Here is a 144,179-nt window from a genome sequence, read left to right as displayed (position 1 = left end):
GTTTTGTTCATTATTTATCAATGAATAGAATCAAGATTTTTTTTAAGTCAGTAAATATTCTAAAAACTTTATTTTTATTAATATTTCAAATATGTCATAGGCTATTTGAAAAATTAGTATTGCAAAAACCCTAGGCTCTTTGTAAAGTGGAAGCTTGTTTTGAATTATTTATTTTTTCCCGCAAATGGCATGCAATTTTCTAGGTCCTTTGTATTACGGATGAGTCATAGAGACTAGGTAAGAGCAGTTAGGCTTTTTAGAAATATTATTTTTAAAACATAAAAAAATAATGGAATGCACATTGTAAGCACAATATTTATGATTATTTATTTTATGATCTATTATTATATCATATTACATACATATTACATATACATATATATATATTATAATTTATAATATTTAATATCTTTTATTTTGATTTTATGAATTGTTTTCTCATGATATCTTGAGTTGCAAAGGAACTTTTTTTTTTTTAAAACCATAAATTAATTATCAACATAATAAGTATAACTACTGATTATACATAGCATACTATGTATACTTTGTAATATGGTATAACTAATGTTTTAATACTTATCTCATAATACACAGGTAATAAAATAAAAAATTACAATTATTGTGAAAAAAAAATAAAATTATTATATATTATATATTTTTTATAATATCTTAAACAATACTAATTATAAGTTATAATAATTAAAAACAATAATAATGTTTTGTTTATTTTTACAGTTTATTTCTTTCTCAATATTAGTTATACCATATTACATTGTATACTTAGTATCCTATGTAAAATCAGTGGTTACGCTTATTATATTGATAATTAATTGATGGTTTTAAAAAAAAAAATATATCCTTTGCAACTCAAGATATGATGAGAAAATAATTTATAAAAACAAAATATAAGATGTACAAAAATACAATTTATCCATATACTTATTTTTAATACATATGTCAAATAACTTTCTAATTGTTAATGTCAATGCAATAGGTCTATAATTATTACAATCTTGATAATTATCTTAAATTTTAATATATAGATAAGTAGTTTATAAATATTAGATATAATAAATAATAAAGCCGGTATAAAATCTAGCAATTCTATAATTCCATATAGTAGGTACTACAATATTCACAAATATTTTAAACTATTTTCTAAATAATTTTAATTTGGGTAATTATCTATACCCTCAAACAAAGCTTTACTATTATTTACAATTAAGAAATGTAAGTTTATAATTTTAACATAATATTTGTCTCAAATACTTTTTTAATTCAAAGCTGGACTTGATAGCATTTATGGCTTGGGTCTAAAAGTGCCAATCTCTTTTTTTACAACTTTCAGGAATAATACATTTTAATTATCAGATTGGCCATTTTAGTTCTATAACTTGTTGATATAGTTTTTAACATTAGGCATTGTATCTCAGTTATCACTTATAATATAGTAACTCTATTTTAATGCCCTAAACTCAAATTGGTCAAAAAGTGAGATAGGCCCTCTTAGAACCAAACCACATTATGTTAAATAAATTAGGTTTTATATCTGTATTGAACCAGCAGGCCCACCCATACATTTTCAAAAAAATAAGTAAAATAAAAATGTTGACACGGAAGAGTAAAAAAAATACAATAAGAACTACAAAAAAATTAAACATAATATTGTGATACATATGTCGTATAGGTACTAGCTAAACTATTTTAACTCTATTTAACGAATATTTAATAATCATAGTAATGTGTTTGTAATTTTATATTAATTATAACAATTATTAAAAACTTAATATTTATTTGATTAAGTAATTTATCTGAAATAAATAGTACTCAAAAGCATGATCAACAGTTTTGTTGAATGTTACACTTTACTTAATTCTAACCCTTGTTGCATAAATGCATAATATATTAACTTAAATGCTTTACTTTATTATCTACAAACTGAAATTCCAACAAAGTAGAACTATTAGAATTCACTAAATATTTGTAAAACTGTTTTGAATTATATTAACTTATTTTAATAAAATAAAATATACTTAATGGTATATAGTTTATATTCAAAACAGACAATAAATCATAAGTAAAAATAAAACTTTTGTTTACAAATTATGAAAAGTTAAATAATATAATAGTGTAATACATACAATTAAATTCCATTTACAATTTCTTAATAGGTCTTATGATACCTTGAATACATTATTATTTTCTGAATTTACCATCAAAGCCTTTTTCCCTATAGTTGATATTTTTAATTGCAAACTGTTAGAATTCACTTAATATTTCTAATCCTGATTTATATTATATTTACTAATAAAATATAGGTAAATCATAATAAATCCAAAAAAAAAAAAACCATTGTTTACTAATTTTACTTAATATGAAAAATTACACATAATAGTGGGTTAAAAGTTTAATACACACAATTGCTTAATCGGTTTTATGATACTTTAAACACATAATTATGTTCTGAACTACCAGAATTAATTTAATATTTGTAAAACTGATTTATATTATATTAACTTATTTTAGTAAAATAAAATATATGTATTATAAAGCTAACATTTAAACATATACCATATCATAATTAGTTTGAAAATTCTGTTGTTATAACAAAAAATTACATATAATACACATAATTAAATATCATAAACATTTCTTTATAAGTTTTATGATACTTAAAATAATTATCTTCTGAGTTTACCGCCCAGGCCCTTTTCTTTATAGTTGATATTTTTTGTTGCAGATCTACTAGGTCTTGATGAAGAAGTTGAATCATCAATATCTGATGCACTGCTTGATTCACTTGATCGTTTTGTACGTTTTCGACATGTTACGTTTCTCATCATACTTGAATCAATAGAAGATAAATTACTGCGGCGTTCTTCAGTTCCATCAAATGTATTATCTGTAATACCACTTGAAGTAGAAGCAATTGTTGAAACATCAGCCTGAACTTCATTGACTGTCGTTGATCTAGAAGAACTTTGAACATTCTGTATTGCATTAGTAGTGTTGTTAGAATTTTGTGTTTGATTTTCTGGAGTATGCAACCAACTAGGACCTTCACCTAAATTTTCGTTTAGTCGACGTTGAGGTCCTTCTTCATTAGGCACAGCTTTGGAGTTTTTTAACATGGCTGCAACATCTTTTAATCTTACATATGGTTCCATATTAAGTTTGCATTGTGGTGAGCTTCTATAACTTAGTTTTCTTGGTCTTTTTGGAGTTTGTTCAGTACTGCGCCGCGGTTGTTCAGTACTGCGCCGTGGTTGTTCAGTACTATGCCGCGGTTGTTCAGTACTATGCCGCGGTTGTTCAGTACTATGTCGCGGTTGCTCAGTACTACGCCGGGGTTGTTCAGTACTATGCCGCGGTTGTTCAGTACTATGTCGCGGCTGTTCAATACTATGTCGCGGTTGTTCAGTACTATGCCGGGGTTGTTCAGTAATAGGACTTTCAATGATGGGCGACATCATAATATCACATCTCCTTATTCTAATAGCTGGTTGAATGATGGTGTGACCGTTAATCATAGGTCTAACAGTTTTTGTCTGTTTTTCTTTCTTTTCCTTGTTAAAGTCTTTGATCTCAAACTTACTCATTTCGTGTACACTGTCTAACATAGATGGGATACATTGCGACATAGTTACCAATGCAGGTATACAGCTTTGAATAGTTTGTTCTAATGCACTAATTTTTTTATTCATTATATTATGCATTGCCGTCAGTTGAACATTAGAATTTCTAATAGAGTTAATTTCAGTTTGCAATGACAATTTCTCCAATGATAAGTTATTCCTAGTGGTTGATAATTGTTTATTTTGGTCCGATAACTCATCAATACGCTTACGTAAATTATTATTGATTACCAAAGCATGATTAAGTTTCTTAATAAAGATGTTATTCTTAGAAGGCTTGTTTCGATTTTGAACCAATAACGATTTGGGTGCCATCTTGAAAATATCCTTATTAAATTTGCTTTGGGACTAAAAAATAAACAAAATATACTCAGTTAAAAAGTGCATACAGTTAACATATGTATGTAAAGAATCAGAATATTCTTTAAACATTTTATAGGAGTTTTGATTACTTAACATAACTTATATATTAACTATTTTTAAGTTAAAATTGTTGAGAAATCAATCCTACACTGTCAGATATATATATTAATTCTTATCTAAGTCATTAATATTATTACTATTATTTTGTTAAACCAGTATTAAATAAAAGTTAGTCTGTTACACGCCGTCAATGAGGTAGTCACGTTATTTCATATTTGTTAGTCGACCATATCTTTATTTAATAATAGTCAATAAAAATCTGTGTTTGAAAAAACTCATTCATTGCATTTACTTTTTTAAGAATAAATTGTGAATGTTACACATTTTTATTAATTAAAAATTAAATTTTAAAAATCTTATATTTTTACCGAATTCTTTATATTCAAACACCTACCTTTTGCTCTTATTTATTTTTTATCAATATTTATTATTGCTATAGGTATTTAGGTATAATTTAATTAACAAACTTAATATAATTTTAGCTAAAAAACAAATTTAATCTCTTTTGTATAGGTAGGTATAGACTATAGATAGTATGAACATCAAGGATAATAATGAAAATAATCATGCTATGTAATGAGTGGAAAACTTATACAAATAATTAATTACATTGAATGACTATATAAATTTATTTATTTTTAGAAAAATGCAAATGTGACTATGTTTATTCGAAAAAATAAAATTATTAAAACAAACTTGTTAATATTTTTGGAAAACATTATAAGCACTGGTCAAATTTCCTGAACAAAAGGTGTATATATTTTTTCATTATTTGAAACACAAGTTACTAATATTACTATCGTAAAGAAACTTAAATGTTGAACAATTTTACTTACAATAGCTCCTTATTATTAACCAAACAATGGACTAAATAATATTTAAAACCTACTTATCAAATATTATTAACAAATTAGAAATTAAATGTATCAACGAATTATCCTGCCGCTTAAGGCTTTGGAGTATATTACCCTGAAAATCACATTTTGATCATGTCGACTATGGCACAATATACATTTAAAACATAAATTATTTTGTTTTATCTATAAATGTAAATTGCATTAATACGAACAAATATTTAAGACCAGATTACAAAACCTTATAAAAAAAAAACTAACTGTCATTAGTAATTGTATGCCATATAATAGTTTTTGGCTTTTAATTTTTATCGGAAAGATTATTGTTGATAATAAATATTTTTTTCTCTATATTGTGTTATATTTTCTTTATATTAACTTTTTGTAAATCCACGGGTCATATTATTACAATGCAGTGAAATTGTGTAAATATACATTGTATAAAAAAAAATACTACAATGGAGTAAATAATTATCTAGATAATTTAAAAAAAGACAGTTTTTATTATCTAGATAAGATAATAGATAAATCATTTAAAAGTTATCTAGATGATATAAAATATACGAAAAACGTATCTAGATAATATCTAACACTATAAGCGGTAGAACAATTTGAATCCAGAAAAATGTCGGTGTGAACAGTCCCACAAAAAATCATTTTCATTTAGTGAGATAGATCTCCGAAACCGGAGAGCAGATTTCGTTGTTTGGGGTCTTGCTAGATTCACATTGGTTAGGAGAAGTGCAGTAAAGATTTTCAGAACTTTATCTTTCATAGTTAATTCACTACAGAACATTTAAAAAAATTAAAACAAATTTTATTGGGCATTTTTGGATGTTTTTCAGCTTTACAGCTTTGTAGTGAATTAACGATTGGAGATTAAGTTCTGAAAATCTTCGCTGCACGTCTTCTCCTAGCCAATGTGAATCTAACAAGACCCCAAACAACAAAATCTGTTCCCTAGTTTTGGAAATCTACCTGGCTAAATGAAAATCAAGAGAAAAATAACTCTTTTTTTTATCTGTGAAAAATTAAATAAATTTTATAAAAAAAATTTAATTCCACATTTAGTATCTACTTGATAATCCCTTTTTAACCTAACCAAATTTCTAGCTATCATAGTTTAGGAGAAAAGTTAAAAAATAGAAATATGGGACTGTTCAGGCCAACGTTTTTATGGATTCAAGTGGTTATACCGCTTGGGTGTGATATCAAATCTCTCTCATTAATACTTTATATTAAAGCTAGCTAAATTACCCACCTACTTGTCATTACCGAGTTACATTTTTATTATTTTCCTATTTAACACAAATTCTTGAAGTTTTCAAAATTCACACTTTTTTCATTTCAATGATTACAAATCAAGAAAGTAAAATTAATCAAATGTTAATTCAAAATAGGTGGTCTGAGTTAAGTTTTACTATTGTGATTAGTCACGTATTAGTAGATATAACCTCAATATTATGGTTTTTCCATTTGCTGTGAATGATTTTGTAAGCAAACTTCTAATCATATTTAATTGATTATAATGATTAAAGGGCATGTTAAGTCGTAAATACTTGGGTGTTGAAAATATATTATGTTTTATACATTAAGTGCAATAATTGAGAGCGGTTGTTTCGACCGTAGCGCGTCTAAAACGACGGGTTTAGAATAAGGTCACTCACCTACTAGGACGTTAACAACGAGTGCTTAGATGACAAACGACGACTGAGACGACGACTGTAAGACTGCTGAATGTTGAAGTTATTAAAATCGCAATTATTATTATTTAATAACACTTGAAAAGATTATAGAAAATGGTCGTCCGACGGGCTGTCGTAGACTCGAAGTGGTCTGTACACACCGACGAGTACAATTATTACTGTAATTTCTATGGTGTAACAGACCGTATTGAAATGATGACAACCAGTCAGCCGATGAATCGACAAAAAAATATCGAATTCTTCGCAACGTATAAAAAATAAAAATCTTCCTTCCTACCTACTTTTGTAAATATAAATGCCGTAAATGTGTAAAATGTAATCAGCTGCAACTGCTGTGACAGTGATGCAACCGGCAATCGGTGAAACGATGTCCGACGGGGTTACGACTGAATTTCGAATACGACACGAGATCGCCACACACGTTCACCCACACGGCCGTCGATCGTAATTTTTTTTCACACAAAATGTTTATAGTCATCGTCGAACACGTCGAACAAGTGCGGAATGGCTGCAAAGAGTAAAATTTCAAATCAAGCCGATTTCAGCCGATAATGGCTGCAGCTTGTAGCGTCACCGTCAGTTCCCTTTTCCCGTGCTCTCTCACTTGTTTTGCAAAGGACATAGAAATATAGAATGTTGTTGTCTTTAGTATTTCACGGCCTTTTATACACATTTGACAGTTTGATTCTAAGATGATAATTCAGTGAAATTATTAGGAAAAAATGAATACATTTTTTGCCGCGATAAATTACAAGTTATTACTTACGTATAAAGTAATAAACTATAATATTTCTTTCCGTCGAAAAAATGTAACAAAAATATTACAAGTAGGCAAGGCTGGGCATTAACGAGTTAAAAAGTTAAAGTTAAGTTAAAAAGTAAATTTAATTTAAACTTTTTAACTTAACTAGTTACTTTTGGATTTTCATTAACTTAACTGTTAACTTACTACATTTCTTTCCTAATTAACGTGAAATTAACGAGTTAATTTTTCATTTTAAGAAGTAAGCCAAGTTAATTTATTTTGTTTTTAATTTTATTATATTTCACTATTTCAGTCTATTTCGTTTTCATGTCAAAAAAGGTGGATAAGTGGATGTCGCTCTGCTGTACAGTTGGTTACAAATGGGTCACTGTAATGGATGGTGTTAAATTTGAATTCAATGATATAATATCATTGTATAAGAAAAACGATTCTGAGCGAAAACGGTCAGTCAGCCTATGATTTTACCAAGTATATTTGATGATATTATTGTGAATAAAGTAATTTATATATAACCTATTTACTCGGAGCCTTGTTTTAAATTTTCAATCTTTAGCCATAAAAGTTAAACATTTTATACATTTTTAACCACAAAATAATTAATAAATTATAAATTTGATAAATGTTGTCAACATTTGAACTTTAAATGCTTATAAAAAAAAATTGTGCCTATGTATTTTTAATATTTTTCAACTGCTATTAGAACGATATATCAGGAGCCTTATATTAAATTTTCACGCTTTTTTACCCAACAAATAAACATTTATTGATATCATAAAACTAAGAAAATTGAAAACTGACAATGTCCGTAAACAGCTCAAAAAGAGTCAAAATATTTTCAACATTTTATGGTGTATAGAAAATGCTAATATGAACATTCAGTGAAATTTTCAAGTATCTACAGTCATTCGTTTTTTAATTACAATAAAATAAGAAAATTGTTACATGAGAAATCGAGTGAATATCAAATGTTGTAAAAATATAAATTTCAGACGCTCATAAAAATTTAATTTAAGTTTCTTCTAGACATTTTGTTTTTGATAAAGGTAGACAAACTTATGAGTAATCTTATATTGCATTTTAAAATCTTAGATTTAAGAAGAAACATTTTTATGAATTCTCAACTCAAAATAATTTGCTATTTTTCGTGATTTTTCCGTATTTTGTCAAAATTTGAACTTTAAATGCTTATAATTAAAAACTGTGACTAAGGATTTTTAATTTTTTTCATCTGCCTTTGAAACAATAACCTAGGAGCCTTCTATTAAATTTTCAAGCTTTTTTAATCAACAGATAAAATTTTATTGATATTTATAGAAAAAAAAACTAAAAAAATTGAAAACTGACAATGGCCGTAAATAGCTCAAAAAGAGTCAAAATATTTTGTAAATTTTATGGTGTATAGAAAATGCTAATATAAACATTCAGTCAACATTTCATGTCCCTACGGTCATTTGTTTTAGAGTTACACCAAAAACCAAAATCGATTTTCTCGAAAACAGATTTTGCGTAAAAATTCCCGTTTTTCCTTAATTTTTCTTTTGTTTTTCACGTCGCTTGTGAAAACTACTGGGAAATTTTTACTTTTGACCCCCCAAAGTACCAACTAGATTCACTTTCCTATCAGAAAAGTTACTATTGAAGAAAATCCAAGCACTTTTACTGTCCTAAAAGGTGATGACAGACACAAAAATAAAAAAAAAATAAATAAATAAAAATAAATAAAAAATTAAAAAAATAAAAAAAAAAACACACATCATTGTAGAATCAATACATTCATCGCTTCGCTCAGAATCTAAAATATGTATCGTAAATTGTTTAAAGTTAAAAATTAATATTATTCGAATCTAACTTATATGGAAATACTGTATGAAGTATAAACACTATATCCTATATTTAGTTTTGGGTTGGAAAAAATTAAGTACGCTAGTGTTGTATAAACAAATTAACTTTTCTTTAACTTAATAAAAAGTTAACAAAAAGTGTGTATTAACTTTTAACTTAGATGAGTTAACCTATAGTTAAATTAACTTTTAACTTTTAACTTTTTGTTATTGATGCATATTAATTTAACTTGACTGAGTTAAAAAAAATCATTAACTTGCCCAGCCTTGCAAGTAGGTACAAAGAACAGTTGGTAAATAGATTAGATAACAGTTAATGTACATTGTAGTAATTTTTATACCATAGGAACTGTATTTACTGTATAGGCAGTGTAGCCGTAAAGGTGAAGCATAGACGATAGACCTATAAATTAATGGACAGAGCTTAGAGAGAGAAACCACCGGACGAGTCAACGAGAATAAATCAATAAAGGTTAAAAGGTCCCCCCACACTGCAGCGGTGGCGGTAAAATGAGTCACATCTAACATAATTTATGAGATGAGTCGAGAGAGAAAGAATGTCGGACGACGATCGTAATTTTCCGATATTTTCACAATCTAAAACTTCTGAATTTGTCATGAAATTTACTTGATAAAAAGATTTTTCAATTTCTTTGAAATTAAACTCTTAAACATTTCAAAATGTCATTTTTAAATGTTGAATATTCAAAATGTCTAAATGTTAATAATATTGAACTGAACAAACTAATTAAAAAATGTAAGAAAGTAGATTTCAAGTTAACTTCACAACGAAATCAAATATGTTTGTTAATACAATAGGCCAAACATTGATACTTTCAGACAACAAAAAAACAAAATAATTAATATTTGAGTAGCGCTTTGTTGTTATTTTAAACATTACAGTCAGTACTCAGTAGTTACATGGTCACATAGAACACACTCAAATGATCATTAATCACACGCGACTACGCATACATTTGAACGATAATTGTTAAAAAAAATTGCCTATATTGAACTCCTTACAAGCGGTCGGTGTTGAATTTTCGAAACTGTAGAAACTACTGTGAGGACGCCACACCCGCTATTCGAGGGGTTTACTATAAGCAATTATAATGACATTTTAAGATTTTATTTTTAATTTTAATAATATTTTTATACTAATTCAAAGTATTTTAAATGTAGTTAAATATCAGCCAACAGTGATTGTTGAGTAATAACAAAACATGGTTTCGCGTAACAACAAAAGTGAATCTTTACAAATAAATGATTTGGATTGCCTTTTAAGAAAAATATAATATGCAGACATAGATAAAGTTCTTCTCTGTGAATTGTGAACATTTTAGGTCGTATGGTCAATTCAAAAAAAAAAAATAACTCGTGTTTTATTTTCCTGAAAATGTGTCACTTAACTTGGTAGCTAAATTCATTCAAATCCCAAAATTAATTTTGTAGCAATATTAAAAATACATAAATTAAAGTTTTTTAAGGAACCATGACATTTTTATTCAAAAACATTTCTAATAAACAAAAAATGAATCATTATGAAAAAAAAAATGTATAACTATCTCTAACAAACTTTTAGGGCTGTTCTTACAATGTCTGGTTAAAGTTAATCAACACTTAACCGGCCGAATTCTGCCGGTAATAAAATCTGTTATCAGTCGGTTAGCATTAACCGACACTTTACCGGACATTGTAAGGATGGCCTTTAATGAATTTAATGAACAAACAAAAGTATTCAATATGTTTTACAACTAATGAAAATATATATATGAATTATTATCTGTAATCTGAGTCTCATCGCTATCTTCGTTAAAGGTTTCCTAAAATTAGTAGAAATGAGGGTTCTGTGTTAAGTGGACATAAGTCAATATTGGTAACAGTAAGTTTAATGGTTATTGAAGTGCTTAAAGTAGAGTTTTACTAAGCATACAATGTATTACTTATATTATGTTAAAGAATATCAGGTTTAGATTATTAAATTTTATGAAGACCATTATGAGTGTCTTATTTATGACAGATATGGGATCTCAAGGATCCCCAATGATTCTACTGCAAAATTAAATACAAATGTAATAAATGTTCCCATGACCTATTGTTCAGCTTGCTTAGCTTGCACTTAAAACTTCCATAGCGGTATAACAAATTATGTTGAAATAAATTATAATATAATAATAAGAATTATATAAGTTTTTGTAAAATTACATTAATATATTTCTAATACATTGTTAATTATCTTTAAATTATTATTTATCATGTATGTTTTTGCTAAAAGTAACCTAATTAATGATTATAGGCCTGTTAATTTTGTGTTCCGCTACAGACTTGGACAAAAAAAAGTTATTTTTATTTAAGATGATGTCAGCATGGTTTTCTCTCTCTGGCCAATACGCAACATAGACAAAACGTTTTTAGGCAGAATCATTTTTTTTATTTTTTATAGTAATCTTAGAGTAAAATCACCCATTACAAAAACAATAGAGAATATTTTTTTTGAGGGTGTGAAATGGGTTAAATATTATCTTAAAAATAATTTAAAGGATATATAAATTTTAAATTTTAATTCATTTTTCAAGTCGAATACAGAGTCAAATAATATTATTGTAAAAGGTGATTTTACTCCAAGATCATATAAATGATTTTAATTGAAAGCGTTTTATCTATGTTGCGCGTGAGTTTAAGAAAGAAAACAAATATTGCGCTGACAATATTGACAAGATATGTTTGCGACATTATCTGCTTTAGATAGGCAAGTTTAGTATCACTAAAATGACTAGCCATTTTTAATAATGTCTGAATATTATCATTATTTAGAATATTATGTACACACATTGAAATAAAGTACAAATTATTTTTAGTTTATATTGAATGCTTCAAATATGTTTTTATTTGTTATTAATAATACAAATATACATAATCTTTGGCAAATAACATTAATAATCTATGACTAAAGATTTTTTTTTTTAAGTATAGAGTTCAATATACATTACATTGTTTAGACAGTTTTAAGTATCTTACAGTAAACAGAAAAAAAATTACAATTTACCCTCAAAGTTTAGAGGGTGTAAATTATAAAACTATTTGAAAGGTAATTTACATTATACTATTTTATTTAATGAAGAAAAATTTCAATGCTGAGCCAATAAAAATTGATCCTTATTACAAGCAGCTCATCAAATGTAAAATAAACATTTTTTATAAATTATTTGAATGTCATGTAAAGCCCTCTTAAGGTGATTAACTTAAATTATATGTTGTAAACAAAAAAAATCTAATATTGTGAAATTACAGACTTAATTCTAACACAATTCATAATCGTAAGGAAATACAATGTCCAAAATCAATTACCAAAATACACTTTTAATCAATAATTCTTAAACGACATTATTGGTAAAAAAAAATACATACCTTTATCATCTCATAAGTCTTTTAACATAATTTATAGTCTAAGTACAGTGTACATACATTGTTCCGATGCACCATAATGCATTTTGGTTATAACTTATAATGTATGATGACAATCTGTATTAATATAAGTTTGAGTCTCAATAACTCAAACCTCAAATTTTTTTCTTGTCTCTTGAATTGTTTTTAAGTTGCGTTTGAAAAATATAACTCGAAAAATACATAAGTTGAATTTATTTTTATTCACCTTGAGATTTGAGTTATCAAGACTTTACTGTACTTAAATATTTAACAATAATGAATATTTTACTGTTAAATATAACTTTATAACTTTGAAAAATAGGATTAGAAAAAATAAAAATTACTATATGTACAAATAAGAAAAAAACACATAAAATATACTACGATATTTCATCTTAGTGATCACCTACAACTTGTCTATCCAACAACTAATAATGTCGGATAATAATACTTTAAATATGCCATTTGAATTTATTTTATTAGTAAAATATTATTATATTATTATATTAATATAATATTATTATTATACACAATTTATCAATAGTGTAATAACTATTTCAAGTGAATAATAATATTTTGTAACACAATAGTTATATTAACATCAATCAAGTATCACCATTACATAGTTTAATGCAATAAAATATTATATAAAATTAACTATTGGTATCGGCATATTCATTTTGTATTAAAATATTATTTTCTAACATAAGTTGTCAGACTGAACATATTGTACCTCATCATGTGAACTCGCAGTACTAAATTCATTAATTTAATTTAAACAACAAATTCAAATTTTACCCGAGTATTAATAATTAATATGTTATCCATAATTTAGGCACCCAAACTAACAGCTAAACAAGTGACTATTATTCCACAATATTGTATGACAAATTCAATTGACATACATACATAATTGGTTCATCAATGAACTTACATATTATAAACAAAACATAATGATTTAAGACTAGTAAAAGCTTAACAAAATAGTAGCATTTTTATCAAAAGAAGTTTAATGTAGGTATAGAATGGGCAGATTGCTTTGACAAAAAAAATTATTACAGTTCATATTGTGATTCTATCAATTGATTTTAACAATTTAAAATTAAACACAATGTTTTTTTTCAATGTTAAAATAAACTATAAACCTAACAAACAAAAAAAATTACATCCATAAAATAATTCTCAAAACAAAAACTTATAATAGACCGCCATTGTTCAAAAACAACAATGTAGGTATTTTTTAAAAAAAAAGAAAAATATATAATATAACGATAAAAAAAAATTAAAAGAAGAGCGTACTTGATTGATCAACGACTAAAATGTAATTTAAACAGGCACCCAATGAGTAAAATTTTAGAATCAAATCACGGCGTTGATTTTTCTGTTGGTAACACAACTTTTGACGGTTAAAATGATTATCGTTTTAATAACGGTTTAATAGTATAAAATCATTATGTAGTTAGGCTTGTACCTATTAGTGTTAATAAATTCATTTGTTGTCACACATTACACTGTTATCATACTCAAGTATAGACTATTATAGATTACATTTTTAGTCGTAATCCAATCGTAGGCCTTACGCCTTAATTTTTTTCCAATATTTAGCAAAAAAAAAGAAAACGAGCATTTTTTAACATTTCACGAATTTGAGACCCATTTACAAAAATAAATCCTACACACTACTACTGTGTTGTAGCTCCACGGTTCATATATATAGTACACTATTTTTAAAACCTACCACATACACATTTATTTTATAAGTAAAAAAATAATAGATATTTTGTACATACATCTCTATGCTTAAAAACTTACAAGTTTTAAAAGCTCGAAAAAGAAATCGCTAACTGTTTTCATGATTGGTGGTATAAAAACAGACACAAATTGATTCTTCTGTGTTATATAACATCGAATAAGGTCACGGTGACAATTGTTACAGTGTATATTATATACATGATGCGTTTGATACATCGACACTAATTATATATAAATAAAATTTTCGTATTCGTTTGTTGAAGGTTCTTCTTTTTCTTGATGGTGGTCAGTCCAAATTGTCTGCACCTAATAACAAAATGGAAAACCCATTAGTTTATAATTATGGAAAAAATGAAATTGTCACATCTATAATAATACCCGCAAGTCATAAATATTGTTATACACAATAGCTAAGCAGGGGCGTATTTAGAAATGTCTTAGAGGTGGGCAGGAATCAGTGGCGCACACATAAAAATAAATTGGGGTAGTATATTGAAACAGTTACATCTATATTGGCTAATAGGCTAATGGCTATAGCCTATAATTATTCAATAGTTTATTTTTAACATTTTTATACGTAGTAGAATTTTTATGATGTAAATATTTTAGGGCCAGGGGGTCCACCCACACACCAAAAAAATCAGGGGTAGCAGAATATGGTGAATGGGTGAGGCATAGGCATTTTTATGTAAGAAACACATCAGCTGGTCAACTGTATGATCCAAAACAGAATCGGTGAACTGTATATAATAAATAAAGAAAGATAAATCATCTAATTAATTTTTAATAGTTATTATGAACTTATTAGTAATAAGATTATCAATAGAGATATTTTAGACATTTAAATATAGGCGTATGCCATGTAAAAAAAATATATAATATATTAGGTACAGATACTTATTTTATTGTTTACTTTTTATTTTTAATGACACTTTAAAGACACTTTTACTCAATGGTTCATTTTCAACTTTTATTCTACAGGACTCTCTAGTATTTATGATTATGAATCCTAAACATTATTAATGCTTGAAATAGGGAAGTAGGGGCTTTGTGCCCCACGGGTCATTTCGAACTTGAGTTTTCTAGGTATATAATCAGCACAGTCACAAATACATAGTATTTTAAAATATTATAAGAGAAAAAACATGCAAGTGTAGGAAGTCTGTTAAATCGTCTTTTAATATTTGACAGTTATACCAGCCATAGTTATATGACAAATTATTTTATTAAGACTGCTATAGGAGTGACTATCCTTCAACGAGTTAATGTCCAAATAATACATGGTAACAAAATTGACTAAACTCACTTGTTTTGACTTATAATTCGGATTCCTTTTAATGATGAAAATGTAGTCGCTATTGGAGGGCCAACAGCATTGCACGTTCAATGGCATGTCATCGTGGTGGAGTTTGCGTTGGTATTCTTCGAATTTCGATAACTAATTCAAAATAACAAAATAATAATTAATGATAATTCATTATAATTAATATTAATTGCAGGAGTGAAATCTCGATCGCATAATGGGTATGTTTTTTGTATGTAATTACCTCGTACAAAGAAAACTGTTCAACTTGCTCTTTGCTATTATAACAGTTGAGCAATATTTTGATCAGCTCGTCGACAGTCGTGCGTTCAGAAATCAATAAGCTTTTATACTTGGACTGATAAAAATAAACAAAATTGTTAATATGGATAAGTTCAAAGTTCCAAGCAAAGAATAATCGTTACACTTACCCCTGGCATCAGTTCGCCGTCGTACACTTTCACTAGTCCACCTTTTTTAGATTGCAAGCAAAACCTTAAACGAATAACAAAACGCAAGTGTTAAATTTAATAAAAATAAACAAATGATAATGTGTGGAGTTACCTAAATAGCAATATCGATACTAAGGGTTTTACATAATATTATGATTAATAAAATATGCAGCAATATTATGTTGAAAATTTCGAAGAAAAAAAACCTAATGTAGATTTTGTGCGAATGAAAACAGTTATATGAAGTATATTACATATGAAGTTATATGTGTAGCTGTCATATAAAAATACTCAAATAATATAATGTTAACGTTTAAGAGCATAATATGCGGAAGTATCAAACCGAAATTGGATAATATAATTAATAATAATATATGTCTGAATTAATAATACTATAAATCACCTCGATTCTCCTCTGGGATGGCATGACTGCAACACGGCAGGACACGATTCGTTGTCCAGGACGAATACAGTTCTGAGTCCTGAATAAAAACAATCAAAATACGATCATTGCAATGATGATATTTTGCGTAAATAATTTAATGATTTAAACGTGAATTGCAGTTATTCACTTATAGCCAATATTCACGGCCGCATTATTATAACCTACCGATTTTCCTGAGGTTTATCTCCATGGTCATGAAAAACAAATTCGGGTCCCTGTGACGCATTCGGTATTTGTTGAGCAGAATGGATATCACTTCACTGCAAGTCGTCGTATAAGCCAGCCCGAGTGTTTTGTACTCGAGGTCGGCACGCAAACACTTTGTGTACACTTTGATCGTATCCTATAATATTATATTCTATTATTATCGTATTAATAATTCCATAACACAGTAAATAAGCGTCATCCGCAGAGTTATGAAATAAAAAATTCAGCCCGAGTAAATATATTATTAATTAGTTTCCGTTTTCCTAACTATATTATTTATGTTTCTCGGATAAAGGGTATTGACGATTGAAAGTGATAAGGTGTAACGGGGACGCTGTGGATCATTTATATGCTATTTTACTAGTTCTCCGTTACAGATCCACCCCCTGCCCCCCCCCCCCCGGATAATTGATAAGCTTTCAATCGCCAATAATAGAGGTGTTGAATACAAATAAAAGACGGACATTGTGTGTAGGTAAATTCATGAAATATGACTAGAGTATAGGGTTAGAAATCATCTATTTAAATAGTGCATTTACAAAAATGTATAAACTATAGTAAGTAAAACATGAATAGATATACAAGAGACAATAGAGGGTGATTCTGCGTCCAAGCATGCTCACCTCAATTTTTTTTTTCTTTAACCATTAAACTTCAATTATAATTTTGGGAATTCGTAAGTATAGGTACTTGAGAACCATGTTTTCAAATATATTTTATTATAAATTGTTAAGATGATTTTTTTCTTTAAATGTGTTCGAAGTTTGAAATTTGAACTAGAGTTTCTGAGCTTTAATTTTGTTATTGTAAAGTTTAATTTAATAATTAATTTTCAAAAATATATTTTTCAAAATTTTGATAAAATAAATCGTCTAAAAACTTACAACTGGATTTGAAATGTTCAACGACGATATGCTTGAACATCTACTAGACATAGGCTCATGGTTGAAAGAACTTGCTGTGGACACAATGCTAAGTGTGTCGGCACATTTTGCTCGGTGCACGTGTTTTAACATGGTTGCTTTTTATGGATCCTTTTATCTTTTCTCACCGTCCGACATAAACCAACTCGAATGACAAATCGTTTAAAGCCTGAAAAAACAGAGTTCTCAATTTATGACCGACAATTTATTAACTAAAATTAATTTTCATAAAGTTATGTTTTACGGTAGAAAATAGAAAAACTATATTTATATCAAACCCGTACACCACATGACGTCCGCAGTTACAAATTATAATTAAATGATGACAAATATTTCACTAGCTCATAGTTTTTAATCATAATTAAAACTAAACATACACATTACACACCGATGATATAGAACTAAAGAAATAGAATTTTTTCAAACAGTTTCCTTATAGTTTTATAAATTTTATTGATTATTTAATATTTGTTATAGAATATTTAAAATAATGTCATGTCAATATCAATATGTACCAACTTGTTACTTTGGTATGGGAAACATAATACAAATAGATTAACAGGAACCACCTTTGAGAGGCCATGCTACTGCAGTGAATTTTAGCTCAAAAGACCTAAAGTTTTTTCAAAATTAAAGTTAATTCACGTTGTCCGATTTTGAAAAATATTTTGAACTCGACAGAAAATTATCTATAGATTGTATGGAACACTCTGTAAAAATTAAATCTTATATTATTGCCAACTGTAATAATTGAATGTTTGAAAATATGAATTTTTTTAAATCATAATTAAAATTGCAAACGAAAAGTGTTTCGTAAGATCTACAGATCTACAATTTTCTGATGAATTCAAATATTTTTTCAGAATCAAAATCAGAGGTCGTCTAACTTTAATTTTTCCAAGACAATAAGTAAGTTTTTGTAAAATTATTCGTATAGTGAATTTTAGATTCTTATCGAGTTATTGACATGGGCATGCGCGTACGAGAGTGGTACCCGCATTGAATTTTACTCACACTAATAATTATTTGCAACTAACACAGATTCCGGGCGACTAAGGCGAGGTTATAAATTGCCTAAATATTGCCCCTTAAATAATAGCAAGGTTTTTTAATTTGTAGTGTAAAAACAGAGTATGCGCGAATGAAAACTGTAGGAAGTTAAAATAATGCTAAGATCACAAAATTTGTACATAATATAAGAATATTACGCATGCTTAAATTAAGATGTTGTTTATATTGTTCAATAAATTATCAAAAATTAGAGGATTAAGTTATCGAACTTTTGAAAACGCTTTATTTCAGATAATGTTCTTCACTAGAAGCAGACTGTGAAAATTTGGTGATTTTATAACAATTCCAATACACTTTGACTTGGTTTTGATTCACGCAAGCCTATTTTCGTTAAACAAAACAAAAACACTTGGAGTGTACACGAGCGCCACATTTAGAGCAGCGCATTCTGTTCGTTCTGTCTCTTAAGGAGTTTTATGTATGCAATAATAAGTATTTTTATACGTTTAGCTGCCTATACCTACAACTGTGCGTGTCATCAAGTCATAGAATAATAATATCAAGCGCATCTGTAATATTTAACAGTAGGTAACGATTTTTATAAAAAAAAAAATGATAAATAATACATAAAATAATGACAATATTCATTAAAGAAACATAAATATATAATAAAAACGAAGAACCACAAAATGTAATTATAGTGTTCCCGTGACGTTACCGCTTTTGATTGATGCATTATCGTCGGATAGTGGCGTGGGTAAACATGCAGTCGTAAAATATTATATTATAGTTACGAAACAAAATATTTAAACGAGAAAGACGAGTACTTTTTCTGGGCGATCAGTGTGCTACTTTTTGCCATAAAAAAATACATCCAACGCATTACATAACAACACTAATTTAAACGATTCGATGACATTATGACACAATTATTGTGTTTATGCATAAAAAAATTTGTTTCTATTGCACAGATTAAGTCACCGTCAAAAAATATTTGTTTCTCAATTTAATAACTGGACCTTCCTATTTTTACGAAATATTAAAATTCCCTTAAAGTAAATTTTCTATCGGTTTTCGGCGCAATATAAGATTCACGGGGACTTCTTTTATTTGAATGTTTTTTTTTTTAAGTTGTCATAGGTGAGATATAAATTTATTATGTGAAATGGTGGAATTAAATACAAAGTTTGACTTTGCATATTTTTTACGGTTTCGTCATAATATTTTAGGAAAAGTGCAAATTTCAACATTTGTTAGGATATTAGTGTTTTTTTAGTTATAAATATAATAGTTTCGGCCGTTTCGGGTAATATCGTATTTGGATTGTTGGGAAAAATAATTCCCGAAATAAATTTTCTTTAAAGAAGTCTCTTTGTCGATTAATAAATGACATAGCTATCGACCATCGTAAAATATTATAAACTCAATGACGTCTAGATTGTACGAAGAATTTAAAATCAGTACGTTTGTGTATCGTATTTTGTAACCGAGTACTTACATAGTACCTACCTTAGACACTCGGCACTGTATAACTTAAGAACGAAGAACTATCTATTTATCTACATCATTTTTTACTTCATCCTTTTAATCTAAGTTAGGTTACGTTGTTATTAATTCCTAAATTATTAATTATTATTAATTTAAAATTATTTTTGTCGTTTTAACATTTTTGTAATTTTGTAACTAAGTATAATGGATTTTTTTCGAACAAAAAAATTTTAGCTGCATATTTTTTATATTTTTTTAGTCCAATATGTCCCCAACTCTAATTATTATAATATACCTACCAATAAACTATGAAGTAACGTAGAACAAAGAACTCGTTTACGCGCATAATTTGTAGTCACTCGCCCAACGTTTTTTGTTCATGTCTAAAAAAAAAAATGAACGTCACCTACATGAGCCTTAAACATTCGAAATTTGCCACTTTTAAAACTGTTCTCAAACCACACGGTTTGCCTCATCGCGGTTTTCAAAACATGTGTAATTTTAACATAGTTAGATAAAAATATAATATCCAATGTTTGATGATGATTGCACTTTGTATGCTCTCGTCGGAGCCAATTGGTTTGCCTTATCAGTTATCTGCAGAAACGAGTTTCGGGTTGAAATTATTGGAGTTAATGTTCGTTAATTAATTGTCGTGTGACCGACGTCCGACACACGATAGATAGTACGATACGTGTTTCCTGACAATGATATACAATAAACATTCTACAGATAGTGTTTAACGATAATCGACAATGACCGATGTGGGTAGTATGAACTATGAAGGTATGTAGACGTACAAAGTTTGAAACGTGCGATGGAAAATTAGTATTTTCTACAAATGTGTTGTATAAACGAGATGAGCCTTTTGATTAATTATATTTTCGATTTATGAGCAAAAGACTCGTGAGGTAAAAATATGTGAAAAGTGCGCGAACGAGTTGTAGAATCGTCGTGTTATTGGCTATGCCGGAGACAAAAAGGTAACGAACGATAAACCGATTAATTTACTAATATTTATAGAATTTGACGTGTGCTTTTGACAGGCTATTTTACTATTTAGGTACGCAGAAAATACAATAATATCGAATTATTCGTTTACGCTAGCAAAATTATAGATAATGATGTGAAATAAAAATATAAAATTATTTCATGAGTAGTCAACACGCGAATCGGATTGAAAAAAACCAGCACATCATTATTTATTCCCCTCTGGTACGACGATGGAAAAAATAATGATATATTTATTTAATTTTATTTGAAATTCAATACCTACAGAATTTATATAATATAATTTATATTATATTATAATGTATGATATAAATTATATCATATAAATTCTGTATTGAAAATCAAAACAAATTAAACTTATTGATACACTTGAGATGAGATTATTGGTGATCACTGATTTTATACATTTTATAATTTATCATATCTGATGTATTTTGAGTGAAAAAAAACGAATGTCGTACCGAGACATTTGTTTCGGAAATAATGATTATCTAAATACTCGAACTTTCTCGGACTATAATAATACTATGCTACCATCATATTACTATCTAAACATTCGACAAGGCCACAAGGATATTAAAATAATTTGTCATGACTGAACACCGGTGTTTTATAAAGAAACGATTATAACGACATTTTAAGAACAATATTCAAATAGAAAAATTAAAATATATTTAAATGCCAATTCTAAGTAGTTAACTGTCTGATGGTCCCGTGTCTCTACCGTTATTGGTTTCTGCGTAAGCGTATAATAATATAATTACGAAATTATATAGAAATGCATACCATATTGGACATATTGTTACAGATCGGACGTCACTACGTCTTCAGTGCGATTTAAGAGCCCAATCACATTTTATCAAAACAACATATTTTTAACGCATTTTACGTGGGTTTTTCGCGACTCTAAATACATTTCATGACAAGAATTCGTATACATACTGTTTTAAATTTATCTTTAAATAATATTTAAAAACAGGAAAGTTGAGGCGTGTTTGAAAATGCTGTTATATTTCATATTTTATAAGAGGTGTTTTATCATTACACGGCCAGAAAAATTGGAAATTAGTGATGGGGGGGAGGGCATAGGGGGGAGTGGCATCAGTTCCAGAAGTTTTTTAAAGTGCGTAAAATTGAACAGCATAATACATTTTTTACTATTATAAGTACTGGGTTAAACCAAAAATGTTTGTTTTGTTTTAGAATAATATATTGATTTATATAATAGTATTACGTATGGTAATCATAAATCAATAATTGAAAAAATACCTACCCCGGGGCACAAAATATCTCAAGTGGAAGTCACATATTCACCGTGTTGTCCTCTCGTTTCACGAATGAACAATGTAGCAAATCAGTCTAATTTTGTGTTCTAATAATATTTATTTAGATTCTACAATAAATATTATAAAATACGATATTTTAATTTTAAAGCTGGTTATGAATATTTTTGAATTACATACTCATAACTCATAACTTGTCACGTGTTAGTAATGCGGAGACAGCACATGCGGGTACAACGTCGCCCTCTTTAAATCCGGCCTAGATTTCTCCGAAAGATATTTGAGGTTGTAGTCGATCGACGTTTGGCTGGTATAAGAAATGGTACCGAAAATCACCGACAAGACGTCCTCGTCCTGATATTCTGAGAATCGCTATTAGTTAATAGCACCCACGACTCTAGGGGTGTAGTGGCCCAACAAGTACGGCGGAAACATAAATAATAATGTACGAAAACACCCCAACTACCGATTTTTGATTTATTGATGAAATCGTTTTCCACAAATCAGAATGCGCGAAGGATCACGCGGCTGGAACGTGTTTTTTTTTTCGTGGCGGCGATCGATGAAGCGTAATAACGCGGTGCGTGGGGGGGGGGGGGGGCAGGACATATTGTGGACGTCGTCGTTTACGACAATATTGCACACGCCGGTTGCAGCTGTTGCCATTCGCGGGCTAATAAATGGGCAGAATGCATTGCAGATGAACGTGTTGTTTTGGAGAGAAAAAAAAATCCGTGCGCGCGACCACAATATTATTACACCACACCGCGGTGTAAGGATTCGGCGCAGGACCCTCTAAACAGTCTTAAACGCTGTTGCAGGTGTTCCACCGGTGTTGTCTGTAAGCCGTCCAAGTCTATATTTACACACGTTTGCGTGTCGTTGACGATGGATGGTATACTTCCGATACAAATGCATAGGAGGTTAAGCCGTTTCTCGTATTATATTTATTTACGTCCACCACCGGAGAAAATAATAATAAAAAACGAACGAACGAAATAATAATAATAATAATTGCTCGAAAAACGAAAACAATTAATGCAAAGTACTCGGGTAAAACATCATTATAATAATATACCTACACACTATTATTACACAGGTATGTAAAAAAAACACGCACGCGTGACAATCGTGAATAATAACGAATCGCAATAAAATCCTATAACAATTTTTTTTCATTTTCGTTGTAATGCAATTTTTTAATAGTTTTTTAAGAAACCGAACCACCATCTAAAAACATACTATTATTAAAACATATACGGGTGAATGTAAACATACACATAAATAGATATTTCCGGTGTTTAAATGAAAAGTCCAAACATATTAGTAATTACGCGGATCATTATATTAATATTGTTGTTGTTATTATTATTATTATTATGATTTATTAAAGCCATACGACGTGTGCGTGCAACGTGCAGTCTACATAATATAAAACTGCAGTATTTTATAACGTTAAATATTATCGTGAAAAAAATATGGTCGATTAATATTTTTATAAACATTACATAATATTATTTTATTATAATGTCTCAGTTCGATAAAATAAACTAATGCGTTTTTATTTTATATGATTACATAAAGATGATTAAGGGTTATTCACGGTAGGAAAAAAAAGAATTAAAAATAAATTCCTACGCTCGCTACTAATGTGTTCCTCTTCTTTCTATGTACACCGTCACGAGGTAAATACAAAAAATAGCTCTCACGCGTAGTAATAATAATAATAATAATAATAATAATAATGTCAGTATAATGGTCGAGAAATAACTCATTACAAGCGGTAGTCGAACGAAAAGGGTCGGATGAAAAGGTGACGCGCGGACGAGGAGATCGTGATTTACCGACCCGGAGAAGCGTCGGCGGCTGATGGGATAACGCAGATTTCGACCGTTTAGTATGTACAATGAACACTGTGTACACATAATAAAATACAGACGACGTTACAAAATAATATATTATATTCTCTTATCGTTTTCGAGTGTATAATAATAATATATTATCGTCTTCGTGCGACATACGATCTCGTACATGAAGGGTTGTCGAGTTTGCTAGAGGATCTATATACAGGGTGATTCACCCTCGTTGTGAATCTATTCAAGTATTTGACATTTTTAAATATACGTAAGACCATATTTTCAAGTTCTTGTCTCTTAAGATTTATCGCACCACTTAGAGAGAGTATAAACAAACTTTTCTACTGTAAATTATTCAGCGGATAATTTTGACGCATTAAAATCAAAAGAAAGAATAATTTTTGAATTTTTAACTTTGTGTACTAAGGGCAATATAATAGGTTAATTTATTATTTATATAATAGGTTAATCATAATTTGTAAAAATGGCCCAAGTATAATAAATAATAAATCAAATATTCTATATTATTGTAAAACCATTTTTAAGGATTATTATCCTTGGGTAGTATAAACATTGTAATAACTTATCACTGAAAAACCACTTGTTCAAAATTTGAATGAATTCATTATTAATCGGGGGTGAGCATGCTTGGTGCTCATCCTGTACATTACTATAAAATGAACCTTTGGCTGGCAGCAGGTAAATAATATGCAGTGTGGCATTTCAGGTATTACTATATAAGATGGTATAAAGATACGCCCCCGATTACTATAATATACCTTCGTCGTACAAACACTGTATTATTTTTACATAATATTATTATTCTATTAAACGTCGACTAAAGACAAACACTAGCGTGCATCAATAATATTGTATACGTACAATAATCCTGCGATACGATTCCGGATCGGTTTTTTTTTTTTTTTTGGACTCGTCCCGAAAACTGTTTACGACGTTTTTCAGCGGTCGTGGGACACACGCGCGCTTTTATATATTACGACGATAATAATTATTATTATAATGTTATGCACGGCGTATAAAAAAACAGTGGACGTCGGAGAAATGCGATTTCGTCGTAGAAGCGTATTTTTTTGTTTTTAACAATAAGATGACCACCATTGTCCTGTCCCTGGCTATATTGAAACAACGCATATTTATTTCGCTGTCATTTCAATATTCATTAAAACGATGATCGGATTTTAATAATATTCCGTTAACGGTCGAACCGAACAACGCAATTCGATTATACGAACAGGAATTTTAAAACCTCTAACCAATACGCAATAAACGAAAACGAAATACGTACGAAAACGAAGTATACATTATTGTAGTATATAATATTATATCGTGTGCAGGATGCATTCGTATTATATTATGGTCGTCGAATGATGCCTATAACTGTTCGGTTTGAAACGTGTGCATACGATTAAAATTAAAATCACGTTATTTCCGAATCTGTTTGATAATTTAATCGTAGATCGTAGATTGTAATGATTGTACGCAGTCATGTACTGTACATAATATTATAATATTTCGTTTTGGTCGCAGAACACAAAATTATAAGATATTTGGCCCACTAGATATGGTATAAACAATAACGTACACAATAATAAGACTTAATGGGAGTACGACCAGAGTTACTGTTTTAGGCATAAAATAAAATATTGCAATCTATTTCCGAGTGTGCAAATTAGCTATAAAAATCACAATTTCATTCAACAACAATTTCTAACTTAAATACAGTGTTTACATATTTTTATCGCTTTCGTATGTTTGTTTATTACGCATTTACGCACGGAAATCGGAATATAAATAACTCCACAAACATTTCACGGTCACCGTACATGGTTCGAATTAAAATATGTTTTTATATAATACTTTTATTTATAATAGTCCCCATATTATGATATATATCTAATATAATACATAAGATACATCAGGTACATCAGATAATATTGTACATTTTATTATCAATATACACTTACCATCATCCTAATGGACGAGTAATTTTTATCTACATAAATCCACGTACCTTAGGGCTTAGGTTTGTCATTTGTTCTCTTGTCTACGCAGACGATTACATTCCACGGAATATTGGTCATATTATTAAGTTTATCGAGTAACGGATTACTTTATCAGACCGTGACACATCATCGTTATGTCGTATGGCAATGAAGTGGGCGGCTTATGTTATTCATCCGTCGCGATAGAATAATATTCTCGAAAACGATTTCAAGCTACGAATCGGAAACATAAGTGCAACATTTTAGTGTGGCCGTTGTATAGTACGTATGGAACGTTCGTAAGCCGTAAGTACGTTATCGACAATCGACAAACCATATACGGAAACATGTATCTGTATTCCATTTAGTTAAACATAAAAATTACATACCGATCCTTGATACGGTTAAAGTGAACGCTAATCTGTTTGCTTTCGACGTTTGAATTAAGTTTCGTCGTTTCGAAATCTTTTACGTCACGGGTCGTCGACGTTTGTGTTATATTTTTCATCGCACGTTTATAAAATATTGTACTGTTTATTTTTCAGTAATAATTTAATAAAATATTGTGCATGTCCACTCTGACATTCTCGAGAATTTTCAACGGGGGGAGGGGTTGTGTTTCTTGAACAAACTATATAGAGGGGCACAAAAATTCACGCTAGCGGTGCACAAAAAAACGGGCGCGTAAAAATACAGCCAATTGTGGGGGGGGGGGGGGTTAAACCCCATGAACCCCCTCCCTTCAATACTCCCACCCACGCATGTCCAACACTCCGACTGTATAAGTTATGAAGCGTAGGTGCGTTGATTTGTTTATGTCGGACATGCCAACATGTAAGGTTCGATGAAAAATCTAGATAAAAGATCGCGAGTTTTAGAACAAAAGACGCTCGTTTTTGGACGAACATGTACTCAAATAAGAAGTGCTCACGACGACAACGTGTACTACCATAAATAACTTGAGTACATACATAATTTGAATTTAATTAGCATCGCAGTATTTGAGAAATCCAAAAAATTGCAGACATTTCAAATATAAAATAAAAACGATGTATGAGCAATAATTTTTAAAATTTGTTTAGACGTATATGTTGTAATGAATTAAAAGATGTTTATTGGCCAACGTAATTAATTTAACCGCACACGGCTAGTGGGACATAGGACTCTCACTCTCTACGTACTCACCTTGCTAACTATTCACAAGGACCATTTAAAAAAACATATAAGAGAAATCAGAAGTGAAAAGTTCGGAAAACAAGTCTCGTTATGCTGATATGGCTGGGGGAAGAATAGCCGAAATAAAAAGTTAGACTCAGACAGAGAAATAGACGATAAAAAAGATTGTTACACTGTTAAAAGAGTTTTCACAAGCTCATTCTCATAATGAAATACAAAGCGCTGTTACGGGATTATATTATTGATTTGTCGAACACCTTATATACAGAGTGATACTGATACATTTTACGTAAGACGCTCATTATTTCAGAAAACAATAACGTTTTTTAATAGTATATCAATTTGTTTTAGAATAATGTTTTTTTGAACGACATAAAATTATATTATAGAAAAATATTTTCAGACTAATAGTTTTTCAAATAATGAGTGACTTACGTTAAATGGATCACTCGGTATACAGGGTGTTTTTCAACTGTGTAGATCGATACACACGTGGCGCGAATATCAATCATCAGACACAGTTAAAGACTTTTTAATCTCATCTTGTTGTATACGTCATACACATCGCGGTCTACCGCTCCGTCGTCGTCGGCCGACCTTCACATACTCTTCCGATGGATTCCTCGCAAGCTCCGACTGAGCAACGGTATCACACACAGTATTATTATTATTCGAGGAAATATTTCACTACAGTATTAACGCATAATATATATATATTAGTACGCCCAAACCTTGAGATACTTTATATACACATCTTGTCGCGACTCACAGGCACATAATAACAATATAATTTTATGTTATAATATAGGTATCTGGTATACGCGGTCGATGCTGCTGCGGTTTTGAGCCGGTATCGGGTATATAATATTATGATACACATATTATGCGGTGTACACCACATGTTATTCCTATTACGCCGACGCCACCCATCGGCCAACGTTATACACATGTATAATATTGTGTATTATGTAGGTATACGCTTTACGGGCCATATAATATATATAATAATATTTATTATTATTTGTCGTCATATTATATTATTATTATCATCATCATCACACGATCATCATGCATCGTCGCGGCGACTCGTACAAAATTCTACACCCGACCGCAAATATGTCTCTGCGTGTAACGCAGTACCCGTGTAAGTATAACAATAATAATAAATAACAACAACGAGTCGATGAATGGAAATACACTCACCGTAGCCCATATCGGTAAAAAAAAAAATCGGATCTCGGATAAAGGAAATTGTTACGTATTGAAAACCGATGCTCCTGAGATTTTTCGTCACACTCTCCCGAGTTCTTTTTCCGTCTATACGGGGTGAGCTATTTACCACGAGACACTATACATTTCCGAAAATCATAACATTTTTAATAATATTTCTTTTACAACATTTCAAGTTATTTTAAGACAACATTTATGAAAACAACTATATTTTTTATTATATTTTAAGTTTTTACTGTCTTAACTGACAACGTGCATTTTTTATTTCATATTCGACATATTCAGAAGCAGAATATAATTCGGAGTATTTTGATCTATAAAAATCAAATTTCGGACAGTTAGTTTATCAGTCGAAAAAAATTAAAGTTTAGATCACTCCGCTCATCAAAACTATAATTGCTCACAGGTTATAACTCATAAGCTACTCGTCCAAAATTCGATTTTTGTACATCAAATTGCACAAAAAAATATTGTGCTTTGCAAAAAGGAGTAACAAAAAAAAAATATTGTCTTTAAAAATAGATTACAATTACCTATGTAAAACATATATTTTCAAAAACTTAAACAATTATTGGAATAACAAGTGTCTTACTTATTAAATGGAACACCCTATATATTATTATAACATAGGCACAAATATAATAACGGCGACAATACACAACACAATAATACAATAATATCATATCCTTTCGTTTTACTCGGTCTACACGGCCGCGCCTAAACGTATATTATAATAGGTACAGCGTGTATATACTTAGCGTACTTGGCGTCGAATGGTTGCTCGCGGGCGGAAAGTCGAATCGCTTTATCACACGAAACGACGACACCGACGATAATGTGCCTAATATTATCATTTTATTTTCCCACCGGACGAGCGTCGTTTCGTTATTTCTATTGTTTTGGTAAAAAAAAAAATAATGTAACCCCGCTCGCGCGTGTATATGCAATTATTATAGGCGTATTATATTATAATACAAAGGTGTGCAGTGTTTCAGACTTTTTTTCCGTAGACAATTTGAGAATAACGTCTTCGCAAAAATGAGTGAAACGCCAAAAAACCAGCTATTTTACTTTTTGCAAATCAGCTACTTTAGTGGGAAAACTTATAAAGGACGGCCCGAGAACTTCAATCGATGTTCCTGAATAATTTCATATTTATAACTTACCTATAAGTTATAATATGTGTGCTCTAAGCAACTGAATACACGACGAGATTTATCGTAACCCGAAACCCATTTCACGGTTTTGTGGTTTTCTGGTAGTACCTATCGATTATCACAACGCCGGCGCGGTGTCTAAAAATCTTAAAATCCGTGTGACAATTATTATTCTCATAGCTTATATGAACCATTGTTTAATATGGAAATAAAAAACAATTCAAATCAAATAACATTAATCTGGTATAAAAGTAGAAGTACAGCAAACGGAAAATAAGTTTTCGACTCCACCTTCGCCGACACGAGAATGCGAATACACCCAAGTTTGTAAGAATAGCACCGAAATTCCCTATACATAAATACGTTATAAGTCACTTTATCACAATAGTATTACATATTATTATAAAGTTCCGGATTCGAACTTGGACGGCGCAAACGTCCTTCACCAGTTGTTGTTGCAGACGCATATTTACGCGACATATTGTAACATAATAATATTGGTACTCGTTTCGATTTTCGTTTTAAACTGGTTTTGCCGCGGTCGACAATGTTGATAATATTATTATTAATATAATAATACGCCAAAGCATATACATAACTATTTACTGGGACATTGCACGTACCTATTTATGTTGACGAAACGGGGTTATTATTTTTTAACGATTCCCAGTATAATAGACGCTCGACGATCGAGTTTAAGGCGAATATTTTTACGTCACATGTGCTGACAAATAACCATATTTACTTTCCGTGAACGCGGTCATTAGGTGCCCATTATTTTTTATTTATACATAATTTAATTCCATTCCTCCGGCGGAATACCTGCTGCATTACGCACGGTCATCGTTGCTAAGCTAATTGACGCTTAATCGCCGTGTTTTTGTAGAAGTAATAAGCATAAAATTACACTCAATAGTTAATCATTGCAATATTCCACCGGGATTTTGCGCGTGCGAGATGAAAACGGTTTGACGGGGCCTTACAGATGGGCGTATTGTTTTAGATGTGGGGGGAAGCACCAGTAAAGTGAGTAAGTGACCCTCCCCAAAGACATAATATTTGCACATCGGAGCGAGGAAAAAAAGGGCCCATCATAAATAATCTTATTAGGTATTAAAATTTGTTGAGAACCATTTGTTCATTTAAGACATTACCCAGATGACACCACGACTCGCGGAGGAGGCTTCTCATTATTCTCCAAAAATTACTTCATTCAATTAACGATACGCAATCGTGACGATTATGTAAACAAAAAACAAAAATTAATTTTTTTTAATGTAGGTGTACATATTATTAACCAGATAAACCAATATGAGTATAATTTGTGTAAGGCAAAAACAGTTTAAATATATTATATATATTTTTTTAAATTACAATTTATTATCATATTAAGTATATTTAAGACTGCAGCATATTATTATACAGTTAAAACATCGTCAAATATTATTTTCAAATAAAGAAATATAGTACGGAACAGTTGAGGGGAGATAATGGGATTTCAGGGAGCTAAGTCCCTCCCACAAATGTCCACCAATGAATATCATTACATAATGTTGTAACATTGACTTACGTCGTGTCCCACGTGTCACGTGAATCCGACGAAAAACCAAACAGTTTGTATTTAGTCGCATCGGACGCATGCGTATTGCGACGGAAAATCATGACCAGAATGGTAAACGTCGGACTCGCCGGATTTACGTGGGACACGGCGGCGTTATGGTATAATAAACATACATATATATTATAACTGGTATAATAGTGGTATCCTAGTTGCTAAATTTGAGTCAAGTTCAAAATTATCCCACGCGATATTCAAATATAATTGGTTTATAACATTGCACACATAATATGTAGGTGTGCAGCAACACCGCTCGATGCAATAATATTTTAATAGGTATATAAACGCCAAAAAAACGTTTGAAATTGTTGTTATTAAGAGACGTGTAATAATCCAAACATATGGTAGCTTTGCAAGGAAAAGTGTATCACACATTGTTATTAATATTCTTCTGGTGCGCTAGTGTTTTGTTTCGTGTGAAATGTGAATAGCACACTGATTTCGTTTTTAAGACGTTTCTGCAGAATTAGATATTTAGATCGTCGTATTTAGATTTTTCTTTTGGACGACCGAGACGACCCGGATGTTGCACTTATAATATTTATTTGCATGAGCTTTGCACGTGTAGGCACTTATATGTCAAGTCGGCAAATATATTATAATATTATATTATTTCATATAGTATAGTGTTAAGTGTTACGAAACGCCAAATTGTCATTGCATACATTTTTTTCTTGCGATATTCACGCCTTAAATGCAAATTGTGTCATTGTGTGGTTTCAAAAAGAGTACAATATACAGGTAAAACATTATTGCGAATTCATAGAGAAACTGATATCCAATAACCAAACGTACAGGGAACATTAGTAAATGTGGTTGAGTAATTACTGCATTGTACGGCTTTGTTGTGTGCCTGACCGACATCTACTTTAAATAGTTTAAATTAATAAATGAAATCGCGCAATTATTAATGTATAAACTATAAAATAAAAAATATATACTATTATGAGCATTATTTATTAAACAAGAGTCGATTTAAACTTTAAAGGTACAAAAATCTTGTTCGAAATACACACCAAAATGTTTTTCCTAAGTTGAATTTCTATATACGCTTACCGGTATTATGATTTATGTGAATGTAATATTTATTACTTATTAGGTACCAAAGTAGAACAAAATAAAAGCAAATGAAACGCATAGAATTACAAAAAATATGCCAATTGATAGGAATTTTAATTTTTTTCTATCTAATCAAATATTGGCATTTTATTAAAAAATTTAAAATATTGATTACACTTGGTATTATCCGTTATGCACATTATAAAAAATGTATTTCCTGATTGTATATTATACTATCATTTATCACAGTGGCGTCATTTTGTGGTATACAAATAGTATGCATTTAACATCCCATTAGGTTTTTTTTATTTATTGCCTATACACTATACAACATAGGTACATAAATATTGGAAGGTAAATATTAATATTAATGAAATAATGTGACGCCACTGTGCTATCAATTTTTAGAAACAAAACAATAATGATAATATTATTCATAATAGCGTAAGTTTGACAACAGATCAGATAAGCTTAGGCGTGAAAATAATTTCCATATATTAAAATACGAATATTTAATTAATGAATTAATTACAATACAAAATACAAATGCATGCCGCATATAGTTATAAGATTGATATATTATTTATAACGTGTCCACTGTCCATAAAGAATATCGATATCTTTACGGTTTTAATAAATAAGTATATTATACCAATATAATACGATGAATAAAATTCACAGCCCATAGACATACAGGTGGTAACAAAGTATAAACAAATATTTATAAGGCATTAAATTATAAGACGATTCAAACCTTTAACAAGAGACGACAATTTCGATAAATATAATATTATGTTTATACTATACATAATTTACCGATAAAACATGAGGTATAGACGAATAGTTGATGTGCCAAAAATCAATAATAAATAGTGCTGCTCGTGAATAACATAATAATATCAATAATTCTTCAATTACCAGGAGAAAAAACAATTTTAATTCGGATTCTCCTGATCGGCGATTTTAATTTTTAATTACTAATAGTAGGGACCACGCTATAATATACATAAAAAAAAATTATAGATTTATGTAGTTATTACAGATAGTTGGCGTCCTTTTCCATACTTCATATTTTATTATTTCTCAAAGGATGGATAATGGATATTCAATTTATATAATTTTATATAGCAAACATTACGTGGAATCGAATACGAATATCGCGTTGTTCCAAGGACGTGTTATACAACTGTACCAGAGGTGAATACTACATTACAATTTACAATATTTGTATAAATTATATTTTTTCGTAACTATATACTTGGAATTTTTCAGTGATTCAGAGGAAATTTTAATATGTTATATATTAATATACCTATATAATATGCATAATATATTTTATAATCGATCGAATAATAAGCTGCATAACAGATTGATTTGTAAAATTGTAGAGGTGAAATTTTTTATTAAACTTAACATACATGTACTACCTAGTGAATAATTGCTATAGTAATAGTTGTTTTAAACTGTTAAGGGTTACAATTTTAAAACATTTGCTTAATTGAACTTTGTTGATGTTGGTCATACCTATAAATAAATTAAACAGTTCGTTACACTAACCATTAATCAAATATGGTAATATATACATTACACCTATATTATTATTTTTATACGCATAGTAGCAGATAGCTGTTAAGACATAAAAGACAAACCATAATAAGTAACGAAAATATTTTGATATTGTAAAAACCTAATTGTAATTTTTAAACATTAAGCAAATGATATCATATTGAAATATAATATATTAGGTATAATGTACTGCATAATGTTACTAGTGAGTTCGTCTTATAAAAAAATGTAGTTATGTCATAAAATTGTATAGAAAAAAATATACATATATAAAATATTATATAACAACGAGTAGATTTAGGAAAATAATAATAAATATTATAAAAATATGCAACTTCAATACAAACAGATGTAAAATGACGTCAGTCGTCAGACAATGTTTTAACAAATTCATGAGCAGATTGATCACAAGTAGCCTAAATACTATATTTTATTCGAACTGCCGCCAAAAGAACCTTTACTGCACTGTCCAAGTTAAAGTAATAATTTTAATATAAAATAAACCAAAATAATTGTATCCGTTGAAATTACAACTACAACGTTGAAACAATAATAAATTAAGTAAATAAGAAACGATATAATTTAATACAGCTGCAGCCAACCCACAAACACATAATAAATTCTAAAATTAAATTATAAACTAAAATCAAATAGAAGAAAACAGTTTCCTGCAGTATCTAATTATGCAGGTACCACAAAAAGTTTAGTGTGTTTATTCTTCAGTGGCTTGGTTTGTTGTAACTACATAATATATATTATATAACATAAATAAATAAATGTTCCTCATTTGTTATAAAATGAAAGATGAGTCTTAATTTTATAAACCATTTTGTAAACATCTCTTAACTATGTGGTTCGCTTCGAATTAGCTTCATAAATTTGCGACTCCCAAAATTAAGATTAATGGCCACCCCTGCTATAATATAACTCCCGGAGGATAGTGAATACATAAAATATTAGGATACCAATGATACACTTAACTATTTACTATAATATTCGTACTGCGGATAATTTATACTGTATAATATATGATTATAGTAAATTATAGTAAATCAAATTTATTGGAATGAAATGCGTATAAATAACAACCATATTAATTATTATTTATTAAGTTTATCAATAACACCATATATTGACTATTGACTATTAATTTCTATAAAAGTTAATACAATATCATTTTGCAAACGGTAACTTATTTGTTTTACCTGTACGAGAACGGAGTTGCGATCATCACGATTTTACGACTATGGCCGTAGGAACACTTAACCTAGACGCAGGTGTATAATAAAGAGTATTGTTCTGGCGTTCAGCGATCCAAATTCATGGGCTATGACCTCACAACACAAATGGAGATTATTGCACGCACCAGTGTACACAGCGATACCAAAATACTGCAAATAACAGAAAATAAAATATTTTACAAAAGTGGTAAGAGTGGTATTAGTCAACAAATTGTGTGCAAAACACAATGTGCATTATAAGTACCTAAATGACGAAATTGTACTTTCAAAAATACAATGCAACTTTCATTCTTAATTTTTGCAACAATGACTTTTGCGAGGAAACCACCGGGACTAAGCTACAGGAGTGCTGATCGTTCATTATTTTTTGCCAAAGTATACACCTATATAATATCTGTCGAGTGATTTTTTTTTTTTTTTTTTTTTGGTAATGAATTTTAGACACATGTAACAAGCCTTCGAACAGTTATTTTATTCACCCGGACGTTATTTATTACCCCAGTATTGTGTGCAAATGTTTTATGTTTATAAATCAATAATATTGTTCTTTGTTGAATACTAATACGCATGGTGCATATATTATTACCTATATAGTTGTTATCAAAAACTATAAAATCGAGTCGACAACACAACAATATATGTGATAATATCACGTATACCCAATATACTTACAGTTTTATTACAAGTGAAAACATTTGTACGTTTATACCAATACGTAATATATTATTATGCCAAACGCAATAAATCTAGTGGGAGCTACTTGACAGTTTCTATCCGTGTTGAACAATTATAATATATGCAGTACACTAGCTATATCATTACTCGTACAAGGTGAAATAAAACGAGAGTTCAAAGACACGGTTTTTACCAAGCCAATTTTAAAAAAAAATTGTTATTTTACTTTCAATAAATAATAAAAAAGGGAAATATAATGTGACAAAAAAAGGAAACGATATTGTCATATTATATCATAATATCATCCTATATGCAATCCTTTAGGGTAGCCCGAATATAGTATAATCAAACGGGCGCATAAAATACGTTTCCGCCTTCGTCATAATTCACCGGATCTCTGATCGACAAATTTTCATCTCTGTCTATTAATATGGATAGTTGTAGGCACCACCGGTAGCACATACTATTTATATACACAATATCATACATTGTATATACGAGTAATGGGTAAAATAATAACAATAATAATACTGTTATATACCACCCGCGATACACCAAGGACAGCCTCTGTACTGAACCGGATCACGCAATCATTTTGATGCATTGCTCTTGTCCTTTTGTGTGTTTATAAATATAAAATAAAAGCAAGGGATACATATATAGGTGCACGCGTACTGCAACATTATATTATACCATTATACATTATATATACATACTTACGCCCATTACGATATCCGGTATTTTATAATTTTAGTTTCGAGTTGCGCACACATTTTTTTACACACTAATGGGTGCACTTCCCCTTTACGGACACGCACCACTGATTAAACCGAATCGGAAGTAATGTAGGGGTTTCAAAACACAAACGCTCTTAATTGGTCATATTATACCCGTGTTAAATGACGTGCGGACATTAGATACGGACTTATACTATGTACGGACACTACTATCAATAGTATATAGTAAATCCAACCACAGCTGGTGGTGGTGTCACGGTCATGTGCGAAAAAATCAAAACACGGAACGCATCCTGCGTGCATTATACAATACATTATTATAAAAATATAATATAGACGATTTATTGAACGTTTCAGTACAAAAATAATTAATATTGTTAAGACAAATCAAAATTGTGATAAACATGAATTATAATTATTTAAGCGCTATAAATTCAAAACTAGAAAATCAAGTTGTAAATATATATTTTTATATTTATTTCCTATAGGAACAATTAGATAAATGCTTATCCAATTGTTCACAATACAATTTTTACTAAAACATTTTAGTAGAAAACGGTAAAATTTTAATTATCACACGTATTTCGTTAAGTATAAAATATCGACTTAAAGATAGGCATTTTATAGGCCACAGGAAAAAGGTGCATAATTGTATACTAATTAATAGGTTATTTTCATGATAATATCAATAGTAAATTATTGTAAACACTAAACTTAGAATCAGTATAATATTAAATTATAAACACTTGAGATTGTCAAGTTCACTTATATCTTGTCTATACTGTCATACTGATGTAGATATGTTTGTGATTGGTCATAGGTATTAATTACATCGCAATTATTTAAATCGATCGATAATGGATCAAAAAAAAAAAAATGAACCACATTTATCTTTTGTAGAGTAATAGATATGTTACCTATTACTTATTATTATATGATTGAAACTATTGAATAATTTTTTTTATGATGAAGTAATGTATGTAAATAAAAAAAATCTATATCTATCTAGGTATAAGGTATAACAGATGTGCAAATATCACACGTCTCCAATATTATAATCTGAATATTTTGTACGGTACTAAGTATAATATTGTCTAAAGTGTAAACATTCATTCGTATTTCGGTCTTAAAAGATATATTAAGCAATATGCGTGTAAACCATATGTATACACAAAAAATGTCTAAAATGTTGTTAATACTCACGTGTTGATATTATTATTGTAACAGAATAAAAAATTATTATTATTACCTATTAAGAGATCAAAGAAACATCCATTATAACTAAAACATACAAAATATTACGATATCATTATTGAATACAATAGTTTGAATGTTTGATTATATCTGAGAAATTATTTTATGTGCTTGGGTCTATTTGCGATTGTATGTAGAACACACAGAAACAATTAAATATAAATACGTATGGTAGTTATATAGTAGTCAAATATAGTCGTAGTCGTTGACCCTTGTCATGATAAAATATAATTTATTTTTTATTATTGTAACATGATTAGCCAAATACAGTTTTTTAATGAATATTTTAATACCTATTACAAAATTAACATTAAGTTACACGTGTAAAATACCGGGTGAGTTGTTTTCGTATAATAATGATAAAACGTGGGTGGATGTAAAAAAAATCCCGTACTTAATATCTTTAACACACTTCACACTCGACAGCTGAGATGTTTGACAAGCGATTTACCCGAAACGACAAACATAATAATATGTATTATATCATATATTATACTTTAAGTGTACCCACCTAAATGCGTCTTTTCCATAAACACTAAAAACAATAAAAAATAAAAGTTAATTCTAAACAAACAACAATCGTGCACCTAGTTTAAATAAACGACAACCGGCAGGGAGTAATAAGGATTTTCCGGTTACATAGACCAGCAGCCGGAACACAACGCCCTTGTGTTTCAGCTTCAATAAAGATCTCGGGACCAAAACACCAGCTGCTGCTAGCTTCAATTAATACTACAGGCGGTCTAACAACGTACTTGTATACAGGGTGTCTCACGAATATTTAGAAATTTATAACGGTGGTGAAATGATGAAATCTATAATATACCACCGCGCGTACCAGATCCTATAACGAATCACTGTGGGACATCCTGTACAGACAAACTGTGTTCAATCTAACGGTTTAAAGCTATTAAAATATTATAGATAGGTAATAATAATGTACAACGCTTAATGTGTGTATTATAAAAAAGTAAAAAAAGTTCTCTAAATAAAGTATGCATTATACTAATATGACGTTTTTAATTTTTAAGTTTTAAAAATGGCCCGGTAAACAAATAATATAATCTATAATTATTATTACCGTTTATTATTTATTTACCATATTGCTGGTTATTATTATTATTGGATTATTGTATATTACGTACATTATAATTTATGTATTATATATAAATATACTATATACATAAGATTATTATTTATAAATACGATTTATGTATTTTAAATGATGCGTAATAATAACATATATCTTGTCAAGCGTAGCGTTTGTTAATATTTAAATATATATATATATATATATATATATATATCATAAACGTATTAGAGTATAACAATTTGAAATAAAATGTGTGAACATCGTACATGCGATTGTACATTTTTAACTCGTCGACTTTAACGAGATCAGATCTAATAAGACATTCCAATTTAATATAATTAAAAAAAACTTCTTAATCAACCCATACAATATAGGTACATGAGAAATAGGTTAAAACAAATAACAATTATAATAGCTCACTTTCATACTTATTTAAATGTTATTTTCACAAACTAATTGATTATGGAATCATTTTTTAAACTAACACTAAATTGTTTATACAAAATAAATTTCAAGGAACTATTACTACTAAATTTTAAAATAAATTCTGTTTTTCACTAAAAGATAATAATAGGTATTTGGTATACAACAAACCATAACTACTTGCTATTGAAATATAATCGTTTGGCCGACAGTTTTTAAATATGTTAGGTAATTTATTAAAATACCTAATTATTGTTAAACAGCTTTATTACGATTATTACATTAGTTTCTTGACAGTAAAATATATATCAATACCTTAGAAAAGCACATGGGTGTATTAATAAGTTATTATATGTATACAAATATACAATATATACATCCCACGGACTAGAAGCCAATAGGCAAACGTGGGTAGTGAATTTCGATGAAACTTATGTGTATTGGCCATTTGGCCCCAATAAACAAATATTTTTAATGACTTGAGAGTATAGATAATAATTATTATGACCGGAAAAGTTTTTTTTTATGTTAAGTAACCTAATATTATCTTATATGCCTAAGAACATTAATTATGGAGCAACAGTAACGTTCGATTTTGAATATATTATAAAATATTATATCGTCAAGAAATATAGTAATATAGCTGGTAAATAAATATTTCATATTTATTTAGGTACCTACACATTGTTGTATTATGTATGTACTTAGAACCGGGCTAGAAGTAACAATACAAATATTATTTCAACTACGAATGCTTAGTTCTTACAATTCAAAATTAATGTAACAAAATAACTTTTATTATACAAGAATAATGGTTAGTATTTTTGCATATTAATCTTAATCAATTTAAGTTATTTTAAAAATGAATAACCTATAAATGAATAATTCAATAATGCCATAATAGACTATATAAGTACTATACTAGTAACAAGTTCATGAAGTTACCCAATACCTCAACAATTACATTTTTATGAATATTATAATATTTTATTATTATCGTTAAAAGCATTTATATAATTTTGTAATAATTGATAAGTCGTAACGTTTAAAGGTATAACCAAAGGAACTAACCAACGAACATTTTATAAAAAAAATGTTATCCATAAATGCACGGATTTCCAAATGTTTAGTATCTATAGTATGTAAGTATACAGATACTTGAATTTCAGAAAAAAATAACATAAATAATCGTACTATGTTTTGTTACGTATAATAATATAATTACTCTCAGTGCGATAATGCAATTGTTAATTGAACATGACGTGTAAACAAATAATGCATTTTTCAAAACTGTAAAAACCAAATGATAATAATAAAATAAAATGAAGAAGGGTTTGACTGATATTATGACGTAATGGGTATTTAAAATCATTTTTAATGAACAACAAAGATATCCTGGTTTGAAAGCAACAGATGTTTCGTTAATTTCTGGTTAATTAAAACCACGAGCATAGTGAAGTACGTAATATTATGCACTGCCCACACAACAATCAAACGTACGTAGTTATTCATCGAACCAATTCGTAAAAGCAATGAAGCATACTATTATATTAAATTATATTACGGCACCATTTCCAGCGACTGCCGACTAGTAATATTTATAAATATCTATAAATGTCTAAAATATTATATTGTATACTTTCATCACGATAATAGAATAGTATAAATAGTATAAATGTATAATATTATTATTATTATACTCTGCCCGTGTGTATATTGTGTATAAATATATTATAATAGAACGATGTGTATCTGTGTAGACGGAATGAAAATACTCAAAACACAATTGCTCACATTCTTCACAAGGCCGTAGGTATACAGCACTAATACGAAAAAAATTACCCTGGAATCCGGCGTAAAAACTAGCTGACCATATGGGGGGTTTTCACGGCCCGGTGATCCCGAAAAGAATTTTCACTGTTATTTTGTATAACAACGTTTACTTGTTTATTTTTTTTTTCTTTTGACGCGTCATACACTCGACACGGAATGTGGGAAAAGAGATTTTTTTTGATTTTTTTTTTCATCTCGTCGGAATATTATATATTTATATTATTATATGTAAGTACCGACAAAAATACGGCTGCGGTGACACTTGGTGGTTCTTTTATCGAAAAACGCTCATTTTTTATTATTTTACTAATATTGAAGTTTTCTACTCTTTTGAATGACATTAATTTTAATTTCTTATTCAAAGTCAGAATATTTTTCGCGCTATCCTTCAGTGCATAAAAATCGAATTTTGAACTAGTAATTTTTGAGTAATACGTATTTAGAGTTATAAGTACTCAAGTAATCTGATTATACGAATATACTGTAAATACTCTAAATAATATTAAAAATAATAACAATGCAGATTCTTACATAAAACAATTTTGTTTGTCGACGACTTAAAATTAGGTACCTAAGTATAAAAAAAAACATTTTCAAAAAGGTTAATTGTTTTTTTTTTTTTAAACCAAATGAGTGTTATTCGATAAAAGTATCGACGCTTATAATGTTAAATATAAAAATATGTGCAGTAAGATGCTGCAGTAGACGTTCGAAAAAAAATGCATTTACGTCTCATTACACAAGAAAATCGTCTCGGGGGAGGGCGGAGAAAAACGAAATCGACGGCAATAAAATACATCGGTAGGCATTACCTGCAGGGCTGGTGGTGACGGATTTCAGTCGTACGCGGAGAAATGCTGCTGCGACAGAAACTCGTAAGTACTCGAAGAGCGCCGGGGGCGGTGACAGCGGTGACGGTGGTGACGACGGTGACGGAGGTGAACCGCGACGACGACGACAATCGCGGACGGACGACGGACGGGCAATGAATCACTGAAATATCCACGCGCACGCACGCCATCCGGTTCGAGCGAAACGCACATGTCGGCCGGAGAGGCGCCGCCGCCAGCGCCCCAGTGCGGCCACGCCGAACGCCCGAAATACACAACATTTTCGTATTTATAATATTATTACGTTGTTTTTGACTGTCGTCGGTCTCGTGTTTGCATTTATTATATTTTTAAAAAGCCAGTTTTCAAACGCGTTTTCGAAATTTCTAGTTGAGAAAAGCACAAAGAACATCTGTAAAAACATTGGAGCTCGACACGCCGAATTGATAGCAGCCCGGAAAACCGGAGTTTGTTATATTGTCATTTGTCGTTTTTGGAGTTTCGATAAAATTCGCGATCGAGTTGCCTGACAAATTATCAAGTCCACTGTCTGTGGTGGAATATAATATTGTTGTTGTAGCTCAAATACACAAGTAAACCCGTATGTTATTCAATCTTATCGGTTACATATTAGTAGATATTAGAATACAATTTGGTCAATCCTAAAAATAAAGAAAGAGCAAATTTTGCTCTCTTGTAGTATTTATAATATTATGTGTGTTTTGGTTTAATAATTATTATAATTTATAATAGAAGCAATAATTATTAAACATGAAATTCGAAACCTATTTTTGTCTTAAAAGATACAAACGTAAAGTAAAATCGTAAAATATTGGCACCTATACACATAAAAACCTTAAATTACTAAGCCAATAATATGCAAAATACAATTTTGTATTCATACATTCAGTCATTCCTTATTATCTTACGAAATTAATTTGCATCATTAATTTTATAGCTATGCATAGATTCCACAAAAACTTGTAAATAATGCTATAAAATCCGACCGGGCTTCATCACGCTCGTCTATATAAAATAAGTATTTCACAATTACCTACACAATATATCACATAAAACATTTGATATATATTATAATCTAGGTAATATATAGGTACAAAGGTGGGTAAGTTAATGCAAATAATGAACCTGTTACTTGAGTTAATTGGCTGGTTAAAAAAAACTAAAAAAATTAAACTTTTCAACTTAGTTTTGACTTTTAACCAGTTAACGACGACTTTTAAAAATATATAATAAGAGGTTTAATTACCATCGAAAATATACAGCGGTCATACTGTATCGAATGATTGGTATTTTGTGTATATAATTACCACAATCAAAACCCTAAAAATAAATTATAAACTTATAAATAATGAAAATTATTTGTGACAGAATACGTAATTATCGGTAGATATATAAGTGATGAATACTTGGTGAATATTTTATGGTACCTGTAACAATAGGTATGTGCTTAATTTATTTATGATATTATAATTCAGACACGTTGAACTAAAGTCGTAAACGCTATTATAATTCATATGGGCGTATCTATGTCCGTCACATGTATACAGTTTTCGGTTTATCCGGTTGCGAAAAGGCTCCCCGTTGAGCGTCTATAGTGTTTTATGAATGCTGCAAAGGTTATAATATAGCTCGGAAGGCGACGATTAATTGAATTCGTTTCACTCTGCAGACCTTATATTGTGTACATCGAACACGCTGTACTGCAAGTCTGTAGAACCCGCAGCTGCAAGTATAGAATAATAATACAGCCCCTGTAATCGGTTCGATATCATTACGATTACGATCTCATTTGAATCGGATAGCAAACTTAATACACGAAACAAGCATGATGTGCATTGTGCGTTAGTGCAATAATCTCTGCCTGCTGCACCGCAATAATCCGGTCGACATAATATGAACTTTCGCATTGCGAATCGTGGCGAACGGCCCATTTACATTGAGACAAAATATACTACACAGATATCGATTTTGGTTTGAGAGGATATGAGATTTAGACGTTAATTTACTGAAATTCATAAAATATAATATAATCTAATGACAACAACTTTAATTATATTGTACTTATATTAGTTGGCATGTTGCAATAGTTATAGTAGTATAAGGTATAACTACTAAAATTGAACTGTAACTGTCTTCTGAATGCTGCAAAGGTTAGCTCGGAAGGCGACGATCAATTGAATTCGTTTCACTCTGCAGACCTTATATTGTGTACATCGAACACGCTGTACTGCAAGTCTGTAGAACCCGCAGCTGCAAGTATAGAATAATAATACAGCCCCTGTAATCGGTTCGATATCATTACGATTACGATCTCATTTGAATCGGATAGCAAACTTAATACACGAAACAAGCATGATGTGCATTGTGCGTTAGTGCAATAATCTCTGTCTGCTGCACTGCAGTAATCCGATCGACATAATATGAACTTTCGCATTGCGAATCGTGGCGAACGGCCCATTTACATTGAGACAAAATATACTACACAAATATCGATTTTGGTTTGAGAGGATATTATGAGATTTAGACGTTAATTTACTGAAATTCATAAAATATAATATAATATAATGACAACAACTTTAATTATATTGTACTTATATTAGTTGGCATGTTGCAATAGTTATAGTAGTATAACTACTAAAATTGAACTGTAACTGTACCTATGTCACAAATCACAATATTGATTTTGTGGGGAGGAATTTATTATTCCCTTATTGTGGCTCATTGGATAGACATTAGAAACGGATAACAGTTGATTTGAAAAGCAAATGAATTCAAGTTTCTTTAAGTATACCTAGTATTTACTCTAATATTAGATGAATTAATAAATTAGTTGTTGATGACTACAACAGACTACTATACTATTGCAGTACCTACGGGCTACGGTTTTACCTACACGTTACAACGTAATTATTATTATTTATTATATTTAGAATAATATTATAGAGGCAGCCGAGAGCAGGTTCCTAATTCACAAATGTACGGTCGTGCGTGTACAAAACGTATACACTTAAAATTAAAATTGGAATTGATCGTGCCATTATAATAAATATTATTTTCTATAATATACCCCATTTATGTGAGGTGGCCAGCCATGTCGCCACCTGTTATTTGTGTAATAAGAATGAAAAAACAAAAGACAATTTGTGGAAAAAAGCGTAACGCACAGGTAGACATTCATAAATAAACTAATGCCTAAATTAGTAATTGCATATTCACATTGCCGCCGCAGATTTTAGTACAACAATAACATCATTCCTCAAAGCTTGATAATAATTGACAATGTATTCCTAAAAAATTATCAAAACTGTTATAATGACTAATGTTATATCAGATACCGCCAGTGACCAGACAATAATATAAATATAATATTATTTGTTCTAGCCATACTTATCAGTATAATCCCCATAGACCTAAAGACATTAACCATCATTATTAATGTCTTGAAAAATGATAAATAATCAACTAATGTTTATAATAATATTATTATATAATATTAAAATTAATACTATCTAGAGTTTAGAGGTCATATTTTGTGACTGCTTAGAGAAGTCTTTCGTTATAACTTGTAATAAAAACTAAGAAGCATGTAACATGGTAATAATATAATAAATACCATACACCACAAAACATATTGCGACGCAACACATATGGACATTAGGAGGTTGGGGTTTTACAACATCCATGTGTTTGGTGTTATTTGGACGTCAAAGAAGAAAGGTCTAATTTTTCGGGTGTTTTTGTTGAAATCGTCGAATTTAGGAGGGTCCGTCGTTAACATTACCAAATTGCATTTATAGTTTATACCATTTTGTTAACATCACACGTGGCTGTACAATAAACTGCGTTGATTTCAATATATTTGTCGTCGTTATTCGGTTATAAACGTGTAAGTCAAATGCCATCGAAGAACATGTGGTCGAATTCAATATAACAATATATAATATAGTCGTATATATATGACATATATAGGCCATATGTAGGCTTATGTTCAATTCTTAGAAGAAAATAATACATTTACTTATACAGTTTTCCCCAAAAAGCGAAATTACAACAAGTAATTAAACATTGTATAACACAGTAATATTCATAGTATACCTACACGAATGTCGAATACTGCAATATTTATAATATTTAGAGGACAGAGATAACTTTTATTTTTATAACAAAAAAAATTGCGGACCACAGACAAAAAAAAAGTAAAAACCGATAATATTTTACGTTGTAGTATTGTAATAATTTATCATTTTTTTTTCCATTTTTATCATTCATTGGCAATTCAGCAATTTTGATGGCACGTGAACAATTTCCAGATTATTTATGTGGCCCTTCAAATATATTAATTGGTGACCCCTGATTTATAATATGTTTACGTATTCACTGCTGCTGCTGAAACTTTAAACTTTTCAAAAAAAACAAACGAACAATATTTGACATAATAGACAAATATTCTACACAGATCATAGAATTTTTCAATAAAAAGGAACACATGTATAAATGCACTGATTATGTTGTTAATTAATGAAAGAGAAAATAATATGTAATTCTATAATCAATTTAATAGTTGTGAGAACTGTTAAACATAATATTATAAGTATATGCAAAATTAAATAAAAATTAATGATAAATACAAATAGGTACGTGATCGTGGTGGACAGTGGATCAAAGTAACTTGTGTAAGCAATACTATTTCTAATTTATGACCACAAATGTTGGTTATCTTCTCAATATTTATTTTAGATAATGATGCTCGGAAAAAATAACATAATATAGGAACAATTTAAAAAATACATATTTGCTTTTATATACCGTAAAAAAAATTATAAGCACATTCGTGACGTTGTTTGCTCGTAAACGCGTAACACAAACCATAAGACAGATTAACAATCGTTTGTAATTCGTTAGTATCTCTTATTTTTTTTGTAAAATAGAAGTCAGCAAACATATTCATGTAGATGTATATTAAATTATGTATACAAATAAATAAAATGCTGACATATATTTGGCCATCTGCAGACAAAACTCGATTAAAATATTAAGTAATGTTGAATGTGGATAAATAAAAGAGAAATTTTTTTGAATTTACTTATAAGAGTATTGAGTAGGTGTAATATAATAATATATTAATATATTATCTCGAGTGCTAATGAAAATAAACTACACACCCGTTCATTATTTTGAATATATTTATGTTATATTCTTTATATTTATGTGAACTCAGGGGTAGTGCGGGTGGTCAAATCCCCCATAGGTAGAACTTGTTCACAGTAAATTTTCAAGATTTTTTTTTTTGTGCTTAAATATAATATAAGCCATAAATACATAAATAGTGCGATGTCATTATTATTTATTTTGTTTTTCACGATTTGTAGAGTTAATAAAAAGGGCACCTTTAGTACAACTACACATTTAAAAATAGGATTACATTTCCCCGAGGTGGTTAAAACTCTACTATATAAATTATACAAGATACTTACTATTTAGTACAAGTACTACAAGTACATAATGCCTAAAGAGTAGTACAAAGTATGCAACTATTTAATAATACTGCAGTGTATAATACAATACCTAAGTAACATAATACGTACATATGAAAACTAGCAAGTAAAAGTGTTTTAACATATTATGAACATTGTTATTTGTTATTAAAGTACTCAAGTGTAGTCTTAGTATATACGAAAAATATTAAATTAATTAAATTAACAAAAGAGTTGGACTTCTTGATATATTATTACAAATTATATCATATTATAACTTTGCGAAAATTCCTATTTAAATTTACCAACTAACTATGGATTATAGATTATGGACTATGGACATATTACATTTAAGTTTTTTCAAATAATTTTTTAATTACTACAGTCTACAGGAATTAACACTATTTGGATTTTAGATAATAATATATAATATAGAGCTTGTATTATTATTATAAATAAAAGTACCGATATTATATTTTATTACATAAACTAACTTGAAAAACAATGTTAAACCTATACATACTTAATTTTTCATTTTCTATATAATCTATTTGTTATAATCGAAATTATATATTTATTGAGGTTCAGTTTTTAAATATAATATAAGGATGTCAGCGCAATGTTTGTTTTCTCTCTCAGACCCACGCGCAGCATAGATAAAACGCTTTCGCCTAATCGTTTTTTATGATTTTTTAGATTAGGTTCTCGAGAGGAAAATCACCTATTAACAAAATTATAGACGATAATATTTTGAGGGTAAAGTTTTTTGCGTAAAAATTCCCATTTTTCCTCAGTTTTTATGTTGTTTTTCCCGGTGCTTTTAAAAACTATTGGGAATTTTACCTCCCGAATGCACCAACTAGATTCACTTTTCCATCGAACAAGATACTGTTGAAAAAAATCGAAGCAGTTTAACTGCCCCAAACCGTGATGACAGACAAAAAAAAAAAATTTAAAAAAACACATATCATTTTGTAAAATCAATTCATTCATCGCTCTACTCAGAATCTAAAATTAAACAAACGTTTCTAGAGTATATTCATGCAATTACTAAGGTAAAATCGAAAATACTTAGGTACATAATTGTAGCACCAGCAGAAAATCGTGGCCAAAGCTTACGGTATGCTGGGCGTCCAGTCCAAAACTGTATCGAAGAATAAATCAGATTTACCGAGATTAAACGAGCCTGGTGAAAGTTTTGTATTGTGTAGGTATCTACGACAGAGGTATCGTTAACCGTAAATGTTTTTAATTTGAAAAATTGGTAATAATAATAGTAAATATCCAATGTATCTATACGTCGCATCTTTATTACCTAACTAACTTTTGATTTACCTAATACTATAACTATACCTGTTACAATGACCATTATGCTTAATTTAAATTCTACAATAATTTAGTTATTTATTTACAATATAAGAAAACTAATGATGCGCATAATATACCTAATTAGTAATAAGTAATATGTTAAATAAAATATAATAACGGTATTTAATAGAGATAATACTATTGTAAGTTGTAACTAGTAACTATAATAGCATAACAATTAGAGGCGCTTACTATACAGACTACACGGACTGCACTACCAGTTACCACATTCTAAATTACCTATTAAAATACAATAGTATATACCTACTAACTACTTACATAATAATTTTACAAGACAGAACGAGTCAAGTACAATTTAATGGTTTTTTTTTTTCAACTATACGTAATCTTTAAGTTAAATGTTGATTGTACCTATAAGGCTATAACTATATAGGTATATGTTGTATGAAATTATTAGCATGGGTTTAATAAAATATTCCAGCACACTTACAAATGTATACAGAGTGATTCACCAAATATGCTCACCTCGGACACCTCTCTTTTTTTTTTCAATAACCCAGTTATTCAAAACCTGCATTTTCAAATTGTAATATGTATAATATTTATTTGTAGAATATTTTCAAATTATTGAGATTTTCTATACTATATACTTTAGGAGCGTCCTGTGAAGATAAAATCATCTGTTTTCCAAACGAGAACCCCCCCTCCCTTCTTTTTCTAATGTAAATTGTTGATCAGATAATTTTCTGAAAATGTTGACGTATCGCATTGTATCAAAATCTTGGCTTATGGCTAATAATTGTAAGATGATGTAATACCTATATTACTATATAATATATAAATTATACATTATTATTATATATATTTATATACATTTATATATATTTTATAAATATTTATATAAAAATGCTTTATGGAATCAACTGGTTAATAGAATCAAAATGACCTGAACCAATGTGATCACATTAAGCGGTACTCACTGTAATTACAAAAATGGAAATTTTTCTGTCTGTTTGTTAATTAGAGACTCAAAAACTACTGCACCGTTTTTAATAAAAGTTATATCAAAAGCTTTCAACTTCTAGGTAGGTTAATTTAGTCTTTGGCTCACGAAAAAAAGAATTTTTTATTTATTTATAGGATTGCCATTGGTTACATATAATTATATATTACCATCATAAGTAGTAGAAATATTTCCTACACATTGTTTTACAAATATATTTATAAAATAAGCAAATCATTGGGACGGGCAATGCCGGGCAGGACAGCTATATAGTATTTATATAAAAATGAACTCATAGGTACCTATTTCAGTGTTAAGTACAGTTCCAGATTAACGCAAGTGCATTTGGAATATGAGCACTTGCAGGTAACCCATTAATTAATGATCACTAGTCAATACTTATTGTTTAAACACTTTAGACCAGAAAAATTTTTATTGCAAACGACAATAATGGAATCAATTATTGATCAAAGAATTTCAATCGAATAGATAGCAAGTTAGGTTAGGATAAACACACTTCGCTTATTTTAGCTTATGGTATCTTTAATATGCATTGGACTAGGGTTGTAAGGCTACAAGTATAGGCTAATGGACGTGGCCCCAATTTATTTTAATCGAGCTCGCTGCTCACAAGTATATGAAAATAACACATTTTTCTACTACAAAATTAATATGGGTTGAATTAATATTTGAAGTGGTTATAAATATGTGTTGATAGTATAGTTTTAATATCGCTGATTTTAACTGTATCAGAAACTATAGTTAGTAGTAAAATATTGGAATAATGTACTATTTAAATTTGGTAAGAACCGTTATTTTTTTTGTTAGGATTTTATTTCAGATGACCGATTCGCCAATTAACTATTATTATATACGATATAATTTATAGACTGATAACTAATCAGCAGTAATACTGCATAAATATTACATATATAGGTAGATAGTATCTTTAGTACATATATATAAAATGTTTAGTCTGTTCTATGTAGGGCCTACCTATTTAAAACAATAACGTACACATAGCTACTCCAATATAACTCAAACTAATAACTAATAAGTAATAATACTATACATAATATGTCTATATTTTATGCTTTCAGATCTTTCATCGCGGATATCCGCCAACGCCTCTTGAATCAAACACACATTGTAGGTGGTCGTCGAATACAATATTGTGTAATCGCGAGCCCTGCATGGCTGCATGATTTGGCAGATAGGGTGTCATGACCGGATATGCGGGCCAAAATATTATGGCGCCAATTTGAATAAACTGTCGAGACATATTATCACTAAAGTATCGAAATAATGTTGAAAAGCACGTGCACGAAAAATGAGTTGAGTTTTGTGTCTAAATTACTAGTTATGACTATGGATCGGATTTATATAAAATAAAAAATCTCGAAATAATGCTCTTAAAAAATATACGCATTTATATATGTATCAAAAATGGCCAGATTTACGTGTATAATAATAGATACCTCATGGTAGTACTTATAACAGCCATGTTGTGTTGTGACCAACATAAATGTCATCAATTTTCTTTGATGTGTGGCAACATTATAGTATTATACATTTATACCTTTATAGCAAACATTCCACGGTCTCCTCTTAGCGGTAAAAGACGCTCATCATAAACAAAATTTTAAAAAACCGGGAATGTCGATGAAAATTTTATTCTGTATGAACAATAATAATTATTAAAGTTATATAATTGAATGTTCAATTTTTTTAATTACAACAAAGGAACAAAAATCATTTGAGGAGAAATCGTCGAATATCCAATACGTCGTAAAAATTTGAACTTTAATTGATCAAAAAATGTACGTAACTTAAGCTTAACTATGTTTTTAATTTCCAGTAAAAAAAAATATCAAGGATTTTGTATACAATTTTAAGTTTAAGCTTTTAAAATGTTGATTAATTTTAAACTAACAAATAATTTACATATTTTTGTGATTTTGAAAAATATCAAGATTCCCGTTTTTTCTTAATTGTAGATCCTGAGCAGAGCGATGAATGTATTGATTTTACAATGATGATTCGAGTTTTTTTTGTGCTTTTTACACAAATAAATAAGTAGACGAAAAAATGCATCGATTCAATTTCAGTATATTTTTTAGTAGGAAAGTGAATATAGTTGGTGCACTCGAGATGTATAATCCTTATTAGATTTCAAATCCATTTGACGTGTTTGAACTTTTTTTAAGTTCTTACATTTCTTTAGATTAATTATAGAATTTTGAACTGCTTGTTCAAGTTTTGTTCGGGTTGGTTCGCTTAAAACTATAGTCAATAGGTTCTACTTTCAAAATCAAACCGAACACCTGAAATTTGGTTTGTTTTTCGAACTTCGAACAGTTTAACGCACCTCTAATTTAGTAATTTATAGTAGTGTTCATATTTGTATTGTTAAAAAATGACCAAATATGACCTTACAATAAATTTATTGTAAATATTATACTCTCTTCAATAATATTCGTATTTTTAATCACACCTTCACGAAAAACATTTTGTGCTTACTTAGCATACAATACGACCAACCGGCAACCAGTAAAAATATGCAAATGCATACAAATCTAAGACCTAGTTGTGACCTACATAATGATATTCTGTAGTAGATAGTATCATATATTATAAATAATATGAAAATATAAATATATAAATTAATAATTTCCCAACAAGCTCAGTACGACAAGAAAATAGTATAGGTACCTACGTACTTTTCCGATTTGATTTCTTATGCTATATGCATCATTAAATATTGTTCTTTTTTCTTTTCGTTCATTGTTTTTCAATCTTTGAAAAAACTTACATTCGAAGTGGAGTGTAGAACTTGAGCACTTCCCCGCGCTTGTATGAAGTATACGCGTCCTAAGATGCAGAGTAACCGAGTAATAACCTATAACCACGGTATCTTATATTATAATATACGCCGCAAAGGTCAAAGACTTAACATTTTTAAACAATAGTAGTACGGGAGGCCACATCTATTATTATATTCCATAACATTAAAATAGACTCTTATTCCAAAACATTATTTCATAACACTTTATTAATTACGAATATATTATATAGGTACATGCCTCTTATAATATTATCTTATAACTTTTAATAATTCGTGGATAAAAATTGTTGTTAAAATTATTATTATTGCTATTAATAAATCAAACTGTTGTTAATTTATTTTTATAATTATAATAGCTGATATTACATCATTATATACGTCTAATCAATATGATTTGTTTCTTTGCGTGTTCATTTAATAGTAGGTAATAAAAATGTCATATTACGAACGACGTAAGACTTCTCATAGGTAGGTACATTATGGTTTTTTTTAAACCTACACTGTATAAATTTATTATTTTATATTTTATAATGGTATTGTATTGTATTGAATACCAGAATACCTAATAACATTATCGGGGCTCGAGGAAAATATAAATTTGTTAATATTAAATTAAATTAATTATTGTGCTTACATTATGATGTACCAATTACAATTAAAAACTAATAATACTATGTCAGTGATTCAAAAACATCTTATGTTCCTACTTAGATTTTCATTATTTTAATTATCACAGATTTTCATATTGATATTATATACATTTAATATATTATAATATACATAATAGTTTATGCTGATTACAATATATAATTTATATATGTGTCAACAATTCGTTTTTTATGTTAGGTATATTAAAAACAAAGTGTGATTAATTAATTATTTTATTATTATTTAATTATTGTTTCAAATATTAATTACAGAAGCGGTCTAACTACTTAAAAAAATTGATCAAACTAATTTAGTCGATTTTATAGAACAAATTAAGTGCTTCGTTTCCGAAAACACAATAGGTATAAAAAGTGGTTTTTAAATTTACCTTATTTATCATTTTTATATAATAATGGTTACATAAACGTTTCAGATGTATAGCAGGTACCTAGCTGTCGTATACCGGTGGAGGCTGGTGAGTGGTGGCCACTTTGTTTAATTAATAATAATCAATACCTAATAGTATTATAGTATTTATAATCGTAGTATGTATACGCGAGGCATTAATATTTATCACTTATTAGATAGTATTATATGATTCTCAGAAATCAATACTTAATTATTGATATTGTATTATAAATTATATTTATGAATATGATTTTGCTAAAATAAGGAAATTAAAAAATGGCATTAATACCAGTGGTGATTTAGGATTGGTACTTGAGAGCAGAAGTACCCCCACCGTTCCACATATTGAATTTTCTTTTATTATAAATTACTTATATTTCAAGTATCACGTAGAACTAAACGTATTAATTGTAAACTACTTACAAAAATAGGTTAAATTGGTTTTTACCCATGAAGTTGTGTTGTTCGTGATAAGTACATAAAAATATTTATTATAAACATAGTACCCACCACCCAGCACCCAGTACCCACCATTAAATATAAAATATCCGCCACTGATTAATACTATATTTTCAGTGGCGTTATTTGGGCTACATGATGCACCAAAGTACATTTTAATTATTTGCCTTACTCTTTTATTTATTTATTTTTTATATAGTAATGATTCATTACTAATGAAAATTACATTAAAAGATTAAATTATAAGTCATATTATTTCTCCGTTAAAATATCTAATTTCATCCAAATTTAAACTTAAAGTCTTAAATTATCTGTTAAAAAATTGATTATTTGTAAATCAGTAAATCTACGATGTAGTTTTTTCGGTTACAGTATAAAATACTTATGAGAAACCTAGTTTTAAATTATTTTCAATCTTTAACCATAAAAATTGAACATTTTATACATTTTTAACTATATAAAACTATTTGCAAATATGAAATTTGATACATTTTGTCAAAATTTGAACTTTAGTTTCTTATAAAATTAAATCATGTGAATTTTTAATCTTTTTAAACTGTATTGTTTCAACGTATGAGGAACGTAATCTATGTAAATTAATAACCTGGGAAAAAAATTCGAAAATTTGTTGAAATGATATCATTATTATTGAAATAATTGTTTAGCGACCTTTAGCCCATTCCCCTTGGAAATGTTATATAATTTGTATTATTTATGTAATACATATTTTATACGTCTTAAAATTTAAAATAGAAATAAAATTGTTAACATAGTTATCAAATCTTACCTATATGCAATATGGCTATATAATATGTACTAAAATTATTATTGTATTTTTCTAAAAAAAAATTGCAGCACCCCCATTTCAGATAGAAAGATCCACGCCTGCTGGACAGTATAATGTTCTGAGATACGCTACTTAGGTCAACATGTTGTTACAATTTAATATTTATGGACGTTCAGACATTTTCAATGTTCGCGGTAAACGGCGACGACGATACACGGATATTATTTTAAAGCCAGCAATAAAAATATTTTTCTCAGCGTCTTCTCGGGCACACCATGTGCAGTTTAAATGTGAAAAAAAAATAATATGGCTGGTGAATTAATAAACTATTTCACTGTAATTCGTGGTTGGCGTGTCTGCGAAAATGTGCGTATCAAATGTAAAAAAAAAAAATTCAAAATATGACGACGGTGCAGTGCCCTTTATTTGTTTGTTTTTATATTATGCAGTTTGATTAAATTATATAGGTACTCTGGAAACATTATAATACAATATGCTCTTTGTCTGTAGTTCATCATTTTTACGACATACAATTACGATCATTTGTATACTGTTAAATATACTGAGCGACTGGCAAGCGGGCTTCGTGTAATGCGCGTACCTCGTGGATATATAGTTATTATAATTAGTTTCAACTAATTAGTTTCAAACAGTGTACCAATATGTAATTAACAGTAAATGTAAAATTAAAATTACTGCCAAGTGCCAATACGCCAAATGGTACTAATTTTCGTATAAACCATGATGCAAATGTATAGGTACCTAGAACTAGTGAAAATAATATTATAATCACGCGTAAATGCGTAAGCTATATTGAATGACATCATAATTCGACGTGTGTGACGAATAATTTAGGTAATCTTAATATAACGACGGAAACGAAAAACACATTTTTAAAAGAAATAACGAGTAACAACCAACCAAATAGGTAGGTAAATCATTTATAAGCTAATGGCCTAATGTTTACTTTGAACACAGGCCATGTATATTGTATACTGACATTTTGCAATTTAAATTCAATCGTTCAATAATAATTGAATTACTGCTTCCGCTTTATGTACGTATGAACTTAGTTTGTGCAGAACTGATTAAGTAAATTTAATCCCCCAAAGAAGGTCAGTCATAATATCCAGAAATTGCGTCCCAGGACATTTAAAAAATCATTTTAAAGGTGATCCATAATATATTAATTTGAAAAGTCAGAAATGTTGGAAAAATATATGACGTAATTTACGTATGGACAGAACATATTATTTAAGCCGCAATTTACAGCGACCTGTGCAGAAGCTGTTCATTTTAAAACCTTTTACACTAGGTATTTTACTTATAGGTACCTACCTAACTTATAACACGTACTTCATACCAAGTATAAGACTTTGTACAAATATATTATTTTTTTAACTGACTATATTACTAATAAATAATATATTTATGTAAGTCTGTATATAAATGTTCTATGAAAACTATGATAGCAAGAAACTTGAAATGTTCGTGGTACCTTCGAAATTCATTTCAAAATATAAAAGCATGCACTAAGGATTTTTAAAAATTTCACACTTTAATGATAAGCTCACACAGGGGTTTTATTTCGGTAAACGAAAATCGAATATATTTTTTGTGTACCTATGTATAATATTATTTATATGGTTTCCATTGGTTAGAGTAAATAAAATAATTGTAAAAAAAAAATTAAATGGATAAATAGTTAAATAAATGCGGGTATTAGATACTCGCATTTATAAATTGCGGAAAATGAATATTTTCAAAAAGTATAGAGTGTATATGTATCACTGTTTAAAAATACTGTAATTCAATATAAACATACAATCAATAATTTATGAAAACATTCATACTTGTCGCAATTTATGAATGCGAGTCAAACTTTATTAAAAAATTAAAAATTAATATTTGCTCAAATACTACTAATAAATTTAGCGACATTTAGCGATAAAATTATTTAGCTTAATAAAACACAGAGATTGTAAACTGGAGTGGTATTATTAAATATTTGTGATTTTAAATTCCTTAAATCTGAGCATAATTTTGATTTAAGCACATAAAGACTATACCAAGTACCAATCTGAATGACATTAGATTAATTTAGACTTAAACATTTGTTGAATGTGTGCATTGTCCAGAATTAAGAAGTGGCAAATCATAAAAGTAATCACTGTAATATTGTGTTCATAACGGTTTGTATTATATATTATTTCAAATGAAGCAAAACGAAAAACTATAGAAAGATAGATTAATTATAAGTTATAATCCTGCAGGTGAGTCGGGTACAGCTAATAACCTATATAAATAGTCATCAGTGATAAGTAATGATTCAACTTTTAAACCCATTAACTATTAAATTTGACTATTATACCTAGTAATGAATATTGGACTGTTAAATTACTATAGAGCAGTTGACATCCTAAATGGTTTTAAAAAAATCAAATTTACCGATGCCATTAATAATCTTAATAGCGATTTAACAAAGGACGTGACTAGACACACGACAATAAAACCGTTGTTATAGTTTTTCGTCAGACTTCTAATCAGATTTAAATACCTACAAGGTGATTCACCATAAGCACACCCATAGCTCACCAACTCAATGCTCATCGCCTGTTACCTTTTAATGATTCAACGATACTCTGGTGATACAAACTTTATTTTTTTCAAACTAGAAACACCATATTTTAAACTGTAAATCAGTAGGTAACTGTTTAAACTTTAAAAGATGGTTTTGTTGAGATTTTTGATTCGTCTAAATCAAAGTTCAAACAAGTAGTTACTGACGGATTAAAATATGTAGGTATACTTAACTAAAGCATAAGGATAATAATCCTTAATAATGGTTTTACGTCAAATATAAAATATAAAATGCAAAATAAAGATGATGTCATGTTTTATTTCTCTGACCCACGCACAAGTGCACAACATACCAAATTTACGCGTAGTAGAACCAACCCTAAGTTGTTACTTTTAGTATTAGAGTGAATTCACCTATTAATTGTCATCAAATTTTAAGTTATAAACATTACCTATATCACTACGCTTTGTCTATTTTAGGATATTTTAGATTTTATCCGAGTTATAAGTGTGTAGATTATTACAATATTTTTAAAAGCTTATAAATTGCATAGAAATTAAAATATCGTAAAAAAGCCAACGTAGTGACACAGGCAATGTTCTTAACTTAAATTTGATAATAGATGAATTAACTTCAATATTAAAAGTACCACAACATTACTTGTATGCTAAACGTAATTTTAATATATTGCGTGTGGGTCAAAGAGAGAAATCAAAATATAGTGCGCTGACATCCTCTTAAGTCTTATACTGCAATTTTTATAAAAGATTAATTGCTACTAATTTCTATAGCCCTTATCATAATATATGATTTTAATTTAGATATCATGGAATTACCAGTGGTAAATCAAGTTTAATAATATAAAAACTACTTGTTTAAATTTTGATTTATATACGTACAAAATTAAAAAAAATAATCATTTGCCTAACAGTTTTCTGTAAAAAGAGTGATCCAAATTTTAAAAAAAAATTGCTTCACCACCGGACACTCTTTCAATTGCATAAAATAAATTGAAAATATTCATAAAATCAGAATTTTAACAAATATATAATACAATTATTTATGGAAAACTCTAAAAAGGGTGTGAGCATGCCTAGTGAACATCACCCAGTGTAAAATATGTTGTACAATATACTTATACCTAGTATAGTTTCTTCAAAATTCAAGAACAAATCACAAATGTATGTGTTTTTGATATGATATTAAATTCCAAATGCCAATAAATAGTATACAATATTTCAATATTGCAGCAATTCAAAATCTGATTTTTGAAATTTTTAATTCTTTAAATTTTTTTTTCTACTTAAGGAGTGTCATGTGGAGATACAAACTTCTGTTTTTCATATGACAATCTCAATTTTATACAGTAAATTATTTAATGGATAATTTTTTTGAAAATGTTTATGTAACAAAATCAAATTTCGGGAGAGTAAGTTTTGAGGTTTGTGTCCCAAGGATAATATGGCCATGATAATTCGGGTTTGAATAATATTGGGACTATGGTAATTTGAATATTTTATATTAATTACATTATTTTATTTATTTATTTTATTTATCTATTTTAAACAACTCCCAGTCAAGTGTAACTATGATGGGTGGCTTAAAATTTGAATTTGAATTTTATTTTGTTAATATATATTATACTTATTGTGCTAAAGAGTGTGTAGATTGTGTATTTCTTTTTCTTTATTACTATTTTAGACGTGTTTTTGCCAAACATTCCAATTGACCTATTGAAGTGATAAGAATTCTGAAAACAGATTTGAATTCGTCGTCAAGTCTACTTGAAATCGACTTTCCCACATTTTTGATATTATCCCCCAAATTCCAGAAAACGTCATATTAAAAAAAATTATTTAAACATTTTTGTATTTCAATTTTTGGAGAAGCTAAAATCAAAATATCAAATTTGTGGGAAAGTCGATTTCAAGTAGACTTGACGACGAATTCAAATCTGTTTTCAGAATTCTCATCACTTCATTAGATCAATTCATATGTTTGGCAAAGAATCCGTCAAAAATCCTATGTCGCGCGTGTGTTAGACAAAAACAGAAAATCACGGTATGGAATCCCCTTATGTAAAAATAAATCAATTTGAAATGATTAAATTAAATTTTAGATTTGATTATTGTTACATTTTTGTAAAGCCAGTTTCAAGAACTATTATCCTTGATAATATACACATTAAAACTGAAAAACTATTCGTTCGAATTTTGAATTCGTTGAAGTTAGGACATCAACATTTTGTCATTTGCATAAAAATTATACACTAAAATAGTATAAAAAAATCTCAATAATTTATTATAAATAAACTTATTTTAAAATAAGTATAATTAAGTATACTTAGGACCGTATTCATAGTCGATGCTTAAGATTAAGTGTCGCTTAAACTAATTTTGATAATCTAAAAATAAAAATTTGTGATATCTCGACAAACCTTAATTTAAGTACCTAATACTTTGTCTTTTCTCTAGCCAAAGTCCCGTTTATGTATATCATTTGAGTCATAAGTATATAGGTAATTATAGGTCTATTTTAAATTTCCAAAGGAATCTGGAAAAATTCATTGTTAAATGAGTAATTAGGGGTGAGTATGCTTGTTTAATCACTCTGTTTATTGTTATCCATCGTATACTTTAGAGCCAAATAAAATATTGTATATTTCAATATTGATGGTTAAATAAATTATAGGTAATTAGTTTGTATATTTAAATCTCAGTTCAAAATATGTTAACCTTATATTATTTAATTGTAGGTACAGTTTGTAATATTTATAATAATATTATGTGAACTCGGGGATGACTATACAAATAATAATATAGTATCTAAATTATAATATACCATATTTATTTTCGACCACGTGAAATCACTCCGAACAATAAAACTGATCCAGTTAAGCCGAAACAACAAAATATAATATATTATATACTATGTATAGCGACAGATGTTGGTCGGTCAGCCTCGAATATTGTGCATTTATGAGTATAATATACATTATACCTCCACCAACAAGGCACAACACATGCAGATATTATTGTAGTGCGACAAACGGAGTAACCTTTTCGAATATAAAAAGTTTGAAAATAATTTATAACAGGGAACATCTGGCGGCGGCTACCCAGTATTTTGCTCCTTATATATTATTATTATTATAACAATAGACAGAGACGCTCGGAAAAATGTAGTGGTACCTAACCTCCTATAATATTACATGCCTATTATTATACGATCTCGGATTAAACTACAATAAACACTAATTTATAGGTTTTAAAACGAACGAAAAACGATCCGAAATGAACTCTGCTGCCGTACGAAATATATTATAATGCGAGACGGGAACGTGGAAAAAACAGGTAGGTAGACATTGATGCATGATTATTATTATTATTATTATAGTCTGCAGGTAGAGGTATATTGTATTATTATGTGGGGAGAATATAAGCGAGTGCCCAGTCGGCAGTCACTATTGTCTTAATAATAATATGAAGTATAAACACGTGAACAACGGGTTTCAGCGTTGGACAAATATTTGCACGCGTGCCCGAGTTCTAATGTTCTATGTCACATATTATGTAGGTACCTACGTGTGTTTATAATATTATTCCAAACTCGGCAGAACAGAATATTATTATTATATAATTTATTGTCTTTGTCTTTTCAATTATCCGACAGCAGCAGTGGATATAAGGAAAATAATAATACACGCTCTGAACACCACACGCGTCACTATAAATTATAATATAGTTATTATAATATGTTTTTTTAATTAATAATAAATATTAGATTCTGAGCGCAGCGATGAATGTATATTGGCATTACCATGAAGTGTGCTTTTTTTATTATTTATAATTTTTATGTCTGTATACACGAAAATTGGTTGAAAAAATTCTTCGATTTTTAACTATAGTGGGTGGGTATTTTCTGATACAAAATTGAATCTAATTGGTACTTTTAAGAGGTCAAAATGTGAAATTTAAACAAAAAAAAATTAATTAAAAACGAGAATTTTTACCCAAAATCAGTTTTTGACAAAATCGATATTTTTGTTTTATTATGTAATGAATGGTGTGATTCAAAAACGAATACCGTAGATAGGTAATTGAAATGATTTCTATGTTTACATCGCATTTTTTGTAGGTGATAAAATGTTGTAGCTATTTATCGAAATTTTAAATTACAAAGTATCGGAAAGTCCCTTTAATTTTTTATGAGTGTTTGGAGTTCAAATTTGAACAAATTTTGTCGAAATCACAAAAATGTGCAAATCGTTTTGTATTTAAAAATGTATACAATTTAAAACAAGGTTTTTCATAAATATAGTTCATACTGTTAACAACAAATCTAAACAATATAATATAAACACAGGTTTTTTTTTTAGAAATTTTAAGTTAAAATTTGGACGAATTAGATATTTAAACGAAGAATAACAGTTTTAGTTACTTAAAATAGGTTGAAAATGGTCTAAAAAATTTTGAAATGTTGTTGTTATAATACTTTGAACTTGAAACACATTATTTAGTAGTTTGGAAATCATCGTGTCAAGCATTCCAAACGAATGATACAAATGCATTGAAACCCGACCCGTGCTGCAGTTATCAAGCGTTTGTGTTTATACATTTATTATTATTATAATATATAATATAATATATCCCGACAATCAATATCTCAGTCGTATTTTTGGTGAAATAATGTAAGGTTGTCGATAATATTATAGTCGCTGTTTCTATACAGTTCACAAATAACCATATACGTATAGTATATTCATCATATTCTTCATGGGGAGAAAATTACCTATGCGGGGGGGATGTCTCTAATGACTAAAAATGTCATGGAGGGTAAATGTCCTTATACTAATTCACTCATTTAGACAGTTAAAAAATTTAAAATTAATTTTATTGTTAATTATACAGTGTGAGATGTAAAAGAAATAACCAAATATAACTATGTAATAACTTTTCTTCCAATTAATATTTCTCGTAAACATTTTTTTGTTGAAAAATTGATTGGAAAAAAAGTTTTATCATAGTTATTTAATTACATTTGTAAGTTGTTTCTTTTACACTCTGTGTATGATTGATTTATGTTCAGTTCTACGTCATAATCGTAAGTCTGTATGGACGCTGTTTTGCTGGTTGCAAAATGTCCAACTGCGCCCTTGTTCAATAACCATTCAAAGTCAGTCGTGTCATACGATGTTGGTTGTCTTTCGTCGATTACGTATTGTTTTACCTTATCCGCAACCGTTCTAATTTCGTCAAACAGTTTGTTTAAATAACTGCATTTCCACTCTCGTGATTCATTTTCCTAGACAAAATAGCGTAAATAATGATAATAACGATAATAGAGAATCGTATACTTATAGACTATATTATATTGTATAATAGCGGTAACAGTAAACTGGTACAACTCAATAATGCTTACCATAAACCGATTTCTGCTTATTGAGTATAGCCAATAATATTGCAATAACAAAGTTGACTTAGCTAATGATCCTATACTAGGGAACATCTAAAGACGTTTACCATACATGTACACAACCTTACCATGACATAATTTTAAAAATAATAACAAAACCACTGGTATAATTGATATAGGTACCAAAAAATTATTTTACGATATTATATTGATAAATAATAATGGTTACTGATCGAAAAATAAGGGGAAAATATATACTCAGTTTTCCGGCGGGGCATGGTCTGGTAGTGTTAACACTTAAAAAAAATTGAATAATTATTAATAACGATTAAAAGACAATTTTATGATGTCGCTTTCTTAGATTATAGATACTTAAGTCTTACGACTTAATTTTGGTTAGCGTTTGTAAATTAAATTTTGACAAAATTGGATATTCACACATAAAACAACGATTTTTTAGTGTTGTAGTGTTGTAATTTAGTGTTGTAATTTAAAAAAAAATATTAATTTTGTTTAAAGTTTGAATTTTGACAAAATTTGACAGGGATGCACGTCTTATTTTAAAATAGCTCAACATTTTTGTTACATAAGTATGTTTATTATTATTAATATTAGTTATAAGAACAGGAAAATAAAAATAATATTTTTTTTACGTGAGTATTATTAACGGAAAAATATATTCTCAGTAGGTAGAACGTATAATTAAAATGTTTGGCCACCCCTGCAGAATAATTAGTTCAGTTAAATTAATTTAAAATAATATATCTATAACGTAAATGTATTTTGGCAACAACCTATTTGTCTTATCACCAAAAAGCATAATACAAAACGAGTTGATGAAATGATTTTAGAAAAAATATGTGAACGAATTTAAGGTTTTTTTTAATTTGAAAAAAAATTTCATAATTTCTATAAAGAATACAATATTTGTTATAGAAAAAAGACAAATTTTTCAAATTAAAAAAAAACCTCAAATTTGAAATTAAAGAAAATGTTGACATTAATGATATTAAACATAATAGGTACAGACACAAATTATGTGGAGGCTAGATAAATATTTGGGGAGCTAAGCCCCCCCCCCAACCCCCTCCTAATTGCGCCTATGGCTTTTACTCCTAAAAAAAAAAAACCGATCACTAATACACTTACTGTTATGTCTTGTTGTGTGATCTCTTCCACTAGTGTTATTTTTAGTTTAATAACGGATTCCAGTGGGTCCAACTCCACGAGAGGTTCATGTTTTGAATTTTCTCTCTGCGGTACGATTTTATAATTGCTATGTTGTTGACGAATATGAACGCCTTCATATGGCTTCTCCGGCACGACACTTTCTTTTTTCGAAATTTTTTCCTCCATTTGCTCTATTTTAAATTTGTTAATTATTTTGGCTTGTTGCGTGTACAGTTTGGCCAATCGCTGATCTTTTCTTTCCGGGATATAATTTCTTCTGTATTTTTCAAATTGCTAAACAGATATTATAATCGTGTTTTAATTAATACAATCACGGGGAAAAAAAACATAAAACGAACCAAATCTTATCTTGTTGTATTATCGGGGCATATATTATAAATTAAATGGGTAGTTCCTGTTTTGCCTTTATATAAATTAAATGAATCGCGGAAAAAAAGCCCAGAAATATAAATATAAATATGAACACAATATTATGTATACGTCATTACGTCGTGATATATTGTGATATAACTTATCAGTTATAAATAAAAAAACATAAGTCTTAGGTGTATACATACTAAAATGTATACAAAAATTACACAACTATATAAATAATAATATAATAAGTTAATACAAAACAGGTGGACGGTGGTAGTATAATATATTTAGATAATAGATAATATTTTATTATGTATATACCATATACCTAAGACTTATATTTTTTGACTTTTAACTTATAACACAATATGTCATGACGTATACATAATATAATTGTGTTCATATTTATATTTTTATTTTAGATCATGGCATTGTTGGACACGGTAGTATAAGTCAAATAATCATCAAAAGTTAAAGAAAAAAAATTCCAAATATGCACAGATGGTAAATACGATAGATTAAATCAAAAATTATGCCAAGTCCAAGTCCACATTCGATGACGCCATTGGCGAAATGAACCTAATATAACCCATAAGCAATACCTAAAATTGACCCAGTTTTTTTTTTGGTGGGGGGGTTGTTAAAAGTTGAAAATTCCAATTAATCTTCAAATTAATCGTGAAATACTAAAAAAACGGGATTATTTATAAAATAAAAATTGTTGACTAAATTGATTTAATTTTTTTGTCGTAATTGAAAAAATAATACCCATCTGTGGAGACTTTTATTTTTTTGTACTAACATTTCTTAGACATGATAATATTTTTAAAATATTTTGGACCTTTTTGACTTATTTATAGACATTAATAGACATTTGAATTGTTGAGTTGAAAATTGAATATTCTCAGTACTTTTAAAATATTCGATGTAAAAAAATACCAACATTTGATAAAATTGTAATATTATTATTAAGTTTTAAAATAATTGTTTGGTCACCTTGGAAACCAAAAATGTAGACAATCTTCGCTTATAATCGTTTTTATTGTATTTACTATAAATATTGAATTAAAATCACAGTGCATATACTCAATGACCAGATAGGTACAATTGACTCCTAACTGTACAACAGCACGATTACCTACAATTTTCTCCTTTTTAATAAATAGTTAAAAAATTATGATTTTAAACTTTTACTGAATATTATTTGGAAATTCTAGCATCAACTAATAAAACGTAGCTTATTTATCTAGTTTTATCAATGGGGTGCCGTCAATGGACGACTTCCCCTTCACGCCAATAAACCAACGCCCAATTTACTCATTGTATAACATGTAAATACAAATAGTAAATATAAAATTTTGTTCAATAAAAAAAAAAAGCTTTATGTAGGTAGTGATCGGGATTTGTCGGTATATATAGGTTCAAATTATTTTACGCGTGAAATTGTATTATTCATTGTTTCGGATCGCATTGCGTCTGCGTACTTACCTTAACTAATCTGTCGTATTCTTTTATGTTTTGCATTGTTTGCCGATTGAGTTTGTCAGATCTACCAACTAAAACTGTTTCGAAGAAGTTACCGATATATCTCTCCAACTCCTCGGTGTATTTATACATCGAGCATGCCAATATCTGTCTGTTGGCGTACATGCCTTCTTGTTGTTTTTGCTACAAAAACGTCGTTCAATATTATAATTTATAAGTTTCTTATATGTTTTAACATTTTAAATGCATGGTTGTTATATTTTTCTTATATATGCAACTATAATTTTAACTGTCGAGATATAATAATTTATGTTTAAATCTCTTATACCGGGATATGTAGAAGGTACAAACATTATTGGGTCCTCAAAAATAATAAATTGGACCCTTCCAGTAGTAAAATCACTATTTACCGTCGTTAAAATATAAAATGTAACTACCTATAAGTGACTTTTTGAATAAAACAATAATAATTATTGTTTGAAGCTTATATTATGTATAATAGTCACCTATTGACGCTATTGTATTATAAGGGTTTTGGTATCTCGTCTATAAATTATAAGTTGTTCATCTATTTGTAAGGTCATTTTCGAAAACGATATTCTAACTTTAATATTGAGTGTTTTAAGAAAAATAACCATCAAGAAGATATAAATGGGTCCTTTATCGTCGTCACAAATTATGTAGTGGATACTGGGTACCCTGCGCACACACACGCCAATGTATAATTTAATTACAAATTTGATGAATTTTTCATATATTATGTACTATTATTAAAATATTATCTCTAATTATTTAAATATTTATTTTTGCATAAATATTGACATGCAATTTTATTATGATGGACATTAGACCGTTAAACTGTTTATAAAAATAAAAAAATAAAATATACGGTGTAATTTATTCCAAACATATTCGTCCCCATTTTTCCTTTAGTTATTTGAGTTTATTCAACTTCTGATTTTTGAGATTGATAAGTATAACTTATAAGTATGTGTACTACTGTACTTAACTACCATATTTTGATATACTTAGATTTATATCATTCAAGGAGTGTCCTGAGAAGATACTAACTTTTTTCAAATGTGAACCACCCCTTTTTCCTGTGAATTATTAATTAAACAGATGATTATTTTGCATATTTTATATAGATGTAAAATATTAAAATATATGTAGTATTTAATCTAGTATATTTATTATATCAGTTGGTTGTCAGTAGCCGCCGCGACAGGTTGTTCTCAGCGCTCTGTTAAATCCTAACGTTTGTGTTTCTTATAATTAATCCTATTCAATGAATCCTAAAAATAATAGGGGTTCTCCTCAAGATCAAAATCTTCCAGATACTTCAAAAAAAAAAAAAAAAAACAAGAACTAGCAGTGTTGCTCTCACTCCTCCTTATACAAGTAAAAATAGATTCGCTCCACTTCTAACTCTCCAAGTCAACGACAATACGGACGGTACCGAAGACGAAGTCAGCTCTCAACAATCACAGGTTAGACCAAAAATTCTACCTATTTACGTATGTAACATTTCTGATTATCAAAACTTCCATACATCATTAGCCAATATAACTTTTGATGAATTCTCCATCGCGAACACAAAAACTGATCTCAAATTAAACATGGATTCTATTGACGACGATAGAACCGCAACAAAACTTTTCGACGATTCTGGTATAGAATACCACACTTACCAATTCCCATAAAACAAACAACTATCCGTTATCATTAGGAACCTCTCTGTAAATATATCAGAAGCTTGTATATATAAGGAACTCGTAGAACTGAAATTCGAAGTAGCCTCAGTCACTCGTCTTCAAAATAATTTCAAAACTCCAATACCTATCGTAGCGGTACTGCTATCCAAATCATCTGTTGCGATTTACTCTCTAAACAGACTCTTGCACTGTGTAGTAGCGGTAGAACCAAGGCAACCTTCCAAGGGCATTCCTCAATGCACCAACTGTCAGCGTTTTTCGCATACAAAAAAGTTTTGTCACTTACCACCTAGATGCGTCAAATGCGCAGGTAACCACCACTATAGTTCTTGTCCAAAAGATACAGAAACTCCACCAAAATGTGTAAGCTGCCTTAGTGGCCACCCAGCGAGCTACAGAGGCTGTACTTTCTACAAACAAATTTCAAAAAAGAATAATAATAACAAAAATAACGCTACCCAACTTCCAAGTAATTATACGAAATTCCAATTCCCGGTGAACATCTCTAATAGCACACAAAATTACGTAACCGATAAACATTCATACGCTGCCGCAACTAAAAATAAATTGCAAGATAAGCCATTAAACAACATAGATAATGACTTCATGAAAACGCTGTTACCCTTAATTAACACATTCGTCTCTCAACTATTGCAGAAAATAATAGAAAATCTGCCAGCCATCCTTAATAGCGTACATCTAAACTCAAATGGATCCCCATAATACCATTCTATTAAGCTGGAACGCCAACGGACTAAAAAATAAAAGGAACACTCTACTAGCCTTCCTTATTCATCATAACATTGATATCGCTTGTATAACAGAAACACACTTATCAAGTGTAAACAAAATTAAATTCCCTGGCTACATCTTACACCGCGCAGATCGTGTTACACAGACACGAGCTATGGGTGGAGTTGCTATTCTTGTTCGTGTCCAAATTAAACAACAAGAAATTCCTAATCTAAACCTGCTGTGCCTAGAAGCCGTAGCAGTGCTAATTAAATTAAACAATAGATATGTTACCATCGTCAGTGCTTATCAACCTCCCAGTCGCCAAATGCACACTTCGGATTACGATAAAGTAATGAGTCTAGATAACTCAATTATAATGGCAGGCGATTTAAACGCAAAACACACTAATTGGGGTTGTCGCGTCATTAATCCAAACGGCACCAAATTACTATCTTTTATAGATAACACGCCTTATACAATTTATGCTCCAAATGAGCCTCCTTATTTTCTTTCAGATGTAAATAGACTCATCTTTATAGTAAATAAAGTTAAATTGCTACAAATTACTTTTTCGAATTTCGATTTAGATACATAATTTTCAAAAAAATCATCTGCTTAACAATTTACAGAAACATGGAAAAATTTAAAGGAAACATTTTAGGATAAATTAAAGGAAAAAGAGTGTGAGCATACTTGGCGATTGGCTAATCACTTTTATAGGTATAGGGTCATAGCAACTCTGTGTAACTCGAAATATCATTTTTGCAATGACGAAAATAAAGTAATTTTAAAAACGTGAATAAATTATAACTATGTTATCTTACATTCAAATTATGATATATTAATATTAAAACGCAGGTTGGTATTATAATATAATGGGGGTATAGGGCAATAGAGCTCAACAGTGTATTAAAGCCATTGTTCAAAATTTTTTTAATTGATAGATTGATAACATATTATTTAAAACTTTAATTTAAATATTAGTTTTATACATGAATACTATTATTATTATTTTTTAGACTATTCTATGGCAACCAACTAGGTTTATGTTATATTAAAATAATAAATATTTTCACTGCTATTATAACTACAATGTTACATTATAAAACGTTAAACAAATTAATTGTAAATGTTTGTTGTAATATTTAAAATAAAAACGGTTTTGCTCTTTTCTACATTTTTAGTGCGCTGCATAATTATTTGATTACATTTTTCGGTGATTTTTAATAAAATAATATATATCATGTCAGCGCATATTTTATAATATAACTCACGTATTTTATAGTAAGTGCTATAAAAGGGCCGAACCCGCCATTATTACGATAGGTAGTTATAACTCATAAGTCATAAGAGTTATAAACTTACAACCCATCGAGTTTCGTACTGCACTCACCTTGAGGTTGCTCGCATTCTCCAACACCCGAGTGATCTTGTCCATCATGGTGGCCCTGTTCTCTAATTTCTGGGTCGAGGTATCGAACCTAGTCCTGAAAAAGTCTGCATCCTCCTTCAGGCGCGTCAACATCCGCTCGAACTGAACGACCCTGCTTTCGTATAGCGCATCCACGACGGCCCAGTGGCTCTTCACCTCGGCCACCAGCCGCTGTTTCTCGGCCACCAGCCCGTCCACGGACTTCTGGCGTTCGGCGATCAGGCGGCCGTTCTCGCCGAGCACCATATCGCGCCGTTCCTTGGTTCCGACGTAGTCGGCCTCACCATCGTCCAGTGCATCCCTGGCCCGATGGTGCTCGGTCCTGGTATCGGCCAACCGCCTGTTCAGCTGTACCAACTTCTCGTCGTAATCTTCCCGGTAATCGACCGGCGCCTGCTGTTCGGCCACCCGCTTTTTCGATTTCATATTATCGGTATTGCCGTCGGGTTGTAATGGGATACGACACGCAAATTTTGGATCGAAAAGTTCGATTGTTTACTGTAACATGATAATAATAACATATTATGTAATATGTGTACTAAACTTCGGTCTCCACGCAAAATTGTAGGTTCGCTTGAAACGCGTGTCTTTGGTTCGGGTCAGAATTTGATTTTTTTTGTTCTGATGTTTTCAATTTTATAGCTCCGTATATATATGCGGGAGAGTGTTTTAGGGGATTGTTTTAAAACTATATTATTAGATTATGAGTGGAGCGATAAGAATGAATTGATTTTACAATCATGTGTGTTTTTTTTATTGTTTCTGGTAGAAAAATGCTTTGACTATCAAACTTGATAGAGGTTTCTGGTAGAAAATTGGCTCTATTTTATCCCGTATAGATATAGGAAACTCAAAATTAAAAATTCTGAGTAATTTTTAAAACAATCAGGAAACAAAAAAAAATAGTAACATTTATTAAAATTTTAATATTATTATTAAAATAATTGTTTGTAAGTTGTAACATTGGTTACTAAAAAGTTAGACCGTCTTCGTTTGGATAGTTTTCGATTTACTTTAATTTTTATTCTATAATAATATCAATAACAAATAATTATTTGTTGGGTCAAAAAACTTAAAAATGTAATACCTACAAGGGTCCTTGCATAAGTTATAATGGCTACTTATTCATATTAAAAATACGTAGGAACGGTTATTTCTCATAAGAAATTAAAATTAGAACTTTCAAAAATTCGTCAAAACATAAAAATTGGCAAATTATTTTTTATTTAAAAATGTATAAAATGTTCAATTTGTATAGCTAAAACTTAAAACTTTCACAACACTGAAAGAAATGTTTTCCTCCAAGTTACTGTCCAGACGTATAAAGGAACGCCTATACTGTACGTACTTGAGACTTATAGTAACGTACCTACGCATGCAAGACGTGGTCTAGCACTCAAGGAGATGAAGAAAGGCTACAGAGTTTCGAGAGGAAAATACTCAGAAAAATATATGGACTGATATATAATAATGACTTGGAAAGTTACCAAAGAAGATCAAACGAAAACTTGCAACAACTGTACAATAAACCGAATCTACGACATTTCTTAGCCAGGAAAAGCCCGGAATGGGTGGGACACGTTTGGCGAGCTGAGGGGTCACTCATTTAGAAACTCACAGAAAACAATCTAACGGGAAAAAGACTAAGAGGCAGACCTCGGCAGAGATGGTGCGATAGAGTTAAGAAAACCCTGAAGAAAATTAATCCAGTGCTGGACATGGAAGTGGCGTTGGATATGGAAAGGTGGAAGAGTGTGTTGGAAGCGGCGATGGTTCTAAATGGACCGCTATAAGCCCTAGACGAACAAGAAGAAGAAAACTTGAAACTTTAATACAAGGCTCTTTGGGGTTTATAGTGAAATCTAAAAAACGTTTTAGCTTTATATACATTTGAAGTTAAAACTTGGACGAAATTAGGTATTTAAACGAAGAAAAACGATTATATAGTAATTTTGATAAAATTCAAAATATCATTCGTGGAAAATTTTAACTTTTAACGTATGTTATTATATTTTATTCACACATTGACACTATCAAATCCAAAGTTTTCGTCATAAATTAATTCAACCTATCGTATTACTAATAGTAAAATAAATTACTTTAATAGCAATATAAATATATCATAAAATATACTTCATAATATATATTATACTATCTTCGTTTAGAATCGTTTTTCGTATACAATGAATTCAAATTGTACACATACATAATTCCAGTGACTTTCTCAATGAAGAAGTACACTCGGAAAATCCACATAGGTATACAATACACACAGTGTACAGCTGAAATGCATAATTTAATTAATATTAAAATATTAAATATTTTTCATAATGGTTATTTATAAAACAAGCATTTGTCTAACTGTGTGTTAAAAATAATAAGTAATTAATACAAAGTAAAATTAAGTAGCTGGGTTAAAATTAAAAGGTTAAAACTAAGCAAAAGTTAAATATTAAAATTATATGCCACTCGTTTCTTATATTTTGTAATTTTTTAAATCAATTTCAATTTCAAGAGATATACCTCTTGTATATACAGATTAAGGTATCATGCAGATTAATAATAAAATTCATAAATTTGAATGAGTGTTTTGTAAATCCACAAGAAAGGTCTTATAAATTATAAATATTATAGCCATCAAAATTTCTAGTGGGAATATGCAACAGTTGTATAACAAACCACGCGTTTAATGTAACAGATAAGACATCTCGCACACGTTCGTGTACCTATGTATATACACGACGATATGTAAATATTAGCACGAAACATTCAACGGCTAAATTGAAAAAAAAAATCATAAGCTGCGATTGTATTGGTAAGTAGCTCATTATAATCCTTACATAAAAAATAATTTAAAACACGATGGTACTATGTACCAATAACATTGCATCGCTCACCGAGGAGCTGAGATGAATACGGCCTATAGTGTGGCATATTATATTATTATAAACATGAAACGAACTGTTGGCTTATTTTACTAGTTTGTTTTATTGTCGTTTTAAAACGTTTTCGTGCAAAAAAAAAAATATCGTGACCAACAATTCCATAGAAAAGTGTACCTATTTAGTATAATATAATTTGTAGTAAGGAGATTTTGATAATATATTATACGTATTATAGATCTATTATGAATGTGACGAACCTTGTGTATTATTTATGTCTATAGTCTTGAAACCAAAAATTGATATCAAAATAGCGATCTAAAAATAAATATTAATAATATTGTCACGATTCATGAAACTACAAGTATAGGTATAACTTACCTACCTAAAATCCAATATATTATAGTCAATGCTATGTAATGTCCATTTTATCATCATTAAAAAACTGCTAATGTACCTACGTAAAAAAATGTAAGTAACTATTTTTAGGTACAAGACATAACAATATTATAGGAATTATAGAATCGTATTATATGATGGTGTTTAATTAAAACCATTTACTGTCGTGATTTCACTGCTAAAATTGCGAATCTCATTCGAAAATCTCGTCGTTGTAGGTACCCTATAATATAATAGCTACACACGTATTATTATAAAATGTATTATGATTTATAATAAAGTACCTATATCGGGATGCATAAATATTGATGCCAGAATATATATTTATTATTTATATTCCAGTTTAACAAACAATCGAAAATCGAAATTATTACAATATTTTTAAACATTGTACGGCGGAAAATGTTTGTGTATACTATTTCGGAAAGTATAAAACCTGGTTTTCGTACTTTTTTTATTAGATTTGAATGCTTAAAATACGTGATGTTATAGTTCTTTAAAGCCTATAGGCTACGGTATAGGCCTATAAATACGGTGGAATTAAGTTTTATAAGAGATATATGCAGCGGCGATTTGGTTAAACGTTTTGGCCCGGGAAATTACCGTGGGTCACCCAATATATTAAAATAATTAATAATGATAATCCATAAAAAACTTTTTTTTTAGGAATTCTCTTATTTATAATGTTATATAATATACCTTCATTTAACATGTATAAGTACGTAATTTTTTTTATGATCACCCAAATTACCTACTAGATTCACTTTCCAACCAGAAAAGATGACATTTGGAACATGTGTTTGGTGGACATGTTTCACATAATATTTAGGATCGGATTCTTATTATTGGATATTTTTATTTATTTGTTTTATTTTATTTCAATTTCATACAGCGAATACTGCCACTGAGAAAACCTGTGTGGGACGTGGGCGCCAGGAGTGCTTACATAATATTCTAGATCAATATACATAATAATAGTATAAGTCTTAGCTAAAAATTATTCAATTTAAGTTTATGAAGATAATTACTAAGATAGTAAGGTATAATAAATATACAATAAGAAAAAAAAAATCAAATAATTAATAAGTATTATAATACCTAACATAAAGTATTATAGAACAAATAATTGAAATAGAAATAAAGAAATATAATTCCCTAATTCGCTTATAATTTCACGGGCCCAGTTACTTATGAAATAAGGTTTACTTCCCCAGGGTGTAATGGTGGGCTCACACACTCTCTCACTTTATATAAGATTGATATTTTTAAATAACTATTTATATAAAATATTAATTTTGGCACAAATGATATGTCATTTTTGTACCTTTGGCGCTTATGTATATAGCCTTATTAATTAGCTTAGTGCCTGCAATTATTTTAAAACGTCTTTTTGATGTGGTTTAAATTTGGCCAATTCACTAAAAAATTATTTTTACATTTTAGCATACCTATTATTGATGCTAAGTGATAAAGAAATTAACGTAACATGTTGTTTTAGAATATAGCAATTGTTTTTATAGTATATTTTTTAAGTGGATTCCTAGTATAGGTATCTTCAGATCTTTTTACAATGTTTCGGTTGGAAATCTTAGATATTTGTTAAAGGCCACTTTCAAAATTTGATTTTGGCAAACTTATAATTCTGTTATAACTTATTATATTATCAAATGCACCACCTCGTCCAACTATACGATAGGGTATAATCCACCAAAGATATGAGTGTGTATGATATGTGTCTTATGTGTTGAATGCGTATTTTTATTTGGTAAAATATTGTATATTTCACTTAAATAGTATTTAACATAAAATACAATTTCAGTCGGATGACCTTTGATATTGATTGATATGGGTATTTTTGAGAAAATTGAGCATACTAATATATATTAGTATGCTCAATTTTCTTTATTTTCTCGATTTACATTCTTTGCAAATTTTCAAAATGTTAAACTTATATTATTTTGAATGTTAACATATATTATTGTTGCTAAATTAAAATATCACTATTATTTTAAAGCGACTTCGATGAATACATTTTTTGTCTATTTGAAAAAAATGACTGACTTACAGTAGCCAGTTGGTTAATTTAAGTTGGGGTAGGTGCATGTAATATAGAGAAATTTTACTTTAGTTTTATGTAAGAAAAATAATAAAATATCATTAAAATAAAGGAGAATTAAAGTGGTTGAAAATTCCGAATTTGGTTTAATTAAATGTATGTAAGTCAGTCAATTTTTTAAATATAAAAAGTTGAAAAAACTGCACTATTTGAATTTGGTAGGTATAATAGTAACAACAAAATTAAACATTTTGAAAATTGGCCCAGAATGTTTACTTATTAGTATGCTCATAGGATAGCCAGTATTACACTGGTACGTCATCGGTCGATCGACAAAATAATACATTCCTTTGATGTTTACCGATTTTGTGTCGATCGACGAAACGTGTAGACTGACCGATGTCTACCTAATGCTAATTAAAGGTCATCATCCGACTGAAATATTTCGTATTACAGATTACTATTGAACACTCTGCAGCAGTGACAAACTCGCACTGCTAAATACCAGAAAAAAATATACTTAGTAATAGTTATTAATCACGAGTATAAAAATAATATTCAAAATCGTGCTACAACACCAGGCTAGGAAACTGAGTCATTAATGACACTGCACTCTGCAACAGGTATCACGCAGGTATAACGTATTCATGCCGGACTGCCGGAATTCAAAAGTGAAAGCAAATATTATTATATTATTTATTATTATATCGGACACCGCCGCTGGGATTTTCCTGTACCGCGAAATTATTTAAAGGCCGACTGTAATATTGTTGCCAATAAATTATTAAACAGTGTGAGTTTACCAACACGACGTGTTGACGAGTGATAATTATTTTACCTTCATAGAGAGATATTTTGCAAAATAAAATAAATGTGTAAGTACGCGTGTCCAAAATCGTTATGGACGTTTCGTCGAAAAATCGGTCATCTCGATTTTTGGCGGAAGTATTATGACCAAAGTTATAGCCATACGCATGATATGCTATAACATAATCTACATTAAATATTTAATGCACACGAATAAATAATTTATTGATGTATTATATAACATACTGGTAAAACGACATTTTTTTTTCTTAGTAATCGATTAGAAATTAACAAGACTCGTTATACATTTATACCCAACTCACTAGTAAACGCTTTATCCTATAAAGGACATGAAATAGGTGAACTACTGAATTGCAGGTGATTCCAATCCAGTTGAGATAATTCGGCTTATCCAGAAAATATTCGAGCTTGTCGGTTTAGTATAATAGGTTTTATTTTCACAATTGTTTATATCCGCTCAATCAAATCGGTGTCAAAAAAATTAAAGTACACCAACAACCCGAACAAAATGATTCAAGGGGGACGGAGTGGCCGAGCGGACGACGGTTCCGACGCGTACCGTCGCCGGTTCGATTCTCGACCACGGGCGGCTTTTCTCTCTGTCTAGAGAGAGAGAGGATGCCATCCCCCGACCGGGCATGGCAGAAACCTACGGGTGCCCAATTCGAAATTCTGCCAAAAACCAAATACACGCCGTGTTTACTATCCTACAATACCCTCCCCTAGTCCCCTACAAACAAGCAAACAGACAGCTAATGGCCATAGTCGTCGGTCTTAATGATCAATAAAATGTTTGAATTGTTTGATATATTTTATTTGTTATTTTAAGTTTAAGGTATATATATGACATACTATTCTATGTAGGTAAAACGTTAATATGTTTTCTGTTAGATACCTATGAGGTAATTGGTAATACCTACCTAAACTTGTATTTAGGATTCTGATTTCTGAACCAATGACAAATTGTGTAATTTGCTTGTTTGCCAAATTTACATTGAACATACTAGGACGGTATCACTGAAGGACTAAAATCAAAAAATAATTTTAAAAAGTTCAAGTTCATATATTATTTATATAATATATTCGATTAAGAGTGTACCTACACAAAACTAGAATCTATATGACGTTTTCCCTTTGTGCCTTCCCACCTAACGGGATAATCCCCTCTCCCGGACAAAATATTAAAAATAAAAATATTTCAAATATATTATGTTCAGGAAATTAAAAAATGATAATCTATTATTTTCATTGTCAGTTTATAAATCAATAAAATTATATTTTAGAATATATTTTTAAAATTTGAATATAAGTAGACACTGTCTAATTATTATGTCTTGTTCTCTCCTAAGATGCATAGCTATATATAAAAACAATTAAAATTAACTAAACAAATATTTTTAAACACTTATTTAATATTTGAATTATTTTAAATAAATATTTATTTTAAAATACCTATATTACATAATATTTTGTCTGTTTCTGAGGAAATCCCAATATGCATTCATACTGCAGCATAAACGATAAATCTATTAGAAAAATTCAATTTTAAACTAAAAACAATATTAAATTAATTTAAAATGATTGAAGAATTGTAAAACGAAAACCGACTACAAGGTAGGTACTTTAAAAATATCCTTTACATACTTATGATTTTTTTCAGTTGTAAATGTTAGTAAAATTAGACAATTTTTAAATATTCTTAGAAATATAGGTTAAGAAAAGACTTATCACTCAGAATTTTTTTCTATACTATTATATAGCTATTGAAATTTTAATACAATTTTAACACATAAATTACTGTTACTAACAAAATAGCAAGATACTACACAGCAGAGCTAATGTTTAAAACGTTTTCAAGTATAAAAAGGTGAATAAATCGAGTAAAAATCAAATGTTGTAAAACTATGAATTTCAAATGCTTATAAAAATTTAATTTGACTTTTTTCAAGACATTTTTTTTTTTTTTTATAAGGGTAGAAAAATTTATGAGCAATCTTGTATTACATTTTAAAATATTAGATTTAAATAGAAAATTTTTTATGAATTTCTAACTCAAAATAATTTGCAAATTTTCGTCATTGTTACGCATTTTGTCAATATTTGAACTTTATAAATGCGTATAAAAAAAAATTGTGACTGTATTTTTATTTTTTTCATCCGCCTTTGAAACAGTATACTAGGAGTCTTCTATTAAATTTTCAAGCTTTTTTAACCAACAAATAAAATGTTATTGATATTTATGGAAAAAAAATTGAAAACTGTCAATGTCCGTAAACAGCTCAAAATAAGTCATCATATTTGGAAATTGTTATGGTGTATAGAAAATGCCAATATAAACATTCAGTCAAAATTTCCTGTACCTACGGTAATTTGTTTAAAAGTTGCATCAAAAACCAAAATTGATTTTCTCGAAAACAGATTTTGCGTAAAAATTTCTGTTTTTCCTTAATTTTTCTTTTGTTTTTCACGGCGCTTTTGAAAACTACTTGGAAATTTTTACTTTTGACCTCCCCAAAGTACCAACTAGATTCACTTTCCTATCAGAAAAGATACTGTTGAAGAAAATCTAAGCATTTTTACTGTCCCAAAAGGAGATGACAAACACTAAAATAAAAATGAAAAATGAAAAATAAAAAAACACACATTATTGTAAAATCAATGCATTTATCGTTCCACTCAGAATCTAAAAATAATGAATTGTATACGTAATATTTTCAAACGCTCATAAAAATGCTTGACTTTAAGTTTTTTTTTTTTTTAAAAAATATCAATTCCAGTATAAACAATTTACGAGGATTATTGAACTTTATTTTCAAGCTTTTGGCCTTGCAAAAATTAAAAGACAAAAAATGAAAAAAGTGAACAGTTTCAAATGTTTAAGAATACATAAAAAACATCTAAACAAGTAATTAAAAAATTATTTAATAAACATTTATATTATATTGTCTAGGAAATCCTTGTATAATTTAATATTGGAGTAACTACTGCGGTAGGTAATTAATTTTTATAACAATTATTTGGAGAAGAAATCTCGTTACAATTAATATGGTTAGGTCCTAGAGAAATTCCTAGAATTTTTTGGTACAAATTCTGAAATTAGTGGTACAATAATGGGTACACAAATTGTAATTAATTAATTAATTTTACTTTATAAGTTTTATAAAATTATACTTAAATAAATTTGTCTTAATCGAAATGTTTTAACTTTATTACTTTAGTTTACATTGTATGTATATAATTTTATATTTATAGATATCACTATATCAGTATACCTATCATCACTACTATAGTTTAAGGAAATAATACATTGAAACAACACAATTTTATTAAAAAGTAACATGATTCACAATTTGAAGCAATGTGGAGAGTGTACCGTTCAGACTTTAGAGTCGACTTATTCGAGTCAATGTGATAATAACTATAACAATTTTTTATAGATATTAAAATGAAATAATTTTGTTCAAATTCTATAGATGAACTATCCATTTTCATCAATAATATAATTAACTTTTACGTATAGGTAGGTACTAGGTAGTATATTATCAGTATTTGCCATTTGGTAATGTTTATTATAATTGTGTCACAGAAACATACTCGACAACTACTGTACAGCTGTCCACCTTTTTTATATTTTAACTTTGTTAGGTATTGTTAGGTATAGGTTTTAACGGGGGGCGTGAGGAGGCTTAGCTCCCCACCAAAACTCCTGAAGCCACCACAAATTATTTCCCGACTTAACTTTGTACCTGGGTATAATCAATTATGTTAATAATTTATATTCCTAGCCTATTATAATTTAACTATATTTACGACTATGGCGTTGAGTACGATTGGTGAATCACCCTGTATGAAATATTCTATAAATAGCGAATAACATACAAAATGCGTTTATGCCGTTATATACATAGGTAAATCTTACGTTTCACGTCATAATAGCTTGTTTGTTTAGTTGTTTTCGTACACGGACATTTGATGACATGGGCATGGACAACTATTGCCTATGGGACATAGGTACGTTGTATAGGTACCTATAATATTATTATCTAAATAACATCCATTATATCCCATTTGTTTTTTTTTCTTGCATGAGTGTGTGTCATTCATAATAAATAATAATAATGTACATGGTACATGCGTCATAGCTATCGTCTACAATCTACACAGTAGACTACTTGAACAACGCCAGCAAAACGGTTCAAATAAAATATTAATATAATAAACATTGCAGCTGCTGAGCACAAGCCCGCATTCATCTCTCTTGCGGACACTTAAACGAGCGCGTGTCTGCATTATTATTATTATTATTATTATTTATCATTATAGTATTTGACCGAATAAAAAACATAATACGGAGCGTGTTTAAAACGATTCGAAAACGGTTCCGTTTAGTACGGCGACAATAATAGATACGCATAATATAATAATATGCTCAATAATATTATTGTGTCATTGTGGTCATATATAGGCGTGCGCAGACTCTATAATAATTGCAGATGCAGCGTACAGTATAAAGCTGATCATTTTTTTTACAATCGGTCAAATAAAATATGACGAACAGCCAAAATGATTAATTATAGGTGGTGGACTGTGTTATCTCGTTATTTCACCTATGGTTATAATAATATACTTGGCAATTTTGACTACCTATAGGTACATATTTGTTGTAAACTAAGTTTAATTTTACAACGTATCAATTAATATCCAAATGGTTCGGATGCATGAAATTAATTGAATTGGATCAATTCATTTTCCCGGACATCCGCTGACTTTCACTATAAGTGGCTGTAGCTCGGCCAATCAATCGGCCCAAAAAATGTTGTAGATGCAGCACACGAACCTTCTGCAGCACCCGTTCCCAGTGTTGGACCCAGACAATTTGACAGATTTGTTGACAGTTGTAATTATCAGGGTGGGTGAATGAAATTTCAGGGGTGACAATTATAGGCATTTTTTAACTTGGTCACCTGATTGCAACACTGCCCGTGCCCATACCTATGATTGTGGTCAAAACTGAAAATCAAAACATATGTTTCGATACACATTATTGCGTGTGTTTAGGTAGATAGGTACTCGCCACTCGGACCCTAACCATAGGACTGCGATAGGAGGAGATTAAGTCAAATTTGACGCCAGCTTAATTATTTTTTAACCCACCGTGACTCGCACAATATAATATATATGATTTGAAAACCATTACTCACGCGTAGAGCGATTCACTCATCAGGTAATACACAATAAACTACCATAAAAAAATTATTTATAGATAGTAAAATTACTAGTATAATCTAGAATAAATAAACTAACATAGAATAATAATTACATTAATTACATTAATAATTATATTATAAATGTAAATATTTTTGATTGATATAAAAACAATAATATTATAATAATCACTGAGCTATAAAATGTACTGTAATACACTAATACTGTTACGTCGTTAATCGCACGTGCGTGATTTTGGCACCCCAAACTTAGTCCAATCGGCACCCAATCGATGTAATTTTTGCTCAAAAACCATAGCCCAGTTGACTTCGGAATGCCCGAATGTAATATTTTGTTTACCCAAACAAACAATTAAGTGTCTGTTTATTTTTAAATATATTTAACAAATCGTGATAATAAGGTACTATAATAGTTTAATTAGCTACCGTAGGTAGATTGTCTACATTTATCATAGACAATGTAGGTATTAATAGTTATCACATACCTACCATGTAAATTATTGTCATTAAAAAAAAATTGAATAAATTGAAAAATTATGTTGTTCTGCGTAATGACTTCAAATATTATCTATTTAAGTAAAAACAATATTTTTTAAAACTTTTATAATAATCAATAAAATTGATGTTCACCTTCAAACACTCTGTATATAATATATACTTACTTCAATATCCTTCGTATCGGGAAATACTTGACGGTACTTAAATTTATAAATTATATAAAGTATTAAAGACTCTTTAATAAAGAGTGACGGCCGTGGTGTGAATCAAAATATATGAAATAATTCGTCGTCCGAATTACGAGAGTCATCTTCGCGCCATTACGGCACTTCATAAATACGTTTTATTAAATAAATTATATATTTTGTTCATCGAGGTTGTGTATTTTAATTCGTTTATTAGACCATTCGACTAAAAAAGTCATTTTTCGACAGGTCATGGCATTTGTTCGATACCTACCTACATGGGCCTACATGGTTAGTCGGTTCACTAACTATATTATTTACATGGGTGTGATCCATTTAAACGTAAGACACTAATTTTTCAAAAAACGCTAACGTTTTTGAAAATACTTATGATATTTTAAATCGTTATTTTTTTAAAAGTTTTTTACTCTTTTGAATGTCATCATACATTTTTACATCCATACTCCAGAGCAAAATATTATACTGAGTATTTTGATCAACAAAAATCAAATTTCAGGCAAGTAGTTTATTAATTATAGTTATTTTAGTATTTAAAGTATTGATGAGCATGGTATAGTGGCGTAGTGGTGCTGTCGGGTAGTGGACCAACATTTTTCGGGGTACACCACTTAACAGAACTTTAAATACTTATAACTCATAAACTATATTCTGCTATGAAAAAGCGAATTAAATTTTTTTTTTTAAATGCTAACGATGAAAGTAGTAAAAAGTATATTTTATTAGAAAAATATGTGTGTATTTAATGTACTATATAGGTACTGCTGTACTAGTTACTATCTAAGGTACTAACTAATATACTTAAATAATAATTATTATTGTTCTTAAGTTATCGTATACTATTGTAAATTGTAATTATATACGAGTAAAAGTATATAGCAAGGGGAAAAATATGAACACGGTTGGTAAAAATGTTGGACTTTCTCCAACACTGCAGGTTGTTTATCCTATGATTTACCAAATCTCGTTCGTAAAAGTCTGAACTACGAAAATCATTCAGAGTTTGAACAAACTATTTTGTGTATCCTAGGTGTTACCGATATCATTCGTTAAATATCCGAAATTTAGATATTCACCGGTAGCATTTGGTGAAACCTAGGATTTACCGCCAAATCCTAGGTTTCATCGGTATATTCGTACTTTTACCGTAACAACTATATTACGAAGGATGACTATCCTCGTACCTTATTTTCCTATCAATAATGTCAATCGGGCTTCGGCAGCCAAAGCGATAACATGTGCGCAGTTCCGTAATGTGTTACGTATCTTATCAGTTTACTTTAAATTGCCATGGCTAATGTGGTTTCTCCTATCGTTATAATTAACAAAAACACCGTTCGCAAATCGAAAATGAATGCCACTCCAACAAAAAGAGCCCTATCATCGTCATCACCAAACTCTCCGGTCCACGAAGGCAAAAAGAGCAAACATTTTGTTTCCCCAAACCGTTTTGAAGTCTTAAGAACGGAAGACGAAGAACTAGATTTCGCCGACCCGGGGTCTCACCATCTAGCGTAACGTTGCCATATCAGAATAACCTCAAACTTCCTAACATCGTCCTTAAAAATGTAAGTGACTTTACTACTCTCAATAAGGATCTTATCCGTTTGGTGGGCCCAGAGAGCTTCACCTGCAAAGCTAAAAAATCCAGTTTAATTTTACGGACAAATACACGAGCACAGTATGTAGCCATTAAGTCTTATCTGATCGATGCCGACTATGATTTTCACTGTTATCAACCCCGTGCTCTCCAACCGTTCCGCGTTGTATTACGTCACCTCCACCACTCTATCGCCACCGAGGACATCATTTATTAAAGGCCTAAGAGAACTTGGACACAATGTTATCAGCATTTCAAATATACTCAACCGTACAAATAAGTCACCACTTCCGTTATTCAATATTTCCCCAGCCCGCAACAGCAATAACAACGACATTTTCAAAATAACCAAATTGTTTAACTCAATTGTGAAATTCGAGCATCCAATAAGGCCACTTTGTCCTCCTCAATGTCACTCTTGTCAAATATATGGACATACACGCAATTATTGCCACCAACCTCCGCGTTGCGTGAAATGTGGGTTAAGCTACCTCACCGTAGATTGCACTAAAACACGGGAAGAACCCGTTAAATGCGCCAATTGTGACGGTAACCACACTGCCAACTACAAAGGTTGTCAAATTTTTAAAAATTTACTAAAGCGCACCATTTACAAGATTGCTTACAAAGATGACAAAGTTGAAAAACCGAAAAAACACCCCAGCCCATCATCTGCTGTACCTGTTGCACCACAAATCTTCAACGTCCCCAGTTACAACTCAAATCAAAAATCGACATCTTATGCCAAAGCCACAGCCAACCCTTCATCAGTCAATCAACCTCTCCACATCATCAACAAATTTATAGAAGATTTAAAATGTATTTTAAACCCTCTTTTATTGGCTCTTACTTCCCTAATTAACAAAATTTCACTTCCCATTTCGTCCACTCCATGACATCCTTTCACCCCAAGTTAGAGGGTATCCACACTGAGGTCTCCCTCCTCACGTTATTCATATTTTATTTATCATAGCCCATACTCTTATTGTGCCTTATTGTGTACAGATTGTGTATTTTATTAATAATAATAAAAAAAAAATGTCAGGAATCTATCCTCCCCCCTCCCATAACTTGTGCCAACATAATGGTCAATGGGTACATCGTATTTTTATGTATAAGTACTCTCGTAGTCACGGCCATAAAACACTTTAATGATGTTTAAAGTTGTTCAGATATAATTAATGTATAATAATATGCAGTTACAAATTACAACGAATAAAGATCATCTATAAATACGTGTACTCACTAAATTTTTAATTACCTATACCTACATGGCAATGTTACCTTCTAGACACTAATTTGTACCATATTGTGGTATAAATTAAATAAATCGCTGCAGTGTTAAGGGTGTTGCTTTTTGTTAATATTTAAAATCTTGTATCTATATATAGGTAGTTATATGTTTTATTTAAAATCCTCATTGACGTACATCAACCTGCATGTGTTTAACATTTTTTACTCTTTAATGGTTAATTTATTAGATTCTAATTTTTTAAATTTTAAGGGTACCTGAAGTGAGGGCAATAATTTCAGATACTTTTCCATTTAACGAATAATCTGCAACTGAGAATGCTAACTTATTGTCATTGAGAAGTATATATTACTGTAGCCTGTAGTATATATATAAATGTTGAATTCAATGACAAATCATTGTCTGCTCTTATATTACTAAGTATATTGTATGATATAGGTATTATTATAAGTATTGCTATTAAAGTAAGTAATTTATAATTTATATTAGGTATACTATTGTATATTAGTAACACAGTATAGGTTTAATTATTTTTGTCAAAAACATTATATTTAAAAATGTTAGTGTGTATGTATGGTTATTCGTTTTTGAGATATACCAAAAAAACATTATAGATTTTGTCGAAAACTGGTTTTTCGTAAAAACCCCCGTCTTGCCCTAGTTGTATTATTGTTTTTACGAACATAAGAAAAGTAATAGGAATTTTTTTATTTCGACACCCTTAAATAGGTACTAAGTCTAGGTCCAGTTTGCTATATACCGAAAACCACACTCAAAGTTAATAATCAAAGAATTTTTACCGAGAAAGCCAGAGTACTATATATAGTATAGGTTTCTCGCATGTACCTCGTCATACTAGATTATGTCACTGTAATGAATGTAATAAATTTGAATTTAATGATAAATCATTGCATATGAAAAACAATTCTGAACGGAAACGGTGTGTCAGCTTCTATTTCTAATAATGTTTTATAGTTTTTTTTTTTGTATAACTATTAGTAATTTATTTTTCTATTAGTACCTACTACGTCACTACGGTATGTTGAAGTCATTTTTGCCAAAAACATTGCAAATTGCATATCATACATCATATATTAATGACTTATATGTCAATATCGACGTACCATTGAGTAGATTTGTGATATACTTAAATAGTTTAAAGAGAGCTAAAATATATTGAAAATTATTCCATATACTAGATATACTAGATATATTATATATATTATATATATTAGATATATTTTGTAACGCTTACAAGAGAAAACAAAATTTATTTTGTCCACTATAACTGGTGTAACTGTGAAAATGTACCTCAGTGATATTTTACTACCTATACCGATTATTTATTTCCGGTAAAAAGTTCGCTAGTAAATATTTACCCCACGGTAAAAATCCACTAGGTGTAATAAATTACTATATTTAAAAATAATATGTTTGTTTAAGTATTTATTGTGTGCTTGACTCTTCCTCTTAGATATAGATTAAACATTAAGTAGTTTAAAATGGTAGTACATCAATCTTTTACGTTAACTCACTAACCGAATAAATGAAAATTGTAATCTATAAATAAGGCTATATTATATAATAAAGTATATTATATGTTTGTTAGGTTAACATACAATTAATATTTTAGCTTTAGTAAAATTTCATTAGCGATATTTTCCTCCGAGGAAGTTTACCTCCGGTAAAATTTGACTGGGTAAAAATATATACGGTTCCACCGGTGATGCTGAAATATTCCTGCTTTTTCCGATTGTTAGAAATGCACTCTTTGTCAATTTGACTTTACTTTTAACCACACAAAGTACCAACCATATATCCTATTGGAAGTTTTAATGGGTATAACAGTTACTGTTAATTGTTACGCTTTTTTACTGCTTCAAAAGGTGATGACAGATGCAAAATAAAAAATTTAAATACACACATAAAACCAGAACATTTATATTCGCTCCGCTATTAACTGTCTGAGCTGTCAGCGGTGAATCATCTAGCGTATATTAATAAATTATATTCTTTAACGAAATACAATAATAGTTAATTAAGTACTTACAAGTTTTGTGGGGTTGGGGATGTGGGTTTTTTTGCCATTATATGTTTTATTTTTTAAAATATTATTACCTTCGACCATGATTGGTAATTGCCAATTGGTGTAGGTTCAAACTGTTTTCTAGCCATAGAAACGTTATGTAGTTTTTTTATATTTATGTAATTTATTTTTGTATGGAATGTATTTTAATGTTAGTACCTATCTATGTTAATTATTAAATACTATTAATATATTATAGAATATAGGTACTATAATATTATGTTTATAATACATTGATACATGCACGTACTATAAAATGCAGACTTATGTAGTTGTCAATATATGCTTAGTACTTATTGAAATACTAAGGGCTGTATTCATAGTCGATGCTTAATAATAAGTATTGTTTAAGGGTCCCGGTGCCAGTTTTCAAGTTTTCCACAATTCAATAAAATTTTATATTTTAGTTGCCCCCTCAATTATAAGACTTTTCCACTTATCTACTACCCAATACCTATTTAGGGGGGGGGGGGGTGATAGGGAGATAACTTCCATCTTAACGATCTTGTGTTCACTTAACTTAACATAACTTGGATTAATTATTTTCCTTAACTTGCCAAGACTGGAACGAAAAAAAAATTATATACCTACCTACTAATTGAATCCCGGTATAAAACAAAAATATATCAATCGAGTAGATTTTATTCTTTTGTGTGCCTAATATGGTCGTGTAGGTATCTCTATAGTTCTGGTTGAAAGTTGAAACAGAAATTCCAACACGGTTGAAATAAACGTTAATAGCTTCTTGTAATCCCTTTTATACTTAGAGACTTTTGAGTTGTTCACCATAGATAATATAAGAATGGATAGGACATAAGAACTTATCACATGAAACTTTAGTGATACTATTTTTAAGGTTATATGGGGCAAATATTGATATGATAATCGATAAATAATAATTAATTTTTTTAATATTTTAAATATTTAACAAAGTTTAGAGTAATTTTCCAGGCACAAGTGGTACAACAATCAAAATACAAACTGACAAATATCTAAATATAACTGACTATCATGTTATTCATTATTATTTAATAAAATAGTTTTGCACACAACCTTAAAAAGCCCCATATCGTCTTTCTCTCTTTACGTTCTCTCTCCCCCAAAAAAGCACACGCCCCATATGGAACTGGTATAGGCATGTCCTATCCATTCTTATATTATCTATGATGTACACGCATAGTCAGCGGGAGCTTTATATAAGAAAAATTATTTCAAGAGTAATAAACTAATAACAGATAAAAATATATACTCATGTCTCATAGTAAAGTAAACACTTCTATAATGACATTAGGTTATAAAAGGTAGTAATAAAAATATATAATTTATATTTATACATTACGAATTAGTGCATACCTACGCATATTGTATTTATAAAGTTATAAATAGGTACAACCAGACAAACGAAGAAAAACACCGTGGTCTAAAAGCAGTTTAAAATTAACTAAATTAAAATAGTTAATGATTTACCATTTACGAGTCAAATATTAATCATAACCATTATCCAATAACTGTTATTGCCTAGCAAAGTTCAAATTCAAAAAATGTATATCCCGATTACATTGCAATAAAAAATTGTAAATAAGCATCAGTTAGAACAACGCGTCATAAATATCGGCTGAAGTGTGAATTAATATAAGTACGTCGTTCGTATAATATATCGAGTGCAGTGTACTTAATATAGGACATAGGTTATATTTGCACGGAAGAGTAGCAAAATAATTAATCAATTTAATATCAGTAAAACTAATAATAATATTACACTATTATGCCAAATTATGTTTTTCTTGCCCGTTTGGGCACACCACTGTGTAAGAATTAAAATATTCTACTACCTAATCTTGAACATAGGTGATCAGTAGGGAGCATGCACGTTCTATGTTATAACTGTATAAGGTATAAAAATATGCTTAGAATTTATTTGAAACATGCATCAGTATAAATTAAATAATTAGGTATTCATTAATTTAAACTTTATTTTATTTATTTGAAATTTAAGACAGTAAATAATTTATAAATTTTAACTTTGTGAACTATTATTGTCTAAAAATAATGTTCATATATGTTAGAAAATAACTGAACATACGAAACATTTGACGAAATATATTACAAAAAACCATAAATATGCACCAAAAGTATGATGAATTTTAAAATCGAACAAATATTTAAAAATAATATATTAAATATTTAATTTGTCATTTGAATTCTTTTAGTAATGAAACAAATTTCTATCTTACTCCACATTAATTTAGATTTTTTTTTTTAATATGATAAATGCATAAACATTCGGTCCTTAGTGATCAGTAATGGATTTAGTTATAAATACGTTTATCTGTTTAGGTGTTTAAATGACCTATTCTAATTTATTATCAACATTTAATATTTAAATTTTTTCAGCATGTCTCGCAAATTATATTATTTTATGTTTGTAGTTCGAAAAACATGCCTTCTAAAGTTTTAAGTCAAACAACTTGTTGAGTAAGATATTCGTAAAAAACCTTTTTGTTTATAAAATTTTAATAAGCGATGTATATGTTAATTTAAAACAAATAAACTCCAACAACAAATCATAACAAAATTATGCTAACCATATTCTTCTAAAAAAACTTTTTTTTTAGATTAATACTAGGTATATATTTTAAAATGTATTAAAATATTAAGATGAAATCTCATCGCTATTTTTTAAGGGGTTTAATATAGGCAATTTTAATACATTTTCGACAAAATTTGAAAATTAATCTAAAAATCAAAGTAACTGGCAGGTGGTCCCAAAGTACACATATTACAAAAAAGATAGGTCAACATTACTGCATCTCATTTTCTCATATCGGTTTTTATATTTTTGCTACCCACATAATTTAGAACATTTCAAAATTTATCATCAGGTTATTATTATTGTCTCAATATTTCCTAATTTTCTATATTTTGTATTTGGTAATCAATTTGTACTTGGTTTAGAGACTTTGAACCTCAATGCATGGTTACAATAATGATTACGATGTGAAACTTCTATGTTCGACAGAACTTGAAGCATTGACTATAATCGATTACCTGGTTTTAAAATCGTCGAAAATTAAATTACTGTTTTTTAAAAATTGTCGGTAACGGTACGATTTTGTCGATCTTTGGAAATGGCACAACACCCTACGAAGGACTATAGTCACTGTATAGTGTATAATATAGTGCTCGTTTTGAAACTCGAAAAAAAAAAACGTTCGATGAACAATATATTTGTTTACAACACGTTTTGTGGGAATACCTAAACCGGACTCCACTGACAGTCGTATCACCAGACTTTTCCTTTCTTAAGACTATCCTGCATGCGTATATAGACGAGTGAAGCGAAACATGTGCCCAACACCCGGTCACTGTTACCAGTCATTCGGTATAAGGTATCTAATTTTTTTTTTACACGTATTGTCCGTTGTTAGTATTATAATATATTATATTGTACCTTTTTATTACCGTAGACATCGTGTCTGGGTGGGCCAACTGCAGCATAATAATATATAATAATAATATTATGCGCCTAATACGTTTTAGGTCGGTCTCAACGTATACAGATCCCATCTCGGCAGACGCCATCACTGTTTACAATACTTAATAAATATAATACTATAGATACTATGTAATATATTATATATTAGTATAATATGTTCAGCTTCAGACAATGATTTATGTTTACATTACAACATATATAATGTAAAATGTTACATTATACGTATATTATAACGTGGTTACAAACAATAAACAGATGAGTAAAAACATATTACTTATGTTGTACACACAATATTGTTGGATTTAAAACGAGTGAATGACGATCATTTTATCTTATGGTATTGTATTTTAAATATTGGTGGACATCGAGATGGTTGGTTCTGCAGTCTCCTTAAAATTCTTTTAAGTATCAAAATAATAGTAATATTTTCCTTGACTATGGACATAGAAATAAGTACTTGGAATATAATATATTCTGAGTAAATATTTAATTTTATTCGTAATTTGTTAAAAAAAATTATCATTTTCAACGAACTGCTTATGTGAACGATATCAGTCCGGTATTTCGTTAAAAATAAATTGTGAAAAACCACAGTCTACAGTTGAATAGAATGCTATTAAAAAAATGTTAATAAATCCTAAAGAAAAGTAGGTAATTATCTATAAATTAGAAAATAGAAACCATTAAAGCAAGATTTTCCTAGGATAATTTTACCACCTGATAAGAATAATCTGACTAATTATATTGGGAGGGGACGAAGGGATACGATTTTTCGTAACTACCCCGGAATTAATATATAATATTTCCTCCCGGTAAGAATTTTCTAGAAATATAGTACTTACTACTTAGTACTTACCGTGAAGGGATATGGTTTTTACCCTTCCCGCCTCACGGTAGAATATTCCTAGCACTGTATTGTTCTGAAAACACTGTAAAAATAATATTTTTTTTCAACGTTTAAGTTAATGAAATAGAAATTTTCTTTTACGGATAAGTACGTTTTGAGTTGTATCGTGTGTTCTTGTGTTTGTGCGATTGTATAAAATATGTTTTTGGTTGTGTATGATAATATTACACAATCGAAAACGATGAATTATAAAGTAGAAGTTCTGACATACAGGATGATTCAAAAAACATGCTCATCCCCAAATTTTCCTTTAATAATTTATTTGAATTCCGATTTTTTTGTACTTCTTAAGGAGTGTCCCGTGGCGATTCAAACTTTTGTTTTTCAAATGAGAACCCCCTTTTTTACTGTAAATTATTTAGTAGGTAATTTTTTTGAAAATTTTTATGTACCTAATACGAAATTTGAATGCGAATAAACATCTATTATTATAGTAAGGAAATCACTGTTAGTTGCATAATATCAAAGGCATATAATTATGCCATAAAATCCTTTTATCTACTATTTTTTATTTTTACCTAGGTATCTAAAATTAAATTAGGATAAAATACATAATTGACGCACTAATTTTGAGGAAAAACAAATTATTAGTTGTTATATTAATTATCAAGTAGATATAGGCACTAGTAACGTACACACCTGCAATTAGTACACTATTTCTGAGTAATATTATTTTAAGTAACGGATAATATTAATCTTGTGACTTTGTGGGCGGTAATGAAATATTACAATTATTATATTTATATTATATTATATAACTAGAAATTGTAATTATTTATACACTGAGACCAAGAATTATTTAGACGTGATATTGGTCTCCGTGTTCTATTCATCATTTCATTCTATTTGACATCTGGATACACGGCCCTGGGCAAAAAAAAAAATAGGACACTATGGGTATATAATAGGTGACCACGGGACTAAAACTTGGGTCTGCGAAGGAGACTTCGTGCACTCCACCATGATATCCAACAGAAAATCATATTTAAATTAATATTAATTTTTTAATGTGGTAGGAACTATCACTGTAGTGAATAGATTTTTACAATTTCACTTATTATTTGTATTGGGTTTATGCATCTTCATTAGCATATCTATAGGATTTTTTCAAGGGGGAATATAAAATTCTTAATAGACATTCAGTATACACATACTATTATATTATTATTATTGTATATATGTTGTATTTTGAACAAAATTTAAGTCTCCGGTATGACCCCCATACCCCCAACACTGTAGATACACCACTGTGTACCTCAACACGAGTTAGAACAATTTGTCAAACAAATTGGATTTTGCATATTTTAATTTATTTTGGGATTTAGAGATTAGAGAATATTTAGTCTATTATACTGAAAAAAATCATAATTGCAGTTCATTTCCCGAGGGGATTTATTTTGTAATAAAAACATTGTTAGTTTGTGAGCAAAACCATAAACTACGTGAACAATAGTTGGTAACTTTACCTTAGAATTTTGTATCCAATTATTGGTCTTAAAACCTTTGCCTTCTCGGCATGGTCTTAAATGACATCGCCGCTGACCCCTTTGCACATCAAAACTCATTTCGCGTCCACTACCTACGTCCGAGCTTTATGAATAATATTTGCGCTTTGCACAAAAAATTATTGCCGATGAATCATCGTGCACGTCACTATAAATTTATAGGAAATTCGTGTTCTATGTTTTGTATTACGGTGTTTTTAACAGAACATTTCGACGACGACCGAATAACTGAAGTAGGTACCTATAGGCTAATAAATATTAAATAATATTGTTATATACGGTACCGCTGTTATATCTTAATGTTATATCATTCATTTTACTAGGATTTTACCAAACATTATTCTCAAAATATCCAATAATTGAATTGCACACGTACCTAACGTACCTTTATAGTTTTCGTACAATCGTACCTTTTTTATCTGCAGTATAAATTGTATAGCAAATGATTAGAACAACGGAAATACGAGTGATATAAGTGGCGGGCCACGGGCATCAAATAAACCCAAGTGGCTGGAGAATAATACTTTTTTGGCTGTAGTCAGTCCCTAGGTACCATATATTATTATGTTACCCTAAATTTAGTAATCCGCATTGAACAAATAGTTCCACGTACTTTCATAATTTGTACGGATATTTTTTCTTAAAATTGTAAAATATGAAATAACTGTCTGTACCACCGTTTAGATGAAATGTCGATGGTCGATGCAATAACATGATTATAATATTAAAATGGAATTTCAAAAAAAATAAATTTCGTTCACGTTTTTTTTTGTTGATATAATCGAGTGAGGAACGTGTCGCTCGCAAAATATGTAGGTACGTGATGAACAAGCGCATTTAATGTATTCGTAAAACCATGTAAGACTTTTTTTTTAAAAAAAAGAATAGTTAACACTTTACTTTGTTAACAGCCAACCCTGACTAACACATTCGCACTCTTATAGCCTACATAATAATATTATGGAATGTCGCATGTAATATGATAACATTGAGCTGGTATGTTCATAAACAATAATGTTATATTATTATTAATTAATACTATCAATGCACTGTGGTCGGTGGCGCATAAATCGTCGATCAGCAAATTCTATGGGTGCGTCGTCTGTCGTAATGACAATATAATAATATTATATCATATTATTAAAACCTATACACACGACAACGATAATCCAATTAATGCAACATACGGGTCGATAAGCCGATAAACGATCGTTACTGATTGGGTACAAGTCGACCATAATATTATTATATCTCCCATATTTACTCAGCATTTCGGTCGCTTAACCTACAAGTTGCAATATCGTGATCGCATATTCTTACACTGATATTACCGGCTGGTCAGCTACAAGCTCTGGTAGTGTACCTGTGAACACGTGCGCGTCGTTGTCCGACGGCATTTTTTCCACTCTTAAAAACGAAATCGGTCGAAAGTGAAGCACACTTGGAGATAAATATTCTAACCGCCGCACGTCGATATTTTAGATGCAACGAGGTGAGTACGAAAACGACTGTTATTTCGTCTAAATAATATTTATTTTAAGAGCACACGCGCTGTCTCCGCCGTCTTACAAACGCTCAAGCAATTTTGTGTTGTTATAGCTTTGAAATTACAGTGAATTATCAAACTTAAACGTAAGAACAATATACATATAGGTATAAATATCTATAGATCGTCTAATATAGTCTTTTATGGATGTTTTCATTTTAAAATTCGCAATTGACTTAACTAGGTAGTCCTATTATAATGTAGAATATTGTAAAATGTTACAATTTTAAAATGCTCGTAACTCGTTTTAAAATTAAACTAATCAATAAAAGCTCAACGCGGCCCTATAGGCAAACTGATTAATATTTTTAAATTTGATAATTCGAATTTCGCTCTTATATTGAAGTTAATTACACACAATTATTGGTTGTGGGTACGTTCGTAAGACGACGACAGGCCAGCTACAATCTCGGTGGACCACCCAAGATAGGGCTGGTATTGTAACGTGTGCTTGGCACTTTTCGTAGTTTTATTTTAATATGATGATGACAAATTGGTATAAATATTAGTAGAAAATATATTTAATCGAATTATTAAACCATGCAGTAACAGCTGTAGTCAAATGTTAAAAGTCCTATAACTCGGTCGATGTACTTTGCGTATTATTGGCGTATGTATATAATATTATTAGTACAATTACATTTTTTTTTTTCGGATTGTGACTTATCTATTGTAACATATTGTAGTTTATTTTACTGCTAGACATTATAGTACCTACTGTATTATAATAATACGTTAAATTCATTTTTCCAAAAAAAATCAGTTTTGTCAGAAGCATTGTTTAGTATTTTGAATTTTAAGAAATTTATCAGTACTATAAGGTTTTCAAAATGTTTAGTTATTTATATAATTATTAATAACTTTCTTAAAAATGAAAATATTTCAAAACAAAAGCATCGGATAAGATCGAATAATGATGACAGAAATAATGTTATTCTTTAAATTGTTATTAAGATTTTTAACAATTATTCACAATTCACGAATCATGACCATTGATTATATTGTCTAGGACAGAAAACAACAATGTTGATGATGTCATTATCACTGATCAGTGATCCACGATCGAAAACATGTAGTTATGCAAGTTAGTTTATTAAAAGACGTCAAATACGCGTTTTTGTATCTGCTATATTTTTTTTGTAAAGTTCATGAACCATAAATTTTACCTAATATTTTACCTGTTGTTTCCTGAAATTCAAATTATTATTATTAAATGTATTTAATTTTTTTTAAGTGCTTGTTTTTACATTTTTTAGTGCAACATTTAATGTTTTTTAGGTTTACACGTCCCGAATGCTGGTTATTACCTATAAGCTATAGGTAGGTTATAAATTATAATATCTCAATTTCAACAATGTTATGACAATAAGTGAAATGCGGATTAGTTTTATCTATATATTATCTACATGTGTAACATGGCGGAAAAAAATTATACTGGCCTGCAAAGTCTTAACAGTTACTTATTACTATAATAGGATATATCATATTATATTATATGCATATACAATAGGAAAATTTACATTTCATTTTGTTGAAGTATGCAGTAAAAATATAATTATATATAATATATTGCTACATAAATAGGGTAGAATTAATATAATAATATTTACAGTTAAATAGTTAATTTAATAGTATAATAGCTTCAAACATATTATTGTGTAGGACCATATCTGCAGGACATGGTGTTACTGTTAGCAGTTAGCACTCAGAGTTCAGTGGTCCATGTAGGTACTTTCATAAAGTATCATCATTTTACTTATTCTAAAAATGTTGTCATAAATTTAAAAAAAAAATGTATTTTATACGAAAATAATATTTTACAGTCGAGAACGTGCGATAATTTCAAACCATAACACGTCCAAGATGTCCAAACAACTTTGTCCCATTGATTTCGGGCAATCCGATGACAATTCAATTTGTACCGTAAGTCGATAAAGTTGGGAGATATCAATAGTTTCATTTATTTAAGAAACATTTATATTGGATTTTTTTTTTAGACGAACAACAAAAGAAAGAAATTAAGTTTATCGAAGGAGCTGTTAAGAGAATCCATGCAATTTAAACGTATGCTCATCACACAGAAGGAAAATTACGAAATCAGGTAAAATTCATATAATAATATTATTTGGCTTCTTTAAAATCGTAAAATCGCATCAAAGAGTTATGTTGCCACATGTTCGCCTTCGATCACGAATTTCCGTTTAGTTTAGGAATTCGGATGTTTACAAAATACCCATGATAACCATTATTTACGTATTAAAAAACTTTTATTTAAATTATTTAATTATTTAATAGTCTGGATTTCGCGATTAGTTTAAAATAAATATCAATTGAGCAGCTTTATTTTGGAATTTCAAATTTGACTGTCAAGCAATATTTGTATGTTTGCTTATAATTCATAGAACAAGTGTAATTAGTAATTACAAAAGAAAAACATGTCATATATAGAATATGTTTTACCTATTATATTTAAATATAACTTGTAGCTGTAACAGATATTATATAATAAGAGAACTCCACTCCCGCCACCCGAAATCTATGTTGTCATCGCCATTCAAACGTAACAACATACACAATTTTCGTTCAGTAGAACTAGAGTGCCTTGATAGAGAACTCTACCTCTATCAAGGCACTCTAAGTAGAACCAATGTTGTTACTTGATGGCATTTATCTTTGATATTAGTGAGATTTGACCTATAATATGATCAAAATTAAAATTTAAAGGTAAGAACATTGTCTGTGACATTGCGTGACCTCTCGTTAGTGTATATAATTAACACGTATAAAAACATAATAACACAAATTGGACTTAAGTCAGGTCATTCATAGAAAACGTTTTTTTCTTCAAATATTTGTATTTATTAATTTTTTTGATATTATAGGAATAACTACTTTTCCAAATAGTAGATAGTATATTATTATCAAACATTAATTCTATGCAATTATGCGTAACACGTTACCCAATACTGCTAATCGAGTACATAATATAATGATTCAATATTACTTAAAAATCGTATTGTTTAAATATAATAAATTATTACTCCATGTATATTTTATGACATAAAAAGTAGATTGTAAAAACAATATAATATAATGATCGAAAGGAGTCAATTCAAACATTACTTTTTTCCGTCCCGAGAGCGCAATATTCGACACAAATAATAGTGAAATTCGACCTTACACCCGTACTAAAATTAGCCAAAACATATGGCTCAAACGGCTTTTGGTAATTTTAGGGTAAAAAATGTTCGCTTTTTTAAACGGGTGACTCTTATGCGCACACACGACCTTTAAAAATTGAGACTGTCTTCTGTGTTTTTCAGTTTTCTCGATCCCGCCAATGGCGAACAGCTGAAACTCATGTGCACCGACACCTTGTGCACTGGGCGCGTATTGCACGCAGGTGTTCGGACGCTGCAGTCGGCGATCGACCGAGAACGGTCGCACAGACGGGAATACGTGGACGGCCTGATGCGTTACATGCGTGAGCTGAACAAGCTGGACGAGGCCAAGGAGGTGCTGCTGGAAGGCCTTGAGCGGATGCGGGCCGGCGTGGACGGCACCGTGGACGCTCTCCGGGTGGACGTGGAACGAGCCCACTGCCAGTACGAGGAACGCAAAAAGCGGTTCTTCCGGTTCACCGGCGGCGCGGAAGCATCCGAAACGCAAGAGATGACCGCCACCGACCGCGGGTTCCGGTCACTATGCTTGGACGCGGATGCCGGCGAAGTTTCGCTACCAGGAGCCGCCTGCTGGTCCTGTGACATCGACGCCGATGACGATGGTGGCTGGCTGGACGACATCGACGCCGACGACGACGCTGACGCTGCCTTAACAATCTTCCGGCGGCTCCGGCGGGACGCCGAGGCTCGCAGTGGCGACGGCTGTCGGTTGCGGATTGACGAACTTCTAACGCTCTGGCGCGCCATCAAGTCCGTGAGCGAGTATAACCGGACGCTTGAGACGGCTGTGTGCGAGCTCGACGAACAGACGGATTCGCTGCAGACCAGCCTGTGCTGCGCGACGGCCGTGTGCACGGCGCTGGACGCTGATCAGTCGGACAAGAAGTGCAGGGCGATCGTGCTGGACGACTTTTGTGCGGTCACCGAACAGATCACGGCGCAGCAGATCAGGAACTTGGAGTTCGGCCGCATGCTAGCCGTCGACGAAAAGCAGATCTGCGAGGAACTTCAAAAGATCGGACAGCTGAAGGCCAAGGTTGCCAGGTGTGTAACCTACCTGCCTATATTGCTTTTTACGTTTGACGTATAATATCCTACCGAGGGCCAACCAATATTTTGGTATAATATTTAATTCCTGGGCGACTCGAAACAAGTTAGATTTAGGATATATTTTTCTTATTCTAAACAGGAAAAATCGCAGATTGAAAAAATAAATACGTTGTCGCGTAGAACAACTTAATACTTTCTGTAAACAATTTCAAGCCCAAAAATTGATTTATAGAATAAAAACCTGTTGTATCAAGCAGCGCATACCTACTATAGTATTGATAAAGTATTACTTTGTAATAGGTCTATATAAAAAGAACATTTTTAACGAATTATTTGAAATAAAATAAAAATCAGAGGTCAATGAGTCTTCTTCCAGGTAGATAAAAAAACCGTTATCAAATTACGAAAATTTGACGAGCTTTTTCTGTTTTTCCTGAAGCTTTTTTGTTAATAATATAATACACTATGCTAACCCAAAATATTTTATTCACATAAACCAATTCGTACACAATGTAGAACTATAATTATTTTTGAGTATCTATCTTTTTGAGCTATTTATTCTATTTAAATTGTTTTTTTTTTTTTTAAATTTTTTCTTTCAAGCTTAACTGTCGATAAACTATTGTTTGCTTGGTCAAGACGGTTGAAAATCGAGTACAAGGTTTTTCATATACCTACCATTTAACAAATATCGAAAATACAGTCACAATATTTGTTTATAAACATTAGAATTTTGAAAAAATTTATCTCGATTGCTAAGATTTGTAAATTATTTTGTACTTAGTTTGAAATTCATGAAATTGTTCCTTTTTATATCTAATATTCCAAGTACAAGATTCTTAGTATAAGATTCCTGATAAATTTTTTTACCTATAACAAAAAAAAGTTTATCAGAAAGCCAAATTAATTTTTTATGCACGTTGAAGAACAATATTTTTATACAATGGATATTTATCAGTAATTTAAGTATTCCTACTCAATTGATTTTTGATATTATGTTGTAGTTCAAAAACAGAAAAAAACATAAATACTTAAAATATCACAAAATGTTTATTTTAACAAATTTTATAATAGTACAAGTTTCAAAATATTTTTACTCAGTTTAAGTTTTTTTATAGATATTTTAAGTTCAAATTGGGATGAAATTTGATATTTAAACTAAGGATAACGATTTTAGTTATTTTGTTGTAATTTTAAAAGATTATTTGAGCAACTGCTTGTAACTTTTGAAGTATATTATAACATTTTATACACAACGTCATTTTCAAATGCCAAATTCTATGTTTCGCCCTAGTTTAAGAATTCATCTTGTTCTGTCTCTTTTTATTTTCATACATTTAATTGTAAATATTTATCTTTCAATTCATAGGTATAGATATATAGACAGAGTGAGGCAAGTTACTCAATTTATTGCATCTGGTTACAAGTTACAGTTATATGTAACTAAGTTACATTTTAAGTTAAAAGTTACATTGGTAAATGTATAAAGAATTATTTACCGGCCAGGGGCTAGGTAAAATCATGTTATGGTCGTTATCTTAGGAAAAAAGAGAACCATCTATATAATCACACAACCACTGAATATCCAGTGGCTAGATAAATTGTGAAAAACAAAATGAACAAATATAAAAAAAAATCTTGACCATGTATTTTTAATATTTTTAACTGGTACCTATTGTGTGAGGAATCTTCAGTCTTGTATTACATTTTCAAACATTTTGAGCAACCAAATAAAATTTGATTTACATTTATAAAAAAAAAAATTAAAAAAATTGAAAATTGATTAAAAAATTATAAAATAAATATATGGTATAAATTTTAAGTATCTACGGTTATAAGTTATTGAGGAACAACAAAATAAGAAAATCGTTGTATGAGAATTTGTTAATTTATATTAAAATATCTGATGTCTAACTTCCAATGCTTTTAAAAATTTAATTTAACTTTACAGTATAGAAATTTTCTTTTTGATAAAGGTAGACAAACTTATGAAAAATGTTGTATTAGTTTTTTTTTGCTTTTGCACTAATGAATAATCAAAGCACAAAAACAACAATGTAACTTTTAATTGTAACTTGTAACTTGTTACATAACTTACATGAATTACATTTAACTATGATATGCCCAATCCTGGATACACAATATACAATAGTTAGACAACATTTAAAGCGTTAAGGTATTTTTTCTTTTTATCATAAATATTTTATGCAAATGACTATTACTTATTAGTGGGAAATAAGAATATAGTAAAGTAATAGTAGAGTATAGTATAGTAAATAATACTATATTTGAAGTTTAAAAAATTGTTGTATTTTTCCAATATTTTGGATGATAAAGTTTTTAGTCTTAATTTAAAGCATTTTTGTTACGAATGGTATGATAGTTTAAGGTGGTACTAATAAGACTCATATTAATGATAACAATAATTAAAATTAAAATAAATTGTATACACATATTTAAATATTTAATTAATCTTTTGAATAGGTAACCTAAAAAATTATAAATTTTTTTTAAACAGCCCTCAATGGATCAAATTTTCTTAAATTAAAATTATTAATTTACATTATTTATCTAATGCTGTTTTTAATATTATATATAAATTATTATTTAAATATATAATTTGATCCAAATATTTAGCACCTGCTCAAACGCTTTACATTATTAAGTATACCTACATGCTTTTATTGTTGTAATTTTTTTACAGGAAAATGGAGAAAAAGCAAAAACTTCTCGAGCAAACGGACAGTGTGAAAAGTCAACTGGATGTGTACAAAAGTCGTTATGAAGAACTAAAGAGGAAAAGAGCTCTTCTTGACGACAATCTAAACATGACGAAACGTTCGCCTAGCAAATTAGCGAATCAATCCGAGCAACAAGGTTTTGGACAGAGAGTGAAACATTTGGAACAACTCAAAAACCAATACAACAAACTGGCTAATGTAAATTCGTTATATATTTGATATAATTTTTTATATATATGATACTATTATAACCAACGACATGCATTGTCTTTTGATGTAAAAATGTAGGTAATGTTGACTAATGGTGACTAATACACCATTAATTTTAATGCTGTACATATTATTTGTAATTTATTATTTAATTTAAATTAATTGTCGAAAAGCTTTATACAGCCTACCTAAAAGATTAATTATTTCACAAGTGTCAACCCTCATAAGTTAATATTTATACAAGACTTTTATAATTTATTTGTCACCACAATAGTTAACTAAATATTTTGAGAAATTATATTTAAGTAATATTGCTATCTATTATAATAGATTGATATTAAAACATTCTATTTCTTCGATATTTAAATTCATGTGTAAAATCAACAACTTTTCAACCACCCATCAATCCATGCAAAAAATAAATATTAATTTAAACAAATTATTATTTCTTTTTGTATAAACATACAAGAATGCAGTCATCATGATAACATTAATATAATATATTACTAATGCGTTTACGTGATTTTTCAGAAAAGAGATGCATTAAAACTGAAAATTCAAAGTCAACAACAGGTGGTCAAGACACCTCGTCGGATAAATACGTTTTGCAATACTTAGCCATACTATTTTCACAGTTTGTTTTTTAATGTACCGATTTCACAAATATTCTTGTATGTTTAAGGCGTCTCAAAAGCTTTCTTTTCTATTAAAACCAAGCTCAGTTTAATTACAATTTTACTCGTTAACATAATATAAAATTACCTTTTTTTTATTTAGATTATAACATTCTATTTAATTTACTGTCCAAAGAAATTATTTATATTTTTAAAAAATTAGTAAACTTTAGATTATAATATGAGCATAATAGATTATTTAAAAACAATTATACATAGAAGCAAAAAATGTTTATTTTAAGTTCATCTTGATAATAATTTTATTACATAAACATAAACATTTGCTTTTTGTTCCATTGTCCATAAACTATTGTTATTATCATGATTATTTTATAATTATTATTATTAATATATATTATGCGCAAGCACATTACATATGTTACAAATACTTATTATTATTACAAATTGTATAATAGTTAAAATTTACATTACAATCAATGTCTAATATATGTAGTTAACATAATATTATGTAAACACAACAGATGAAGATCTTATAATACTTATAAATATTACTAAAAGCGCATCAAGCGCATCATATGCAAATAACAGTGTTGTAAAATGATATTGTTAAAATTCTGTTTCAATCATTATAATACAGTATAAGTCTTCCACTTAAAATGCTACAATTTAAATACTATGAAAAAAAAATTATATAATTATACAATTAAGACTAAAAAAAAATTGTGTAAAACGTTTAATAATACAATCACAGAGTAAACAATGTATTCCATAGCCATTGGTACATATTCTTTTAATGAGGGTATTCAAAAATTATCTTAAGAATGCCTTTGTTTCGTTATAATATGTTATATTTCAATGTTATTTCTGCTAAATGCATATCAGGTTTAACAATTGCAATACTAATAATATAACTACTATATAAATGAAAATGTAGGCATAATATATAAATATTTTATTTGACATTTATAATATGACAAAGTTTAATATAAATTAAATAATGTTGTACCTAAACATATAATGTTATTTTGTTACTGTTTAAAAGTAAGCAACAAATCTCAAATTTTTATGTATACTAAATTAAAAAAAATCAACCAATTGGTAAATTTATTTCAATCTTACACGCACCAAAAAATAAAATAAATAAATCATCAGATGCAAATTATTCATTTTAGGTAAAAGGCATCAATTACATTAACTTGTATCATTTGTAATAATAATAATAATAATAATAATAATAAACATAAATGCTTATAATATACTACAGTAATAATTTATTAAAATTTGTTTTTAATCGCTTTCTAACTAATTTTTTTAAGCTTACGATAAAAATATTTATTGAGCTTATTGTAATAACAATTGATATATTATACCACTTGATTTTTGAGGAATAACTTTAATTTTTCTATTTTATAAAAAGTATAACAATGCAAAATACATTAATAGGATATTTGCTCCCAGTAAACCTTATTTTGTATTTAGTTACACTTAAATTATAATATATATATTTACTTATAATTATTTGATTTGGATACTTATTGGTAAGTTAGTTTTTAAATTAATGATAATCGCCAAATTTTTTAAGAAAATATTAATACAGTGTATTAATTTAAATTAAGTTTTTTAGGTTGATGGTTGGTAGGTGGGTAGGAAGAAATAAAATATTTTATTATGGGTTATTGGGTGAGAGCAAAAAGTCCTAAATTCAGATGACGATTATTATTTTTGTTAGATATGATAAGTTGGTATGCTAAGAAATTGCATATTAAAAATAAAGCTTTATGATTTTGTGTGTTTTGTACTATGTATAGAACAGTTTAGGAACAGTGTACAATAAATTAACTATTAGGATTTACTTGATAAATGGAAATAACATTATACATTGTTTTCAGACTTGTTGGAAGAAAATATTAGTTTTAATTATAACTGATTTTTATAATCAAACATTTTATATATCACAACATTAAAACGTTTGGTCGAATTATTATAGTAAGTAGTGCAATATAACATCATACAAGTGGTTTTGCAAAAAATAAAATACAATTTTTTTCTTGCGTGTATTACGAATCCCATCCGAGGCATCCAAGGAGTTTATCACAACTCTTTGGACCAGTAAAATATAATAATAATAAAAATAATATAAATAATATAAATAATTTAGTGTAGTATTTGATTGAGCAATTAATTTACCATTTCGTTGTTTAATATAAATACAAAAAACTATATATTCAAATATAAAACGTATTATGTTACATTACAATAATTTATTGCTTCAATTTACTCATATTTCTATAACGAAAAAAAGCCAACTAACACAAAATTTTAGAAAAAGAACAATAAAATAATAAGAGTTAAATTATTAATTCGGGATATTAACCAGATGAGTTAAGCATTACAAAAGTTTCAAGTAATACAATTATTAAATTTTCAAACTAGATATGTAAATATAAACCTTTCATCACTAAATTACATTTGAAATAATTAAATAGACTAAACTGATAAAATGAATACATTTAATTCCTTTAAACATTTTATTTTATAACTAATTGTTTGAGAGTTACCTAATTGAGAAGATTAGGTATGGAGGTATTATAGCAAGAGGATCTGTGATTTTTATCAGTTTCCCTATTACAGCTAACACGGGAAATCAGCATGGCCCACAAATATGTGTGACATAATATTTTGTATTGTTGGACTTAAGTTGATCTTTATGGTATTACATTTTTATTATTTCAGTATAAATATTATTTATTAAAATACACAATCATTAAAAATAAAATGACAACAAAATAAATATTGTTAAATATGCCAGTAAAATAAATTACATAATACACATTACATATAATAATACTTAAGATACTTCACGCAATGGGTAACATACGACATAATAGTGACAAACAACTAAAGTTTAAGAAAAAAAAAAGGAATTCCTAAATAAAAACTTTGGCAATCACATACAAACAATGATTTGGTTCTGAGAAAATCGTTGTTTGAAATGTTTAAAAAAAATTAAAAAAAACATTTAGCAGTCTGTCATGCGTCTTTGTATTTAAAATAAATTGAAAAAAATGAACGCTTATTGCTACATGATACATATAAAACGTTTACTTTACGTTATTTTAACGGTTATATTTTTAGATTTAAACTTTATGAGAAACACCATTAAAAAATAATAATTAGAGAACAACGAGCTCAAGGATCGTTAATATAAAAACTAATACAGACAACCAACAATGTAGAAATTAAATTTTATCAATGGAAAAAAAAACTAAAATTCATGAGTATTGCAATAATTATGTATATATGTTATTACATAACACAAATTCTGATTCTTAATAAGTATAACTAAACAACAAATTTTCTCAGCTATCGAAATTATTAAACGTAAAATACAGAGGTTTTTTATATATACATAATCAGTCATTGCGAGTAACACATTGAAAATAATAATACACTTACAACCTATGCAAATCAATTAAAACAGTTGATGGGAACCAACATTTTAAAAATAGTTCTTAAACCGTGAACTAATTGGTGTTCAATAAACCTAACTGTGATTTTATTAAACATTTTCGTTGTAATTATTTATGTATATATGATATATATGTACATAATACCTTGTGATCCATCAATCCCCTTTCTTTTAAATGTACATGGTGCTTGATTGGAGATTGAATCCTAATAAGACAATTTAAATGTTTGTATTCATTTGTAAATATGCATACTATGCATTGCATAGATAATCAAAAGAAATATCAAAAATGACCTTTACAAAAAAAATAAAAAGGTTTCCTCAAATTTAACTTTTTTGTTACTGTTTGAATAACAGCAACACCAACTGTTAGAAATATAAAACACTCACTGCTAACTGTTGCATAGACATTTTACCATCTGTAGCTATTTTTTTATATTGGTACATTTATTTAGAAATGTTTGATGGTAACGTTGCAGATCTTTGATGTACAGAACTACTAGAATAAAGTTTTAATGTCGATCGAGTTGATTCCCTGTAAAGTAATAAAATATTACAATCACTTTTTTGGTGGTAACAAATTAATACATATGATTAAACAATGAAATAAACCTTGGCGATATTTTGGAACCATCTAGATTAGTGTTGGCTTTGTATCCACACTTCTGGATTTTTTTACTCAGTCTCTGCACCCACAATTTTTGATCATCTCGACTGGGCGCCAGTATTAACAGCTCCTTAGCAGATGTCGGATCATTATGCAGCTTACACGGCGCAATCGCGTCTTCTTTGCGCTCAAGATGTTCTTTGTGAACTTTAATTCTGCAGCCTATCACAAAAGTAAAATGTATACAACCACGTGCTATCGATATTTTTTCAAGTGGTTCAACTTACTTCTACACTCTAGCGCTGGTGGAGGTCTAAAAACATTTGACAATGGTTTAGGACATACTTCACAATTAGTTGGCATATGGAACGATATTTGAACAAATTCATGCCCTTTTAGTGTAATTGTACCGGGCTTTTCATCTACAGTGCTTGTAACACTTGTACTTCTTGATAGATGTTCTGGACCAGATTCATTAGGTCTTCTAGCCTCACCTTCGCCTGCATACAAAAGCTAAAAACAAAATAAAAAATATTATGTTAATATTATAACAGCTAATGGAACGGTGGAAACAACGGTTGTATTGTATATTTAATGAAACTTCCCACACATACAATGTACAACATCGAGAATTGTCTAAAATCTAAATTGAATTTCTTAAAAGCGGTCAGAATTGAATCTCTTGTGCCTAACGAGTTGGTGGCAATCAATGACGTGACATAGATAACTGAGTTAATAAAAAAATATTTTCACTAAATCAATTTGTTGCCTAACTAGACAGATAATTAAATCTAGATTCTAGGGAAGGAATCACTGGTGTCTAATTAGGTTAATATGTGAAGGTTATTGTTAAACTGGTATAAGGTTAGCACCTAAAAATTTACCTAGAGTTATGCTAATAATTATTAAAATTGACCTGACGCCCAATCCTTATTCTATTTTTAATTATCTACGCCGACAAAGGACTGCTATTTAACCAGTCATCCTGAACATATATGTATAAACGTAGTTACACATTTACATTTCGACCTTCTATCTACCTCTTATCTTTAAAATGACTAAAGTGTTGTTCTACATAGAATAAATAAACCGTAATAAACCGAAATATACCCTACAATAATCTGAAAGTTAGTGATGAAATCAATATAACACTTCTTCGCAACAATCAATCTGACACATTTTAATAATCTTAATTTAATGTAGCCACATAATAAGCCAGTGTTAGTTTTTTTTACAATAATGATTTTCAAAAATAAATAGAAAGATAGATATATTATATTATAACGTTATACATACTTGGAATATTCTAGGGATGTCTTTAGCATCTGCTCGAATAACATCACCTTGAGTTACAGACCGTACGTGAAACACTTTACTAGAATATAAAATTTGTTAAAACAATAAGAACATGCATTAAAACAACTTTGCAAACTATAAGAGCTTACTTCAAATTTATAATTAATATGGGATCAGTATTTTGTTTGTCACTTTCAGAATTATAGAAAAATATTTTCTTTGATGATACTACAACATACTGCTTTTTCCAACCATGCCGTCTTATGTTTTGTTTATTTGGAACTGATAACCAGCCTTCTAATCTGGATTCTACAAAATATGTCATTCATTGAAGATTGAGCAATTGTTTTTGAAAATGAAAAGTTAATAAAATGTGTAATACAAACCTTGAGTGTATATATCAGTGTCATCGTTGTCAGCACTACTAAGTGATGCAGTCTCGCTGCCCAAGTTGGTTAATTTACCTTGAAGTTGTTCAATTTCTGAATCTTTTGAATCAAGTTCCATTTGAAGTCTTATTTTACTAGCATTCTCATCTACTACTTGTGATTGAAGTTCTTGGAGTTCTTTCTGCCACTTTGTAACTTCTTGATTGTATTTCTCTCGCTCCTGATTAATATAATTAATTTTATAAATACATGTATACTGTATACATACATATACACACTTGTATATTATATTTAATATATACATTTATGGGACAAATATAAATGTAAATTTAATTAATAATTGAATAATAATATTTTTTGTATAAGAATAATAAAGAATTATAGAAATAAAGGTATTAATCAACATTCCTAAATATGTCAGACATTTGGTTGAATGGTGCAAAAAAGTCGAGTTTAATAAAGTTTATTATTTGAAAAACACAATACAAATAAAGTATTAAAGAAAATAATAAAAATTACCTACACCTTTAAGCTATAAGCTTGTGGTGGTGTAGGGGGTAACAGTACAACATATGTGATTTCATTAATTACTTAAATAAAACAACTACTATCAAACACTATAAAATTAATAAAGATATATTAGATACAAAAAATATACATTTTTCTTATAATAAACACTGCCTTAGTTCACTAAATAAAACATTACTTATACATTTTATGTTAATTTTATCATTAAAAATACTTCTTTACACATCGATTAGCAAAGCGTTGAAAATGACAGGACTCAGGTAATTAATAAACTTGTTACTAAAACTTGTACTAGTAAATAACACTTTAATATTACATAGTCTATCTTCCCCGATAATCTTGTCATTCTGTTTTTTAAAAAAAAGCTTGATTTTTTATATACAAACATTATAGCGGTTTTTTTGTAAAGCAAATCCAACGGAAGCACATTAAATTCTTTATAGTTTAACAAGGTAGATCCAATAAGATTGTCCTTTTTCAGACAAATACGAATTACAGTATTTTGTTGAATCTTTTATGGTTTTAGAACATTTTTGGAGGCACCACCCCAAATTACCACGCTATATTGCAGTATAGATTGGTAATTGGTATGGAGAAAGATAAACTATTCTTAATGTATGAGATGATATTATATATTTTAATATATGAAATTTGAACATTAAAGATCACAATTTTACTATCAAATTATTAATATGAACATTCCAATTAAGGTTAAAATCGAATATTATTCCTAAATATTTCATTCTTTTGATTATATTTATTTATGACAGTTACAGTTTGATGCAATTAAACAGTCATGTAACGTAATTTCTTCAAAAGGTGGTAAAATATAGTTTATTGAAAAACCCATGAACATTGTTTTGTTAAAGTTTAAAGATAGTTTTTTAATATTTAACCATTTTATTATTACAATTCAACTTTGTTTGTTAGATACATCAACAAACTCAGTTTTTTTGGAATCTTTCCAGTTTTATTATAAGATAAAAGTGAGTTCCAAAATCAAATTTTATCTGACGAGGGAGAAGTATAAAACATTTAATATATGGGTTGTGAAATTCCCAGCACCTACTGAATAAAAACCCAAATTTGTATAATGCTTAATTTATATGTTCAGTACATTAGACAATTGAATAAAACTAAAATATTGAGAAAGTTTAGTAGTAGTGAACGCGATATGTTTACATTAAAATAACTGTATTGTATTAGTATAATTTTAATTCTACTTGTAACTTGTCATTGTTATATTATATAAACTTTGATATTCTTCTTGGTACCAACAATTTTTCATTTAGATTAATTTATGCAATCATCAATAACTATGTAAAATATAAAATATCAATAGGTTTTATTGATTTTTTCAACTTGTTATATACCTGTGTCAATTCTTGTTGTAGTTTTCGACATTCTTTCTCCTTTCTACGTAAATCAGCAGACGAAACTTTACTCTTTCCTTTAGTCGTATTGTCTTTACGATTCATGATTTCAGCAAGTTTATTAACAGCTTGAGCTTTCAATAGCTGTTCTTGTTTAAGTTGTTTTCGAAGCTTTTCAAGTTCCTCAATGAAATTCTTTTTACTTTCTACAAATTATTTTGTTTATGATTTAATATTATACAGAAAAATGGATGGTAATATAAATATGATGATCATATATCAACATTAAATAAATAACATTTATTAATATATCTTACCTTCTTGAATTATAGTTAACTGGTTTTTCAACTCTTCATTATCTTTAATCAATTGCTCCATTTTTTTCTTCAATTCATTTTCTATTTCTCTCAACTAAACAATAAAAAGTAAGTTAATTTAAATAATACATTTATTATAAATTATATTTTTTTATAGCTTACATTATTAAGAGTAAATTCCTTTGATTCTAAATCATTGCGATGCCGATTTTGACTGTCCCTAAGTTCTAGCTCTCTCATTGTCTTTTCCTTATCAAGATCTATAATAGTTTCCTCAGCTATAGATCTAGCAAGGGCTTCACTATCAGCTCTAGCTAATGCTATTTGTAATTGATGAGCTAGTGAACCACGTTCTTCTTCCAACTCGGCAGCGCCTTTTCCTCTATCTTCTACTTCCTCACGAAGTTCGGCAGCCTGAGTCTTGTACAAAGTCTGTGAAATATTCAACATAATATTGATGTTAGTCACATTTTATTGTACACTAAATATATACTAAGATTTACTGAAAAGTATTGTTCTGCTTCCAATTGGTCTTGTAGTTCTTTCATCTGTAAATCAGTAACTGAGTGTTCTGTCTTTAACTTATGCAGTTCTTCTTCAATAGCACGTTTGTTTTCTCTTAATAAAGTGACTTCTCGCAATAATTGTACTTCTCTAGCACGTAATTGTGTTGCTTCAGATATATGCACACCCAAATCAGATTGCAAAGCCGATTTCTTTGTTAATTCTTGTTCGATTTGAGTATGTAATGCTTTGTTCTAAAAAGATCAACAAATTGTATAAAAGCAATATAGATGTAATTTTTCAATTCAATAGCGTACTTTTTCCACTTCTTGTCGATGTTCACCTTCAAGTTTTTGAAGTCTCTGTTGTATTTGACGGTAATCAACAGATAGCATTGATATCTGTCGTTCTTTTTCTTGAGTAAAGGAGTCGGCTTTTTGTCTGGCACTCTTTTCTTCACTTAGTTTAGTTTGAAGTGCTGAAACATAATAATAATAATAATAATAATAATAATAATATAATTTTTAAAAATGTTTACTCGTCAGAATATTTACATGCACAATTTTTTACCTTTAAATATATAATCCATTTTAACTATAGCATGAAAATAAAATAAATAAACTTAGCTAATATTTATGAAAATCTTATTTTTTTTTAAAAAAATAATTCAACAATTATCTTCTTGGTAGTAACAAACTGTAAGTCAAATATTTATAGGTTTGATTTTTTTGGTTAAAATTGTTTATAAATATTCCCATGTAAAACATATAACAATTAAGTTTAAATAAAATAAAATAAAACAAAGATTGTTATTTTCATAAACAAATGAGTTAATAAGAATAATATATTTTTATAGTTTCTAATTTACTTACTAATTTTTAAGTATTTCATATAATAATACATCAATACAATTAGTTTATTATAATTTATTATTAATTTGTCTTGTACAATTGATTTAGTTTTTGAAGAATTTCAAAAATTAGAAATATAATGAAAAAACAAATTAGTACCTAAGTAACCTATTGTAGTATTAGTCTTACAGTTCCACATAAAAATAAATTCATAAGAATTTTTAAACAAATAATTTAAGTTTTAAATGAATTTAATTTAATTTAATTAAAAAAAAAACCCACATACCTTTTACTATTTCAAGATTAGCCTGCTCATTATTTACTAATCTGCTTTTTTCTGTTTCTTCGTGAGCCCTCACTTCTTGTTGATATCTATTTTGAGCAGTTTTTAATTCCAACACTAAAGATGCACATTCCTTTTCCAATATTGATGTCCTTTCTCCAAGTTGTCTATTGTCTTCACTTAATTTTTGTTCTCTCAATTTAGAGCGCACAAGATCAGCTTGACAGGCTTGCAAACGACCTTAAAGAAAATATTTGTCAAGTATTCAAAAACTAAAAACTAACTATATATTTCATACAGATACATCAAGTATTAAACCAGAAAATTTGACTTATAATTATTACTTGATGGCAATGTGTGGCAATTTTAATTTAAATTAAATACCTATATGAATGAGCAAACTTATATTTTCAGTCATTCATAACTTATATTAAAATAATAAAATTATCATTTAAAACATTAGCTAACATCATTATTTAATTAATAGTCATCATCAAACAATGATAGACGAACAGGTTTTTCTACCACAATGTCAAAACTTAACTAGGCAACATTTGTAAAACTCTTTATAAATAAATAATTAAGTCACCTCCATTTATAAAAATCACTGGTTAAATCTTATAATCTACTACATGATTTCAAATAAATTCAACTATCCCAAAAACCACAAAATTTAAGAATGACAAAATCCTCACTATCATTCATGAATTAAGGTTTGGACATTTTATCTTATATAAATTAAAATGTAAAACTAAGAACTTAAATGTTTATTTGTATTTATCCAAACTGTGATATATATTTTAACAGTAATGCCAATTGATAATAAAAATAAAAACTTACAAGAAAGTCTATTGACAATCATTGGTCTAGATATAAAATCAACAAATTTCCTCACCTTCTTAAAAAGTTGTAGCTAACAAATTAAACGTATAAATTTAAATTTATTAAATTAATTGATATTTATTTATAAATTATAATAATACACAATCATTTTTATTGTATAGAATATAGCTACAAATGTTACTATAGTTTTTCGAAAAATGTGTAAATGTAAGTCTATATAATTGTAACAGATAATAACCCTTCTCCTTTTTGATTATATTAAAAAAAAAATTCTCATTTCCATATTATTTAAAAATTGTCTTTAATAGTTCACCTTCCAGTTCTAACTGTAAATCTCTCAGAGAACTTTTTTCTTGAGACAATTGACCTTGTAAAGTTGCTAATTCTTCATGCAATGTATCTCGATTTAGTTGCAAAGTTGTTAGCATTGTTTGCAGTTCAACAGCCATACGCTCATTAGCTGCTTTGGCAACGGCCAACTCTGCCGCTTGCTTACGAAGTTTAGTACAAGTATCTGTTTCCACTTTTAACTTTTCATGCAACTCAGTCATCTAAAAATATAAATAACTATTAAACAAAACCAAAAAAAAAAACATAATGATGATACATTTACCTGTTTTTCAAGGGAATTTATTTTATCATTATGTTGCTGATTATTGTTCATCTCTTTTGTTCTTTTATTTTGTTCCTCATCAAGTTTCCTTTTCAATTCTTGTAATAATGTTTCTGTCTTTCTGCGCATTTCACATTCATTGTCAGCTTTTCTTTGTGCCTGAAAATTGTTTAGAACATTATTAAACTAATAAATGATTTGTTAATAATAAAAAGTTAAAAATAATTTTTTTTTAGTATTTTAAAAAATACAGTTATCTTATAGACTTATGCTTGTATAAATTAATTTAAACGTATTTACATCTCTCAAGTCCTTATGGAGATTAGTAATAGAAGTATTTAAGGCTGACGATTTTTGTTTGAGAAGTAATTCTCGATCAGCTCCATCTTGTAACTGCACCAATAGCTTACTATTCTGGTCACGTATAACTAACAATTCTTTTCGTTCGTTATCCAATTCTCTTTTAAGAACAACAATATGAGTAGTTTCTTTCTATAAAAATTAAATTAAATTAAATTAATTGTGAATATAAATTATAAATAAATTTACAGTATAGTTGCAAGTTTTAAATTCATAATTATCAATTTTATACATTTTGATGAAGCAGGATTTAAATTTAAAATACTATTAAATAGTTCTGTAAAAGCTGAACTTAAATTTAAAAAAAATGTAGAATCTAAAATAAAATACAATTAATCCAAGCATTATAGTTAAATTATATATAATTGTTAAAATTAAAATAAATTTACTTACGCAATCCACCTTTTTATAGCACCGCACATGAAAAATAATAAAAAGGAATGTTAATATTGAAAACAAGCATACGCAAAAATTATTATGGTAAGATATTGAGTAGTATATAATATAGTATAATATTTACTACTATATTTATCTATATTAAAAGTAGTAGTAGAGTAGTAAAAGTAGTCAGTTTCTTTTAATTTGTTAATATTGTTAAAAAAAAAACACTGAAATTGGATCCTAAAACTATTGACAGAAAATAAACAAATATAGTATTTGTTATTAGTTGTAACACCATCCGATTTCTATTCCTTCACCACTACTACTGGGATACATTCAATTTTAGCTTCAACAAAATGTATTACAAAAACCATCACTACATGAATACATGATATTGATGTTAAGCAATAGTAAAAAAAAATTATTGTAAAATCAATGACTTTGTTTATTTAAATATATTTTACAGCAAAAACTAGACGTTATAGAAGGAACTTTTTATAAAAAAATCTTAACAGTAAAACTGGATTCTTCGCGGTAAGCATTACTCTTTAAAATAGTAAGGAGTAATGCAAATTTGACTGTCACAATAATTTAAATTAAATAAATCCACATAATGGCTCAGATAAATACAATTATTTAAATTTTGTAATAGTATATTATTATAATTTTTATCGTTAAGACAATTTAAAAATATATTACCATTAGGTATTGTATGAATTATTATTAACTCACAAGGGGTACTTCATAGAAGTGGCCTTAATATTATTAGTAAATTTGTTTAACTTAAACTTACAGTATCAGGTATACATTCTCCATTTGTTACATTGTTTCCCAATAATCTGAAAATAAATTAAGTAAAAAAATACAATTCAATCAAAACTACTTAAATAGTTTTGAATAAATGTTCTAAGAATAAAATTAACTGACTGATAATCTCTGGAATAAGTGAATCCAACAAATGGTAAATGATTTCCAGCAAATGCTTTAGGAACTGGGAAGTTTTCTTCGGGACCATCATCTTTTTCAACATCGTCAAAATTACTAGTATCATCATCGCCATTTAACTCTGGGACAACAGGAGGCACGCCTAAATTTTTAACTAATGTTAAAGACTTTACCAAAAGCACATTGATTTTAATAATCTCTTACAATCCCTTAAATTATCAAAAGTCCACTGATCATTTTGAAAAAAAGGATGATCTTTGATTTCACTGATTCCATTTCTTCCGAGACGCTTTTTTCTGAAAGATATATGATGGTAAAGAAATAATATTATACAAACTTTTAGTGTTACAAAATGTACCTATTAGTGAGGAATGCATAAATCAAAGATTTAGCATTTTGGGATATTTCAATATCAGAAGGAAAATTTAGGGAATTTTTATGGTCCATTATTTTGCTGTATGTTCCAACAAGTGAATCTGCATAGAATGGTGTATCCCCAATGAGCATCTCATACACAAAAACACCAACAGACCACCAATCGCACTCTCTACCATAAACACCATGATCTCCTGTCCCGGTTCCTCCTTGAGATTCTAATACTTCTGGTGAAATGTAATCAGGTGTTCCAACAGCAGTGTCAGATCTAACCATCCCATCCTTAATATTTACAAAATAATTATAAATAACAGAATAAACAAATACATTTATTTATTGTATATTAATTACCGATCCCATTCTCATACATGTTCCAAAATCAGCTAACTTTAAATGACCATATTTATCTAACAGCATATTATCAGGTTTGACGTCCCTAAAAAAAAAAAATGTATAGTTAATTAAGTTATTTTATTCATAATTAAAACATTAAGTACCTATGCACAAATCCCATTGAGTGAATTGCATCCAACGCTAATACTACTTCAGCACAATAAAACTTTGCCCATTTTTCAGGAACATCATAATTAGACATCAAATTAACAAGATCACCACCTTAAAATAAATATTTAATTTAAAAAATAATGTTGGACTTATGACTTAAGTTCATGAATTAAAAAACTTTTTTGTGTATAATAATAATTGTATTAGAAATAATTACAAGAAATAAAATAAATTATTATAATTGTATACCTGGCATATAATCCATAACCATATATAAATATTTATGATCTTGAAAAGCAAAGTGAAGTTGAACAATCCATTCTGAATTTGCATGTGCCATGATATCACGTTCTTCCCAGAAAAATGCAGAGTCTGATCGCTTTATCTTTATTAAAAATGTATATACAGTTTATAATAATGTGAAATAAGTTTTATATAGCGAATAATTATTATAATATCTAAGAAAAATAAACATACCATTTCAAATTTACTTAGCAATTTCATGGCATACACTTTGTTATTTGATTTATGACGCACCTATAAAATAAAAATGTAATCACATTTAATTTAATAGTATGGTATAAATTAAATTAATTATTTTAATAGGTACATAGTCAAAATTTAAATTTTAACTGACAGTATTTTATTTATTTATTTGTGAATAACTTTAATATTATTATTAATTGTGTATTACAAACTCACATCAAAGATTAAATGTATATTTAATCTTATGCTTACCTAAGTGATAAAAATATGATATAAATAGCAAGTTTGTTAAAAGAATAACATTTATAATCAATAAACAGTATAATTCCAATAAAATAGTTAAGTTTTAAGTTTTTCATTAATTCACTAACAATATTACCCGAGAGGAAAGTTCAGAATCCAATTTATTTATCAGAAATGTATCTTTCGCATTAAGAGAATGTTGCACCTCCTGCCCCTACCATGTTTTGTATCTTTCATACTTAGTTGTAACATAACAAACATGTTGAATTCTTACTAGTTTATTTATAGTTAAAATTAGAAAAATTTACTGATTATTGAATAATAATTAATTCATTACCAATATTTGTTGAGAGGAAAGTCAAGGGAATAATCAAAATCAAATTTATTTATCAGAAATGTATAATATATTTTTCACATTAAGAGGATGTTGTACACCCCACATGTTTTGCCTCTATCTTACACACACAGAACATAACAAATCTAGAGTTTAGAGCCAATTTACTTATTACCAAAAGCAGAAGAGAATATAACCGTGCTCAATCGATGAGTATTTTTAAAAATAAAAACACATAAATAGGTGAAAATTTGTACGAGTTGTTATGGCACGCTCTTGTTTAGAGAATATAAAGCGAGTAATTGAGTGATGTGTATTTTCCACGTACTAAGCCAAATGTTATGTGGTTACTCGTGTGGTTATGATTGATAATTGATATTGAATGTAGGACTATAATATGTACATTGTACATTTTACCTCATAAAATATGTCTAAAATTACCTACTACCTTTATAATTAAAATAATATACTCACAAGTTATAATACTGGTAAAATTTGTCAAGGTTTAAGGAACAATGACATTCACATGTGGTGAAACTAGAATAGAATTTCTGGAACTGGAAAAACGGTTGTTTTGGATTTGATGGCTAGAATGAAGGAATATTAAGAGGTTATTGAGTTCTGCAATGACTTGAGTTTTAAAATACTATATTATAGTCTGTAATAGGAAAGAGTTAAATGTTATGTAATTCAATCCAAGGACTTTTTTAATTATAATTTTTTGAAAAAAAAATTGAGAAAATGGCTCTTTTATTGACTGTTATTTTTAAGTGCTATAGTATTGATCAATATATTATACAAAATCCACATCAACTGTCATAAGAATCATCAATTAAATGATTCACCATGGTACTTACCAATTGAACTTCACCAAAAGCTCCTCTTCCAATAACTTTAATAAGATTGAAATCATCAGGTTTCATACGTAATTGACAAATGTCAGATGCAAATTTATCATCTATAAAACATAGGTAATATCATATTAATTGTATTAATGATCAATTTCAAGATTATAAATACCAAAAAAACAATTAATACATTTATAAATTAAAAATATTTTATAAACTATGAGATGTAATAAAGCATCTAATTCAAAATAATCTTTACTGATTAGTTTAAGTAGTATTTGGTACTTACATATTAAACAGGGGTGCAAAGGTTTAAATATTAAGCAATATTTGCAAGACAGTGAAATGTAATTATTATGTAACCTATATTAATATACTATAATTATAATGTATAATACTATTTTGCAATTATTTAAAGTCTAAAATATTTATATAAAAAGATATTATAGGTAATTAAATAACTACTGTTTGATAAAATGTGTCAATAAAATTATAAAATATTAACATTTTATCATAAAAAAAAACTTCATGAGCATTTTCTACATTGTATGCATACCAACTATTATAAACAAGAAAATAATTTTAGAAGTACTTCATTTTAAAAATACTGGGTAGTATATAACATATTATTATATTAATTAGACTTTTCCATAACAAGAATTAGGTATCAAAATATTACAAAATTATTTTTTCAGCACCCATGAATAATATGTATGTACATCTTCCATAGGTTTTCAATTTGTATCAGTAATTCTATACAATGCATCTAGGTATCTAATTGTATTACTTACATCTATGCATGAATGCTTCGACATTTTTCATTCGTTTAACTGCAGGGTTTTCACAATCAGCTACTAACGCTTGTACAGTGTCCTGTAATCAAAATAAAAAATTATATATTATACAATTAGCCACTCTAGTGTATTCAGTTTTAATTATTAATATAGGTATATTTTAATGTTTGTTTCTATTAAAATTTTATAGGATGTATACCAATAACTAGTAATTACGAACTACCGACAAACTTCTCCTAACAGACACCTCTAAATAACAGACATTTTTTTTGGATTATCCACAAACTTTTTACAAACTGAACCCTATCTATAATAGCAGAACAATTTTAGCGACTATGAATAATTAATGTTGTCGTTTCTGATATTAATAATTCATTTTTATTACTATTAAATATAATTTATTTTGTGTAAAAGGAATCTACCTACCAGGAATTTGTAGTAAGAAAACAGGGTTTGCAAAAAAGAAAACCATATTGTAAAGAGAAAATTTGGTTTCTTAAGGAAATTTGATCCAGTCTGTGTCGTCAACCAAAATAAACCTATCTGATGTCAATTGTGCCAAATATCCTAATCATCGGATAAAACTTCTAAAAACATATTTGAATTTGTCATAGAGTTTACTTGGAAACTACTTTTTCATTTTGAATACTAAGCATTTTAATACGATAAAAATATAGAAAAAAAATTATTTTAAAATGTAAGAAAGTAGTTTTTAGTCAAATTTAATGAAGATTTCCATCTTGTTTTCCCTCGTGTATTAAATTTTATCAGATAAATAAGTTAGTTAAATGGGAAAAAGAGATTTTACTTTTTACAAAAAAAAAACATAATAATTAATATTCATTTAGCGCGTAAATTACATGTATGGGAGGAGCGCTCTGGTATTTATTTTACATTTACACACTGTCACATTTAACCCACATACCTCATATACTAATGATTATTTACTACGCAGATATTTACATGACCTGTACGCATAGACACAGCCTATTCTAGGCAAATTGCCTACATTCCCACAAGTCCTAAAAAAGTTTTAAAAATGTGAACTGGAAATGAATAGCTTGAGTAGTCTTTTCTGAGTGAAATAACTTTAAAAGAAACAAATTATGAAAGTGATGTGACTTCTTAAATATTAACTTTATTTATTAATTTAGACCTATGATTTTAGAAATACGATCAATTTAAAAGTTAGTTGTTGTAAATTAAACAACATACATATTATTTTATAAGCTTAAGCTTATACTACCCATCCATAATTTAAAATTAATAACTATAGTATTATACAGGAATAAAATACTTTTAATGTTAAAAAGTCAAAAATGTATATTATCTCTACTAATTTAAAATTATTAAAATTATATAATTGAGCCTATCAAATATTAATAACAAATAACCAAAACACACTAAAATATAAAAATAAATAAGTATTTTAAAAAAGAATAAAAATAACAATATAAAAGTTAAACAAAATATTTTTTTCTATTAATAATAAATATAACCTTTGGAAAATAACTACTAAATAATAATTAAATATCCGAGAAAAAATACCCATATTTTAGAATTTTGGTACAATGAGTTTTTTTGAAGATCATAATAATTCTTTTGGCTGTAAAAATACTTAAGTAAAGTTTTTAACAACCTTACAAATATGATTTAATGAAATGGAATGCATTTAGGCCAAGTTCAATATGTTTCAACATTTAAAATCTCTTGGTTTTTTAATAACGATTTGAGAAATGTCTAATGAATAAGTCATAAACATTTTTTAAGTTTTCAAGTAAAACTCATTGTTAATACCTATCTGTTTTGATTTTTAACTGTTGTACAGTTATACTGTATCATAACTATACAATTATTAGAATAATTAGTATAAAATTCATAATAAATGAAGACATTATTAATAATGTTTTTGAGTCTCAACTCTTTGAAAATCAAAAACAAAGGTATATTTCCCCAAATATTTCTATATTTACTAGCTATTAATTTATATTATTTTAATATTTGATACAAATATCAGTTATAAAATAGGTATAATTTATATTTTATTTCATCATAACACTTAATTTTAATCTTAGTAAATTCCATTAATGTCATAGGTGAGAAGATGAAGATATCAATATAATATAAATTTGTGTGATGAATGACTGTGAAAAGTCATTATGTTTAGTGACTTAATTCTAATCGAAGAACTGATATATTATAAGGTCAATGTTACACAATTAAATACACAGATTTGTGTAAAATTATATAATTAATATATACATATATATGCATACAGTGAGTTATGTATAGATATCACTCTATATAGTAATCACTAATATAAATAACAATTTTATTTCTATTATAATCTAATTTAACGTGTTACCAAAAAGTATATTTTATTCATTTATTTACACAAAATTATTCAAGAGAATTTTACATAATAGTGATTGGTTTTAAGCAATATTTGCATACACACAATTTACTATATAAAGTATTATCAGTATAGATGGATTGTACAATAATATATAATATACATAAATAATTCTTATGCATTAATTAAGATGTCAAAATAAAATTTGCAAGCAAAATAAATAGAATATACAAAATTAGAAATATTTTGTGATAAAAATTAATTTTGATTAAATAGGTATTCTCTGAAATTTCAAAAAGTTGTCTGTAAATGTAAATGTTTGATATAGACACCTAATAAAGCGAGTAATAAAGTATTATACTTGGTAATATAACTTGTATTTAATGAAGCTAAATAAAATAAGAAATTAAGGGGTTTTTTTTTGTATTAAAAATGTTACAAAACCAGAAGTTTAATTTTTGTGAAGTGCATAGATATTTTTTTTAATATAAAAAGCATTATTTGTATCTCATATTGCATTTTATTTTAAATGCATATGTAATATTTGTTTATTAAATTATTTAAATTTATATGAAATGTTCTTAGGTATAATAAATAATTATAAAGAATTGTATTATATTTATTTACTATACATTTATAATTTTTATATTCAGCTTTTATAGTTGTAGGTTATTGTTTATAGTTTTTGCAGGTAGGTAAAAATGTAAAAAAACAACAATGACGTTAAAAACAACAATAAGTAATTTATTTACTTATTTACGTGGAACCTTGTTTTAAATTTTCAATCCTTAGCTATGAAAGTTGAACATTTTATTCATTTTTAACTACAAAATTATTTTTGAATTTTAAATGTCAAAATTTAAACTTTAAATGTTTATAAAAAAATATTGTGCCTATGTATTTTTAATATTTTTCAACTGCTCTTGTATCAATATATCAGGAGCCTTACATAACATTTTCACGCTTTTAACCCAACAAATACAATTTGATTGGCATTAAAAGAAAAAAAAACTAAAAAAAAAATGTCTGCAAACAGCTCAAAATGAATCAAAATATTTTGAAAATGTTATCAAGTATAGAAAATGATAAAATAAACATATGGTGTAAATATTTTAAGTGTCTACAGTAATTCATTTTTGAATTACAGTAAAATAAGAAAATTGCTACATGAGAAATTGAGTGAATATCAGACTTGGATCCAGAATTGTAAAAATTTGAACTTCAAACATTCATAAAAATTTAATTTGACTTTCAGGTAGAGATTTTTTTTTTTGATAACTGTAGAAAAACTTATGAGGAATCTTGAATTAAATTTTTAAATATTAATTAAGAAGAAATATTTTTATGAATTTCTAACTCAAAATAATTTAACATTTTTGTAACTTTTACGTATTTTCCAAAATTCAAACTTTAAATGCTTTAATAAAAAATTGTGACCATGTATTTTTAATATTTTTCAACTTCCATTGTAACAATATGTTAGGAGCCTTGTATTACATTTTTAAGATTTTTTACCCAACCACTAAAATTTTATTGAAAAAAAAAAAAACAAAAAAAATTGGTAACTAAAAATGTCTGTAAACAGTTCAAAACAAATCAAAATATTTTAAAATTATTGTGTATAGAAAATTATAATATAAACAACCAGTGAAAATGTCACGTATCTAGAGTAATTTATTTTAGAGTTACACCAAAAACCAAAATCGATTTTGCGTAAAAATTCTCGTTTTACCTTAATTTTAATGTTGTTTTTTCCTGCGCTTTTGAAAACTATTGGGAATTTTAAACTTTTACCTCCCCAATGCACTAACAAATGTTTCCCATCGAACAAGATACTATTGAAGAAAATTGAAACAGTGTTATTGCCTCAAATAGTGCTGACAGACACAAACATTTTTTTAAGAAAAAACACATTGTAAGATTTTAAAATGTGCCAGAATCTAAAATGCATTTATTACTAGCTAAAAATGCAAAAATATACACTAAAATTTCAAAAAAATGCTCTATAAAAACGTATTTATTAAAATAATGCTGAAATTAATAAATAATAATTAAAAATGGTTCATAAAAAAAACTCTTTATATACTACCTATACTAGGAAGGTACATATTTATTTTTCTTATTTGTTATAGATTATGGATGTGTATACATTTAATGGATTTACAGAACAACATTATGATCTTACTATTGTTTTTATGAAGTACAGGTTTATTAGACCAATTTAGACAGGATAGACCAAAATAATAAAAACAAAGAAACCATAAAAACATGCAATTATATGCCCTAACCCAAAAAATACGCAAAATTAGATTTTGTATTTGAATTATAAATAAATCAAAATAAATTTTGACAAAAACAATTTGTTTATGCAATGTACCAAAAAAAAAATTAAAAGCATTTATTAAATCAACAGTCCTGCTTATTAGTTGTTACTAGAGTTAGGATGTTGATGAACTAAAAAATACACAAGTGCCCTAATAAATTGGTTAAAATGCCCCAAAAATTAACTTAAAAATCACCAAAAAAATCTACTTAATTAAGTAAAAAAATTCTAATTGATATGTAATATATTCATATATGATTTACCACAGAATTCAAATTTAACATAATACATTATGTGGCTTATTCAATCTGCCTAATCTAAGCATTATTATTAGAATCATAATGTTGAATGTCTAAATTGTAATTAAATACATACTAAGGTATTTTTTTACATTCCTACATCTCAAGTATTTTATAAAAAAAATGATAAATAACAATCCATTAACTATATGTAACATAATACAATAATCTTTCGGTAACTAAAATGCTTAAATGCTTAGAAAACTAGTTAAATATCTGAAATAATAAAAACCAAAGTAAAAGACAATTGACAGTATAAAAAATAAAAATAATAATAGGTACCTAAATATTAAATAAACTACCAACAAAAAAAAAAAAAGTCATAAAAAGTCCTTAAATATAACGTTGAAGATATTTTTATTGATAGTTACTAAGTCCTAATTTTTTTTATAATCAAATTATTTCTTTCACCATCAAGCATATATTATTAGCTTAAATTTACTTGAAGGTACCTACATTTAAATTAATAATTAAGAAACATAGGTAATTGGCTGTTCACCAATATCATAGTTACATAAACCTACCATTATGGATATTCAACTACCTACCTATAATTTTATGTAGGTAATAAAAATGTTACACTTAATTTTAAAACCACTTGAGTAATTCTAATTTATTTAATACCTTTAGAAGTTTAGATAGTACTAAAAATATTATAATATAGTACCTACCGTATACATTTTATAAAATTTAATTGATGAATTGGTTACCAACAAAAATAGATTTTTTTCTATATATAATCATAATTTTATGGGTATTCTTACCAACAAAGAATCAACATTTGAAACATTTCTCGGATCACGTATCTTCTTCTCAAGGATTTGCAATCTCCGTAACCTATCTTCTTCTTTTATAGTCTCCATCTCTTTCATTCCTAAATGGATTAAAAAACATTAATGCAAATGAAATATAATGGACAATATACAATACTAATAAAATTAAAAATGTTTCAAACAATGGGTGATAGAAATAAAACGTTTAAAACTATCACCTTAAATGTGTTCATTGACAGGTGTTTGTTTTGACAGGTGTGTGTTTAGGTATCTAAGATATTTTTTGTATAAAAATACTTTTGAGAATCCCAATCAAAAGCGTGTAAATGGTATGTATATTTAAAAAAATCAAAAACCCAATATAGCTATGCATAATATAATATACTTGTGTTAAAAATGTAAAACAAATAAGTGCTGAAAGGTGGGTGTAGAACTATTTGAGTGGGGCACATTCAGAGTGACTTGTCCGTACAAAACTCAGTGTAGGTACGCACAGATAGACCATATAGACAATTGAGAGATAGACAAAGGAGTAGCGCAAGGGACAAACTAAATAAACTTGCTATGCGATAGGCTCACCTCCGGTGTGGCCGTCTTCAAAGCTGATGGACTCTGGACACACGCTCGAGCAATGTCGATACAATCGGTCGCCGTTCGACACAACAATATCAAAGGCCGAAGTCAGCTGTGCGGCACATACGCTTTGTGGAACGCATCATAGTGTTTCCTTTTCAGACGCAATCGAGATTTTTCGAACACCATATATGGCATCTCACTGTGTCGGGTCCGCGGCAGAAGAACACCATCCGCGTTGCCGAACACTACTGCGCGTGAAGTCGGACATTGGAATTTCGCGGCGCGGACCAGAAGACGGTAAACGGACTAGCTACTCGCCGGACGGCGGACGGTATACGGACGACGAGCGTGTTTGGTATATATGTATATCGACGCGGGAGACGGAGACGGAGACGATACGGTAATTATATTAAAAATAACCGCGATTGTCGTAGGCTGAAACGAATGGCCAAAATCGCAATGTGCGGCGGCGGCGGTGGCGACGGCGACGACGACGATTTGCACTGACGCGCGTTCGTAATCGCCCAAAGGGACAACTGCGAGCCGAATTGAACAGACGAAAAGTCGAAAGCGGCGTGATAAGGACTGATGCCGTGATAAGGACCGTGCGGGCAAATACGCGTTTACCACCTCCGGTGGTTGGGTTTTGTCCGGCGAACGTTCGGGAAACAATCAAAGAATGCGCGCACGCACGCACGCACGCACAAGCGACACGATCGCAGGCGACGCAAACACGGGCGCTCGCGCACGCGCACTCTTTTGAACAAGGACGCCGATACACCGCAACGACGTCTTAGGACGGTGGTGCCCGCGGCGGCGGCGGTGTCCGTGGTAACCGGGTGTCGGCGGCGGCAGCTATTCCTGCTTACGGTAGCACTATTATTATTTTAGGTATATTTTATTATTATTTTTGTTATGATAAAATGATCGTGGAGCCTTGTGACCGGCCGCTAGATGTCGGGACCTACTGTGTGGATCCGTGGTTCGTTTTTTGCATCTGTTTTAGGTATTTGTGTCGATCGATAGGTATATAGGTATATCCACCTATATTCTATAAAATTCTGTTAACCTGGGTTAAGGCAGGCGTAATAAGCTGTATATGTTATGGTTGTATAAATATATAATTATTAAGCCCAAAGTAGGCAAACGTGTGTGGCCCAATGGTAGTGGTTATATTTTTTGAAGATCGCACTATAAATATTTTTTAATTGATAATAATTTTCATTAATTATTAATACACTAAAATATAACGCCAATTATTATTGTCGCGAACTAGGAGGATAATGCAATGAGTCGTTAGCACCGGCGGTAAATTAGCACCCTGCAGAAACATAATTAGCTAAGTGCCTAAATGTATATGTATTTTTAGTCGTTTAGAAGATGTTCATTTTTTGTGCGTTTTCGTGATAATTGTAATCATCCTTTTCAACTTTCATAATTAATAATATGAGCATTTTCCAATTAGTTCTGTACGTGAAAGGTCGATTATTTTAGCTGCTTAAAATTCTATTTTAATTTATTTTGTAAAGGTACCTAGGTACTAACAACTAGGTATTGTTGCATGTTAGGGTTTTCTTCATTATAAAAAAAAAAGTAATTAAAATTTGTTTAAGAAGTGTGTATTAATTTGCAATAGGTAGTTGGTGCCTATTGCAAAAAGAAATAGATAATTACAAAATCAAAAAAAACAAGAGATTTGCACTTTAGGTATTTCTAACTGGCCGTTATAGAATATTAGACTTGGTCGTCTGGGTGCACGGTCACAAAATCCTATTATAATAATACCTTTTATTAAATTGCATGAGTACCGAAATCATTATACGACACGAACCTCATCTATAATTATAATAATATAAGTATACGTTCACACATGAGTAGTTGCAAATCGCAACGCGAACTGGTCGATAATGTCCGAGTGCTCCAAGTCCAAACTATATTATAATATAGTCGGGACTATACAATTGGAAAGATTAAGAAAGCATACATCATTCGGCCTATCCTATATTATGCGAACAAGTGAATTTTGTACGATTTTACTGCAGGTGTATTATAATAGGCATACGATTTTATTTGGGTAATTATTTAGCATTTGATAACGTAACTGTCGTAACAACTGGGCGGGACCTTTATACAACACGCAAGGTGTCTATAATGATTATGATAATGAATTGATGACGATCACCATTAATATTATTACTATAGGAAATTCGGAACGTCTTGGTGCAGAATATTTATTTAATACTGTTATTGCGTTTTGCGTTTTACACTTTTACTAATCACTCAAAATATTGTGAACCCAAGCGTTTGAAAACGTATGACCTCAGACTTTCAGAGTTCGATAGTCGAGACTCTTAAGTCTTAATGCAACAACGCATCACGATGTATATATTTTTTGATCAATTCTCGTATTATATTCTTCGTATGATTAAGAGGTAGGTCGTAGGTACAGTTGAGGTATAGTTACAAGTTTATAACTTATAATTATTTCTACGCTTATCATCACAAAATAATTGTTGGTATTAAATATTATTACGTCCATTATTATTTTTTTCCTTTTTAATAATTTAGACTTTGGTAATACAAACAGTAGTTTACAATGTCAATTGTCAACAATATCTAAATATCTAATGTCAATATTGTCTTATAATTTTTACAATGAATTTGTTTTCTGCGTACTACGTACTATAGAAAATATGAATCTAGTCGAATGCAAAAGACCACGGAGTTCTGAATAATTTATAAAAAAAATAATATGTTAGTATTTTAATTTAAATATTTATAAAGAGACCCGCCACAGCAGAAAAAAAGTCGACCGTAGAACATGCTTTTGTATTTCTAATAGTAACACTATACAGTGTTCAAAATAGGCCTCGTTGGTCGTATAGAAACATGATTTTGGTACTAAAATAAACATGGAAAGTTGTACTGAAAATTCTTGCAACAGATTTTTGAAATTTATTTTCAAACTGATCATAATCAGCATTTTTTAAATTATAAAAATAGGCATAACCAACTAATCTATGTTCAAATAATTGAGGACGCCACACCTACGCGGGCATTTGTTGTCTCCGTCTTACAAATTGTATGTTCACTATAATAAATTTTACTCTGTAATTTCTAAAATTAGAGTGAATTTAGAGTAAAAATATTATCTAGGGCATCTCGAACTCTCGGAGGATTGTATTGATATTATTATTTTTGAGTAAGTTATGATCATTTAAATAAAATGTACAAAAATGTACTGTTTATAAATGGTCATAACTTGTGTCTGAATAAAAATATCAATAAAAGCTTTCGAGATGCCTCAGATAATTATCTTAAACATACAATTTTGAATTTTCCCTGTTGTACGTTTATAAGACGGAGACAACAAGTGTCCGTGTGGTGGCGTCATCTTAAGTTTATTTTGGTAGGTAGGTACCAAAATCATGTTTGTATGACAAAATTATGCCACCAACCACGTATGGCCACCAATGGACTTGTGTACTATTGGCATAAGCGGAAATCGTAACAAGTTACACAGTACCTACTCTAAATTCTACAACAGTGTATCTAAGAACAAGTTACATAATACTTTAACACATGTATTTATTTAAATTCAAGATTAAAGTTATATACAATATATAATATCATATTAGTTATAATTATTTTTTATTATATTTTTAAGTAGGTACCTATACAAATTTATTTAAAAACATAAATTTTATATCACACATATGATACATAAAAAAGGTAACTACCTACTATGTATTTTGAAATAAATATATAAAAATAGATTAACAGGTGATATTAAAAAAATTGAATAGTTTACAGCATGTCAAATTGTTTATGCAAATCATATAATAGTATTGACTATTGCAATGTTTTATAATTACAATTTTCTTTAAAGAAGTCGATTTTTTCGAAATTATTGTCTGGTAAGTGATAAAGGATAATTATAGGTGCCTATATATAGGTACAATAATTATACATACTTAATAATAATAAACATTACGATTTACGGTTAGTCGATACTCCACACTGCAGACTTATAAGTTGTAAGTTACAACAATATTATATAAGATTGTACTAATAAATTAGTAATTAATAATATTAAAATATGTTCTATAATATTTGTGATTACTGATTATAATAGGTATTATAGTTTTGTCAAAAATTAATTTAAGTTTAACCTTATCCTAATAGAAAAAAATAACTTATATAAGTACCTAATATAAATATATTATAGAATATACATTATACAATATCTTTAGAAATCGTTTTTCGTATACAATGAATTATCATTGAATCCAATTACATCTATTATATTGGCCTACTCAATGATGACTACACTCGAAACCTACCATAGTACGTCTATACAGCAGAGCGAGTTACCCCGGTTTTTTTAAAATATAAAATTGTAATACTTTTACAAATTTACAATAACATGTGACCATTGTCTGTACACTGTGGTAGGTACCTAGTACCAACTATAAACTATATCATAGTGTCGAGTGTTTATAGAATCCACTGTAAGCAGCGATTATAAAGGACAATTTATAAGCCACTGCCCACTAATAAGTTAGGTATACCTCTATAAAATAATACAATTTTTGTTGTGCCATGGAAGACCAAACACTCAGAGAGGGAGAGCTATAGCTCAACCTATGGTATTTTGTCAAACTCGAAAATTGTATAAGTATTTATTTATTTATATAGATAGGCACATAGGTAGGTACTAACAATATTCGACGAGCCGTAAAACCGAGTTTCCACTTCACGGTTTCTTCTTTTGTTCCTTTTTTCCGTATATGTATGTATATGTATTATGTAGGTAACAAAATATTTGTAACACATTGCCTATTTATCTATAAGTTCAACTATATTTAAATCACAAAACGTTATGTAGAGGAAACTTAGCATTAATGACCGCAGCACCAACAATTGTTTTCTCTGTCTGTCGCGTACGTAATATAGCAACAAAAGTATTCCGTATATTTCCGCGAATTCTTTAGTTCGGTTTAGGGCAAGGTACCTATTGGCTATTATACGTTTTACAAAAGAAAGATATTTCCTGTGCACTGTTCCTGATAGTTTTTATATTTTTTATTTTTAAAAGTTATTAATGGTTAGAAATAAGATTAATATGTAAGTTAAATTAAAATAAGTACGCTTATTATCTTGATAAAAAATTAAAATATTAAAAACTATCCGGCCAATGCATAGGAAATAACCTTCTTTATAAAACGTATAAATTGGTCCCTTGCCCCAAACTGAACCAGCACAGAGTCATAATCCGGAATATACCTTTGTTGCTATATTATTACACGCAACTGCTCGAGGCAGAAGGGTCAGACAACGATATAAAATGTTGGATTTGAGACATGCCTTATATTTTAATACCTAATATCATTGATTATGTTTAGCCACATTATAATAAGTACACACAGATATTACTTGCTATACTTGCTTACTGAAATTTAAAGTACAATTCTCGTGAATTTTAATAATTTATACTAATTAAATAAATCCTATGATTTTTAATTTTAATGATAATGATGGTAGGTAGTAATAAAATTTATCGAAGAATAACGAAAACAACAATAACGATTTTGGTGAACAGTGAAAAGTGAAATTAATATTATTTCTTGTTTGATCGACGTTTGGCCATGTTTATATTAGTAATTACATTACATAGACTATATTATAACTATAGAAAAGTAAACAAGTTATATTTTTTTTTTCATTTAATACAATGAGTAATAACTAAATGTTTGACAATCCTTTGACATTTTGACTTTGATTAAAATAATATTATTCTATATTTCTATTACGTATTAATAATAATATTAAATAAGCACTATACGCACTTGAGAAAATCTGTTTAATTTGTTATGCTTTTAATTATTTTCATAAAAAATCTTCGTTTACAAAATACAAATTATATCAGCAGGCATTATAAAAATTAAATTAATTACATTTATATTATATAAATATTAGTAATTACCATGACAATGAATTATGAATTATGTATAATAATTATGATGATAATGAAATATACAAATTGTGATATCGACCATACTTTAATTAGTTTTTATCTTCAGGATTTTCTGATTTATAATTTTATTATTTGTATACACATAAATGTATAATATAATACAAATATTTAACAAGGTGAACATTTATCATGTTATAATATATAATGTGTAATGTTTACTTAATATTATATCGATTTTGTTTAATTAATTTATACGATTAGACACACTACAAACACGACTATAATATTATATTATATTATAACTGTAAGTCTGTACAAGTGACAATATTGATACGTGTACAATTATTAAGAGGACGTTACACTCTCAAATTTGTCTTCGTCTTAATAACGCATAACATGACAAATTTAACTTTTAGAAAGTAGTAAGACGGAGCAACACTTGCGAGTATATATTGTATATAACGTCCTCTTACGAGGATGTCAGTGCACTTTTTAGTTTCTCTCTCTGGCCCACGGCACAACATAGACAAAACGCATTCACATAAAATCATTGTTTTGAGTAATCTTGGAGTAAAATCATCAATTACAAAAATAATAGAGATTTTTGAGGGTATGACGTATGACACATTGATTTGTTAAAATATTGTCACAAAACAATTTAATATCCATTTAAATATACAACATTTATTTTTATTTTTAAAACCGAATATAATGTAAAATAATAATACAATACAAAACCAATATGTCAAACCCTCAAAAATATCATTCTGTATAATTTTTGTAGTAGGTTTACCTAAGATAATATTAACGGTTTTTTTTCTTGTCTGCGGCTGGATAAAATTTGTCCGTGGGCCGCCATTTGGTGACCCCTGCGCTGAGGCCTTTGACTGAATAAAACCTATTATAAATAAGTAATAACTTTTGATTTTTTGGGTGACCGAAGGAGAGATTCGACCATTCAGGCTCATTGACAGCTATGACAATAAATCAAAAAGGAACAAAATATGGATTTTCCATTGGCATAATGTAGCTACAGCATTAATGTATAATTAACATGACAACATAACACAATATAATTCACTAAAAGTATTTACTTTTAAATATATGTCATTAAAATACCCACACATTTCTCGTTTCTCTTAAAAATCATAGTTTAAAACTATATACAAAATATTGACATTTAAATATTTTATTTTGGCATACTTAGTACCTACCTATACAGGTAAGTAGCAACAATCGAGTATTAACTACTTAAAGTCTATATTTCAATTGGAAAGCCGCGAGTATGATAATATCAGACAAGTGACAACTAATCAAATACAGATTAAGTTATCTAGAACTTGGTGCTGTTTTCATTTTAATGTTTATAAACATAATTAAATTGTTTAATATGAATTGATAATAATATGCTTCTAAAAAATAAATACAACTATAATTGGTTTTTGTTTATGATAAAGATTGTATTTCTTTGTGAACCAAACATAGATTATTTACTACCTGCTGCAGGCTGTAGTATCTATCACGCTTATATAGTTATATATCTACACAATACACTAATTCTGGGTTCACGAGTATCATGAAACTGGACTCTTGGATCCATTGTTTTATGTTTAATTATCGTACTGTGCGGCTGCGTGTATAGTTAATCTTTGGTTATAGAAAATTATAGAAAATATTAGATTTTTTTCAATAAATTCATAAATATGATAAATAATAATGAACATTTATTGCATTTGCAAGGTGCTGACAAATTAAATAATAATAGTTAATAGTTTTTGTCAATATACCTTGAACATTAGACCTGTAAACTATGAAAATGATTAATATTGATATTTTTAATATTTTTAGTAGGTAATTAGTTATGTCTACTTTATAGAAATAGATTAAATAAATAAACACTTGAAACTTCAAAGGATGCCAGAATACAGTTTGCACCCTTATCGTAGCAAATGATTAGGTAGGCAAGTACCTATACATTTTTTAAATGCATCAAATTATTAAAAAATAACTATATTGCGTACTCCTTACCGAAGCGAGTGATGGAGAATAAGTTATCTGCTGCATATATTATAAGTCAACTTAATGACTTATTTTATTATTGAAAGAACATTAAATCATTATTTGGTTTAAAATTAAAAAAAATATTTTACCATCGTTGTGCCATGTACAGAATAATGTAGGTACATTATGCAGCTTACTATAATACCTATTATTAGTAGCCAGTGGGGATCGGGTATTGTAGCAAAATAAACTGTTAAAAAAGCATTTAAAATTACAAAAAAAAAAACACAAATTAAAAATAACTAGCGAAATAGCGTTGTTATATAGTAGTTAGTAGATGTCAAGTGTACTACGTAGGTACATTGTTATTGAGTAGATAACTGTAATGGATGTGTTAAATTTAAATTCAATGATAAATAATTGCATGTTGTATTTACAAAAAAACGGTTCTGAGCGCAGAGGCCGGAGACGGTGTGTCACCTCTATTTCTAAGGATAGGTATTTTATAATTTATTACTATTTCTATTTTCTATTAGTATTTTTTTTTTATTATTATTTATACAGTAGATTGAACTATTTTTTGACAAATACATTGTTTATATTATATAATTAATTATTTTTATTAACTATAATGGGCAATGGTCAATACCGTCGTATTGTGGAACAGATTCGGGGTATAAATATTTTGAAAATTTAATTGTGTATAGGAAATGATAATTTAAGTAATAGTAGAATGTTCAATAGTTTCTACGATTAATAACGAAAAATGTTCAAAGGAAAATCGTAATTATAGGAATGATTGAATATCAGAATATCAAATATGCCGTCAATATTTGAACTTCAAATGCTCAAAACATAATATTATGTGGTTTTATGTAACTTTTTTTTTTAAATTCCAGCACAAAATAATTAAGACTTATGAAGAATCTTGTATTAAATTGTCAAGCCTTATAAATGTTAATAGTATGTATTAACAACTGTATGCTCAACCCCAATGTATCCTTTCATTATACATTTTTTTTATTTCTGATTACCTATTGGATTTTTTAAATATATGTATACCGTTATACTATACCATATTTTAAATTAACTACATCCTTTTTTATATACCGTTTAAGAAACACTAGTAGCATACAACTAACAAATATATAATTACATTTTTTTTTCAAACAAGAACCACCCTTTTTATATTTCATACACCTACTAAATTGGCGAATGTTGAAAAATTAAAATAATATACAGACTAGTATATGTACTAGCTGAAGTTGACATTTACATTAGGATTTTGGGTAATGTTAAGATAGGTACGTCTTCGCACAAAATATTATATTATATAACTATAGTCTATAGACAATAATATAAAATATAAATAATATGTTCAATTATAAATTAATTTTATTAATTATAATTTATTATTCTTAAACAATATTACACTTATATTATTAATTTAAATTAAGATTATTTTACCATACAAAAATTACGATTTTAAAAAAACGGGGAAAATTATTCTACATATTGTTACATAAAAAACTGTCATGACATTTAAATACTATATAAAACTCCAACATTTCTACAACCACACATTTTTGTGGAGCACTTTGTTTTGCAATTACATCACGTATACCCTTGTACACCAATTGAGAAATTTGATGCAGAAGTTTATCTTAAGGTAATTTGTGGATCCCTTTGACATCAGTGATTGATATTAAATTTCCTTTACATACTGAAAAATGGTTTTTGGTGTACCTACAATTGATTTAAAACACTATTTTATTGGTAGCTAGTTTATAAAAATCATCATATACTACATCTAATACTACAGCTAAAATATTTTGGGGATCCATTTTACTACGATCAAAAATGTTTTAGTTATTTTGAAAATCAATCGTACATAATAAATTATACCTATAACTACATTGAATGGCAATGTCATACTAAATGTTAGCGAGGCACCATAGCATGGTGGTTATCCAGATATGAGATATAATAAGAGTAGTTAAGCAGGTAGAACATCATATTCAATAACTTAAAAAATAATTATTCAAGCTATGACTTAAAAGAATTGACGTTTTCAAAAAAATTATTTGCTTAACAATTTACAGTAAATAAGGTGGTTTTCGTTTGAACACAAAAAGTTTATGTTGCCACAGGACACTTTAAATTATACAAAAAAAAATGAAGTATTTGAAAATATGGTCTTTAAAAACACCGGGACACTTCCTAAAAACATTATTTGAATAAAATATCCATTGTTGAATTAAAAGGGGGTGTGCTTACCGATTGGTGAATCATTATCCTGTGTACACACATATTATTACATATGACACATGCATAAATGTTATAATATATTTACGAGTCTGTTAGGTAGGGAGGTATATCATATACCTCAGCCAGTCTAACAGCTTTGATACATGTGATAATATACGTTCATGTATTATATAATTTAATGGGCGACAGAGGGAAAATATTATTTGGTATAGATAATCGTAAAAGCCTTCTCCAGTTCGTGTTCAGTCAGGTATAGAATATTATATTATATTTTAATTCATTATATATAAGTAGGTATGTAGGCACATCTTCAAAATGTATAATATATTATGTTATATGTGTATATTACACACACATATATATATACAACTAATATAACTACCAGCGGTCACAATCAACCGAGAACGAATAAAGAGGGTTCTTAAGTGAAAAGGCTAGTTATTATAAACATAATCGATAAATACGTACGTATTAGTGGCATTACGTACCCATGTAAGCAGGTTATTTACCCGAAATAATGACAAAAAACGAAGATGAACCTAACTATTTATATAAATATATAATGCGGCAACTGGGAAGTGTATATAAGTATATTGTATAAGTAGTAGGTTACCTGACTGAACACGCTCTTCGATATTCGTTTTTAATTTGTTTTTTTTCGAATACGATAAACTATTATAATAGGTGATGGAAGCAGGTGCAAGCCGTAACATTCCTGAATACAAAATAATACCTACACAGCATAAATCTTGAATTTAATCCTTAAGTCACAACCCTCGATGCGGTCTTGAGAAGGGGGATAACCCGTTTGGGCGCAGTATAAACAATTTACCTGGAAATTATTTACACGTTTGGGTGCCTTTATATTTTATGAATACGCGTTTGGGCACAATAGGTATTGTAACTAGTAATCGAAAGTCTTGTGTAATATAATCTAATAAGTACTAAAAAAAATTATTTTTATAAACGTACACTGTGCATATTTGGAAAAATGATTTTTTGGCCCGGTAATTTATGCATTTTTAAAATCAAAATCAACTCAAATGTATTCAAAATTTTGGACTACAATTAAAAATATATGTCTAAAACTTCTTGGTCAAAAATAAGAAGTTAAATTTCTCCACTTGGATATTGAAAAATCAGCCCATATATCGGCCAAACATATTTTCCCTAATTGTCGAATAATTGGTGCCGGTTTCAGTTAAACCAAAGTTGGTTTCGTAAAATACAAAGTAGCAAACATTTATTGAAGCATTACACCGAGAAAATAGATACAAATTTTTTTCGGCTTGAGTTTTTTATTGTCTGATGAGGTTGAAACGTGGTCTTATTGAGCTTATGTCTATAGCGCCTTCCGATGTGATAGAATTTACTGATTATATTGACAATTATATATCTGACGATTCACAATTTTCACCTGTTATTTTGGCGGAGGAGTAATTTTCATACTCAAGAACAACTAATGGTCCTGAATCTTTCAATTTAAATTATAACCAACAATTTTATAAGCGACATCCAAAAAAAGAAACAAAAGTTTATTAAAAAATGTTGCGAAACTTTTGAAGTTGAAAAAAATATATTTAATTACCTATATAAAAAAAATAGGACCACGTTTTGCTTTAAAAATTAATTAATCACATAAAATAAATAGAAATAATTAATAAAAATAAATAAATAGAATAATATTAATAAATAATAAACAAGTTTTAAATAAAAAAAACATTATTGGAAGGCAGTTGAGCCAACCTCCTCGTGGTGTCTTCTGGGTAACGCTTATAGGCTCAGATTTAGTATAGTATATTTTAATATATGCGCCAAACGTGCTATTATGAAGGGAAATATTACGCCCTAAAGTGTTCTGTTTTGGGTAAATGCGCCCAAACGTATACCTTGAGAAGTATAATAGGTACCTACCTAATATATACATTGCAATTATAGATCAGTCGAATAAAGTTTAGAATATCTAATAATATGATGGAACCAAAAGTCACATATCCTGAAAATATGTGCCATAATTTATATAGAATAATGTAGATGCCGTGATAATACGTTTTGAGTTATCGCACCTGGATATTGTCAATATAGGCAAATTATTTTACGGCAAGGTGAATTTGTAAATTTGATAAAATTTGCTAATGTTAAAAATGTAAGAATCGGGAAACTCACTTTTCTGTTTCAAGTATCAAGTGTACCTCGTAACCGAGTACTTGGTAAATCACTGTAATTGATGTGTTCAGTTTTAATTTAACGATAAATCACATCTAAATTGGTAATAATTTTGATGATCCAATTGATATTATATTGGAATATAATTATTAATTACAAAACATTTTCCTATTTCCAAAACAACGCGCCAGTGGAAACCCGTACATATAATTTAAGATTAAGATTTCTAGTTTTTTGTATAGTTGATTAGTGATAATTATTATTTATGTTTAATTATTAATTAGTATTCTCAAATATCCAGTAGGTATACTTATTTGCATTTATATATAAATGTAAGTTGGTTACCTACAACATTTTTATAATTAAGTTTTACAGGCTAAACATCATACATTTTAGGTATGAAATAGTAAATTTAATTCAATAAACCAGATCTTAAAAGATGATATTTTGTTTACACGCAAATAATCATGTTAACCGATAAATACTAATAATATTTATTTTTGTTATTTATATGTAAAAATTTGAATTTATCTATTTTATTTTCTAGATAATAATGTTTTATATTTATCTTTATCTAGATAAAAAAGATTTTTATTTTTATCTGTAATTATCTAGATCATTTTTTTATGAAATTATCTGTATCTTATCTAAATATTTTTTATCTGAGCTCAACATACTGCAAATGGGTCACTGTCATGGTGTTAAATTTGAATGCAACGATATAATATCATTGTATAATATGAAAAACTATTCTAAACGGAGAGACGGTTTGTCAGTCTAGGATATATTATATTATATTTATATTGTTATTACTTATTATTAATCGTGTAGCTGGTAAGTTGAATTAATATTATGTGTATATAATGATATACTTTAGTTTCAAGTGCTTACTCACGAATAATATTTTAAAATTATAACACAAAACTAAAATTGTTATTTTTCGTTTAAATATCTAATTTTATCCAAACTTGAACTTCAAATAACTTTAGAAAAAACTGTTATTATATTTTTTAGATTTTTTGGTTACAGTATGAACTACTTACGTGGAACCTTGTTTTACATTTTTAATCCTTTGCTCTAAAAACTGAACATTTTATAAACTTTGAACTGTAAAATTTCAATATGAAAAATTTTGTTGACATTTGAACTTTAAATGCTTATGAAAAAATGATTTTGCCCGTGCATTTTCAAGAAATATCAAAACTCAAAAAACCCAAATAGTAATATTATTATATTTAACTTAAATTTCCAATACGCAATGTGATGTTAGAATATGTCGCTTTGCAGACATTTTCATTTCGAACAAAGAGTGACGGTATAACTTTATAGTTAATATAATATTATTCGTGACTAGAGTCTATATTATTATGTACGTTTTGTATTTAGATATTATATAAAGTACCTACCTTAAACCTAAATAACGCAGGTTTCCAATTTACAATGTGTTGATTAACATTGTTTGTTATTTAGTATTTATCTTATCACGATTTACGAGTTTATGATCATAGCATATCTTAGGTATGCTTATATAATCGTATAATATTAGGTAAACTAGCATAAGTACATATATTTTATTTACTTAACATACTTAATATATTTTTCAAATAAAACGATATCTGAATTAGGCTGTATTTTCTATGATTTAATAATATTAACATCTTAGTTTAAGGACAAGTTTATGAAGAATAATTCTGGAGATTTATTTGTTTTAATATTTTGAAAAGAATATACATTGGACGAAACTGATTATTCAGATAGGTGTTTGGTGCGGATGTAGGTTGTCCATGTCAGTCACGATTTAAAATAATGTAGGCCTAGGTATTGAACAAATAAATGATTTTCATTTATATATTATACGAGTATACGACTTCAATCACGGGGTAAACCATTATTGTTTATAAATACTATTATAATATATTATAGTCCTTACCTATATTATATGTGAATATGTGTGTATAGTATTTAGTGTTCGTAAATTATAATTACACAGATACCTACCATTATGTGCGTTGTATAATATTATGGTCCATTATATATTTATATACCTGCGTCCTGCGTATTATTCGGTAGTACTGGTACGCTATTGGTACTATAGATTTCACCATGGGGACATGGGGTAAATAAATGTATAGTATATACATAACAAAGTTTACTAGTTTTATTTTATTTTATTTTATAGGGTAAAAAGTAGAAGTCTTAATGGTGTGACGTACGTTTGGTGGTATGTATACCCTCTGTAGCTGTGACCTGAGAGTCTGTGACCACTGATTTAAATTTGTATCTATTATATATATAATATCTATATAATATTATACTTACGTACGTGTCGATAAAAATCATATGCTTCAGCATAACAATTAACAGCTTTTCAGGTATTATGTTTTTCGTTTTTATTAATTTATAGTTGCTTTTGACCGTTCTTTTAGTTCTTATAAACAGTTGTAGTACCGTTTGATCCTATTTAATTTAGGGGAAGTTTTTAACTCATTGTTTTAACGATTAATGTCATTAGTGCTTGGTACGATGTAATTTTACCTATTATATAATAACTATATACAATACTTATTTAGTTATTTGGTTAACCGTCTGACGTACTGTTTTTTCTAGTGACTTAAACGGTGGTCTGTTGTTGGATTCTGAATTTAAATAAACCACTGATTTATTTTAGTTAACTTTTCTTTCAAAGGCTTTATCGGAGGCAAAACTGTTGCAGAGTTGCTATGTTTGTTCTTTATTTATTATTCATCGTGTGTCCGTGTCCGAGCAATTAAATGCTCCATAATCCTAAACCTGAACCAAAACGAAATTGTCATCGTCCAGTCGTGCCTGTAATAAGGTAGGTATTTACTTCCGTTTCTGTCCGTTTCTGTCAGTAGTCTAAACTATTATTATTTTGTCGCAGGATACACATACGCACTTGAATGTACCTACCTTATTAGTTATTGGTGGTGCAAATTACAAGTACCTACTAAATTTGGCACAAAATAGTAAATGTCAATTCCCTACGAATCACCTCACTATAAAAACAACGATTTAGATCAATGACTAAAATTATAGATAACATTCCAGTTTTATACTTAAATTCTTTGAATTGACCCAATAAGGTACAAAAAAATGGATCACTTTATAGTCCATTAAGTAATGTATTTACTTGAAAAATTTTAAATAAAGTCTTCATAATAGTAACAATTTGAGCTACCTACTACGGTTGATATGAAATAGAAAATATTATGTAATGTAAATGATAACTATAGGTTAGTGGTGAGGGATCACGTACATACGTCCCATGTTTTTTGTTAGTCAAAATTATGGTGGATTAAGTCCCCCTGAAAGTGTATTGTTATTTGTGCCTATATGGTTTTATGATAGGTACTATTGCAGCACTGCAGGACACACCTTGACAGCCGCGGATATAACAACAATATATCACGTTGACTTCTTCCATTTTTAAAGCGGAAACAGTTAAAACATTCGTCCACGTACCTGAGATGGACAAAGACGGATACATATGGGCGCAGTTCTCTCGCTTATCGCATCTGACTGAGAAGAGTCACATTTATTATTATTATGTGACCGTTTCGTGCGCGTAAAACGTTTTCGAGCACATGCCGCTCACGCACGGGTGAAAGAAAGTGTTTCGAGTTCATGAAGTGCGTCTTCTCAAACTATAGGTAGGTAGGTAGGTACTATAGGTACCGCACTTATATAATATAAAATATACATATATTATACAATATACATACTAGACACGGCTGCGGTAGGTATATAAAATTAATGCATTGGTACCTACCTACCAAAATGCATAATATATATACCTACTATTATAATATACTGTAACACATTTTGTTCGTCCGACCACGTTACACTAATACTCAAACACCTTGCGAGTTTTCACGCATACGTCTCGTTAGGTACCTATACACGAGCGTTGGATCACAATAACGAATAAAGTATATAAATATAATAGGTAAGTACTGCAGGCGTAAAGTAGATAGGTGTAAGTAGCGTGGGTAGTTGAATATTTTTAATTATTTTTCTACGTAGGTATAGGTAGGCATGTTGACAATAAAAATTGAGTTTTTGCGTTCAAGACTTTTTAATAATTTGATAATTTTTTCACACTAGTCTTTAAAACGTTCATAACGATAATCAATTACTATTATATAATATAATATAGCATATTCGTTTTACTATCAATAATTATTTGTTATTATGTTATTTTATTTTATTATGGTTTGAATCTCTATTCGTTCCACTTCCACCACATTTGGATATGACATATACTGACGAGATGACGAGAAGTTATGGAGAGGGGGGTAGGCATGAAGCGTAGGATTTTATGTAGGTACCTATTGAAATAAAACAACATGTTGCATAAACATTTGATTGTTGGGTCATTATTTCGTGTTCAAGTATAACTAATAATTATTCAAGGATCCATTCAATTCTAATGATAAAGGACGTTAGTGCAATCTGAAAATGAAATATTATTCAAGTATAACTGTATATAAGTCAATATTACAGTTGCATTGTGTTATTTTACTTTAATATAGTCTATATATAATTAATGAGTTTGCCACGTAGCCCGTAGGTAGTAATAAAATTCTACTAAAATATATATCTTAAGGTACATCCTAAAGTAAATGGATAAACCGGTCGCCAAAAATAATGTGAAATTAATTTAATCAAAGTTATTATAATATGTATAGGTTATAGGTATATAAGTATAAAGTAGGCTTTAGTCGTAGCCCGTATACTCCGTAGGTATACCTATATCAGTGACCGTATCATTTGCGCATCACCTGTTTACCATAGGTACGTCAAATTATCGTATTCATCATATTATTATGCACATAAGCATATTTAACTATAGAACTGGAAAAGTTTAACAGTTGTACCCAAAATCACAAGTTGTTAACTAACTTTCAGCTTAAAATTTGGCGTTTGTAATATTCAATTTTCAAATATAGATAGTACCTATAGGTATATCAGTTTAAAAATATAAATGTATATTAGGACAAAACAATTGAAGTTTTCGAGTGACTCGTAAGTCGTAACTACGACCAACACAGAATTTTATATTATATTTATATTATATTTTATTTTATATTTATAATATAAAATAGACACATTTGGTTGAAATAAAATTAACAATAACAAAATATACGTAACATTAAGTTACAAAAAAAAGCAAAAGACGAAAATAAAGATTTTTGGATTTTAATACCTATTTAACATAATGACCAAAATATTTTTACATGATAATCCATTTTTACATCATAGATTTAATATAAATTATAATACGTAATAAACAAAATATTTTTTAATTTAACTTGCAAAAATAAAAGTTTTTAGCAGACAACTTCTGTGAGCCAATAACTTATGGTCCGGACGTGTAATGTGTCCTGAGTACTGATTCCTGAGTAACGCTAACTGACTTGAATAAGTAAAACAGTAAAAAAAAAGTTGTGCGTGTTGCAATTACATAATGTGTCAATTTTGATGTCGACTACTACAATCGTGTACAGCTAAAACGTAACAGCTGTTAGGTTACGTTCAAATCTGTAGTGACAACTGACAGACTTTCTTTTTTGATACCTCCCATAAAAAAGTATGATACTTCTAAAATGTTTAAAAACTTTTACCGAAACGTGGTATTTTTTTTGAAAATACAATGTACATAAACGGTTTTTTGTGTCTGAAAAAAAACGTATACCTAAACGTGTGTATCCAATCGCTCTCCCAGTAAACAGGTAAAAATATCGTCATGTACTCGTATATACCCATTACCCAAACGGGTGACAGTAAGTTGCGTCCCAATGTACCTTTTTAATGTAAATTGGTTCCGATTAATTTTTAGGTATATGTAAATTGCGTCCTGGGTATTTTAATTTTTGTATTAAAATGTATGTTACCAATTTACAACCAATATTTTCCTTATTATGGAAAATTCACCACAGTTGAAATGGGCCCGCCTTTAAAGATACAATAAAAAATGTATTATTTATATTTAAAATTTTTGTAATTTTTACTACCTACCTACCTACCTATATTAGTTGATGTAAAATTAATGTATCAAATTTTAAATGACTTAATGATTAAAATTTAATTTTCAAAGGTTAAAATTATAAAAAAACTATCTTCAAAGCATTCTGTTCCAAGAAAAAAATCACCAAATTAGCTATATTATCTATAGAAAAAGTAATTTCTGATTTATAAAGTAGGAAGGTTCATTCATAATACATTTTTATATTGTATTAGGTAGGTACTATATATTTTATTGACTTATTAATTTACCAATATTATTATATTAGTTTTAAGTAGGCAGGTATTTGACGTGTTGTCTTATTAATTTATTTAGCTATTCATGTTGTTGTAGGTACAAACCATAAGGTACTATATTTTTAAGTATATTTGCACCCTTTGCCATTTTTTATTTATATATCATATATGGAACTGACAATAATGACATTTTGGGCCCCGACATTTTACTCTACTCTGATCTTCTCAAATCGGCATCACGTTCCTGCGGCTAGCCATCCATAGGGCCATAAAACATAATTAACGTATACATGACAGAAACATGGGCCGCAACTTATGTATGTATCTGAGAAGTGAGAAATACCGGGCTACAACT

The 144,179-nt window shown here is 28.8% G+C and overlaps 5 protein-coding genes across 9 annotated transcripts; 1 reads left to right on the top strand and 4 right to left on the bottom strand.

Moving 5' to 3' along the window:
* Positions 1-1,089: 1,089 nt before the first annotated feature.
* On the bottom strand, positions 1,090-6,928 carry LOC132935784 (uncharacterized). Its single transcript, XM_061002402.1, has 2 exons — positions 6,580-6,928; positions 1,090-3,983 (listed from the first exon to the last, which is right to left on the bottom strand). Exon 2 carries the CDS (start codon positions 3,948-3,950, stop codon positions 2,682-2,684), a length of 1,269 nt encoding a protein of 422 aa, XP_060858385.1. The 5' UTR covers positions 3,951-3,983; positions 6,580-6,928; the 3' UTR covers positions 1,090-2,681.
* Positions 6,929-12,136: 5,208 nt separating this feature from the next.
* On the bottom strand, positions 12,137-42,428 carry LOC132935911 (uncharacterized). Of its 2 annotated transcripts, XM_061002549.1 has the most exons (9): positions 42,260-42,428; positions 35,397-35,582; positions 17,695-17,902; positions 16,769-16,946; positions 16,562-16,640; positions 16,138-16,201; positions 15,951-16,064; positions 15,710-15,841; positions 12,137-14,709 (listed from the first exon to the last, which is right to left on the bottom strand). In XM_061002549.1, the coding sequence occupies exons 3-9, from the start codon at positions 17,824-17,826 to the stop codon at positions 14,629-14,631; spliced, it is 780 nt and encodes a 259-aa protein (XP_060858532.1). In that variant the 5' UTR covers positions 17,827-17,902; positions 35,397-35,582; positions 42,260-42,428; the 3' UTR covers positions 12,137-14,628. The 2 variants fall into 2 exon arrangements, with proteins under 2 accessions (XP_060858532.1, XP_060858533.1); XM_061002550.1 differs by lacking the exon at positions 35,397-35,582.
* Positions 42,429-62,866: 20,438 nt separating this feature from the next.
* LOC132937529 (uncharacterized) lies at positions 62,867-93,132 on the bottom strand. Its single transcript, XM_061004349.1, has 5 exons — positions 93,061-93,132; positions 70,124-70,660; positions 66,284-66,463; positions 64,397-64,711; positions 62,867-63,136 (listed from the first exon to the last, which is right to left on the bottom strand). The coding sequence occupies exons 2-5, from the start codon at positions 70,586-70,588 to the stop codon at positions 62,867-62,869; spliced, it is 1,230 nt and encodes a 409-aa protein (XP_060860332.1). The 5' UTR covers positions 70,589-70,660; positions 93,061-93,132.
* Positions 93,133-94,380: 1,248 nt separating this feature from the next.
* On the top strand, positions 94,381-102,698 carry LOC132933589 (uncharacterized). 2 transcript variants are annotated; one of them, XM_060999855.1, is made up of 7 exons: positions 94,381-94,591; positions 95,924-95,965; positions 96,469-96,568; positions 96,643-96,746; positions 97,969-98,871; positions 101,582-101,816; positions 102,360-102,698. In XM_060999855.1, the coding sequence occupies exons 3-7, from the start codon at positions 96,509-96,511 to the stop codon at positions 102,444-102,446; spliced, it is 1,389 nt and encodes a 462-aa protein (XP_060855838.1). In that variant the 5' UTR covers positions 94,381-94,591; positions 95,924-95,965; positions 96,469-96,508; the 3' UTR covers positions 102,447-102,698. The 2 variants fall into 2 exon arrangements, with proteins under 2 accessions (XP_060855838.1, XP_060855837.1); XM_060999854.1 differs by lacking the exon at positions 95,924-95,965 and having other exon boundaries at positions 94,382-94,591.
* A 101-nt stretch (positions 102,699-102,799) lies between these two features.
* Positions 102,800-125,790, bottom strand: LOC132933588 (rho-associated protein kinase 2). Of its 3 annotated transcripts, XR_009662906.1 has the most exons (29): positions 125,134-125,790; positions 124,546-124,655; positions 118,804-118,885; positions 118,022-118,122; positions 116,579-116,638; positions 116,351-116,486; positions 116,095-116,212; positions 115,949-116,033; positions 115,581-115,879; positions 115,427-115,518; positions 115,205-115,364; positions 115,071-115,116; positions 113,837-114,028; positions 113,537-113,695; positions 113,237-113,474; positions 112,084-112,320; positions 111,517-111,540; positions 111,264-111,424; positions 110,946-111,200; positions 110,605-110,874; positions 110,443-110,536; positions 110,126-110,331; positions 108,222-108,444; positions 107,985-108,144; positions 107,836-107,914; positions 106,827-107,052; positions 106,545-106,761; positions 106,323-106,467; positions 102,800-106,138 (listed from the first exon to the last, which is right to left on the bottom strand). XR_009662906.1 is itself a non-coding variant. In XM_060999853.1 (28 exons), the coding sequence occupies exons 2-28, from the start codon at positions 124,651-124,653 to the stop codon at positions 106,380-106,382; spliced, it is 4,116 nt and encodes a 1,371-aa protein (XP_060855836.1). In that variant the 5' UTR covers positions 124,654-124,655; positions 125,134-125,790; the 3' UTR covers positions 102,800-106,379. The 3 variants fall into 3 exon arrangements, 1 of the variants encoding a protein (XP_060855836.1); XR_009662907.1 differs by lacking the exon at positions 111,517-111,540 and having other exon boundaries at positions 125,134-125,789; XM_060999853.1 differs by having other exon boundaries at positions 102,800-106,467.
* Positions 125,791-144,179: the final 18,389 nt, after the last annotated feature.

Source organism: Metopolophium dirhodum, chromosome 1, assembly GCF_019925205.1.
Source record: "Metopolophium dirhodum isolate CAU chromosome 1, ASM1992520v1, whole genome shotgun sequence".
In the NCBI taxonomy this organism is placed as follows: Eukaryota; Metazoa; Arthropoda; class Insecta; order Hemiptera; family Aphididae; genus Metopolophium; species Metopolophium dirhodum.
This window is presented reverse-complemented; position numbering and strand designations above follow the sequence as displayed.

Coding starts and splice junctions, on each gene's coding strand:
- LOC132933588 (XM_060999853.1), bottom strand. CDS start 124,653: ATGAAAGAGATGGAGACTATAAAAGAAGAAGATAGGTTACGGAGATTG. Junction 115,880..115,948: donor CATGTATGAGAATGGGATCG/GTAATTAATATA, acceptor GTAAATATTAAG/GATGGGATGGTTAGATCTGA. Junction 110,537..110,604: donor AGGAATTTACTCTTAATAAT/GTAAGCTATAAA, acceptor TTTATTGTTTAG/TTGAGAGAAATAGAAAATGA.
- LOC132935911 (XM_061002549.1), bottom strand. CDS start 17,826: ATGTTAAAACACGTGCACCGAGCAAAATGTGCCGACACACTTAGCATT. Junction 16,947..17,694: donor TGAACATTTCAAATCCAGTT/GTAAGTTTTTAG, acceptor ATAATATTATAG/GATACGATCAAAGTGTACAC. Junction 16,202..16,561: donor CATCCCAGAGGAGAATCGAG/GTGATTTATAGT, acceptor TATTCGTTTAAG/GTTTTGCTTGCAATCTAAAA.
- LOC132933589 (XM_060999855.1), top strand. CDS start 96,509: ATGTCCAAACAACTTTGTCCCATTGATTTCGGGCAATCCGATGACAAT. Junction 96,747..97,968: donor AAGGAAAATTACGAAATCAG/GTAAAATTCATA, acceptor TGTGTTTTTCAG/TTTTCTCGATCCCGCCAATG. Junction 98,872..101,581: donor CTGAAGGCCAAGGTTGCCAG/GTGTGTAACCTA, acceptor ATTTTTTTACAG/GAAAATGGAGAAAAAGCAAA.
- LOC132937529 (XM_061004349.1), bottom strand. CDS start 70,588: ATGAAATCGAAAAAGCGGGTGGCCGAACAGCAGGCGCCGGTCGATTAC. Junction 66,464..70,123: donor AGAATGCGAGCAACCTCAAG/GTGAGTGCAGTA, acceptor ACGTTTTTGTAG/CAAAAACAACAAGAAGGCAT. Junction 64,712..66,283: donor AATACGACAGATTAGTTAAG/GTAAGTACGCAG, acceptor ATATCTGTTTAG/CAATTTGAAAAATACAGAAG.
- LOC132935784 (XM_061002402.1), bottom strand. CDS start 3,950: ATGGCACCCAAATCGTTATTGGTTCAAAATCGAAACAAGCCTTCTAAG.